The sequence below is a fragment of the Cibotium barometz genome, chromosome 17, assembly GCF_041138505.1.
Source record: "Cibotium barometz isolate CiBa-2024 chromosome 17, ASM4113850v1, whole genome shotgun sequence".
NCBI lineage: Eukaryota > Viridiplantae > Streptophyta > Polypodiopsida > Cyatheales > Cibotiaceae > Cibotium > Cibotium barometz.
In genome coordinates this window covers 7,921,200-8,054,719 of record NC_141062.1, presented here as the reverse complement: position 1 = coordinate 8,054,719, position 133,520 = coordinate 7,921,200, and the positions used below count along the sequence as shown (strand labels likewise).

At 40.3% G+C, this 133,520-nt stretch overlaps 2 protein-coding genes across 2 annotated transcripts; one reads left to right on the top strand and one right to left on the bottom strand.

Moving 5' to 3' along the window:
- Positions 1–16,123: 16,123 nt before the first annotated feature.
- On the bottom strand, positions 16,124–86,574 carry LOC147629638 (uncharacterized). The gene is made up of 5 exons (XM_086811928.1): positions 86,519–86,574; positions 85,610–85,715; positions 79,942–80,162; positions 79,437–79,856; positions 16,124–16,190 (listed from the first exon to the last, which is right to left on the bottom strand). The coding sequence occupies exons 1-5, from the start codon at positions 86,572–86,574 to the stop codon at positions 16,124–16,126; spliced, it is 870 nt and encodes a 289-aa protein (XP_086668054.1).
- Positions 86,575–98,285: 11,711 nt separating this feature from the next.
- On the top strand, positions 98,286–101,097 carry LOC147629637 (uncharacterized). Its single transcript, XM_086811942.1, has 7 exons — positions 98,286–98,412; positions 98,623–98,743; positions 99,042–99,145; positions 99,501–99,638; positions 99,717–99,815; positions 99,975–100,106; positions 100,601–101,097. Exons 2-7 carry the CDS (start codon positions 98,635–98,637, stop codon positions 100,778–100,780), a joined length of 762 nt encoding a protein of 253 aa, XP_086668068.1. The 5' UTR covers positions 98,286–98,412; positions 98,623–98,634; the 3' UTR covers positions 100,781–101,097.
- The last annotated feature ends 32,423 nt before the right edge of the window (positions 101,098–133,520 follow it).

Below are 133,520 nucleotides of genomic sequence, written 5' to 3'. Positions count from 1 at the left end.
AGTAAAGTTCCTCTGCACCAATTTGCTCCTTAAGGGAAGAGCACCCATACATATTCTCCAGAGAAATACTTAAGACTTGGTAGGAATTTCCAGTTTCCAGATGGTCTTCCATCTCTTCCTCCAAGTATTAGCCCCCCAATTTATCCTCCAAATCCTGTTGCAATAGATCACATTTTCTTCCCTATAGAGCTCCTTAGTAGACCCTCTATCCAGTTTAGCTCTATTATACCAAACCCAATATTTTACCCAACAGGGCAATGGAATACCAACCTTTTTGTACCTCTTCCAACACAACCCTAACCAATTGTCCCTCCCTAAAATTCAAACTAAACTCCTCATCAAGTTGTTCAGGATCCTTCCACCCTAGAAAAACCCTGTCGTCCCAACAGTCCACTAGTTCTTAAAACCTTTATTATTCAGATTTTTAGCAGTTCTGGGGTCCTGCAAAGCCAAGGGAGGATTAAATTTATGTGACCACTAGGATCCTAAGCAAAGTAAAGAATAGACTCTAGTGCAGCCCTCCCAAAGCATCAACCCCAAAGCCTCTTTCCAATTACTACACAACATTCTTGTAAGAGATGACCCTATAACCTTCAGTGGGGCATAAGAAAATATCTTATCTTTCCATCATCCCAGGTTATGCCATTTGCCTTCAAAGCATACACAAGCACCGTCAATTAGGTCTCTCAACATCTTTGTCCATACCTCCTCCTCCTGATGAAGACAAATTGCCTTTAGACTCTCTTAGTCTTATATAATTGGGTGGATTCTTTTGTCTTTCCTTCTATTCGTATTTACAAAAATGTTGGAATAAACTCATTGGAATTTTGGCTTGCCTTGAAATAAAAGAGTAAGAGTTTATAACATATAAATCATAAAACTAGTTGTTTATCATATGGAAAAATCAGGCCAAGGTCAAAGCATCTCCTTTTTTATTTATTGGGAAAAAAGTTATTTCTAGCACTTTGTCCCATTTGGAGTAATAACCGCTTTCTCAATAATTTTTTGGGGATTTGATTCTATATAAAAACTTAAGTGGATGATTTAAATAATAATGATCAAAAGTTCGATCGTGGTTAAATTTTACTTGGTGACACCAAAATCCAATCGAAAAGATAATCAAAACAATTTACTTTTAAAATTTATGAAGAATGAGAATCATTTCAATTATTCTAACTAAACCTAATGTGTGTGTGTGTGTGTGTGTGTGTGTGTGTGTGTGTATGAGAGAGAGAGAGAGAGAGAGAGAGAGAGAGAGAGAGAGAGAGAGAGAGTTGCCTAAAGTTGACAACATTGTTTAGCCACATTTGGTTAACATTACTTCTGACATGGAGTCACCACTTCTTTCCACTATTTGTGACTATGCCATGCACTTAATTGTAATTGATTATAGCATCGAATCAATCCTACAACATGTGTGTTGCCAGATAAAAAAAGATGGAATTTGTATATCCATATCCTAGGTTTAAGCTTAACTAGCTTTTGGACCCTCACACATATCATGGGCATAAATATGAGGCCATGTGAAATGGGAAACCATGAACCTTGAGAAGCATGCCGAACAGAAAATACAAATGCGAGATAGAAACACTAGATTGGGTCCCAACTGCCCCACTAGGCATGTGCCAAAAGCATCCCCGATTGAGTATTTATAGATTTTATTACTTCAAAAATAGATTACATGGCTATTTTAGCCCTTGCTTGCTCTACAAGCTTTTCTTTTACAAAAATTGGATAGTAAAATATCTGAAAAATCCTTGCTTGCTCCATAAGATTTCTTTTATAAAAATAAAATATCTAGAAAATCTCACTCCCATGATAGTCCTCCCGATTGAGAAACCACAAACCTCGAGAAGCGTGCTAAACAAAAAATACAGACGCGAGAGAGAAACACCAAATTGGGTCCCAACTGCCCCCCTAAGCGTGTGCCAAAAGCATCCCCGCTTGAGTATTTATAGATTTTATTACTTCAAAAATAGGTTACATGGCTATTTTAGCCCTTGCTTGCTCTACAAGCTTTTCTTTTACAAAAATTGGATGATAAAATATCTGAAAAAATCCTTGCTTGCTCCACAAGCTTTCTTTTACAAAAATAAAATATCTAGAAAATCTCACTCCCGTGATAGTCCTCCCAGTTGAGAAACCACGAACCTCGGGAAGCATGCCGAACAAAAAATATAGACGCGAGAGAGAAACACCAGATTTGGTCCCAAGTGCCCCCCTAAGCGTTTGCCCAAAAGCATCCCCGCTTTACTATTTATAGATTTTATTACTTTAAAAATAGCTAATAGGTTTTGAAACGGTTTAAATAAACAAGTCTACATCTATATAATTACCTTAATGTCCAACAAGATGATGATGATGAAAAGTTAAGATAAACTTGAATATCAAACTTGGCAATGCAAAAGTAAGAAGGTCTTACCTTGATGTATTGTTGGCTACAAAATGAAAAAGTTAAGAGAAAAAGAGAATTTAAAACAATTTGCTAATAACTGAAAATGTAATTATTTGGTAAAGATGGGGAATTTATTGTGCGTAAGTCAAGCCGATAATTGTCCTCGCAAACTCAACACGGCACCATGGTAGAGATCATTGATATAAACTGTATATCGTGTTTACACCAGACATAACAACATGCCTACCCTCATGCACAAACTTAATTCTATAAACTAGTTAAGTGAAATAACCATACGGCATAGAATATCGTGGCCCGAGAAAGGTGCATAGCTAGAATATTTACTCAAGTCCCGAATCCTTGCAGAGTTGAGGACACATTGAATTTAGTTTGGTCATAACCATATAATAATATTTGTTTTTGGTCTCTCTCTTTTTTTAAAAATAATTATTATAAATTAAATTCTTTCTTTCTTTCTTTTCTTGTTTTTCTTCTTCTTTCTTTTTCTCCTTCTTCTTCTCCTTCTTTTCCTCTTCTTCTTCTTCTTCTTCTCCTCCTCTTTCTTTCTTCTTATTCTCTTTCTCTGTCCTCCTCCTCTTCTTCTTCTTCTTCTTCTTTTCCTTCTCTCTTCTCCTCCTTTTCTCTTTCTTCTCTCTCCTCTTCTTTTTCTTCTTGTGCCTCAGCTAGTGTTGCCATCATGCAGTCCAGCTTTTATCTCACATAGCGTTATCAACACCTGGTGGTGGATAGAGTATAAGGGGAAAATGAAGACCTCTTTGCTTGTCTCTTATGGAGACACTAATGCCCGTTGCCCAGCCGTCTCTCAAACAGGAAGCCATGGACCTCAGGAAGTGTGCTAAGCATAAAATACAGGTGCGAGAGAGAAACACCAGCAACCCCAAGCGTGTGCCAAAAGCATCCTCACTTGAGTGTTTACAGACTTTATTACTTCAAAAACAAGTTACATGGCTATTTTAGCCCTTGCTTGCTCTACAAGCTTTTCTTTTACAAAAATTGGATGATAAAATATCTGAAAAATCCTTGCTTGCTCCACAAGCTTTCTTTTATAAAAATAAAATATTTGAAAAATCTCACGCCCGTGATTCCATGATATAAGACATTTTTCAATAATAAGAAAAGAGACTATCCCAATTGATCACAACTTAGCTTAAGTTTTCTAGCTTGAAGCTCTTGTGTTTGATAGCTTGCATGCTTGCTTCTCTCTTGTTGATGCATTCTTGCGGATGGAGGACTTACTTGTGTTTGATAGCTTGCATGCTTGCTTCTCTCTTGTTGATAGCTTGCATGCTTGCTTCTCTCTTGTTGATGCATTCTTGCGGATGGAGGACTTACTTGTGTGGACACCCACACTTATTCAACAAAGAGATATGGTCTGGTGTGCAATTTACCATTGAAATCATACAAGTATAGAGTGTCTGATACTGAGGCGTAGATAACAACAGTACTGTGCCAATTTCTAGTGCCATGGGAATCACGATTTAACCTTGGTACCAGGGAAACTGGTCACCACAACCTATTCTCCCAGTGCCAAAGCAACCACTAGCCCTACTATGCTTCTCAACTGGTGCATAATACAGTGCCTATTTTTAAAACCCTATTGTACAAACTATTCACCAATGCCATACACACCCCCATTATTACCACCCCCCAAGTGGTTCCTCCTGGAAGAAGTGCACCGATACAACAATACTCAATGACTTTTCTAGCAGACTCCAAGAGTACCGAACAGGAGAGCTACGAGTCATATAAAAAGTATGATTTAAATAGATATCCATAACAAGCCTCATCCATTGACTATGCCTCCCCAATTCTGGAGCCTCTACCTTTGGAACCGATCCAATTATATTCCGCATTGCTAGATGCAATGAAGGAGCACTCAGTGGGGGGAAGGGTGATCATAGACACCTTAATATTTTCTCCAGTGTGGCAGGTGACATCTTCATTTCTAGATGGAGTGAAGGAGAACTCAGGGATGGAAGGTTCATTAGTCACCTGAATGTTTTCTTCAATGTGATAGGTGACAACTCCATTTCAACCCCGTCAGTGACACCACCTCTCCTAAGGAAGGATCAATGCACATCCCCTACACATTGGTAGTTCCAAGCCCACCTCTAACTGCATAGGAGCGAAGTGAGTGTGAATATCACACACAAGGGACATATCAAGCCTTGAAATCTTCTTATTCTCGAAAGTTTAAATCCAAATAATTTCTCTTTTACAAGGAAATTATCAACTTTGGAGAGACTTATCAAATTGGATGACTAGAAATCTAAGTGCCCATGCACGTGAACCTGAAGATGAGGAGGAGGATGATCCATGCCATAGCAAGTGCTCTCGTGACCTTCTATATAGAGCTTGTAACAAGATGTGGGATGGTGAAGATGAGGACCAAGAATATAAACCCCTTCTAGAGCCTACAGACTTTGAGGATTGGATTCATGTTCGGACAACCATGGACACTCTTCCACAAAAGCTTGGAACAAAGTTTGCATGATTAGGCAGTGTTGATATCACATCCATGTTCATGTATGACCCATTTGAAATAGAATCAATGATGGAACCCACTCACCTTGAGTTAGAGTTCCTTTGGAAAGACCACCTAGCTACATGGAACGCCTTAGTTAACACTAGATCTATCCACAACGTGTTGTTTGGGGAGACGTATTATACCACATTAGGCCAACCCACCCCTCACCCCGTCTGTAGAGCATTACCATGGTAAATAAATTCCAATCCATGACCTTTAGTTGTTTTGAAGTTGAATTTAATATTGGAACTAAACTTGTGTCTTACATGCTTTATGTGATCCTCGCACAGCAGGTGAAGAGAGCATCATCCTTAGGAGGGGATGGACTACATCCATTGATTGTGTATTAGTTGGTGGAAATCAACATCTCAAGCCTTGTCCTCCCCATTTATAAGCTATCACCTCAGGCAACCCCTAACACTCAAACTCCTCTTACCTCACCATGTCGACCCCCACACCTATCAACATCCCAAGCCTCGTCCTCAGCATTTTCAAGCCATCACCTCAAGTAACCCCTACCAATCAAACTCCTCTCACCTCGTCGTGTGTTGACCACCCCCTCAAACCATTATGGAGATCCAAAACCTCACCAGACCTCAACCTTAACAACCCTTCAGGGAGGCCACAAAGAAGGAATGTTACCCATTCTAGCCAAGCAAAAGGCCTAGTAGCCCCAAAAGCCTACCTGTGTTGAGCGAAGATCTGCCAAGTGAGAGACCCATGCAATAAAGTTTTACCCCAACCTTGATCCCCATTGGATCCCCATCAAGATTCTAGAATCTATGATGGAAACCCTTCCATTTTTAGGTCCCAAAGACCTCACAAACCACAACCCAACCTCTAAAGACAAAGGAGAGACAAAGAAGAGAGTCAAGCATGGTGGCAGCCTCTCGAACTCTAGCTTGAGCTTAGCAAATGGCATTCCGTTGGATTCAAACCAAGCTACTAGAAGCCCAAGGCTTCTATGAAGGGAATCCCTAAATTGGGTTTTTGAAGTCAAGAAAACCCACACCACAAGCCTCTGCTGTAACCATGCCATCAAATGTCAAACCAAAGATGGAGTGGTGACCAAAAGCTATGCCTTTGACGCGCTAACCCCAAAGCTTAAGCATAAATAGAGAGCAGTGTGTTTGTTTAAGTTAGTGCTGCCTACCGTAGCCTTGTCGAATCATGTCATTGGGTCTTGCCTTCAAGCCACAAATGCAACTTCCCTATGTGGGTGTGCTAGCTCATCCATCATGTCCTCACTTCATTATCACATTAGAATGCTCCTTTCCAAAGGGGTGAAGGGAGAGATCTCTATGCCTAGATGGATGCAAGAAGAGATGGTTCTTTGTAATAATTCTTTCTCCACAAATGCAACTTCCTTACATGGGTGTGCTAGCTCATCCATCATGTCATCACTTCATTATCACACTAGAATGGTCCTTGAAAAAGGGGTGAAAGAAGAGCTCTCTATGCCTAGATGGAGACAAGAAGAGATGGTTCTTTGCAATAGTTATTTCTCACAAAAAGAAGGGGAAAGAAGAAGCTAATGGAAGAGTGAAACCTGTAATCACACCTATTCAAACACGTATCCATCAAGCAAGTAAAGAATACAATAGTGTGCAAGCAAGAAAGAAGAGGGAAGAAGGAGAGCTTACAAAAAAACTATTATAAGTGAATGATTGTGGGAATGATTATGTATTCCTTATTATAAAAATGATTGATATACAAATGACTAGTTTTCATACTAGGCTAGCAAAACTAAAAAATGTTTTGGCCTCTATTACTAGGCCAAGTTTTGTTTTCACACTAGGCAAGCCAAACTAAAAAATGATATGGCCTCTATTGCTAGTCTTAAGCAACTCTTTATACTAAGTCCGTAGAGTTTCTCTACTTGATATCTCCTTGATATTAAGTTCATATGTGGTAAGGATACTTTATATGTTCTAGCATCGTCTTACAAAAGATAAGCACCCATTGTTAATCTAATTCTAAGATTAACAAGAGCTACTGCCATTATGTTACATCAAGGAGTCATGGTAGATACACCAAAGGGTCATACATTCAAGATATGAAGCAATAGTGTCCAAAGCTACAACTTGGATGGGTGCCCGTAATGGTGTGACGGAGTATTTATGGCGATTCCCGCTTCAAGAGTGTGTGGTGGCATAGGATGAAGTCCTAAGTGATCTTATTTATGGATATATTATGAGAGTAGTCATTGTAATAGTATTAGGCCTCTTATGAGCCTAAGGTGCCCGGCTAGCCATAGTTTAAATGAGTGTGAACACTTATGGCCATGTATATAAGTGAATTTCTCTCATAATATAATATACTCTCCCATTGGGCAATTGAGTCTTGCTCTTGCTAATCTCTCTCCCTAATGCATGCTAGTGAGTGTGTGTGTGAGTGAAGTGAGGTGAGAGGAGAGACGAGGACCCATGTAGTGCAACACGACGGTGTGACAATGCTCACGGGAGATGCGGTGGAATTGCTTCTCAAGGAGTTGTAGAGCTTGGAGACCTCAAGGGTTACGAGCTCGGCCATTGGAAAGATCCTCATGACAGTTGTTGCAGTTCACCAGGTAGTAATCTCTTTTTGGATGTGTTTCAAGGAGGGTTAGGGTGAGCCATAGCATTTTTGGCATCGCTGTCCGGGGAGTCATCCCTTGGCTTTTTCCATCGTTTTGCCTCTAATATACACATAACCCATTACCCATTATCTTGATTAATGGTTTTCCATGAAAAAGATGTGGATTTTGATGGTGATTTGTGTGGGATTTGGTGTAGAATAGCTCTCTTTTTTGTTTTTAAAAAGAATGCTTTTTGTTTAATTTTTAGATTAATTTGTTATTTTTATTATTATTTTGGTGGTTTTTTCCAGGTTCTTAGGGCTTGCACATAGTTTGTATTAGGCTTAGTTTGCATTCATTGCATCAAACAATGCAATATAATGTAATTTTTAGTGAATGTTAGCTCTCTTTAGTTTAAACATAGATCTAAGATCATTAATTCTAGTTTAATTGTGTATATTTTATTGAAATTATTTGGATTAGAGTGTTAGCAAGCATTAGGAGTAGCTTAACCTTTCAAAAAATTTCTTAAAACTATTAAAAAACCCTTGAATTTGACTAAATTCTCTTAATGGACTGGTTTTTGTCATTAAGGGTGATTAATCTTGTTCAAGAGGCTAAAAAATTTAGAAAATGTGTTAATTGGGATCTAAATTGATCATATGAGTAGTTGAAATTAGAGTTTTTGAGTGTTTTGAGAGCATCTAGATGCATCAAAACACCTAATCACATCAAATTTTTTGATCAATTGGAGAAATTTGACTCTTTTTGCTTAATTTTGCCTTAAAGAGGAGACTATAATTAAGAGTCTAATTAATACTCTAATTTAGATTAATTTACACAGTTGTTAATGCACAAAGATTAGTTTTTCCTTGCTCTATCCAATGATGTGCTCAATTGTGTGAATTAATTAGGGATTAATGGTTAATTAGAGTTCTTGATTAGTGTAAAAGAGGGAAAGATAAGTGAAAGGATTAATCTTAGATTAATCTTTAATCACTTTTTTTACATAACTCATTAATGAGCATTCAATGAGTAGATGCTCATGAGTTGTCAATTTGTCCATTTTGGGAGTCATTTATGAAGGCTATAAGGTGTGTCATTAAAAGGTTGACTTTTTTAATTCCCACTTACCTTTCTGGAAAAATGCCCATACCCTTTTCATTTTAAATTCAAAAATATTTCCCTCCAAAAAGAGAAATTCATATTTCCCACTAGACTCTAAAAAAAAGGCGTGAAAGACCAGGTCCGGTGTGAAAGTGCAGGATGTGAACGGCTGGCACATGAACAGCTTGGACGTGAACGGCTGGGGCGTGAACGGCTTGGCACGTGAATGGCTTGGGCGTGAACAACTTGTGCGTGAAAGTGTAGTTAGTGAAAGAATTAATCTTGGATTAATTTTTAATCACTTTTTTACATAACTCATTAAGGCTAATGAGCATTCAATGAGTAGATGCTCATGAGTTGTCAATTTATCCATTTTGGGAGTCATTTATGAAGGGTGTAAGGTGTGTCATTAAAAGGTTAACTTTTTTGACTCCCACTTACCTTTTTGGGAAAATGCCCATACCCTTTTCATTTTAAATTCAAAAATATTTTCCCCCAAAAAGGGAAATTCGTATTTCCCACTAGACTCCAAAAAAAAAGACGTGAAAAGCCAGGCCGTGATAGAAAAGGTCCGACATGAAAGTGCAGGACGTGAATGACTGGCACACGTGAACAGCCTGGTACGTGAACGGCTGGGGATGTGAACGGCTTGGATGTGAACGACTTGGCACGTGAACGGCTTAGCCCCTTGAAAAGGTTAAAAAAAGATTTTAATATTTATTTAAAAAAACTCTTAAAAACACCTCTATTTGGAGGCCCGTTTATTCGATAAAGGCGCTCTTGGGCTCATCGGAAAGCTTACATCGAGCTCTTCGACTTTGGACTTGATCTTCCGAAATCAAAGTCGACCATTTTGGCCTCCGACCAGCAGCCTCAAAATTCAACCCGAAAATCAAGGCAAAAAATAGCCCAAAAACCACGAAAAATCGTAAAAATTAGCGTGAAAACGACGAGCCATATTTGGGCTACTTTTGAGGGTCTAAACGACAAAATCACGGATGACTTAGGGAAACAAAGTTGTAGTACTCCAAAAATACTACAACTCCCTCACACAAAGTTTTTCAAAATTCCTTTTGGAACACTCTAAAAAATGTGATGTGAAACAGGGAAAAAATTCTCGGGAAAAATTTTCATCTTGAGACAGTGATGGAAAATAGGTTTTAGGACCTCCTCTTCCATCTGGGAAATTCCTAGCATACGCTTTTTCCAGAAAAATATCTCTGGTTCACATGCGTATAGCGCCTAAGCTAATTAGGGCAAATGGACACCCTTTTGATCCAATGAAGAGTACGCCAAGCCTCTTGAGGATGTATAACGGGCTGTGGGAAAGTATTAAAAAAAAAACAAACTGTGATTGCTCATTAAGGAGCATTAGGCACTCTGACATGGCCACAATAGAGCATTAGGCACTCTGACATGGCCACAATTGCCAGGGATTACACAAGGACTGAACCCAATGGCTGACATCTTCGAGCCATTGAGATCTATGCCGCAAATTCACCTCCCAATGCCATTGGCAATGCCTATAACAAGCGTGTCATCAGGTTTTACACCCCATGTCACTTTGATTCCATCGAGCTTTGGTCCCTTGCCTAACATTCTTGCAAATCCTATAAGTACCAAGCCTTTCCTAGATGCCCACACCTTGGGCATATTGACTAGTCTAGGAAGGGGGGTGGCCCAAGGACTCACTGAATCTCCTCCAACAAGAGCACTCACATATGACCTCAATGATTCATATAGAAATACAGTCGTACAAATTTCTAAAATTATGGGTAAATATGACGGAACAATAGACCCTGTTCAATTCATTCAAATGTTTGAATAGAGATGTAAAGCCTTTGGAAATCCCAACTGCCCCACTAAGGTACATGTGTTGAACTTATGCTTAGAGGGAAAAGCTAGTCGATGGTTCATCACATTGATGCTGGCGATCAAGACCAACTTCAAAACCTTGAAATTAGCCTTTATACATGGCTTTTCCAGACAAGGTGATCGGGAGTGTAGCAATAGAACTCTATTCAATTGATCATCAACCAAATGAATCCATTAGAGATTTTATCCTTAGGATAAAACTCTTGGACTCACGTTGTGAGTCATGGGAAAAATTAAACGATGTTCAATTGAAGAAATGTTTCATGATGGGCTTAAAGAATAACAACTTACACAACTTGATCATTGTATCCAATCTAGAAACATTTGATCAATGTTGCAAAGAAGCAATACATTTAGATGACAACATGCTAGAAGATGATCATGCTACGAGGTGTTCCTCATCTAAACCAAGTGAAGCAATGACAAAAGAAAGATCGATCTCGAAATTATCATTCCCTGAATTTTATGCAACCTTGCTTAAAGCCTTACAGCAAACATCCCTAAGATAGGATGAAAACCTTCAAAACCAGACATCCTTAATGCCTCTAATAATGAGGAGCAAAATGCCTTGTGTTGAATGCAATCACTATACGACCATCCCAATCCTCATTGTGCATACAAGGCACCTATTCTTCTATACTGCATATATTGTAAAACCTTTGACCATGATAGTAAAAAGTGTCTTGCTTCATCCATAATGGACTCAAAACCTCCATCTCTCGTGCACCAAACAAAAACAGTCCAAAGGAAAGAAATTGCTCAGAAAGCAGTTAATCTGACACTTGAGTGTTTCTATTGTTGTGGACCTCACAAGGTGGCAGACTGCATAGTTTGGAATACTTCCATGCCCATAGTCACTGACACCTTGTGACCAATGTGTGAATGATGTGGCATTAATCACATGTTCCAAGATTGCCCAAGACGAGCTGCTTCAATGCAACTTGTCTCACAAAATACAACTCTTAACATCTTAAGTGCACAAAACGGGCAATTGGCCATAGTGCCATTGAATATGCTTACACTCTTACACTCTTACACTCTTACACTCTTACAAGCCAAGGCACGACAAATAGTCAAAAAGAATGTAAAAGACAATACCTCAACATGGGTAGAAGAACATGCTTTAAAACAGAATCCAAAAGAGAAAACAAAACCTTCTCAACCCAAGCAAAACAAGGGATAAAAAACTATCGAAACCAAGGTCAAGTTAAAAGATAGGTAAAAGGAGCATGCAGAGGACAAAGACCCAAAAGAGGATATAATACCAAAAGAGCCAAAAGCTATACATGATGTAGAAGCATCCACATCAAAAGACACAACACAAACCACAACACCCATATGTGCAACACGGAATACAAAAACCCAAACGAAAATTCGATCTCGTCTCATGGGTAAACATAATGAAAATTCGATCTCGTCTCATGGGTAAACATAATGAAAATCTGACAAACCAAAGAATGTCAGAGAATGAAACAAGTTCTAGTACATCATTAAGTGAGGATGAAACACATTTTTACTCTTCGTTCAGTGCATCACATAGACCAATCAAGAAACTAGAACCCACCTAACCACCCCAAATGGATAATAATGATCACATGACATATATGAAATACAAAAAGCAAGCTCACGAGAGCATGCTTAGCTTGGTTGAATGTTTTACAGGGTCACCGGTTGTGATTGAGCCTCATAATGCCAATCCTAAAAGAACAACCAAGGTTCAAAGCCTAAAAGAGTACCGCTTTCCCTTTCAAGAGGAAGATATACTCTCTATAGAAGAGTCATTTGAGATAGATTGTACGAACTATAGGCTTCAGAAAGCACGCGAGGAAGATATACTCTCTATAGAAGAGTCATTTGAGATAGATTGTACGAACTATAGGCTTCAGAAAGCATGCGAGGAGTTCGATAATTCCCTTACAAGATTAAAACAATCTCTCAAAACCTCATTCGGAGGAATGCTCTCTTTCATGATAAAGCCAATATCACATCAACACTTGCACCTTTAATGGCTCAACTTGAGTTATACAAGGACATAATGAACTCCATAAAACAAGACTGTGAGGATTTGCAAGTTTCCAAACAGCCCTCATTAAGAATTGTCAGAGGGCCAAGTGTGCCAGTGTACGCATTGGGTACTCTTGAAAAAACTGAGACCCAAATAGAGGATGAAAGTGAATGGGAATATGAAACAGAAATAGGATCTGAATCTGAAATAATAATCGAAACACCCATGGTTCCTTTGGAAGATTCTATCATGGTATGGTTGGATTTTCCTACAGGAAATGATGTTCAATGCAAACATGCATTGATTAGCCCTCGAGCTAGTCAATCATAACATCGTGACAATAGACACTTGGGTGTTATTAGGACAACCTAAACTCATCCCTACAAGCAATAGTCTTGCAACAGGAGCCAATGGAAAAAACATTGAGGTTCCAGGTTCTTTTAGATACACTACTCAAACAATCAATGGCGATATGGAATCCCTCGAGTATGATGTCATCTTTGGTAGACCTTAGATAAGTAAATCTTTATATTCACTAGATGAATCCATGCAAACAGTCACCTTGAACACTCTTGCAGGCAATGTACAATTGCTATTCATGGGAGGAAGAAACCTTATAGGAGCTGGAACTTCCAACATATCTTACTGAAAAAGATCCCTAGGATTTTTGTTGGATTGGAAATTGCAAATAAAATCACCACAGCTCAAGCACAACTTTATCCAACACGAGAACACAATCTCATGACCTTAGAGCTATGGGATTTGTTAGGTCAACCAACACTCCACGGCCCATCTTGAAAGAATAAACTTTACACAATTCTTGAACATGCCATGTTTAGGGTACTTTAAACATACAATATATATTGAAACTAATCCCCTTACTTGCATTTTTTTTGTGGTTATGTGTTAGAAGTAGATTTAATCTTGGGGCATAAATGGACTGTTGTTGCCCAAGCACCACTATGCTTTGCTAGTGATAGAGTCATCATGATGGTCAACAACAAAAAGTTGGCAATACCATATTACCAGGAAGAGGATCCAACTTTAATGGATTTCTATGATGTTGAATGCAAACGGATACAAGCCTCTTCCACAAAAGCCCCTCTACACAAGGACCTACTATCTGCATCAACGACCGACTCCGATAAAGCATCAACTTCTTCAACCCCATCCTTACCTATGAAGTTCGATGCCAAAACCTCGTAATCAACAGCTATTCCTGAAGAAGTTCCCAGAGCCCAACCATCTATCTCTAACAGGGAACTCAAAGGAAAGACCCCGGAGCCTATGCATTTTCATCACAACAAACCTCAACAAAGGAGACAACCACATGCTCAAAGACCTCATCTCTCAACATCCACTCCATAAGAGACTCTAACCTCATCATCAACAATATCCATGTGTCTCAAACCTGCAGCCTCAGCACCAACCAAAGTCAAGGAGGGCCCCAAACCTTCCACATCAACCCTAAAAAAACTCCACCAAGACTCCCACAAATCACGATATCTTAATAGTATCAAAATGTGGGTGGAGAAGTAGCTACTTGTAGCTCAAGGCTACTATGAAGGTGCCAATCAAATTTGGGTACCTTGACAGTTAAAACCTCTTTCTCAACGTAGCACTCAAAAGCCAAGGAAGAAGAAGAGTACTCAACACCGTCCACAAAAGCCTATGCGAGTTCCTCAAAGAGCTCCACCAATGCAACAAGTGTGGGAACCAAAAACACTACTGCAAGCACAAGAGTACTACCAAAGAAATACCAAAGCTTGGGTCCTCGAGTGCCAAGGAAGAAGAAGAGTACTCAACAACACCGTCCACAAAAGCCTATGCGAGTTCCTCAAAGAGCTCCACCAATGCAACAAGTGTGGGAACCAAAAACACTACTGCAAGCACAAGAGTACTACCAAAGAAATACCAAAGCTTGGGTCCTCGAGTCCCAAGGAAGAAGAAGAGTACTCAACAACACCGTCCACAAAAGCCTATGCGAGTTCCTCAAAGAGCTCCACCAATGCAACAAGTGTGGGAACCAAAAACACTACTGCAAACACAAGAGTACCACCAAACAAAGAAATACCAAAGCTTGGGTCCTCGAGCACATAACAAAGTCCCCTAAGCTTGCACAAAGAAGAAAGCCTCAACACCTAATACAATATACTCTCCCATTGTGCAATTGAGTCTTGCTCTTGATAATCTCTCTTCCTAATGCATGCTAGTGAGTGTGTGTGAGTGAAGTGAGGTGAGAGGAGGGACGAGGAACCGTAGTGCAATGCGGCGGCGTGACAACGCTCACGCAAGAGACGTGGTGGAATTGCTTCTCAAGGAGTTGTAGAGCTTGGAGACCTCAAGGGTTACAAGCTCGGCCATTGGAAATATCCTCATGACAGTTCCTGTTCACCAAGTAATCTCTTTTTGGATGAGAGTTTCAAGGAGGGTTAGGGTGAACCATAACACCCATTTGTGTGAGTAAGATGGCAAAGCACCTTATGGTAGGCCAAGAAAGTGAAACCATGTTAACTTATAGAGTAGTTTAAATACCCCCCTTCCTGATGGTGTCCTTGCGTCACTAGTATCCCTTATGAGTGTGCAGATGTCAAAATTGTGCCTCATGGATGGAAAGAGGGCTGGAGTGAGTAACAACAAGATTCAAGGAAGAAGAGAAGGCAAGATTAGAAAAAGCAAGACCATTGGATTAAAGGCAATCATGTAAAGTGTTAGCATGGGGCATGGATTCTACATGCAAGAATAGGAGTGTCATGATGATAAAGTGCAGTTTATACCATTGGGTACGATCGATGGAAGGAATGGATGCTTGGATCGGTGTTGGATAGAGCACAAGGTAGGAAGGATTGATCGATGCTATGTGCCTAAGTGCCGGTGAATGGATGTGAGTGGTGAATGGATGTGAGTGGTGAAGATGATTGACTGCAAATCAAAAATTTGTAAGGGTTGGCTGTAAGTGGAAGGTGATTAGGGTTTGATGTTAGTGGGTGTTTCTTTTTGGGGTTTATGGTGGTTGGGTAGTTTGGCAATTGGACTATACAAGCAATGTATGTACACATAGAAGCCTTGTACTTCTAGAAGCTTAACAGAGATCCATTGTTGTTGGGGATCGGGTTTGGGTAGAACATTGTTGCATGGGGCCCTTGCTTTGACAAATCTCCACTTTATAGTTGGACTTCGGGTAAAATAATGCCTGCTCTGCTAGGTCTTTGCATGGCCATTGTACTTTGACAAATATCCACTTACGGTTGGGCTTTAGGTAAAAAAATGCCTGCTTTCAGGTCTTTGCATGGCCATTGTACTTTCTTTGGCTAACTAGGGTACTCTTGGGTACCCACCCTTCTTGGTGACCTCCCTTAGAGCCTAAGGTTAACTTTGGGGGGTGGTCTTCATCTTCTCCAACAAGGTTTAGGATCTCCAAAATGGTTTGAGGGATGGGCCGAGTGGACACACGACAAGGTGATAGTGTTACGTAGTGTTAGAGGTTACCTAAGGTGGTCGGTAGCTAAGTGGAGGACGAGGCTTGGGATGTTTAAAAAATCAAGGTACACTCATCCACCACTAAGGATACGATAACCATTCCAAAGGGGAGCTCAAGCTTCCCATGGTCCTTCTGAGGTCCTTCTTCACACCTGCCTACCTGACGATGTTATCCGTGGGTTGATCCATCCCCTTCCAAGGATGATGCTCTCTTCCATTATACCTGTGGGGGTCGCAAAACACTTACACAACACACAAGTTTAGATCTAATTAGAAAATCTACTTCAAAACAATCGATGATCATAGATGGGAAAATATTTACCAAACGACAATCGTTATTGTAGATGGTGCGAGGGTGGGTGGCCTAATAATGAGGTCCATATCTCCCAAGATAGCACGTTGTGTGATGACTAGCCCCATTGTCAACCAAGGTGGTCCATGCAACTAGGTGTTCTTTTTGGGAGAACTCTAAATTAAGGCGAGCTGGTTCCACCATTGGTTCTATCCCAAATACATTGAGCATGAACAAGGATGTGATTTTGGCACCATCCAAATAGTGTCCATGTTGAAATATACAAGTGAATAGGGTGTGTGTGGGAACAAACCCTTGGCTAGAGGCTGTAAAAGAGAATCTGTAAATGTGAGAGAACCTATGAAAAGGTGAGAAGAATCTACTGGGAGAGAATAAAGGGTAGCATGAGGAGATTTAGGAGGTGTGGAGATATTCTGGGAGAGATGGAGAGAATCAAGGAAAAGAGGTGGAGTGAATCAAGGAGAAATCAGTGGGATTAGATGCTTGGATGTAAACCCTATAAATTGAGGCATTGGCCTAATGAGAATCTGCTGGTTTTTGATTATCCATGCCTACATTAAGCTATCACTATCATGTCTTAATTATCATCTAATATCTTTGTTAATGATATTGATTCTAGCATTTGATCCACCATAGCTCATCACATTGCTGTAATTTTAACATGATATTAGAGCCTAGCCTAGAATCCATCAATTTGTGAGCCCATTATCTTGCTAATCATATGGCTAATTAAGATTAGTAGATAATTAGTATTTTTACCTCTTTTCAACCAGTCCACTGTAACCCCAATTGGAGGGGCTTGATCTCTCTCTCCATGAGCAACATTAGCTCAAGCCCTTCTAGGCATGCATAGCTATCTCACCTCCAGCCAAGAAAATCAGCGTTGTAAGATTCCTCCCCAGCCTCTCAAAATGTCCAGCATCTTCCCCTGTAATCAATCCCTCTTCAGAAATATAAAAGACTTGTTTCTAACTGTTTTAACCTAGAGAGAGAAAATATTCTAGAAAGAGAATATTCAGATTTTGAATATTTTTGGATAGAAAAATATCTCATCCTATTAAAATAAGTTCCCCTGAAACAGAAATTCAAAAAGAATTTTCCAATGTGCAATTGGAATTAATCGGAAATGTGTATAAAGGACCTTAGCCTAAGGGTCTAGACTTTCAGAAATTTTTGGATTATGGTCCAATTAAGGTTCCTATGGGCCAATAGCATCAATCCATGTGTAGAGAGGAGATAAATCCAATTTTGTAAAAGAAGATACCCAAAAATGAGTAAATGCTCACATAAGATGAAGAGTTGAAAATGTACAAGGTTTATTAGTAAAAAATTATGAGCAATATTAAAAGTATGACATATGTAAGGAAGGGGAGTTCTTTAAAGGAGGTGCATATTTCACATAAGATGAAGAGTTGAAAATGTACAAGGTTTATTAGTAAAAAAACTATGAGCAATATTAAAAATATGAGATATTTTGGGTATAATGATTCCATTTTGACACATATGTAAGGAAGGGGAGTTCTTTAAAGGAGGTGCATATTTCACATGCTTGAATGAGTTTTAAACTCATAAAAATTGAGATATTTCATCTCTCCTCTCTCCTCATTTAAGTCTAGTTCCAAAAAGTTAGCTTAACTGACCTAAAAATGGTCAAATATTGACCAAACTGATTTAGAAAATTCTAGAATCAGTTTGTTTGGTTAGGAGCTCAAATTTTCCTATAAATAGAAGCCTCCCCCTTGTTGAAAAATATATAGTGTTTATGCATCGTTACTCTACTCCACCTAAGCCAAGAACTGTGAATTCATTTAATAATTCACTAGTTTTTGGAGCTTCCCTCTTTCTTCAATCCCCATTAGTGGCTCCATCAACATACTTAACCAATTGATTGGTTGGGGGCCTCTACCGTGAACAAAGAATCAAGCAAGTTGTAAGGTAATTAGTGAATATTGATCTTTCTATAATTTCTCAATGTTTCTCTCTTCTCAACCCCTCTCAAGCTTGAGAAGTTTAATTGGTGTGGTTTTTTTTAAATGCTATTGAAGTTGAATAGTAGTGAAGAGTTACATAATGCTATTGAAGTTAAATTTCATTTATGTTTAAATTCTAATGATTTTTATGTAAATTCTCTCTCTCACTCAAGAAATGGTCATACTCATGACCCATTCTCAATCCAAATCAAGCTTTTCATAAAGCTTTTCCTAAACCAAGATTAAGCTATGCTTGAGGCCAAATTAATGGCTTTTTTCTATGCTTTTAGTTTATGTATATTAATGATTCAATCCATTATGGATTAATAATCCAATTAGAGATTATTTTAATTATTTCCTTAATGATAAGCATTATCCCTTAGAAAAATTGAGATTTATCAGTCATAGCAGCGGAGCTATGGCGAAATTTTTATAAAAATTATGCATAAAATAATTTCATTCAAAGCATAAAAAGAGGACTTCCTACCATATTCTAGGAATTATCATCCTAGATTAATTGAAAGAATTTCATTATAATCATGGAGACATTGAATTTTAATATCATGCATAAAGGATAAATTTTTATATCAAAAGTGTTATTTTTATCAATTTTTATTTTCATGCATAGAAGTATGCATAAAGGATAATTTTTTATATCAAAAGTGTTATTTTTACCATTTTTATTTCATGCATAGAAGTATGCATAATGGTTAAATTTTTATATCAAAAGTGTTATTTTTATCAATTTTTAATTTTCATGCATAGAAGTATGCATAAAGGAAATTTTTTTTATATCAAAAGTGTTACTCTTATCATTTTTAATTTTCATGCATAGAAGTATGCATAAAGGAAAATTTTTATATCAAAAGTGTTACTTTTATCATTTTTAATTTTCATGCATAAAAGTATGCATAAAAGAAAATTTTTATATCAAAAGTGTTACTTTTATCATTTTTAATTTTCATGCATAAAAGTATGCATAAAAGAAAATTTTTATATCAAAAGTGTTACTTTTATCATTTTTAATTTTCATGCATAGAAGTATGCATAAAGGAAAATTTTTATATCAAAAGTGTTACTTTTATCATTTTTAATTTTCATGCATAGAAGTATGCATAAAGGAAAAATTTTTATATCAAAAGTGTTACTTTTATCATATTGGATTTCATGCATATAGGTATGCATAAAAGATATTCTTTTTATACTAAAAGTGTGATTTTTCTCATAAATGGATTTTATGCTTAACTTAGATGCATAAGAGAAATTCTTTTATTCTAAAAGTATAATTCCCTACCAAATTGAAATTATGCATAAGAAGATGCATAAAAGATTGATTTTAATTTCGAAAGTGTTAGTCTCCTTAAATGGAATTTATGTATAAATAAATGTGTAGAGAAATCTTATATCAAATATAAGAATTCTCTTTTTTTTAAAAAAAAAAAGATATGAAATGTGATAAGATGTGATAAGAGGTGTATAAGATGTGATAAGAATTGATAAGATGCGTATGGAAAGTGATAGGATGTGATAAGAGGTGTATGAGATGTGATAAGAATTGATAAGATGCGTATGGAAAGTGATAGGATGTGATAAGAGGTGTATGAGATGTGATAAGAATTGATAAGATGCGTATGGAAAGTGATAGGATGTGATAAGAGGTGTATGAGATGTAAAAAGATGTGATAAGATGTGTATGAGATGTGATAAGAATTGATAAGATGCGTATGGAAAGTGATAGGATGTGATAAGAGGTGTATGAGATGTAAAAAGATGTGATAAGATGTGTATGAGATGTGATAAGATTTGATAAGATGCGTATGGAAAGTGATAGGATGTGATAAGAGGTGTATGAGATGTAAAAAGATGTGATAAGATGTGTATGAGATGTGATAGAATGTGTTAAGATGAGTTAGGATGTGTTAAGATGTATATGGGATGTGTTAGGACGAGATATGGTTGTATGAATGTGATGTGGATGTATACATGTAGATGTATATGTATGAATGTGAATGTTGATGTGGATGTGGATGTATGGATGTAGATACGGATGTGTATGTATGTATGTAGATGTATATGTATGAATGTGAATGTTGATGTGGATGTGAATGTATGGATGTAGATACGGATGTGGATGTATGTATGTGAATGTGGATGTATGAATGAGGATGCGAAAATGGATGTATACATGTGAATGTGGATGTATGAATATGAATGTGGATGTGTGGATGTGGAAATGGAGGTATGGATGTATGAATGTAGATGAGGATGTATGCATGTAGATGCGTATGTATGAATGTGAAATTGGATGTATGATGTGGACGTACGAACATGGATATGTATGTAGAATAATGAATATGAAGATGTATGTGAGATAATGTAGTCTATATGAGTGAATGGATGAGAACGAGTACACACTGAATGGAATGTGGAATAAGTAATGTGGTCCGAGAGTGGATAATATGGAAAGACAAGAGTTCGATTTAGAAACTGTATTTTGTGACTGTTTGTAAATGACTGTTTTATGTCATGAATGCTGGGGAAGCATTTTGACCGTCTTGTGGAATTAAGGTCATGAAGACCTAACTGTTAAAGTTGCAACTGCTGACGGAGAGTCAATGGAGGACGTCTCGCGTAGCAAGGTCGATCGAGGTCTTGACCAGCCTCGACTCGATTTAAATGGTGAGCTTCCGGTACGGTGGATGAGGGACCAAGGAAGCGGCCTATGAGTGAAGCGCTAGGTCACCTGCGAAGGATCCTAGAGGGTGCTGACCATACGGTGCTCGGGCTCTGGGTCGCCGAAGATACCCACACGTGCGTCGTGGAAGATATTGGAATAAGGAGTAAGAGTTGTTTTCTGAAACCGGGCATGGATCTGGTTGATTGACCTTGCTGGTCCTCAACAGATGAGTCCATGGCTCTTTTATATGGATCTGTGGGTTGATCTTGCTGATCTTCCACGGAGACTCCATTCTATTATATGAATATATTGCCGGTTACTATGAGCTAGGAACCATGGAAAAGGCCCCTGAGAGAACAGGTGGTGAGCGTTTTGGTTGCCAATGATGCCATAAGTATACCGATGAAAGAATGACTGGAAATAAGGATTCAACCAGAGACTTTGAGGATTGTCATCAGTGACATAATGGTTTTATTAAAGGATTGTTTTAAAGCTAGTTGATGCTAAGAAAAAGGCAATTTCATATTGGGTGTGTAAGTGGTATGACTAGTTTTATGTTTGCATGAACTTCCGGCTAGGGGGCCTTGGAACTCTTTTCCTTGGTACCCGGGACAAAACCTAACCAAATTCCAAATTGGATCCCATCACTACAGTGGTTGGGCGGTTGGCTAACCCATGGGATCGGATGGGGTTAGGCTGGATTGATGGATCCGTAAATCGAGATTTAATTTCTATTATTACGATAGATGAAGTAAATCCCGGATAGAAATTGTTCTATGGATAGGAATCAACGGCTGTGCCTCTTGATGGGGAAAAAAGCGTTGATCCCAATGATCCAAGTGCAAGTTCTTCCTTGATTTGACCAAGTACCGTTAAAGGTGCAGTCAGATCAGTTTGATCAGTAATGATCTTGACTACGTTAGAGTAAAGAGTTATCCTGGTGGAATCGCCCGTGCTTTCCGGGTAAAGGAAGTTTTTCCGGTTTCGGTTTTGGACAAACCGACGGATTAGTCTCTTGTCCGGATATCCGTGGGCGAGGCCCCGAGTGTGGGACCCCTGTCCCGCGCGAGAAGTGCTACTTCCGCTGCTAGTACCCCGAATCCGTTGCTCGGTGGGAACAGGGATCTTACAGTTGGTATCAGAGCGAAATTGAAAGCTAATAAGGATAATTAAATTCCTATCTGAAATTGGTAATAAGAATTCAGAAACAACATTTTCATAATGTATTTTCATTCCGTAAGCTTCTTTAATGGAGAAATTTTAATCAAAGAAATTGTTTTTATAGATGGAAGTTCCACATTTATCTGGTATTTCCGACCTCACCCAGTCTCAAGATATGATTGCATTTGCCTTCGAGCATCTCATCTCTTCCGCTTCAACTCAAACAAGCCGAGCAAGACTCGCACGCCATTTCGCGGATTTATATTTTCCTACCCCAGCGGAGAGAATACAACATAGGTGGTTTGCAGGGCAATATGTCCACGCCCATTGCAACCGCCGTACAATGCTGTGGCAGAATCTCTCATTGACTATGATCCTGTTAAAGCTGAAAATGGTGCGTGGTGTCATTCTATATCATTCGACACCTCGAAATTTTAGACTTTCATGTCGAATTTATAGACTCCTTAGTCGATTTATCCCTAAGGAGAAAATAATAACTCCCTTCGCAGTTAGAGAACTTATGTAACAGGGCATGACTATGGCCCAGTACCGTCGTCTTATGCGTCTCTCGAAGAGATTTTGAATTTTGGAGCCGAGCCACTCTATGTAATTATTGCAACTTGTATATAAATATACAAATGTTTTTTTTTTACGGACGATCGGATAAAGAAAAATCTATTTATCAGACTTAAGTCATAAATCTCCAATAAGATCAACTGAGGAGCAAATTATGTCAAAAGTTTATCAAGACGCACAAAAAGGTTGTAATTGTTTGATATAATTCATACAAATTGTTAATTCAAATTGAAATTTGTAAATTAGTAATTGGGTCTTCAATTGGAAGTACCGCAATTGTATGGAACCCTGACTTGCTTGAGACCTAGACATGATGGTATTTACCTTATAGTTTCGAGTATCATGACTATCCGTATATACCGAGGGTATAACTGCAGCTCTTTACCGACAGTATATACGAGTAAATCTAAGACTTGAAATTATAAGCATTAATGCTATCCAGAGGATGATTTTGAATGTGGTTGATATGATTTTTAATTCTGTTTGAGAATTGATGAATTGATTTGGATTCTGATTGAAAAATGATGATCCCTGAAATTTGGTTGAAATGTAATAAGCTTCAATGAGGATGAATGGGATGAGTCCCTGTGATGATATTCATAACTGGAATGATGATAATGATTTCAGCAAATCACTATGAGATTAGTGGATTGTGCTATCAGATTGCTACTATTAATACTTGACTTGGCGGATCAAGTTAAGGGATGACAAATTGAGAACTTGCTTGACTAAAATTCCTGTGGAGGAATGTTCAGAAGAAAATTTTTCGGTCTAATGGACCATTATCGTGTTAAAGATATGAATGATATGATTTGAATGAATTGTTATTGATGAATTCTATATAAGGGATATTTATCCCCATATTCTGTTGGGTTGACCGGAATATAAGGAACCCCAGAATAAATTGGATCTTAAGTAAAAAAAGTTGTCCTCTACTTGCGAGATGAGGACATCTTGCACCTTTTAAGTGGGGTAGAATGTAAGATTCCTCCCCCAACCTTAGAGGTATACAGGAGTAAGAATCTCCCTTTATGATCTTATAATTATTCTCTCTCTAAAATAATAGGAAGATTCTGTTTAAAAAAGGAAGAACCTTTTTCCTGAATACTTCTCAAGAGTCCCACCTTTTTTAAGGATTCAGAACAACGAGTTCAGAAGTGAGAATCGATGTTTTGGATATCAAGGTTTTGGTCTCGAGTACGGCCCAAAAGAAGTTCTTTATCTCCTGGGAAGTATAAGAAGTTATCTCCCAGATATTGTGGACCAAAGGAAGTAGGTGATTTAGCTTACGAACTTCTTTTATCTCCTCATCTCAAAGTTCTGAATGCCTTCTATAGAAAAATGTGCCAAACCCAAATCATGGAAAGACGGTAAAACTTCAGTGGCAAGTTACCGTTGGCTTCTAAGTTACGCTAACTCCTTCCTTTATATAAGTCGTAACTTTTACTTGTCGTTCACAGTAATCTTACTCCCATCGATCTCCTCTCTTTCTTAATCTCCTTCATGGCTTGGCAACAAGAACTAGTTTTATCCATAATGATTCCTCACCTTCAAGACGCAAGTGAGTCTGTGAAGAAGGATTTTATAGAACAGTATGAGCGCTCACTTTTTCCTCACCTAGGAACTTCTGTAGCGCAGACCAAATGGCGGACCTATCAAGACATAACTAGGGTAACACCCTGGGGTCAGCAACATTTTCGTAACAATGTCCGCTTAGCCATGGTTATTGAAGCTTTGGGTTTGGGTCCCCGATACTACTGCGTCATGAGATCAAGGCATCCTGGGTTTTCTGAGCGGGTCTTCTTACTGGCGTGTTTTCTTCCTCATGAGAAGATATGCCTTTACCCCGTTTTTGGCTTGCCTCTCAGAGGTCCTTTTGTTAGAACACCTCATACCACTGAGATAGGCGCAGCAATAACCCACAGAATCATTCCAATAGATGAGTTACCTTATACTTGTGCAGCTTGTGAGGACTGCTTTTGTGACCATATGATGGACGGGCTTATGGAGGTGTAAAGAGTTCCTCTATCTTTACTGTATAAGTTCCGAGAATGAATAAAGTTTAAATCTTGTTCGTATTATGAATCTTGCTCTCTTTAAGACTTATCTTGGTGGTTAATCTTGATTAAAATTTTTCTTTAAGTCTCATATTCGTGAATCTTGCGAAATTATCACAAGTTGCGAGATGAGGACATCTCGCGTTTTTTAAGTGGGGTAGAATGTAAGATTCCTCCCCAGCCTCTCAAAATGTCCAGCATCTTCCCCTGTAATCAATCCCTCTTCAGAAATATAAAAGACTTGTTTCTAACTGTTTTAACCTAGAGAGAGAAAATATTCTAGAAAGAGAATATTCAGATTTTGAATATTTTTGGATAGAAAAATATCTCATCCTATTAAAATAAGTTCCCCTGAAACAGAAATTCAAAAAGAATTTTCCAATGTGCAATTGGAATTAATCGGAAATGTGTATAAAGGACCTTAGCCTAAGGGTCTAGACTTTCAGAAATTTTTGGATTATGGTCCAATTAAGGTTCCTATGGGCCAATAGCATCAATCCATGTGTAGAGAGGAGATAAATCCAATTTTGTAAAAGAAGATACCCAAAAATGAGTAAATGCTCACATAAGATGAAGAGTTGAAAATGTACAAGGTTTATTAGTAAAAAATTATGAGCAATATTAAAAGTATGACATATGTAAGGAAGGGGAGTTCTTTAAAGGAGGTGCATATTTCACATAAGATGAAGAGTTGAAAATGTACAAGGTTTATTAGTAAAAAAACTATGAGCAATATTAAAAATATGAGATATTTTGGGTATAATGATTCCATTTTGACACATATGTAAGGAAGGGGAGTTCTTTAAAGGAGGTGCATATTTCACGTGCTTGAATGAGTTTTAAACTCATAAAAATTGAGATATTTCATCTCTCCTCTCTCCTCATTTAAGTCTAGTTCCAAAAAGTTAGCTTAACTGACCTAAAAATGGTCAAATATTGACCAAACTGATTTAGAAAATTCTAGAATCAGTTTGTTTGGTTAGGAGCTCAAATTTTCCTATAAATAGAAGCCTCCCCCTTGTTGAAAAATATATAGTGTTTATGCATCGTTACTCTACTCCACCTAAGCCAAGAACTGTGAATTCATTTAATAATTCACTAGTTTTTGGAGCTTCCCTCTTTCTTCAATCCCCATTAGTGGCTCCATCAACATACTTAACCAATTGATTGGTTGGGGGCCTCTACCGTGAACAAAGAATCAAGCAAGTTGTAAGGTAATTAGTGAATATTGATCTTTCTATAATTTCTCAATGTTTCTCTCTTCTCAACCCCTCTCAAGCTTGAGAAGTTTAATTGGTGTGGTTTTTTTTAAATGCTATTGAAGTTGAATAGTAGTGAAGAGTTACATAATGCTATTGAAGTTAAATTTCATTTATGTTTAAATTCTAATGATTTTTATGTAAATTCTCTCTCTCACTCAAGAAATGGTCATACTCATGACCCATTCTCAATCCAAATCAAGCTTTTCATAAAGCTTTTCCTAAACCAAGATTAAGCTATGCTTGAGGCCAAATTAATGGCTTTTTTCTATGCTTTTAGTTTATGTATATTAATGATTCAATCCATTATGGATTAATAATCCAATTAGAGATTATTTTAATTATTTCCTTAATGATAAGCATTATCCCTTAGAAAAATTGAGATTTATCAGTCATAGCAGCGGAGCTATGGCGAAATTTTTATAAAAATTATGCATAAAATAATTTCATTCAAAGCATAAAAAGAGGACTTCCTACCATATTCTAGGAATTATCATCCTAGATTAATTGAAAGAATTTCATTATAATCATGGAGACATTGAATTTTAATATCATGCATAAAGGATAAATTTTTATATCAAAAGTGTTATTTTTATCAATTTTTATTTTCATGCATAGAAGTATGCATAAAGGATAATTTTTTATATCAAAAGTGTTATTTTTACCATTTTTATTTCATGCATAGAAGTATGCATAATGGTTAAATTTTTATATCAAAAGTGTTATTTTTATCAATTTTTAATTTTCATGCATAGAAGTATGCATAAAGGAAATTTTTTTTATATCAAAAGTGTTACTCTTATCATTTTTAATTTTCATGCATAGAAGTATGCATAAAGGAAAATTTTTATATCAAAAGTGTTACTTTTATCATTTTTAATTTTCATGCATAAAAGTATGCATAAAAGAAAATTTTTATATCAAAAGTGTTACTTTTATCATTTTTAATTTTCATGCATAAAAGTATGCATAAAAGAAAATTTTTATATCAAAAGTGTTACTTTTATCATTTTTAATTTTCATGCATAGAAGTATGCATAAAGGAAAATTTTTATATCAAAAGTGTTACTTTTATCATTTTTAATTTTCATGCATAGAAGTATGCATAAAGGAAAAATTTTTATATCAAAAGTGTTACTTTTATCATATTGGATTTCATGCATATAGGTATGCATAAAAGATATTCTTTTTATACTAAAAGTGTGATTTTTCTCATAAATGGATTTTATGCTTAACTTAGATGCATAAGAGAAATTCTTTTATTCTAAAAGTATAATTCCCTACCAAATTGAAATTATGCATAAGAAGATGCATAAAAGATTGATTTTAATTTCGAAAGTGTTAGTCTCCTTAAATGGAATTTATGTATAAATAAATGTGTAGAGAAATCTTATATCAAATATAAGAATTCTCTTTTTTTTAAAAAAAAAAAGATATGAAATGTGATAAGATGTGATAAGAGGTGTATAAGATGTGATAAGAATTGATAAGATGCGTATGGAAAGTGATAGGATGTGATAAGAGGTGTATGAGATGTGATAAGAATTGATAAGATGCGTATGGAAAGTGATAGGATGTGATAAGAGGTGTATGAGATGTGATAAGAATTGATAAGATGCGTATGGAAAGTGATAGGATGTGATAAGAGGTGTATGAGATGTAAAAAGATGTGATAAGATGTGTATGAGATGTGATAAGAATTGATAAGATGCGTATGGAAAGTGATAGGATGTGATAAGAGGTGTATGAGATGTAAAAAGATGTGATAAGATGTGTATGAGATGTGATAAGATTTGATAAGATGCGTATGGAAAGTGATAGGATGTGATAAGAGGTGTATGAGATGTAAAAAGATGTGATAAGATGTGTATGAGATGTGATAGAATGTGTTAAGATGAGTTAGGATGTGTTAAGATGTATATGGGATGTGTTAGGACGAGATATGGTTGTATGAATGTGATGTGGATGTATACATGTAGATGTATATGTATGAATGTGAATGTTGATGTGGATGTGGATGTATGGATGTAGATACGGATGTGTATGTATGTATGTAGATGTATATGTATGAATGTGAATGTTGATGTGGATGTGAATGTATGGATGTAGATACGGATGTGGATGTATGTATGTGAATGTGGATGTATGAATGAGGATGCGAAAATGGATGTATACATGTGAATGTGGATGTATGAATATGAATGTGGATGTGTGGATGTGGAAATGGAGGTATGGATGTATGAATGTAGATGAGGATGTATGCATGTAGATGCGTATGTATGAATGTGAAATTGGATGTATGATGTGGACGTACGAACATGGATATGTATGTAGAATAATGAATATGAAGATGTATGTGAGATAATGTAGTCTATATGAGTGAATGGATGAGAACGAGTACACACTGAATGGAATGTGGAATAAGTAATGTGGTCCGAGAGTGGATAATATGGAAAGACAAGAGTTCGATTTAGAAACTGTATTTTGTGACTGTTTGTAAATGACTGTTTTATGTCATGAATGCTGGGGAAGCATTTTGACCGTCTTGTGGAATTAAGGTCATGAAGACCTAACTGTTAAAGTTGCAACTGCTGACGGAGAGTCAATGGAGGACGTCTCGCGTAGCAAGGTCGATCGAGGTCTTGACCAGCCTCGACTCGATTTAAATGGTGAGCTTCCGGTACGGTGGATGAGGGACCAAGGAAGCGGCCTATGAGTGAAGCGCTAGGTCACCTGCGAAGGATCCTAGAGGGTGCTGACCATACGGTGCTCGGGCTCTGGGTCGCCGAAGATACCCACACGTGCGTCGTGGAAGATATTGGAATAAGGAGTAAGAGTTGTTTTCTGAAACCGGGCATGGATCTGGTTGATTGACCTTGCTGGTCCTCAACAGATGAGTCCATGGCTCTTTTATATGGATCTGTGGGTTGATCTTGCTGATCTTCCACGGAGACTCCATTCTATTATATGAATATATTGCCGGTTACTATGAGCTAGGAACCATGGAAAAGGCCCCTGAGAGAACAGGTGGTGAGCGTTTTGGTTGCCAATGATGCCATAAGTATACCGATGAAAGAATGACTGGAAATAAGGATTCAACCAGAGACTTTGAGGATTGTCATCAGTGACATAATGGTTTTATTAAAGGATTGTTTTAAAGCTAGTTGATGCTAAGAAAAAGGCAATTTCATATTGGGTGCGTAAGTGGTATGACTAGTTTTATGTTTGCATGAACTTCCGGCTAGGGGGCCTTGGAACTCTTTTCCTTGGTACCCGGGACAAAACCTAACCAAATTCCAAATTGGATCCCATCACTACAGTGGTTGGGCGGTTGGCTAACCCATGGGATCGGATGGGGTTAGGCTGGATTGATGGATCCGTAAATCGAGATTTAATTTCTATTATTACGATAGATGAAGTAAATCCCGGATAGAAATTGTTCTATGGATAGGAATCAACGGCTGTGCCTCTTGATGGGGAAAAAAGCGTTGATCCCAATGATCCAAGTGCAAGTTCTTCCTTGATTTGACCAAGTACCGTTAAAGGTGCAGTCAGATCAGTTTGATCAGTAATGATCTTGACTACGTTAGAGTAAAGAGTTATCCTGGTGGAATCGCCCGTGCTTTCCGGGTAAAGGAAGTTTTTCCGGTTTCGGTTTTGGACAAACCGACGGATTAGTCTCTTGTCCGGATATCCGTGGGCGAGGCCCCGAGTGTGGGACCCCTGTCCCGCGCGAGAAGTGCTACTTCCGCTGCTAGTACCCCGAATCCGTTGCTCGGTGGGAACAGGGATCTTACAAGCGTGCCAAACCGCCTACGAGACAGCTCTAGATTTTTGCAAATTTGCAGGTGCCGTTTTTTTGAGGAGAAAATGAGATTTCTGCTTCATCACATGCAGTGGCTCTAATTCCTCTTGGCCCTAGGGGTTTTCAAGGGTGCTCTACAAGTTGGTGAAGTCAGAATTTGATTTGATTAAGTCTATAGTGAGATCCAAGCTCTTCATCAAATCTGAAGGTGACTTTGGTAAAACAAAGATTAAGCATTCAACGTTTGGTCAAATCTTGTGTTTCTTGGCTTAATCCTCTTTCACATTATCAAGAGTACGGCATAAGAAATAGCCAAATTTAATGGGGAGCAGTTTTACACATGGCAGACAAAAACCATGTATCTGCTCATGAGGAAAAATCTGTGGGGGCTAGTTGAGGGAAGAGATGAATGCCCAGAGGTGAGAGGGGAAAATGAGTGGAAGAGTAGGAATGAAAAAGCATTGGGACTTATCGCACTCAGTTTAAATGATGAAATCATTCATCACATCACAGGGATACAATGGGCAAAAGATGCATGGGATGAACTCAATAAATTATTTTGGCACACAAGCTAAAAATTCAAAGATAAATCTGTTGATGCAACTCTAAAAATTGGATATGAAGGAAAGTGAACCTTTAATCACACACTTGAACAAATATAAAAGCATTAAGCAACAAACTGGCAGCCACCATTGGCAAAAAGGTAGAAGATGATGAGGCACTAGCAGTGCTTCTGATGAAAGAGTGTGGACAAAGGAGAATATGAAAACATTCTAGCAACACTAAAGAATGTACCTGAAGTGAGGCTACAGGAGATAAAAGGAGCTCTATTAGAGCAAGAGAACAGAGGCAAAGAGAAGAAATGGCTCGACTCAACAGCAGGAGAAGAAAAAGCATTTTTCACCCAAGGAGGATTCTCTCGAGGATGAGGATGAGGAAGAGGCAGAGTAGGAGGAAGGACCTTCACTTGCCACAATTGTGGAAAGCCACGACACATGGCAAGAGACTACTACAGCAAACCCAATGTGGAGAAGAAACGACATTGGCAAACTTCATGGAGGCTCCTAAGGAAGTGGAGTTGGATCATCTTTTCTGAGAGAGAGAGAGAGAGAGAGAGAGAGAGAGAGAGAGAGAGAGAGAGAGAGAGAGAGAGAGAGAGAGAGAGTGTCAAGGACTATGAGTCGCATACTATAAAGTAAGAGGGAAACTTGGTATAGGGTCCAGGTGTGCTAGGAATAAGGGAAGGTGTTGAAATATACAAGTGAATAGGGTGTGTGTGGGAATAAGCCCTTGGCTAGAGGCTGTAAAAGAGAATCTATAAATGTGAGAGAACCTGTGAAAAGGTGAGAAGAATCTACTGGGAGAGAATAAAGGGTAGCATGAGGAGATTTAGGAGGTGTGGAGATATTTTGGGAGAGGTGGAGAGAATCAAGCAAAAGAGGTGGAGTGAATAAAGGAGAAATCAGTGGGATTAGATTCTTGGATGTAAACCCTATAAATTGAGGCATTGGCCTAATGAGAATTTGTTGGTTTTTGATTATCCATGCCTACATTAAGCTATCAATTAATTGCTCACTAATCACATCTTAATTATCATCTAATCTCTTTGTTAATGATGATTCTAGCATTTGATCCACCATAGCTCATCACATTGTTGTAATTTTAATAGTCCATGGTTGCAAGAACGTGAATCCATTCTTCAGAGTCTAAGAAGGGCTCATAATCTTGGTCCTCATCTTCACCATCTAGTGTCTTCTTATAAGCTCTACAGATATCAATCAAACATGGTGTGAGCTTCTGCGTTACACGTCTGCAAATATTGACTAAAGTAGTTTGAGCGATTGTGTCATACTCATTGGTGAGAATGTATCAACCCATGGGATGAGTCTTCCCTATTGTTAAGTTTATTTTCAATGGCTGGTTGCATATATAAATGTGATTGGTTTCTTGATCGTAAACTAGCCTTGTATTATCTCTCATGTAAGGCCTTTCAAGGATCATGGTGTATGATCTCTTATTTGACAATCCATCACCACCACGAATGTGTGGTGGAAGCTTGTATCTTGAAGGATGTCCAAAGGTCTAGCTTTGTTCCCATTGGAAACCTTGACCACCATGACGCTTGTGCCTATGAGTGGTGGGTTTTTGCAAGCATCCCAACAATCTTTGGTTATTATACTAACACCAACAGCAACGTCCAAGATTGTAGAGAGACCCTCATTCCTTTCTAAATGATAGCTAACATGGTATTCATAGTGTCCCAGCTTGTGCATGCACGCTTTTAACTACCATTTTGCCATGGGTATGGAAAAATATCGCTAATGTGGCACAACTTCTCCATCACCATGAACGTGTGGTGGAAGCTTGCATCTTGAAGGATGACCAAAGGTTTAGCTATGTTCCCATTGGTGGTAAGCTTGACCACGAGGCTTGTGCATATGAGTGGTGGGCTTCCCCAAGCATCTAAACAATCTTTGGTGATTATTCTAACACCAGCACTACATCCAAGTTTGCAGAGAGATCATCATTCCTTTATAAATGATAGTTAACACGTTGTTCATTTCATCACTTTTGAAATAGTGTCCCAGATTGTGCATGCACACTTTTGATTGTCCTTTAGTCTTGGGTATGTAAAGATAGCACTAATGTGGCATGGCTTATCCTCCTCTTCAGTTTCACGCTCAGTTGTGTGGGTTCTTAAATTCCCATGCATCCAATCTGATAAGTCTCTCCAAAGTTAATAATTCCTTTGAAAGTCCCTTAAAAGAGAGCTTATCAGGACTCAAACTTTGAGAGGATGAGAAAATTGTGAGGCTTGCTATGTCCCTTGTCCAATATTCATGCTCAATTAACTTGTACTCACTTGGAAGTGGGATTGGACCTAAATATATGTACGTGTTATGCATTAAACCTTCCCTAGGAGAGACAGTGTCTCTGATGGCTAAATCTGATCGGATGGGTTCTAAAGGTAGAGGCTCCAAAACTAGCTCTTTTTGGTGCCTCTTAAGAATGGTTATAGTCTTGGTCAAGGACTTCGGCAAATGAGATCCCCTTATTGGTTCTATGATTGGCTTTGGAATGGGGTCAGGGATTTTTTGAGGCACTAGGTGTGATGGTGGCTCTATGAGGATACTCAACAACATGATGTGGGCCCTTACAATGGAAACATTACGTCAGTGGCCTACATGCCATATTTTTGAGGTCTCTCACTCTTTTTTGCACCATGGTATTGAACAAAGAGATATGGTCAATGGTTGGATATTTCTCTAAATCTTAGTATATGAGTTGTATTTCTCATATGACTCATAGCTCTCTTGTTATAGACTCTCTGAGAGCCCACTGGCAATGTCATCGACTACTATTGTACTAGTGCGTGATCTCAGAAGGAGCTAGTTAGGATGATAATATTAGAGGTGTGTATGGCATTGGTGGTGTTCTATCATACCTCGTGGTATGGGGTTTTGATATATAGGCCCTGGAGCTTGTTCCTATTGAGAAGCATTTGGTATTGCGACAGTAGGGCTAGTGGTTACCTTGGCACTTAGCATTGGACACTCTGTTCGTGAATGATTTGGAGACAAATTATCATGCACCAAGGCATTGTTAACCAAATTCTAGGGTTAACAAGATCTACTGCCAAATGATACCAAGCAATGAAATCAATGGCTCTTTATTTTTTTGAATTTTCAAGATTTTAAAAAATACAACAAATGGGTGTTCCCTGCATAATCAAAGTCATGATTATGGAGTTCTCACCATGCAATTATTGATGCAAATGCTTGTTTTGTTGCTTTCCTAACTTTTAAACAATGCAAATAACAACTGCAAGTTCTAAAACAATGCAAATAACAACTGCAAGTTCTAAAACAATAAAAAATAGCCCTTCTTTATCTCTTTTTTTCACAACCTTATTCACATCTTATTCTCTTCTCTCTACCAATCACACAGCTTTAAATACCCATATTAAGGGAAAAACGACTTGTAAGAAGACAACAAGGAGTGCAAATAGGGTAGAAAAAGATCGGTGCCTCCTCGGCAGGTGGTGCCAAAAATGCCACTATCCTCTCCCAATGCGATTTATTCTTACATAAAGGAGTCACACGATAGATACACCAAGGGGTCATACATTCAAGATATGAAGCAATAGTGTCCAAAGCTACAGCGTGGATGGGCACCCGTAATGGTATGACCGGAGTATTTATGGCGATTCCCGCTTCAAGAGCATGTGGTAGCAAGTTAGGGTGAAGTCCTAAGTGATGTACTTCATGGATATATTATAGTAGTCATTGTAATAGCATTAGGCCTCTTATGAGCCTTAAGTGCCTAGCCGGCCACAATTTAAGTGAGTGTGAACACTTATGGCCATGTATATAAGTGAATATCTCTCACAATACATCATACTCTCCCATTGTGTAATTGAGTCTTGCTCTTGCTAATCTCTCTCCCTAATGCATGCTAGTGTGTGTGTGTGAGTGAAGTGAGGTGAGAGGAGGGACGAGTACCCGTAGTGCAACATAGCGGTGTGACAATGCTCCCCAAGAGGTGTGTTGGAATTACTTCTCAAGGAGTTGTAGAGCTTGGAGACCTCAAGGGTTACAATCTCAACCATTGAAAAGATCCTCGTACGATAGCCTGCGGCTCACTAGGTAATCTCTTTTTGGATGTGTTTCAAGGAGGGTTAGGGTGAGCCATAACAAGCATATCTCTCCATGGTATTAGATGTGACTTTCCTTAATTAAGATGTTGGTTGGGGTTTTATCATGGAGGTTTCCCTTGGGGTTGGCCCTGCCTGCTAGCCTAAATGATTTAGTAGATTTTCTACCAACTTGTCCATGCTCATGTCCTTGACTAGGTCTCTAGCTCTAGTGTTAGTTGGGCACCCTCTTGGCCGACGATGAAGCTTTGATTGATGTATCCCTTATCTCTTGGTTTGGGTGGAAAACTTCTACATCCTTGTCTTTGTTGAGAGAACGGTAGAGGGGGAGGAGACACACACAAAGGAGCAAACCCTAATGTATATTGCAAACCCTAACCATAGAGGGAAGCCATGTCCACTCTCACACAAAGCATAATGCCATAAACCATAATCCACACAACACACTATGAGTTGTGTCCACACTCATCTAACCCTAGCTAATGTCCACACACTATGACCAACTGGACACGCGGTCATTTATGTCTCACACATGTTCCTACCTAATTTGCCAGCACATAGCATAGCTGGCTCACACTGACATCGAGCTTGAATCTCAACAGCCCCTCTCAAGCTCATGATGTACTGCCAATGAAGATGTAGATGAGCTTGGGATATCAAGACTCTCAACACTCCCCCTCAAGCTCATGGTGTAAAAGCATATCCACTAGTAGACCTCCTGTCATATGCACTACCTGCCCAATCAGCATCTGTGTAGCCATGTATGTCCAAGCTTTTACCACTCTCATAAAGTAAACCATAATGTGCTGTGGTCTTCACATATCTCATGATGCATCTCACTGCATCCAAATGAGGCTTTCTGGGGCTCTGCATAAACTGGCTTTTACTAGCCCCACAACATAACTCAAATCCGGGCGTGTGATAGTCATGTATATGAGACTACCAACCATCTTCCTGTACATAGAAGGATCATCTAATTCCTCGCCATAATCAGCCCGCAACTTCACATTTTGCTCCAAAGGTGTACTCATAGGCTTACACCCTGTCATGCCATACTTTGCCAACATATCCAATGCATATTGGCGCTGTACTAACCAAGTACCTGCATGATCTTTGACCACTTCTATTCCAAGAAAGTATCTCAACTCACCAAGGTCTTTCATGTCAAATTGCCCACTCAAAGCTTTCTTGACATGCATCACATCTGCACTATGATCACCTGTGATAATCAAGTCATCCACATAGATGACGAGTAAAACAATCCCATGCTGTGTCTTCTTCACATAGAGTGAAGAATCTGCTGTAGAAATCTGAAAACCAAGTGAGATAAGATATCTGCTCATCTTATCACTCCAAGCACGAGGTGCTTGCTTCAGACCATACAATGCCTTTTTTAATCTGCATACGTGAGTGGGATATCTAGGGTGTACATACCCTTCTGGCTGTGCCATATACACTTCCTCTTGTAGATCTCCATTCAGAAATGCATTCTTGACATCCATCTAATGCATTTCCCTGCCATTAGCTGCAGCCATAGCAATGACTGCTCTCACTATGCCCATCTTAGCCACTGGACTAAACGTTTCATCATAGTTCAATCCTTGGGTTTGTGCATAACCCTTTGCTACCAATCTTGCTTTATGTCTCTCAATAGAACCATCAGATTTGCACTTCACTTTGTAAACCCATTTACATCCAATAACATTCTTGTCCTTTGGTAATGCAACCAAATCCCATGTATCATTATGGACCAATGCATCCTCTACATCCATTGCTTTCTCCCATACATGCTCTCCAATAGCCTCTGTATAGCATGTAGGTTCCACATGCTTCACCATAGATGTCATGTGCATAGTGCATAGCAAAATCTCGATATGTCAATCTGTCAACTGGATATCTGACTCTCTGGGATCTCCGCAATGCATGCGGGTCACTCTGTACACCTGTAACTCTAGCATGTGGTGGCACATATCTATCCTGTCTAGCACCAGGTGTGCGTAAAACAGGTATGCCAAGCTCCTCATCCAAACTCTCAGAACTAGATGACTCATAACCTGTGATTCCAATTTCTTCGACTTTCTTTTTGCCTTTATCCATAGCACTACTCCCAGTGCTTACACTCTCATGCCTCAACCGTCCTGACCATGGACGTACACTGCTACTCTCAGCTTCTGCTCTACTGGCCCAGACATAGAAGTAGAACTAGAACTTGCTTGTGGTGGCAAGTTCACATGCACATCAGCCTCAAGTGACTCAATGACACCTTCATCTTTTGCTTTGTACCAACTAGCAAGCTCATCAAACACCACATCACGTGAGATGACCACTTGTCTAGTTTGTGGATTATAACATTTGTATGCCTTTCGATCCTGTGCATATCCAACAAATACACATTTCTCTGCCTTAGGATCCAACTTCCTTCTTCTTTCATCAGGCACATGTACATAAGCTATGCATCCAAAAACTTTGAGGTGTCCAATGTCTGGCCTGTAACCTGTAAGCCGCATCTCTGGCGTGCTTCTATGAATGGCTGCTGTAGGTGTTTTGTTCAATATATACACTGCAGTAGCACATGCTTTTGCCCAATAGTAATCTGGCATGCTCTTTTCATTGAGCATTGCCCTAGCCACTTCACATATGACTCTGTTCTTCCTCTCAGCCACACCATTCTGCTGAGGTGTATACCTGCAAGTCAATTGTCTTCTTATTCCATGCTTCCTCAAGAAATGCTCAAAAGCTTCAGCACCTCCATCTATCCTCAACATTTAATCCAACAGCCATATTGCTTTTCTGCAAAATCTTTGAAATCCATGAACTTTTCCAGTACTTCACTCCTCTCTCTGAGAAAGTATATCCATGTCATCCTACTGAAATCATCTATGAATGTAACATAGTATAAACTGCCTTTGATAGATGGGTTTTGTGCAGGACCCCATACATCACTATGTACGATCTCAAGTGGCCTGTTACTCATATTTCCTTCTCTAGGAAACCTCAACCTTGCCTGCTTCCCAAACTGACAAGCTTCACAAACATGCATATTTCCATCATATTTGAACCTAGGCAATCCATTGACAATGCCTCTTGTTTGCATGTTCTTTAATCTCTGTATATTGACATGTCCAATCCTCTTATGCCACATATCAATGTCCTGTACCACATTCCTGCTCTTTGAGAACATGGCTGATTTTAGCTCAGGAATTCCAGCATCCAGCTTAAACAATCTGCCTTCTTTCTTGCCTTTAGCAATTACTCTACATCCATGTTTGAAATCTTCAACGAAGCATCCATGCTTGTTGAAGCGAACCTGTAATCCCTGTTCCACCATTTGACCAACTGAGGCCAAGCTCTTTGTGATAGAAGGCACGTACAACACATCAGACATAGACTTTGTTTGACCATTGTGCATGACCAATGGTACACTTCCAACATGTGTAATGACATGCTGGGTATCATCACCTGTCTCCACATAGCCTTTTACATCCATAGGCTTCATATGCTCAAACCATTCACCATGACATGTCATATGGTTTGATGCTCCTGAGTCCATATACCATGTGTCATCATTCTCGGCATTTGTCGTCATAGAACCCACAACATGCTTCATAGCAAACAAATGATTTGCAGTGCCATCATTACTGCTTGATGCATAGTTTCCACCATGTTGTGCATAATTTCCACCATAATGACCACCACGTTGTGCTCTACCCCCTCTCAAATCATTCTGTTTGCGGAAACAATCTCTTGCCACATGACCATATTTGCCATAATAATGGCATTCCACATCTTGCATAGAATTTTGTTGGCCTTTGCCAACGTCCTCTACCACGGGGGTTACCTCTGCCTCTCTGAGGTGCATATCCACGACCACCTCGAGCACCATATGAAGGCTGAGAATTCTGTTGTGGAGGCCTGTCCTGCCATCCACGACCATTACCATCCACAACCACGTGATGTGAATCTCCCCCTGCCTCTAAAGCCTCTCTGTGAGTAGAAAGCCTGATTTCTGCCATCATCATGGCTAGTAGATGCATCCATCACTGAGCTTGATTTCCTCAACCAACAAGAGTGAAACCAACTCATCAAAGTCAGGTAGACCTGTACTCCTCACTGAGATAGATGTATCAAAAGATTTGTATTCCTTGCCAAGACCACGCAAGGTAATATCCACCAAATCATCATCAGGCATGGGGGCATTTATTGTGGCCAATGCATCTGCAAACTTCTTGATTTCTTGCACATAATCATGTATGCTCCTTTTATTTCTTTTCACATTGTGTATCTGTTGTCGCAAACTGAGACTTGCGAGCACTCGTATCTGTATCAAACATCTTGACCAAAGTATCCCATGCATCTTTGGGATTCTCAACATCCTGTATGTGTATGAGCATAGCATTAGAAATACATATAGACAGATAATGCAGCACTTTGAATGCTCTCTCTGACCATTGCTTATGAGCAATAAGCTGCTGCTGTGTAGGTTGTCGAGGTAGCTCAGGATCTGGCTCAGCACCTGCAATGAGATTCCAAAATCATTTTCCTTTCAAGAAACTCTTTATTCTGTACTTCCATGCCTGGAAGTTCTTCCTATCCAGCTTTTCACCAACAATCTGAACTGGATTATCCGACATGTTTGCTCAATGCATACACCTTCCGCACACTTCAACTCTGTAAATGAGCCTTCCTCAGCTCAACCACACTCCAATGAATGTTCCAGATACTCCAAGGTAGCCAACAAACTCCAAATTTGATGTAGAAAATCAACCTGTATGCCATTAGGAACTCAATGGAGTCTTCTTGGGCCCTTTTATTTGGCAGTTTAAGGGAGTCAAACCTTTTCTCTTAAGAAGAAACGTTTTCTAATTTGAAGCTTCAAAACGGCTACTTTATTCGAATTTGAATTTGGGGGGGAAAATGGAATTTAAAATCTAGCGGATAAAACCATATCATGTAACATATCTATGGAAAGCTCTTGATGCGTAGATCACGGATCTGTAATCTCCGCTCAAATCGGAGCTTGTATGTAGAAGTTATGGAGGTCCGAAAATTGTAAAATTGCCCCCTCCCCTTTTTGGGGGAAAAAGTGTACCCTTTGACCACTCTTACACATCTCTTACAAACCAATGGTTTTTGCTTACATGGCGGGCTCCTATTTGTCAAAAAGTTAAACGTTTCCATAACCTCATGGCAAATTAAAGGGCCCAAGAAGACTCCATTGAGTTCCTAATGCATCCAAGATGAACTGTCTCACGCAGTCCGAGATACCCTATTTTGATGCGCTTCCACGGCTCCAAATCACAATGTAGTGGTGCAATCAAGTATGAGAAACTTGCATTGACACCTAAACAACCTCAATGTAGAGTATCAACACCATCTGACATGTGTACATATCAATTTTTGAAAACCCCTTTCTCTGTTTTGGGAAAAACCAGAAAAACCAGAAAAACCAGTAGTAAATTTGCTCTAATTCCTTCAATATTTGTCCAAATTGAGCAACCAGGCATTCATTAGCTTAGAATTAGTGTCCATCAACTCCATATAAGAGGAATTTGTCTAATTGTAAAAGAACAAGGATTAATTGCTCAATTAAAAATGCTCTATTTCTCTGCAACCAGTGGACAGCCTGTTTTAATCAGCTCATTCCCAGCTCAATTAGGCATAATTGACCAAACCAATCACATAGCCCTCTTCTCCAATGTGTATAGCATCCAATTGCTAAAGAAATTGTGGAAGATATCAAGCACCCAATTAGAAATCGATCTCCTCGTAGCCAAAAAATCAAAAAACTGCTCTGTTTTCTCTGTTCTGGGTGCGCCGCCTGCATATGAGGGGTTTGGGAGTGGTGGTGATGCTAATTGATGATGGATATTAGTCCCCAAGACACCTAGGTACATGTGCAATCTATCAATGCTTGGATTTTTGCCAAAGATGCTCCAAATGCTTCAATTTTTAACTTGCTTTTCTCTGTTTTGTGAGAGCTCAAAAACCAAAGATTTTCATACATCCAAATGCTTCCAAAATGCTCCAAAATCACAGTAGGGCTTGCATAGAAGTTTCCATTACATCCCTCATTGTCAGATACATGTTTGCTTTGCCAGATTTACATGTATTTCCACCATACATTAATGTTTCCAAGCTTTAATGGAAAGCTTTCAAAAACCAGAATTTTGCTTTGCTTTAATTTGCTCTAACTTGCTTTGTTTTTGCATGTATCACCTGCAATCCGCTTAAGGATGTTTAGAAGACCTTACCCGGTAGGCCAAGCTCTCAGATCTAATAGTATTTGGTGTGCTCCAAGCTTCACAGCTCCAATGGCAAGCTTCACAGCTTCTTCTCCCTCTTCACTCACTCACTCATAAACCCTAATAAACAGCACAAGGCTCTGATACCATGTTGAAAGAACGGTAGAGGGGGAGGAGACACACACACAAGAGCAAACCCTAATGTATATTGCAAACCCTAACCATAGAGGGAAGCCATGTCCACTCTCACACAAAGCATAATGCCATAAACCATAATCCACACAACACACTATGAGTTGTGTCCACACTCATCTAACCCTAGCTAATGTCCACACACTATGACCAGTTGGACACGCGGTCATTTATGTCTCACACATGTTCCTACCTAATCTGCCAGCACATAGCATAGCTGGCTCACACTGACATCGAGCTTGAATCTCAACAGTCTTGAGGTTGTCTACAAGGTGTATTGCCTCACAGAAACACTCATGGAAGGTGTAGTGTCTAGACCTAAAGAGATTGTCATAAAGCCTCTTTTGCTATTAAGACCAATCATAAATCAATCAATCAATGAGCAAAAAGTCATTTAGCTTTCATGGGTGTTGCATCTTATATGGAGATACTTGATTCTAGCAATGTAATCTCGCATGGTCTCTCCCTTCTCCTGCTTGATGTTATAGATCTATGCAATGAGGCTCCATCTGTCTCAATTATCGAGAACCCCATAATGAATATGAGTCTTCATGGATTTAGTGACCTAAATCATTGTCTTGCTTTTCCTTTAGACAAAGTTTAAATGAAAAGATCGTGGTGGGATCATCAATTCATCCCATGGCCTTACAAATTTGATCAAACTTCTCTAGGTATACTAAATGGGATCTCTAGTTCTATAAAATTTGGTCATTATTTTTGAGATGTGGATTGGCTTGGTTTCTCCCAACTCTAAGCCTCTAGGTTCCATTTTGATGCCATACTAGCATGTCTTATTTGTTTATTCGATGTTGTAGTGCATTGGGGGAGTTAGGGATTTTTACCGTGAGGACACTCCCTATAGCCTAGCAGTCAATTCTGCATTTGAGTTGTGTTCTCATCCATGTATATCAAAGGATGACATGTTCTTTCAAGGTTCTAGGAAGCATGACCAAAAATTTACCCACCAAGTGTCTGTTATTACCGTATATGATAGTTTTAAGCAAGCCAAGCACTTTGGTATTTTTTGGTGCTGTTACCTTCTACTCTTGAGAAAAAGAGAGTAAATTATGACTAGCACTGTATAATTGTAGAATACCTTAAGGGCTAGGTAATTCAATTGGTATCCTGAGAGGTGGAATATGATTCTCCTTGTCCTCTACTACCCCTCCAATATATGCTAGTGGCACAATAGGTTTGATAATTTCTTCCCAACATTGCTGAAATTTGTTTCATCTCTCTCGTGCTTGACAAGGCCCATAAAAATGATGTCCCTATTAGGTGCTCGCAAGCTTGGAGCACTTGTTAAAGTTTGATTTGTCTCTCTCATGCTTGTTGACAAGGTCCCTATTACAAGGCTAACTTTAGTGTATCATAAGCTTGTTGACACTCCTCGGTCCATACAAACACAACCAATAGCTTGTATAAAGAACGAACTATCTCAGCCATAGAAAAGAATAAACCAACAATAGTAGCTGACATGGCCCATGAATCTCTAGATTCCCTTGAGTTTTTAGGTGGGGGTAATTCCAAAATAAGTTTGACCTTGCTTTCATCAGTGAAAATCCCATTCTTGGACACTATATCCCCAAGAATCACTCCACATTTTACCCAAAATTGGCACTTGTAAGGGTTTAAAGATATGTGATATAATATGCACCTTTCAAGAACCTTTCTTAAGCATGCTAGGTTCTTTTTCTATTTTGAATGAACGCAAAAATCACCTAAGAATTCTTCCAAGAACTTCCTTAGAAAACCTTTAAATGTAGTGTTTATGAGTCTCTGAAATGTTCCTGGTGCATTGGTTAGGCCAAATGGCATAATGTGATAAGCATACACACCATTTTCAGTGATAAAAGTAGTTTTAGCTTGATCCTCAGGTGCAATAGAGATCCGATTATAGCTTGAGTAACCATCTAAAAAGATGTAGGCCTCCTTTCTTACGACTCATTCAAGCACATGTTCTGAATATGGTAAGGGGTAGGTGATCTCTATGGAATGTGGCAATGTTCACTTCACACTCAAACTTTTTGTTTTTCTTAGGCACAAACATAATGGGTGAAACCCAGTCAAAGTGTTCAATCTCATAGATGAATCCACACTCAATGAGTTACAAAAAGTATTGTAGCCAATGGACCGTGCTTGTTCTTTCATTCAGTCTCAAGTGTCTATTTGCCTTATAACGTTTGCTTCTCCTCCATCTTCTTATACATAACATATTTCACATCACATCTCATTCACTCACATCCCGATTCACATGACATCACATCTCATTCATTCACATCCCGATTCACATCACATCTCATTCACTCACATCCTGATTCACATCACATCACATCTATTCACGTCCATCACATTCATTTATATCACATCCATTTACATCCATCACATCACATTCATTCATTCATATCCATCACATTCATTCTCATCACCATCCATTTACATCCATTTATATCACATCCATTTACATCCATCACATCACATTCATTCATTCATATCCATCACATTCATTCTCATCACCATCCCATCACATACATTCTATCCACATTATATCACACCCCATCATATGGTTTGCCAAGATTGAACAAAGGGAGGAACACTCCACCAACACCTTCAACCCCAATAACTTCACTTAAAGTTCGACAAGAATGGAAACAAACAACACCAAGCAACTCAATCCTGCTCGTGTATGTATCACATACACAAAAGCTTACTTGTTCAGTCAACCCCAATGGTGGTAACCAACCAAAAGCTATACCTATCGCCTCGACAAAAATTGAGCCACAAATTCAAGAATCAATTCCCACGTCTACAAACGGAGATTTATGAGTGCATTAGGACAAACTAACAATGCTCTTCTCATCCCCTTTGGGGATGAGAAGAAGCTACATGGTAGACATAAGAATCTATTCTCTCAAAAAGGAGGGTAGCCATAAGAACCTATTATTCTCGCAAGGTGATAGTGAAAAAAATAAAGAGAAAAAAGAAGAAGAATAAAAAAACACACAAAAGCAAAAGGGAGTCACAATATGGCCTACCTTTAAATGATAGCATATCACAAAAATTCTCTTCAATATAGCCAATACATTTTTTTAAAGCTTATAGCTTGCTATTCTTTTGGCTAAGTTAATGTAGTAGCTGCTCCATGAGTACATATCCATACTCATGCACTGGAGAACATTTGCACTAAAACCTCATCATCGACAACCTTTTCTAGGTACGTTTCTGGAGGGGGGGCCAATGGGAGTGATGAGATGTGAATGGGTGTGATGGATGTGAATGGGTGTGATGAGATGTGAGTGGATGTGATGAGATGTGAATGGATGCGATGAGATGTGAATGTGATGTGATGATATCTGAATGGATGTGGTGAGATGCGAATGTGACATAATGAGATGGGAATGGATATGATGTGATGTGAATGGATGTGATGTGATGTGGATCTGGGTAGGTGTGAATGGATGTGATGTGATGTGAATATGATATGATAAGATGTAAATGGATGAGATGAGATGTGAATATGATATGATAAGATGTAAATGGATGTGAATGTGATATGATAAGATGTAAATGGATGTGAATGTGATGTGATGAGATGTGAATGGATGGGATGAGATGTGATGTGGATGGATGTGATGTGATGAGATATGAATCTGAATGAATATAAATGGATGTGATGTAATTTGAATGGATGGATGAGATGCAAGGTGGATTAATGTGATATGTGGATCTAGGTAGATGTGAATGGATGTGATGTGATGAGATGAGGATCGAGGTAGATGTGAGTGGATGAGATGTGATGTGGATATGGGTAGATATGAATGGATGAGATGTGATGAGGATGGATGTGACGTGATGTGATGAGGATTTGAATAGATGTAAATGGATGTGATGTGATGAGGATTTGAATAGATGTAAATGGATGTGATGTGATGTGGATAGATGTAAATATATGTGATGTGATGTGGATAGATGTGATGAGATGTAATATGATTGGATGAGAATGGATGAAGGATGATGTGAATAGATATGACTGGATGTGGAATAAGCAAAATGAATTGATTTGGAACAATGTGGGAAGATGAGAGTTCGTTAGTAGAAACTGTATTTATGACCTATTTTTAAATGACTGTTTTATGTCAAGAATGCTGGGAAAGCATTTTGACGATCTTGTGAATGAGCTTGTAGAGACCTAAGAGATAAAGTTGCAACAGCTGAGGAAGAGTCAATGGAGGACGTCTCACGTAGCAAGGTCAGCCAAGGTCTTGACCAGCCTCAGTTCGATTTAAATAGTGAGCTTCCTGGTACGGTGGATGAGGGACCTAGGAGGTGGCCTATGAGTGAAGCGCTAGGTGATCTAAGCAGGAGCCTAGAGGGTGCTGACCATACGGTGCTCGGGCTCTGGTTTGCCGAAGATACCCACGTATGCGTCGGGGAAGAAAATGGAATAAGGAGTTAGAGTTGTTTTCTGAACTCGTGTATGGATTTGGCTGATTGGCCTTGGTCCTCAATGGATGAGTCCATGGTTCTTTTATATGGATCTGTTGGTTGATCTTGTTAATCTTCAACAGAGATTCCATTTGGATTTTTCTTATGTGATTATATTTCTAGGTACTATGAGCTAGGAACTATTGAAAAGGCCCCTTGGTTAACAGGTGGTGAGCATTCTGGTTTACCAATGATGCCATAGGTACACCGATGAAGGAATGATTGAAAATTAGAATTCAAGCTAGATATTTTGGAGGATTATGATCAGTGATACTATGGTTTCATTAAAAGGTTGTTTTAAAGACAACTGAATCTGTGAAATATGAAATAGGAAATTTCATGTTGGGTGTGTAAGTGGTGTGACTATCTTGACGTTTGCTTGAAGCGCCGGCCAGGGGGTCTGGGAACTCTTTTCCCTGGTACCCGGTGTTAAAACCCTAAGATCTCTCTAGATAATTGTTATGCATAAACATGCATAAATCAGGCATAAACTCAACCACCCAACCACCCCCGACGAGCCCAAGGGATGCACACATGAATAATAAATGAAATACATCATACCTCTACCTTGATGTCCCATACCATCAAGAGGTATAACACAATCCAATAGCATGTAGCTAAAGTGTGAAATGGTAGATGAGTAGATATGGATCTCTACACAAGAGACCATAGCATAAGCCTCAAGCTTCCTAGCCTCCAAGCCCCCTTGAGTGTGCCCCATGTCCCTATTATATAGGAGGGTCCTCAAGTGACTCTTGACTTTCCATTCCTCATGTGTGACCCTTGGATGCCTGACCCTAACCTTAAACCTTAAGGTTAGTCCTAACCCATGCTCCACTAGAGCTTGTTCCCATGCTTCCATGCTCACAAGCCTAATGTGGGTTAGCCTCCTAGTATATGCACACATAATGTGTATATAACATAGCACACATAATGTACATATAACACCCGGGGCAAAACATAACCAAATTTCTAAATGGATCCTATCACTACTACAGTGGTTGGGCAGTTGGCTAACCCATGGGATTGTTAAACAATCCTAAAATGGGATTGATCATGGTGATAGATTAAGCAACATAATTAAGGTGGATTAAACCACACTAAGAACTCCATAAGTGAGAGAGAGAGAATGCACACTCAACACTCAATTCTATTGCATATCATAAATGAACCATAAAATGATACAGGCTCTCTAGCCTTATCCCACTTTACACATCATCATCCATGTGGCAACTCCTTTTCCACTCTTTTGGTCAACACACATACCATTCAATATTACATGTGGCATTCTTATCTTGCCACAATATCTTGCACCTCTAGGGTGCTTTCCCACATACACACAACAGTGCGATTACATCTCTCAACACCCCCTCTTAACCGAGGTGTTCCACAACTCACCCATCACCTATATCAATGTAGCATTGCAAGCATAATCGCCAATCGCTACCTTTCAACACTCCCCCTCAATGACACATTGGAGAGTCTATAACCAATCATGTCTGCGCGTGTCTACCATCTTAGACACCAAGTCCATTTTGAGCCGACTCGTTCACAGCGAAACCACTGAGTCCGATTTGAATATAGAAGTTTGGGGGTGGGAACCAACCCATGCGCATGCACCTCACACGTGCATCGCTTATGCACACATCTCATGACAACCATTTTGAGCTTCTCGGTGAGCTCGGGTAGGTTACCCTCATATCATGGGTGAATACACATCTCGTTTTGAGCACGCAAGCTCGAGTACGGCTACCCATCTCATAATCATGGGTGAAAACAAATACAATCCTTTTTATGCATGCACACAAGGGCAGGGCACCCGACAAATCCAATTGAGAAAAAATAATAATTTCCACGGCTTTATTTTTACAGGCTGATATTTGCACACTATTTCATGGCGTAAAAGAGGTGCAATTACAAGTTTATAGGTACCATGGTGGAGAGCTTTTCCAAAGGAGGGACACTAAGCCTATGCACCACAAAAAATAATATCCATATTGCCATCCCTTATACTACGTAAGGCCATTTACACCACAAAGATTATGTGGCTAATGGTTAAACACTTAGATTTCTTACAACCACAGAAAAATGTCATCTCCTTTCAGTTCGTCACCCCATTGGCCACATCGTCTTCCTCTTGTCAACATAGCCCTGCGCAGCCTCCTCTTATGGTGCCCCCATGAATGACTCCTTCAACCTTCATGCATAGGTTGCCACAACCAGTGTCTTCTTTCAAGCTTCATGCAGAGGTTGCCACAACCAGTGTCTTCTTTCAAGCTCTTGTTGCGCCTGATCCTCATCTTAAAAAATCGTGTCTTCGTCTACCTCGCAGGTCTTCTTTCAGGTCCACCATTGGCTGTTGTCTCCTTCCTCAACAACTCCACACGCTCCTTTCTTCTGTGCAGTAGGTGCCTTCTCCAAGTACAGGTAGCATAACACTACCGCAAGCTTCTTCTTGATAGCCTCTGTCGGAGTGTCCACACACTTGGCACCTAATGTGCTGCATTATGCCCCTGCCTTGCCACAGGGAGTGCAGCAGCTCTCGACGGGCCTGCTTGCAGTGCCCAACCAGGCTGCAGCGAGTTGTTGAGCTCTTGGTTACACTAACCATGGTTGTGTTTGCTTCTACTGTTTGTTGAATGTTCGTTGCTTGCCTTTTTTGACATAACTTGGCAGTGCTAGCACTGTGCCTTCTCTACACCCATATTTTCCATCACCATTATGAACCTCCTTGAAATGACTTCTTGTCTTGCAGTTTCCATGAAAAACATCAACATGGTTGTTGTGAGCTCTCAATTCTTGAGCTCCAAGTGCAAGCTTTCTCTCTTTGCCTCTTTGAGAGCTCCATCATTGAGGTTTCCATGTGACCGATATTGTGGCCACCATAAGCTCACATATGAGCTTCGAATGTGAGATTGGCAGTGCTAGAGCTTCATCTCCATCTCTATGCCCAAATCTCCACCATACAAGGGCGATTCCATGATTTCTCACAAGAAACCATTGAGGTGCCAAATTTATGTGAAAGCTCTCATGGCTTCCACCCAAACATGCCCATCTTCCATGAGCATTTCACCGTGCATCTTCTTCTCGATGCACACACATGAACTCCCCCTTGAGTTCACATTTTGCTTGCCACCATTTGATAAGCATGCACCTCCACACAAGATTCATGGGATACACCAATCCCATACATAGCAACCCTTTACAAATATGAACATTCTTCCATGCTCAAATACCAAATTAGAGGCAAAAACACCAAAATACCTTCACAAATCTCCTTGGCAGCTTCTCCTTGATGACACCGAAGACTCCATAGTCTTCACACTTGCTAAAATCTCCATTTTCAGCTTCCATGATGATGAGCAAGATTTCCATGTTGTAAAACTCCTATTTGCAACTCTCTTGGGCAGCTTCTTTGATGTTTGATGAAGACTCCATAGACTTCATAATGCTGAAATCTTGATTTTTAGCTTCATAGGAAGCTTTAAACTCCTCTCTCAAATGCAAATAGAGAACAATAATAGAGTGTGCATATTTTTTATATATAAAATGAACCATACAATGATATAGGCTCTCTAGCCTTATCCCACTTTACACATCATCATCCATGTGGCAACTCCTTTTCCACTCTTTTGGTCAACACTCACACACCATTTAATATTACATGTGGCATTCTTATCTTGCCACAATATCTTGCACTTCTAGGGTTCTTTCCCACATACACACAACATCGCGATTACATCTCTCAACACCCCCTCTTAATCGAGGTGTTTCACAACTCACCCATCACCCATATCAATGTAGCATTGCACAACCATAATAACATGCTTAATCAAACAAACACACAAACAAGCTAATATGCATAATAATCACCATGACCAAGAGCCCACCCAAGCTCTGACACCATGTTAAGATTCTAAAAATGGGATTGATCATGGGGATAGACATAGATTAAGCAACATAATTAAGGTGGATTAAACCACACTAAGAACTCCATAAGTGAGAGAGAGAGAATGCACACTCAACACTCAATTCTATTGCATATCATAAATGAACCATAAAATGATACACGCTCTCTAGCCTTATCCCACTTTACACATCATCATCCATGTGGCAACTCCTCTTCCACTCTTTTGGTCAACACTCACACACCATTCAATATAACATGTGGCATTCTTATCTTGCCACAATATCTTGCACCTTTAGGGTGCTTTCCCACATACACACAACACTGCGATCACATCTCTGGGGTTAGGCTAAACTAATGGATCCCTAAAATGAGACTCAATTCTGTTAAGTTACGATAGTTAAAGTAAATCTTGGATAATCCTTGTTCTATGGAAAAGAATCAACGGCTATGTCTCTTGATGAGGAAAAAAGCGTTGGACTCTATGATCTAAGTGCAAGTCTCTTCCTTGATCTGATCATGAGACTTACGGGTTTGGTCGGATCAATTTGGTTAGTGAAGACCTTGACTACGCTAGAATAAAATATCATGGAGGAATCGCCTATGTCTGCTGGGCGAGGGAAGTTTTTTCGGGTTTGGTTTTGGAAGAACCGAGGGATTAGTCTCTTGTCCGGGTTCGGTTTTGGAAGAACCGAGGGATTAGTCTCTTGTCCGGATATCCATGGGCAAGGCACCGCGAGTGAGAGGCTCTGCGTAAGAAGTGTTACTTCCACAGCTATCACCCCAGAATTCGTTGTTGCATGGAGGGGGCAAGGATCTTTCCGCTAGTATCAGAGCAGCGAATTGGCTAAAGTGGAACCGAGAAGCAAGAAATGTTAAAAATTTATGAAGTACGAGTAAAAGATTGTAATTGTGTGATGAAATTCATACAAATTGATATTCAGAATGAAGATTCATAAATTGGAAATTGGGTCTTCACATGGAAGTACTGCAATTGTATGGAATCTATAAGATTCCTCCTCAGCCTGAATAACAATTAAGCCTCTACTTCAATCACTTGTAATCATTCTATGTTTCTAAATACAAGAAAATATTATTTTTCCTTGTTTGGCCTAGTGAGATAAAAATTTCTAGAGAGTGTTAAATATATATTGGGATATTTTTGGATAAATAAATTCTATAAATATCAAAAAATGTTTCCCTGAGATAGAAAATCAAAATAGATTTTCCAAGGTGCAATTGGAATTAATTAAAAATGATTTAGAAGATCTTATCCTAAGGGTCAAGATCTTTTTTAAAACTTTGGATTAAGGTTCCTATGGACCAATAAGATTAATCCAAGTGTTGGGATAAGATAAGTCCAAAGAAGAAAAGAAAATACCCAAAAATGAGTAAATGCCCACATAAGATGAAGAGTTGACTAAGTACTAGATTTATTAGTTAAAAACTATGAAGTATTAATAAAAAAATGAGATATTTTGGAGTAATCATTCATTTTTGACACATTGGTAAGGAGAAGGGGGCCCTTCAAGGAGGCACCTATTTCACATGTGTGGATGAGTTTTAAACTAAAAAATAATAGGATATTTTTTTATCTCTCCTCTCTCCTAGATCAAACCAAATAAAAAAGGGAGCCAAACTGGTCCAAAACTTGTCCAAATTCAGCCAAACTGAAGTTGAAAAATTCTAAAACTCAGTTGGACTCAGTTAGTGGCCTCCCTCACCTATAAATAGACCCTCATTCTTTTGTATTCTCATCTGTGAACTAAATTATACTGGTATTACTCTAAGATAAGCTTATTTTCTATTATCCTCTAAAAACCCTCTACAAATTGAAGAGATTGGAGCTTCTCTCTCTCTCTCTCTCTCTCTCTCTCTCTCTCTCTTCAATCTTCCTTGGAGACTTCATCAACATACCAAACTAATTGATTGGTTGGGGGCCTCTACTTTGATCAAAGAATCAAGCAATCTGGTCGTTTTTCTTTAATCTCCAAATGTTTCTCTTTTCTCAACCCCTCTCAAGCATGAGAAGCATTCAATTGAATGGATTTTGAATACAATTGAAGTTCTTTAATGAGATTGTAGTGATAAAACACATAAATTTACATTTATGCTTAAATTATAATGTTTTTAAGCATTTATCTCTCCCCCCAAAAGAATGGTCATGACCATTCTAGAATAAATGGTCATTCCTATGACCATTTATTCTAGAATGGTCATTCTTATGACCTATTCTATATTCCATTTATGCTTAAATTATAATGTTTTAAAGCATTTATCTTCTCCCCCAAAGAATGGTCATTCATATGACCTATTCTATATTCAAATGAAGCTTCTCATGAAGCAACTCTCTAATCTAAAAGTAATTTCTATGCTTGTCAAATTGAGGCCAAATAAGTGGCTTTTTAATGCTTTTATGCTATTTAACTTATGAAAAAATTAAGAATCAAGTCCATAATTGGATATTGATCTAATTAATGGTCATTCTAATCATAGGGATATCACTAAACTTTATGCTTTCAAATTATTGAGATTTATCAGTAATAGCAGAGCGGAGCTATGGTAAAATTTTTAATAAAAAATTAACACAAAAATCATTTTCATTCATAATATGAAAAGAGGACTTCCTATCATATTCTAGGATTAATCATCCTAGATTAATTGAATGATTCTCATTATAATCATGAAAAAATTGATTTTTTTATGTTTATGCATAAATAGTTAATTAGGAAAAAGAGAAATTTCTAGTAATTCATTTTTATGTTAAAAGAGTAATCCCCACCATGACAATGGAAATCCATGTATTCCAATGAAGTAAGAGAAAAATCAAGATGCTAAAATAATGTATATTTTATTTAAAAATTAAAGAAAGATTTTAGTTAAATTTATCTTTTTGCATAGATAGATTTAAATGATGAAAGAGGAATTTCCATCATATTGGAATTCAAATATCTAAATGAGGAAAGTGTAATTCCTAGTGTAAAGGAATTAATGGAGATTTTTATTTAAATTTTAAGAGAAGATTTAGTTAAATTTATGTTTTTGCATAGATAAGTTTAAATGATGAAAGAGGAATTCCCACCATATTGGAATTCAAATATTTTAATGAGGTAAGTGTTATTACTAGTGTAAAGGCCTGAATTAATGGAGATTTTTATTTAAATTTTAAGAGAAAATTTAGTTAAATTGATCTTTTTGCATAGATAAGTTTAAATAATGAAAGAGGAATTCCCACCATATTGGAATTCAAATATTTAAATGAGAAAAGTGGAAATTTTAGCTTAATTGAATTAATGGATATTTTTATGTAATTTTTAAAAAGAATTTTAAATAGATTTAATTTATGGTAAAAGAGGAATTCCCATAATAATTGGATTTCTCTCATTAAATGAAAAAAGAGGGATTTTAATTTATTCAAAAAATAGTTATTGGTATTTAGTTAAAAGAAGAATTTTTATGATATTTAAGAAAAGATGGATTTGAATTAAATTTTAGTGTCAAAAGATGAATTTCCACCATAATTCTACCTTTTGAATTAAGGTTGAGAAATTATGTGATAGAAGGAATATCTTTGGATATTTTAATTGGTAAAATCACTAAATAGATATTTATCCAAAACTAGATGTTTATCTGAAGGGAATCCTTGTAGAACTAAACCGAATGAATTTGGTTAGACTACGAGAGGGATGGACAATAATCGTACTTGTCCATCTCTCGATCTGACTCAAGTAAAAACTTCATGACCAATTCCAGTTCTAATCACAAAGAATAGACTATCGGAACTAAACTAGTTTTTCATGACTGAACTCACCAAGAATCTAGTTGGACAATTAGACTGAATGATGGGTAGATTACGTTGATGAGAGATCAAGGATCCTCATTATGAAACTGGGAATTATGGAAAAAGGGTTTTTGAAACCAATCTCAAACTAGAATCTTACTTGTGTTAGAACCTCTGCTTTTTTATTCAAAGGATTGTTTTACGCCAGAATGCTGGAGGAAGCATTTAGCTTATGTTTTTCTAAGAGGAGGTTTGTTGGAACAGTCGGCTAGGAGTCGTCAAGGGACGTCGCTCGCGGCAAAGCCTGTTGAGGTCTTGACCAGCCTCGGTACGGTTAAAATGGTGCGCTTTCGGTACGATGGGCGACGAGGACCGACAAAGCAGTCCCTGAGTGAAGTGCGAGGACACCTAAGGAGGATCGTAGAGGGTTCTGACCAGGCGATGCACGGGCTCGCGGCGGTTGCTAGGACTTTCATGCGTACATCGAGGAAGATTTCGGATGGACATAAAGGAAAGATTTTTGAGAACCAAATTTTGATACTGGATCTCATTGGTTGGCCAGGTGGTCTTCAACGGAGAATCTAGAGGATATTATTATAATATAAGGGACTCAAAATTTTAGAAAATGATGATCAGAAATATTATGATTTTATTGAAGGATTGTTTTAAAGCCAGTCGAATCTGTTATAAATGGCAATTTCATATTGGGTGTGTACGTGGTATGCCTACCTTAATTTTTGCATGAATCGCCGGGGCTAGGAGGCCTGGGAACTCTTTTCTTGGGTACCCAGGCAAAAACACAACCAAATATTTATAAAGGAATCCCACCAATATAGTGGTCGGCGGGTGGTTGGCTAACCGGATGGGGTTAGGATGGATCGGAGGATTCCTGAGGAACAACTAGATACGATTAGTTACGTTAATTAGTTTAAATCCTGAGAAGACCTTGTTTTGTGGGAGGGGATCAATGGCTGTGCCTCGTAAATGAGGAAAAAAGCGGTGGTTCCATGGACCAAGTGAAAGTCTCTTCTTGATCTGACTATGTGACTTCAGGTTCGATCAGATCAGTTTAACTAGTTAAGACTTTGACCCGTCAGAGTAATTTCGCGTTAGAAGATTTTCCCATGGAGGAATCGCCCATGCCTTCCGGGCGAGGGGATTCTTCCGGGCCCGATCTCGGAGGGACCGCCTGGGCTAGCCTCTCGTCTCTTGGACATCCGTGGTTGGGCGAGGCCCCGAGTGTGGATCCCCACCTCGTGCGAGAGGGCGATGCCGCATTCGCCGCCCGGCAGGTGCACCGCGGAGGGGGCAAGGACCTCACAGAGCTGGTATCAGAGCTTTGTTGAAAGCTAATAAGGATAAATGAATTCTTATCAAAAATTGATAAAAAAAACTTAGAAAAGGCATTTTTCATAATGTATTTTCATTTCGCAAGTCTCATTAATAAAGAATTTGTAATCAAAGAAATTGTTTTTTTAGATGGAAGTTCCATACTTATCTGGTGTTCCCGACCTCACGCAGTCACAAGACATGACTGCGTTCACCTTCGAACATATCTCTTCCGCTACGACTCGAACAAGCCGAGTCAGACTCACACACCATTTCGAGGATTTATATTTTCTTGACCTAGTGGAGAGACGGCAGCATAAGTGGTTTGCAGGGCAGTATGTCCATGCCTCTTGCAACCGGCGTGCAATGCTGAGGCAAAACCTCTCATTGGCTATGATTTTGATAAAGCTGAAAGTGATACACAGTGTCATTCTATATCATTCAATGCCTCAGAATTTTAGACTTTCATGCCAAATCTATAGAATCCTTAGTCGCTTTATTCCTAAGGAGAAGATAATAGCTCCCTTGTGGCAGTAAGTGAACGTTTGTATCAGAGCATGGCTATGGCCCAGTACCGCCGTCTTATGCATCTCCCGAGGAGATTTTGATTTTTGGAGCCGAAGCTGCTCTATGTATATATTGTAACTTTTATATAAATAAAGAAATATTTTTTGGAGAAAAATTCCCTGCTTGTTTATGAACGAAATGATAAAGAAAAATCTGTTATACCGGACATATGTCATAGATCTCCAATAAGATCAATTCCCTGCTGTATAAGTGATTGTTTATGAAGGAAATGATAAAGAAAAATCTGTTATACCGGACATATGTCATAGATCTCTAATAAGATCAATTATCTTGTTTAAGAAATTGTTTTTCGAATCCCTTAAGTCTTAGGATCTCATGGATGATATCAAAATAAAAATTTAATAATATATCATTTTCGACAGAATCATGAGACGAGGAAACCGTGGCCGTCAGCCAGACCCTCTCTCTGATGATGATGAGCTTGACCCCGACGTTCGCTCGCAAGGCTCTTCATAGAACTCAGCCACTACCAGGACTTCAAAGGAGAAGGGGAGAACTTGGGCGAGGCTGTGAAGAAATGGGTGGAAGCTATGGAAGAATATTTTGACATCACAGGCTACAATAAGCGAAGCAAAATGGCTCTTGCCAGGCTAAAAATAGTGGAAACAGCCAGGGTGGCATGGAGGAACCATTGTGACACCAACCATTTGGGGACAGGAATACTCAGTCCTGAAACGACCTTAAAACCGATTTGAGGAAGAGATTTTATCCCCTTAGGTTTTTGGAAACCAAAATGAACGAATTCTTAGAGCTAAAGCAGGGGAGCAAAACCATCAAGGAATATCACCAGGCCTTCGCTCTTCTACTTAAATATTCACCACCTCTAGATGAAGAGCAACTCATGGCCAGGTTTATTTGGGGAATGAACAAACCCTTGGACACACTGGTCAAGAATGCCAAGCCAGTGTCCATGGGCAGAAGCTGTCAGAATGTCGAAGGACTTTGCCAAAGCCTTCATCATGAAAGTCCCACACCAAAGCTAGTTCCCTCATCCTTTAAAAGATTTCAGACACCGGGAAGTTCTTCCAACTTTCCACCTCCAAAAGAGAAACCAAGGTCCTAACCAGATTGTGGAGACGGGAAGCTTCAGAAATGAAGGAAGACCTTTCCCCCCGAAGTACATTCTCAGGAACTCCGGCTCTCTCCAGAATGCAAAAGGAAGAACTTCAAAGCGAAAACAAATGCTTCGGATGTCAGGGATTTGGGCAAGCACTAGCTCAAGGATTGCCCATCTCCTTCGGTGGGCCAAGGAAGCCAGGGTCCCAGAGTTCAGAGGCCGACTCCTTCATTTCAGTCCACCCAATTAGGGTCCCCCGCCGCACCAGAATCAGGGTAACCCAAGAAGAGTGCTAGGTTAGCCTCCTGTAGCCTCCATACAAAGCAGTCTCTAAACTCCCTCCCAGAATTGGAATAACCAAAGAGAGGGAGTTCCACCTCAGACTGCAGCAGTCAGAGAAGTCACCATAGCTGAGGAATTAGAGAAAGAGAAAGGACAGATCTATGCAGTAGAGCATTAGGGGAATAACCGTCAATTCTCTGTCCTCCAGACTTCAGCAGAGTACCAGGGTAAGCAATTCAAGCTTTTGATTGATTCAGGTAGTACTCATTCTTTTATTTCCCTAGGATGTCTGCGTAAATTAGTCCTAAATCAAAAATTAGGGAAACCTATGCAAGTGGAATTAGCCAGTGGGAAGATTCTTTTCACTCACCTTGAGATTGACCTTATTCAGTTTAGCCTAGATGGGAACGTAATAGAGTGCCAGTTCAGAGTCCTACCCCTAGGAATATATGATGGAATCCTTGGAATGGATTGGCTCCAAAAGAATCAGGCTGACATTCATTGTAACAAAGGAACCATCTCTTTCCTTGACCTTCACGGGAATAAAGTTCAAGGAATTGGAATTTTCGGATCCCCAGTGCTACAATTAGTCAAGGCTTCCAAATTATTTAAAGGGCTTAGAAAGAGGCAAGCTGTGTATGTTGTTAAAATGAATCTAGTAGACATAAAATGCAAGGCTAAAGAACCAGAGTGGTTAAGTGAGTATGCAGATGTGTTTCCTGAAGAGCTATGACTGAGATGCCTACATCTCGTGAAGTAGATCATGAGATCGAATTAACCCCCGCTAGTAGCTTAACGTGCATACAAAATGCCAGTCCCCCTGAAGCCATAGAACTTAAGGAATAGTTAAGATAACTGTTAGAATAGGGATTCGTCAGACCACCCAGTGTCTCACCTTGGGGTGCACCCGTTCTCTTTCAAAAGAAGAAAGATGGAATGTTAAGACTTTGTAACGACTACAGAGGACTGAATCAATTAACAATTCAGAATAAGTATCCTATTCCTAGGATTGATGAACTTCTGGATCGGTTAAGTGGGACCCAAATGTTCACAAAGATAGATCTCAATTCCGGGTACTACCAGATCAGAATCAAGGAGCAAGACATCCCAAAGATAGCATTCAATACTCACTACTATGGGCATTATGAGTTCACAGTCATGCCGTTTGGATTGACTAATGCCTTGGCGACATTCAATCGTCTTATGCAAGATATTCTCAGAGAATACTTGGAAGATTTTGTTCTTGTATTCTTTGATGATATCTTGGTATACTCAAAGAATGCTACAGACCATGAAGATCATGTGTGCAAGGTCCTGAAAATCCTAAGGAAACACCAACTCTTTGCAAAGAAGAGAAAATGTTCTTTCTCTGTTGACCAGGTGGAATACTAGTTGGGATTCATAGTGTCAAAGGATGGGATTTCTCCTGACCCCGCAAAGATCCAAGAAGTCGTAGAATGGCCAGAACCCAAGTCAATAAGGAAGTCAGAGGATTCCTAGGGTTAATTAGATGGTATACGATCTTTATACCTAGGTATGCTCAGATAGCATCCCCCTTAACTAACCTTCTCAAGAAGAGTACACTTTTTAAGTGGACTGCAATTTGTCAGAGTGCCTTTGACAAGCTAAAGATAGCCTTAGTAACCAACCTTGTCCTTAAATTGCCAGATTTTACCAAATCCTTTGAGGTAGTTACTGATGCTAGTGGGTTTGCCTTAGGCGGTGCTCTGATGCAGGAAGGTCATGCAGTGGCATATGAATCTAGAAAACTCAGAACACATGAGAGAAATTATGCCGTCCATGACTTGGAGTTACTCTCAGTAGTGTATGCTCTGAAGTTGTGGAGACATTATCTTTTGGGACAAAGGTTCACCTTGATGACAGATTATCAAAGTCTGAAGTGGATCTTCACCCAAAGGGATCTGAACATGCGTCAAAGGAGATGGATGCAAACCCTGTAGAAATTTGATTTTGAAATAAAGTATCGGTCGGGAAAAGAAAATGTGGTTGCAGATGTGCTCATCAGAAAAGCCTCCTTTCTTGCAATAACAGTGGTGTCAAATCCATTGATCAATGAAGCAAAGTAGAAAATCTTGCATGACAAATTCTTTCCCCCTATTCTGATGCAGGAAAGCAAGACTCCTCACGAAATGAGTTGAGTTCTTGGATACAAACTGGATGAAGGATGCATGTATTATAATAATTGGCTATGTATCCCCAATGATGTGGGAATAAAGGGAAGAATTCTGATGCAGGAAAGCAAGACTCCTCACGAAATGAGTTGAGTTCTTGGATACAAACTGGATGAAGGATGCATGTATTATAATAATTGGCTATGTATCCCCAATGATGTGGGAATAAAGGGAAGAATTCTGAGAGAAGCCCATGATAGCCTGATAGCTGGACATCCAGGGTTTATAAAAACCTATATGTCTGTGAAGAAAAGCTTCTTTTGGCTAGGACTCAAAAAGGATGTACTTAATCATGTGCAGAAATGCTTGATGTGCCAAAGAGTCAAGAAGGCAGAGAGAGTCAAGATATGCCAGGGAAATTGTAGCCTCTAGACATTCCACATATGAAGTGGAAATGCAACAGTATGGACTTGTCACTGGATTACCTTCAGTGCAATCAGGTTACAACTCCATTTTCGTGTAACCAAAGTTGCCCATCTGATTGCAGTGAAAGAAACATACTCTGTAGTGGATGTTGCCAGAGTTTTCCTTAAGGAGATCTTCAGATTGCATGGTTTACCGAGGAGGATAGTAAGTGACAAAGATCCCAAATTCACAGCGAAATTCTGGACTGCGTTGTTTGAAGCAGTAGGAACTTTCTTAGATCTCAGCACAGCATGTCACCCCGAAATTGATGGCCAGACAGAAAGGGTGAATCTGGTAATAGAAGATATTCTTCGATCATGCTGCGGTGGCAGGGAACCCAAGAAGTGGTTAAGTCATCTGCATTTGGTTGAATTTGCTTACAATGCCTCTTATCATCAGAGCATTGGGATGAGTCCTTTCAAAGCTTTGTATGGACAAGATTGCCTTACACCGTTGACTTGGTCTGACCCATTGTGATCAGAGTCGAAATGTCCAGGCAAATGCTTGATGACATGGACCAACAGATGCAATCAATCTGTAAAGATATAAAGGCAACCCAAGACAGAGAAAAGAATTATGCAGATAAAAAGAGGTCAGAGAGAGAGAGTTTGAAGAGTCAGAGATGGTCTTACGAACAAAAAGAAGTTGCTTATCCTTAGGAAAGTACAAGAAGCTCTCTCCCAGATACTGTGGGCCGTATGCTGTCATAAAGAAAGTGGGCGATCTAGCCTACAAACTTCTTGTGCCTCCCCATTTCAAGGTACATGATGTATTCCATGTCAGTTTGCTTAAGAAGTATGTACTTAGCCCGAGTCACATGCTTGATGATGAACAATTGATCTCTCCAGCAGATAATACTCCAACCTGAGGAAATCCTTGACGTTTGGGAGAAGATTCTTAGGAGCAGAGTCCTCAAAGAATTCTTAGTCAAGTGGAAGTTCTTCCCTCTAGAAGACGCCACTTGGGAGAAGGAAGAAGAGTTGGCGAAGGATTACCCTCACTTTGCGAGATGAGAACATCTCGCGTTTTTCAAGTGGGAGAGGATGTAAGATTCCTCCTCAGCCTGAATAACAATTAAGCCTCTACTTCAATCCCTTGTAATCATTCTATGTTTTTGAATACAAGAAAATATTATTTTTCCTTGTTTGGCCTAGTGAGATAAAAATTTCTACAGAGTGGTTAATCAATATTGGGATATTTTTGGATAAATAAATTCTACAAATATCAAAAAAATATTTCCTTGAAACAGAAAATCAAAATAGATTTTCCAAGGTGCAATTGGAATTAATTAAAAATGATTTAGAAGGTCTTATCCTCCTAAGGGTCAAGATTTTCTAAAAATTCTGGATTAAGGTTCTTATATGGACCAATAAGATTAATCCAAGTGTTGGGATAAGATAAATCCAAAGAATAAAAGAAAATACATGAAAATGAGTAAATGCCCACATAAGATGAAGAGTTGACTAAGTACTAGATTTATTAGTTAAAAACTATGAAGTATTAATTAAAAAAATGAGATATTTTGGAGTAATCATTCATTTTTGACACATTGGTAAGAAGAAGGGGGCCCTTCAAGGAGGCACCTATTTCACATGTGTGGATGATTTTTAAACTAAAAAATAATAGGATATTTTTCTCTCTCCTCTCTCCTAGATCAAACCAAATAAAACAGGGAGCCAAATTGGTCCAAAACTTGTCCAAATTCATCCAAACTAAAACTCGAAAATTCTAGAACTCAGTTGGACTCACTTAGTGGCCTCCCTCACCTATAAATAGACCCTCCTTATTTTGTATTCTCATCTGTGAGCTAAACTATGCCGGTATTACTCTAAGATAAGCTTATTTTCTATTATCCTCTAAAAACCCTCTACAAATTGAAGAGATTGGAGCTTCTCTCTCTCTTCAATCTTCCTTGGAGACTTTATCAACATACCAAACCAATTGATTGGTTGGGGGCCTCTACCTTGATCAAATAATCAAGCAATCTAGTAGGTAAAATGTGGTTTATGGTCTTTTTTCTTTAATCTCCAAATGTTTCTCTCTTCTCAACCCCTCTCAAGCTTGAGAAGCATTCAATTGAATGGCTTTTGAATACAATTGAAGTTCTTTAATGAAATTGTAGTGATAAAACACATAAATTTCCATTTATGCTTAAATTAATAAGTGACTTTTTAATACTTTTATGCTATTTCACTTATGGAAAAATTAAGAATCAAGACCATCAATAATAGCAACGGAGCTATGGTAAAATTTTTAAAAAATTAACACATAAATCATTTTCATTCATAATATGAAAAGAGGACTTCCTACCATATTCTAGGATTAATCATCCTAGATTAATTGAATGATTCTCATTATAATCATGAAAAAATTATTTTTTTATATTTATGTATAAATAGTTAATTAGAAAAAAGAGAAATTTCTAGTAATCCATTTTTATGTTGAAAGAGTAATCCCCATGACAATGGAAATCCATGTATTCCAATGAAGTAAGAGAAAAATTAGGATGCTAAAATAATGTATATTTTATTGAAAAATTAACGAAAGATTTTAGTTAAATTTATCTTTTTTTGCATAGATAAATTTAGAGTAGTTTCCACCATATTGGAATTCAAATATTTAAATGAGGAAAGTGTAATTCCTAGTGTAAAAGAATTAATGGAGATTTTTATTTAAATTTTAAGAGAAGATTTAGTTAAATTTATCTTTTTGCATAGATAAGTTTAAATGATGAAAGAGGAATTCCCACCATATTGGAATTCAAATATTTAAATGAGGAAAGTTTAACTTCTAGTGTAAAGGAATTAATGGAGATTTTCTTTAAATTTTAAGAGCAAATTTAGTTAAATTTATCTTTTGGAATGAATGTCCTGTGATGTGGATGGAATGAATGTGATGTGATATGGATAGATGTGGATGGAATGTATGCGATATGATGTGGATGCAATGAATGTGATGGATGTGAATAGGTGTGATGGGATGTGAATGGGAGTGATGAGATATGAATGGGTGTGATGAGATGTGAATGGGTGTGATGAGATATGAATGGATGTGAATGGATGTGAATGGATGCGATGAGATATGAATGGATGTGAATGTGATGTGATGATATCTGAATGGATGTGGTGAGATGTGAATGTGCGTGGATGCAATGAATGTGATGGATGTGAATAGGTGTGATGGGATGTGAATGGGAGTGATGAGATATGAATGGGTGTGATGAGATGTGAATGGGTGTGATGAGACGTGAATGGGTGTGATGAGATATGAATGGATGTGAATGGATGCGATGAGATATGAATGGATGTGAATGTGATGTGATGATATCTGAATGGATGTGGTGAGATGTGAATGTGACGCAATGAGATGGGAATGGATGTGATGTGATGTGAATGGATGTGATGTGGATCTAGGCAGATGTGAATGGATGTGATGTGGATCTGGGTAGGTGTGAATGGATGTGATGTGATGTGAGTATGATATGATGAGATGTAAATGGATGTGAATGTGATGTGACAAGATGTGAATGGACGAGATGTGATGTGGATGGATGTGATGTGATGTGGATGGATGTGATGTGATGAGATGTGGATCTGAATGAATATAAATGGATGTGATGTAATGTGAATGGATGGATGAGATGCAAGGTGGATGAATGTGATGAGATGTGGATCTAGGTAGATGTGAATGGATGAGATGTGATGTGATGTGATGTGATGAGAATCGGGGTAGATGTGAATGGATGAGATGAGATGTGATGTGATGTGATGTGATGAGAATCGGGGTAGATGTGAATGGATGAGATGTGATGTGATGTGATGTGGATATGGGTAGATGTGAATGGATGAGATGTGATGAGGATGGATGTGACATGATGTGATGAGGACCTAAATAGATGTAAATGGATGTGATGTGATGTGGATAGATGTGATGAGATGTAATATGATGTGATTGGATGAGAATGGATGAAGGATTATGGGAATAGATATGACTAGATGTGGAATAAGCAAAGTGAATTGATTTGGAACAATGTGGGAAGATGAGAGTTTGTTAGAAACTGTATTTATGACTTGTTTTTAAATGACTGTTTTATGTCAAGAATGCTGGGGAAGCATTTTGTCCATCTTGTGAATGAGGTCGTAGAGACCTAAACGACCTAAACGATAAAGTTGCAAAACAGCTGACGGGAGAGTCAATGGAGAACATCTCGCGTAGCAAGGTCTTGGCCGAGGTCTTGACCAGCTTCGGTTCGATTTGAATGGTGAGCTTCCCATACGGTGGATGAGGGACCAAGGAAGCGGCCTATGAGTGAAGCGCTAGGTGACCTGCGAAGGAGCCTAGAGGGTGCTGACCATACGGTGCTCGGGCTCTGGGTCACCGAAGATACCCACGCGTGCATCGGGGAAGAAAATGGAATAAGGAGTTAGAGTTGTTTTCTGAACTCGGGTATGGATCTAGTTGATTGGTCTTGCTGGTCCTCAACGGATGAGTCCATGGCTCTTTTATATGGATCTGTTGGTTGATCTTACTGATCTTCAACGGAGAGTCCATCTGGATTTTTCTTATGTGATTATATTTTCGGGTACTATGAGCTAGGAACTATTGAAAAGGCCCCTTGGTTAACAGGTGGTGAGCATTCTATTTACCAATGATGCCATAGGTACACCGATGAAGGAATGATTAGAAATTAGAATTCAAGCTAGATATTTTGGAGGATTATGATCAGTGATACTATGGTTTCATTAAAAGATTGTTTTAAAGACAACTGAATCTGTGAAACAGGCAATTTCATATTGGGTGTGTAAGTGGTGTGATTATCTTGAAGTTGGCTTGAAGTGCCGGCTAGGGGACCTGGGAACTCTTTTCCTTGGTACCCGGGGCAAAACATAACCAAATTTCTAAATGGATCCGATCACTAAAGTGGTTGGGTGGTTGGCTAACCCATGGGATTAGGCTGGACTAATGGATCCCTAAAAAGAGACTCCATTCTGTTAAGATAGTTGAAGTAAATCCCAGATAACCCTTGTTCTATGGAAAAGAATCAACGGCTATGCCTCTTGATGAGGAAAAAAACGTTGGACTCTATGATCCAAGTGCAAGTCTCTTCCTTGATCTGACCATGAGACTTACGGGTTCGGTCGGATCAGTTTGGTTAGTGAAGACCTTGACTATGTTAGAATAAAATATCATGGAGGAATCACATATGTCTGCTGGTGGGCAAGGGGAATTTTTTCGGGTTCGGTTTGGATTCTATTTGGAAGAACCGAGGGATTAGTCTCTTGTCTGGATATCTGTGGGCGAGGCGTTGAGTGAGAGGCTCTACCTTACGCAAGATGTGATGTGATGTGATGTGATGAGAATCGGGGTAGATGTGAATGGATGAGATGTGATGTGATGTGATGTGGATATGGGTAGATGTGAATGGATGAGATGTGATGAGGATGGATGTGACATGATGTGATGAGGACCTAAATAGATGTAAATGGATGTGATGTGATGTGGATAGATGTGATGAGATGTAATATGATGTGATTGGATGAGAATGGATGAAGGATTATGGGAATAGATATGACTAGATGTGGAATAAGCAAAGTGAATTGATTTGGAACAATGTGGGAAGATGAGAGTTTGTTAGAAACTGTATTTATGACTTGTTTTTAAATGACTGTTTTATGTCAAGAATGCTGGGGAAGCATTTTGTCCATCTTGTGAATGAGGTCGTAGAGACCTAAACGACCTAAACGATAAAGTTGCAAAACAGCTGACGGGAGAGTCAATGGAGAACATCTCGCGTAGCAAGGTCTTGGCCGAGGTCTTGACCAGCTTCGGTTCGATTTGAATGGTGAGCTTCCCATACGGTGGATGAGGGACCAAGGAAGCGGCCTATGAGTGAAGCGCTAGGTGACCTGCGAAGGAGCCTAGAGGGTGCTGACCATATGGTGCTCGGGCTCTGGGTCACCGAAGATACCCACGCGTGCATCGGGGAAGAAAATGGAATAAGGAGTTAGAGTTGTTTTCTGAACTCGGGTATGGATCTAGTTGATTGGTCTTGCTGGTCCTCAACGGATGAGTCCATGGCTCTTTTATATGGATCTGTTGGTTGATCTTACTGATCTTCAACGGAGAGTCCATCTGGATTTTTCTTATGTGATTATATTTTCGGGTACTATGAGCTAGGAACTATTGAAAAGGCCCCTTGGTTAACAGGTGGTGAGCATTCTATTTACCAATGATGCCATAGGTACACCGATGAAGGAATGATTAGAAATTAGAATTCAAGCTAGATATTTTGGAGGATTATGATCAGTGATACTATGGTTTCATTAAAAGATTGTTTTAAAGACAACTGAATCTGTGAAACAGGCAATTTCATATTGGGTGTGTAAGTGGTGTGATTATCTTGAAGTTGGCTTGAAGTGCCGGCTAGGGGACCTGGGAACTCTTTTCCTTGGTACCCGGGGCAAAACATAACCAAATTTCTAAATGGATCCGATCACTAAAGTGGTTGGGTGGTTGGCTAACCCATGGGATTAGGCTGGACTAATGGATCCCTAAAAAGAGACTCCATTCTGTTAAGATAGTTGAAGTAAATCCCAGATAACCCTTGTTCTATGGAAAAGAATCAACGGCTATGCCTCTTGATGAGGAAAAAAACGTTGGACTCTATGATCCAAGTGCAAGTCTCTTCCTTGATCTGACCATGAGACTTACGGGTTCGGTCGGATCAGTTTGGTTAGTGAAGACCTTGACTATGTTAGAATAAAATATCATGGAGGAATCACATATGTCTGCTGGTGGGCAAGGGGAATTTTTTCGGGTTCGGTTTGGATTCTATTTGGAAGAACCGAGGGATTAGTCTCTTGTCTGGATATCTGTGGGCGAGGCGTTGAGTGAGAGGCTCTACCTTACGCAAGAAGTGTTACTTCCGCTGCTAGCACCCCAGAATTCGTTGCGCGGAGGGGGTAGGGATCCATTAGGACTTGTTTGGGGTCTTCTTGGGCCCTTTAATTTGCCCCAAGCCTAATGACAGTCATTAAGGAGTGGTGCAATGGGAGAAGGCCATGTGGAGAAAAATGTTGGGTTTCCTTGCCCCTAATATGTAGGGGTCAAACTTGAATCATACCAATTTTTTAAAAGAAATTGGGCTGAAAAATGCAAAATCTTTCAATAAAATCAAATTTCCCACCTTTTTTTAATAAAGACAGCTCAAACTGGCATGAATGACCCCACCTCAAAAAGTGGGCTAGGGCCAAAAACGCCCCCCCATCATTATCCCTCATTTAAAGCTACTTTTCCCTCTCCCCACTCCCTCTTCCTCTCTCTAAAACTAGCAATTCGGTTTTGAGTCTCTCTCTAACTAAAAGAGTCTTTTTTTGGCCTCCTCCCTTCCCATTCTGCCTTCCCCTTCCCTCCTAAAGTTAGATCTATCTTTCTGTGCCTTCTTGGCTATGGAAAGCTTGGAAAACAGTCCACTTTTTCCCCATCAAGTCCATCCTCTCTTGCTTGCACACATTCTTCACTCTCCTCTTGCTAGCTTATACACATTCTTGACTCCTCTTGCCAGCTTATATGCTTTGCTAGCATTAGATTGCAGAGATCTTCTTGGCTATGGAAAGCTTGGAAAACAGTCCACTTTTTTCCCCATCAAGTCCATCCTCTCTTGCTTGCACACATTCTTCACTCTCCTCTTGTTTGCTAGCTTATACACATTCTTGACTCCTCTTGCCAGTTTATATGCTCTGCTAGCATTAGGTTGCAGAGATCTTCTCACACCTACAACTTCATAGCATTTAGCTTAATCGGTTAGCCAAGCACAATGAGTCGCCGACCTCGTTCAAGGGTGGAGTCCTTTAGCAGCATCAACGAACAAGACGACACTGGCTTGTGGGTTACAAGCACCTTTGCAAAAGGAATGTGGGTGACGATGCATCCAAGCACAAGGGGAGCCCACAAAGTCTCTCACAGATACATAGGGTTAAAGTCACACCATTGGAAGGGTCGCATAGTGGATCTCAAGCAGGGGGCTGACGGAAGCAAGCAGGTGATGATCCAACACGTCTACAAGGCATCGCAACTCCGTGTTGACAATGCCAATCACAAACGCTTTCCTGCAAATTGTAAGTTTTATTTGTGCTTCTTGTTTTATGGGCTGCACTGAGACGTGCTAATATCATTTCATGTTACGGAAGCTTGATTTTTTCAAGTGTGTTCTTGTAATGTTCTGTGCACACATCTTTCCGTCGACATTTGTGGAATGGGAGCCTTTAGAGGCCCTTTCTGGAACCTTTGAGGTGCACCACTTTGAAATCGGCACGCTACTATATACTGGTTGTTCGGCATCAGAGCTTTTAGAGCGCTCAGTTTTCTTCTTTCATGCAGAGTATATTGTACCCACGTCAAGAGATGGTTCTGGGACTCTACGGAGGCTCCCTACACCAAGTCTCACGGACCATGATTGGCCAAAGCCCGACAATACTTTGGTTGCACTAACCAGACGTCGGATTGAGATTGATGTGTGTAATGCAATGAAGTGCAGAGTCTATGGGTCACATCGTGCGACTCTCACGTTCTTCATGCCTTTACATTTGTTTGTGTTTTTGTTCAAGGAGGCTGATGTTCACCGGACTCCTACAATGTGGATTGCAAAGGGAGGCACAGTAATGAGTGCCTTTCTGCCACCTTCGTGGGATTTGAAGGTTATTCAACATCAGGGTGACAAGATAAAGTGCATGGTGGTGTCGGAGAAGATGGTCGTTCGGTACCAGCTTGGAAAGCAACAACTCTCTATTATCTTTCCTTACAGACGTTGGAGGCGAATGGCAAGCACTCGATTCAGACATCAACGATGCAGAACAGCTTGATGTACATGTTAGCACGCAAGCTGATGTGTGGGATATCGTAGTAAATGCTGATTGAAATATGGCGAACCTAAGGGAGTACTTAGGCCTTAGGTTTGCACTGAAAGGTGACTTTTCATTTGTGATTGATAACACACCTCTACGTAAGAGGAAAGAGGCATCTTACTTTTGTAAAAGCATTCCCTTCCCTAGTAGATGTATCCATATCAAGCAAGCTATGTAACAGATTTTGAGAGATTTATTCAAAACAATTTTGGCTACTCGCAATTTGCGTTCAATTTTGTGCACTTTTAAGTTATGTCGCGTGTTTTTATTTTTTTGGAGGTTTTAAGTGATTTTTTAACATAAAAAAAGTTTTAAAGACCTCTTTATAAGTCACTTTTGGCCACTTTGAGTTCATCTCCTCACTCTCGGCATCTTTGTGGTCCCCTCGCCTTCTTCGCTACTCTCCTATCTCAATTGCACAAGCTTGACCTCGGTCACTTGATCGAGAAGCTTGCACCCATCTTTCAGACATCTATTAACATGGAAGACACCGCCGAACTCCATAATGACGTGTTTGGGGCGTTCACTAGCTACATGGACACATACATGGCTGAATATTGTGTCAACTTTGAAGACGAGGAGGGGACTTGGGTGCCTGTGGATCTTATCAAGCATACCTAAAAAGCGGACAAAAATTTCAGGTTCAGGCTTGCAAGATTCCTCAAAGGCCTTAGTAGCACATATCTAAGGGAGGAGGAAGAAGATAACCTGGTAGGCCCTTGGAATGGGCAACATCGACACAAGTTTTTTGAGGTGGGACATGACTCTTGCCCTCCTGATTTTGGAGAGAACAGAGAAAAGCAAGGGAAAGAGGAAGGCCACTCCTCCAAAGAAAGCCACACCTTATCTCTTGATCAAGGAAGCTGACCCAAAGGAGGAGATTGTCACCCCAGTGCAAGAAGCATCTCTTGCACTTGTGACTCTGGCGGAAGAGCCGAAAGCTGAGGCTGTGAAACGGGACATCGAAGGGGATGATGTCATGGATGAAGTTCCAGAGCTCGAAGTGCGAACTCTACACCCCATCATAGTAGAAGGTGTAGAGTTCTTATTTTTGGATGACATCGCCCATGTCCTTGGGCTGCACCAGGATGAAACTCTCTCAGTCATTGCTATGTACGCGGGCATGCAAGACACACAACAGCTGTCCAAAGATGATGACATCCGCATTGACTTCATTTCCGTAGATGTCACAAAGGTGCTTGCGCTCCCGAAAAATCATGCCTCAATAGAGTCCCTTGTGGTGGCAGAGACTCTTGTACAAATATCCCAATGCAAGGATTTCTACGAGAGTGTGCCAGAAACTAGCTTTGCCCCTCACAAGCCGCTTGCCATTTCGGATTCCGTCAGCCTCGAGAGCATCAATATTAGTGATGCAGACCTTGCGGATCATGATGATGCCACTGAGGTAGTACACCCAATTTGTAATTTTTTGAAGTCAACTCATTCTTCTATCTACTTTGTAGACCGCAAGAGAAATGGACTGGTTCGCAAGCCGAAAGGGTGGAGCACGAAAGGAGATGGAGGGGAAAGATACTGCGCTATGGCACTACATCCCGAGCTTCAATGCCGAGATGCTTCGCGTGATTCACAACGACTTTTCAAATGATGCGCAAGCTGAATTTTTGAAGTGCAGAGCCCTAAGCACCATCCTGTCTGAAGCCCCTATAGCCCAAAATGCCCATAAATGTATTCTTGTAAATAGGGAAGCAGCTATCTATAGCTTTGGTGATAAAAGTGCAGGGTCTTTCCTAGGATTTTGTGGCCTTAGCCTTGGACAAGGCATCACTGATGCCAAAGAGATAGCCGAACGCATTGGTGACAAACCATCAGTAAAGACTCTCACCCACGAGGCTTTCACCAAGCTCATCAAGCGAGTTGGCTAGATCCAATGTACTCATTTGCCTTTTGTGAAAATCAAACAATTAATGACATCAAGATGTTTTTCGAGCTGATTTTAAGTTTTATCTTCTTGATGTGTTTATATGTTGTTGTCGTGTCTTGTCATGATGTTTCAATCAATTTTTGTGAACGCTCATCGGCCACCACCCGTCCGACTTTGGCTCGACTCGACGGGCCGATTTCTCCTGCGTATGGTCAAATAGGCAAAAGTCGCTCCGTGGCACACAGGTTCCACGGCGCGACCACCGGCCCCCCCCGCGGCCCCGGCGCACCCCGCACATCTGATCTACCCTTTTGGGGCCATACGCAGGAGAAATCGGCCCGTCGAGTCGAGCCAAAGTCGGATGGGTGGTGGCAGACGAGCGTTCACATGAGGTCGAATGTACGTAGCGACAACAATTACATGCAAAAGACTACAATTACCTTGACAAGACGACAATCACTTGCAATAGAAAATAACTTTTTTGAAAATAGACATGGTTTTTCATTAATCAAATTGCGATTACAAAACACGGATTTGTTGCATTACAAAGGCTTCCCCTATCTAGTGAAAGAGAGCGTCCTCTCCACGGATACGCCTAGCTAGACGAAGATCAGATGGCTTCAAAGTGACACGTTTTGCATGCACCATGCACAAAACCGCGTCTTGGAAAAGCGAAACCAAAATATCCTCGGCACCTTGTTGCAGAGCGCCTAGTGCCGCCGCTTGCACACGATTGTCGTGGATAATCTCTTTGACGAGACGCCCAAAAGGTGCCTTCTTCGGAATAATTGGTGTGCAGGTCTTCTGATATTTGCGAATTTCGCTATGGGGCAACTATCCCTGGTCTCCACCTTTGCTTCTTCTGCGTTGTTGGGGGCAGTGGTGCTTGCGCGTGGCGAGTCCAAGCTGGCGTGTCATTTTTGAACTTTTGTCGCTGCTCTTGGAAGTTATCGGAAGGGGGTTCTGTGCGTTTAGGAATGGTTTTCCCCTTCTTAGCCTTTGCAGGTGTTGGAGTTTTCTTTGCCTTTGCAGATGGAATCTTCTGAGCTGCTCTCTGCTCTGCCTCCTTCCTTACTCGCTCCTCTTCATCTTTCCTTTCTTTTTCCTCACGAAGCCTCCGTGTGTTTGCTGCCCTGGCTTCTCGTTCAAGCTTCTGTCTCTTATTTTCTACTTCCTCAGCTGAGAGTTTTCTCTTTCCTTTACCAAGTGCACAAGCCAAGACTCGGTCTAGCATTGCATTGAGAATCCTATTACTCGGCAGGTGCTCCCTTTCTACTGTGTCTTCATTTCTCCTCTTTGTATATTCTCCTCTTTGTATATTCTGCTCGAAGACTTTGTATAACCGCTTCCAAAATTGTGTCATCTTCGTATCCGGCCATTCGCAGGTCAGCAACAAATCCGCGTGCTTTTCTGTTAAGCCAATCCTCCTCCGCAGCAAAGAATGCTAATCTTCTCTCGTTTACTTGCGGCGGCCTGAGCTTCTTCTACAGCCTTCTTATCTACCTCCGCCTTCCTAACTCCCTCGTCTTCTTCCGCCTTCTTGGCAGCCTCATCCTCCTGTGCTTTCTTTACTGCCTCGTCCTCCTCCTGTGTTCTGACGGTCTCTTCGGCTTCTTTTCTTGCTCTCTCAGCTACCTCCATTAGGGGAAGGTTGAGGTCTATGGGGGCCCTTTAAGCTGCCATGAGATTAAGGAGATGATTAGTGTGAAGGCCAATAGGAAAAATACATGTGTACAAAAACGTTGGGTTGATTAAGACCCTAAATCTTGTGGTCAAAGGTGGAATCTTACCTTTTTCAGATCTGCCAGCAAAGAAAATCTTCAATATCTTTTTTTTAAATATTTTTTTAAAGGAAAAGTTTCAAAAAGTTACCCCCCTTCACTTCCCTCTTCCCTCCAAAAGTAGGGGCGTGTTTCTCTCTCCTCCCTTTTAGACTAACCCACTTTCCCCATCTACCACTCACTACACCCTAACTTGCAGCCCTATCTTCATCCCCAACTTGAGGAAAGCTCTTTGCTACCACCTACTCAGAGAAAGCTCTGTTAATCAGCCTCTTTCTCTCTCTAGAGGAAGCTCTGTTATCAGACTCTATCTCTAGCTCTCTCTCTTTCTGTGTGCAAGCCAGGCACCTAATGCAATCTCTCATTAGCTTTCTTTTGAGGAAAGCTCTTTGCTACCAGCTACTCAGAGGAAGCTCTGTTATCAGCCCTTCTCTCTCAGTCTAGAGGAAGCTCTGTTATCAGACTCTCTCTCTCTCTCTCTCTCTCTCTCTCTCTCTCTCTCTCTCTCTCTCTGTGCATGCAGGCACCTAATGCAATCTCTCATTTGCTTTCTTTTGAAGGTTTAGCTTTCTGTGTGTGTGTGTGTGTGTGTGTGTGTGTGTGTGTGTGTATTGTGTGTGTGTGTGTATGGATTTGCAGCAAACTTCTTTGAAGCTTTAGCTAGTTCTCTCTCTCTCTCTCTCTGAGCAGGTATTTGCTTTTTTGCCATATTCTTAACATTCACTTTCTTTTCATTTGGGCCATCTATGGCTCTTCAGTGTGTACACATGCCATCATCCACTATCGAGTCCATGGCTATTTCCACAGTACAGGATGATGAAGGTTATTGGATTCCTACCGTTTTTAAGCGGTTCATGTGGATAACAATGCAGCCCAGTTTGAGGGGTGCACACAAGGTTCCTTGAAGGCACATGGCTTCCACAAAGGAAGGATCTTAGAATTCAAAGTTTGCAACAAGGATGGAAAGCGGCTTGCAAAGGTGCAACATGTTTACACCTCAAGCCAAATACATCTTGAAGATGAGAACTCACCTCGGTTCCCAACTAACTGTAAGTTTTAGTACTTGTTTAATGTTTCTTTGCTTTGGAGAAATGCTTGCATGAAGACTATGTGAATATCAAGAACTCCAATGTATTCTATTGTATGCAGATGTTTTCCCTTCAACATGTGTGGAATGGCAGCCTCTAGAATGTTTTACAGGGACCTTCGAAGCATGTCATGTTGATCTAGGTAGGCTTATGCATGCTGCGGAAACAAGTTCCGAACTTGCAAATAGAGGAGTATTTTTCATTGCTGCAACATATGTTGTGCCACAGAGGGGAAGGTTTGGAGCACTTGAGCCAATTTCTCCTCCTGCACTAAATAGCCCGGAATGGCCCATTCTAGACCCCACTACAATGGAGAGCTTTCAGCGCAGGATTTTCCATGACATTCAGTCAAGCCTAAAGGCTGCATATGGATCCCACAGGATAAGTGTATCTCTTTTCATGCCTTTACATGTGTTTATTGCTATTTTCAAAGCAGGCAAGTTCCATCGCACCCCAACAATGTGGATAAGCAAAGATGGGGCCTTTGAAGCTCTAGATACATTTCTAAAAGGCGATTGGACCACCAAGGTGGCAGAACATAAGGGCGATGTAATAAAGTGCTCAGCGGTAATGTCAATGGTAAGATGTAGGTATCAGATAGGCAAGCAAAATCTAACTATGGTGTACCCTATTAGAAGGTGGAAATGCTCGCATGGTGAATGGGAGGCTTTGGACTCTGATCTCTATGCTAGGGAGGCTTTGGACTCTGATCTCTATGCTAGGGAGGAGGTAGAACTTCATATTGAAGTTCACCCAGGAGAGGAGCATACAGTGGTAGTTAATGATGATTGGAATTTTGCTCAGTTGAGAGATCGTATTGTCATGTCCTTTAATGTAAGGAACCAATTCAAGTTTGTTGTTTCTAATCGACCCATGCGTCAAAGGTCAGAGAAACATACACTCTGTGTGTCATTGGAGCCCCCTAGGGTCCTTAGCTTGAAAGACTATTAAGTTGCAGACTTAGGTAACATTTTGAGTGATTTTGGGCGATAATTTGTAGCAGTGTACTTTTGAATACAAAATTATTGATTGCACCATAGTCCCAATGTCCTCTGTATTTCACTGCAATTTGGATTTTATTTTTGTTAATTTTAAAATTTTTAAGTATGTTCTATAAATTTATTAAACGTTATAGTGGAATGCTTTATAAGAATAGGTTTTGCTCTATAAAGCTCATTTCATTCTTAAGATCTTGTAGTTTCTATTTCCCTTCAATATCCTGCCATGGCTTCAAGCTCTAACTCGCTACACACAAAACTTGAGAAAATTGGGCTCTCAGCAGGTGCAGGTGAGAACATCGCCATTTTTGAGGGGGTGATCGATATGCAAAAAACTATAGACCTTCATGTAGAGGCTTTTCAAGAGCAGGTCCAGTACATGAATGATGTAGTGGCATAATATGTCGTGCAATTGCCTGAATCCACCACTAAATGGATTCCAGTGGACTTAATCAGGCATCTGTACCATGGTGACAAGTCGTTCCGATTCAGGCTCAACCGATTTTTGAAAGGGCTTACATCTAGCAATTATAGGGTCGAAGATGATGACACCATTTATGAATTGCAGGTTGGTAATGTAGGCACCACCTTCCTTTCATGGGATATGATGTCAGCACTGTTTCTGCAAGAAGCCAGGGATACAGAAAAAAAGAAGGGAAAGGCAGTGAGTAAGGAAGTAGCTCTTGTGAAGGAATCCAAAGGCGAGGTGGAAGAGGTTTTCTCAGAAGAAGCTGAAGCGTCCATGGCCTTGGTGCTTCTCCAACAAGGGTCAACTGAGGATGAAGAGCCTCATTGTGACCTCGAAGGGGATGAAATTGTGGAAGAGATCCCTGAGTTGGATGTAACCACTTTGAATCCCATCATCATGGATAACAAGGAATTTCTTTTCCTTGATGACATTTGTAAATCCTTGGGGTTAAGGGAGGATGAGGCCTTAAGCATATTAGCAATTGGGTCTGGTTTCTGCAAAGAAGACACACTTGAGCAACAGACTGCAGGTGTACAGATTGATTTTGATGACCATGATCTTACCAAAGCGCTAGCATTTCAAGGTTATGATACAGAACGTACAATTGAGGAAACTGTTTCCAATGCTCTTGTTGCTATAGAAAATGTAGCAGCAGAGTATGAAAGTGTCCCTCAAGAAGCATTTCAACCACATAAGCGCTTGCATGTAGATACATCAGTTGAGCAGCGTGGAAGCAGTATAGACATATGCAACCCACGCATTAGCCAATGTGATGATGACATTGAGGTGGGGTTAAATCAAAGTTGTGCCTTCATATTTATAAGTGAGTTATTACTAACACCTGATTTTTTTCTCTTGTAGAAAGCTTATATTTTTGACAAGTTTGCTACACGTGGAGGTGGAGTTCGTGTGCAATCCATGGACGAGACACCTCCCTGATTCATTACCTTCCTAGCCTCTCTCCATCATTTATTCGAGTAATCCATTTAGAGTACTCTGAGGAGGCACAAGCAGACCTCATCAAGTGTAAAGCTCTAAGTGGGGTTCTCACCGAAGATGGGCTAGCAAGTAATGCAAACAAATGTATACTTATTAGCAGGGAGGCAGCCATGTACACATTTGCAGGCAACTACACCGGCCACGTGCTAAGCCATTGTGCCACTTCAATCTCCAAAGGTGTAACCAATCCTATTATTATAGCTCATAGCCTAGGTGAGAAAATCACACAGAGTGACGAAGCTAAAGAAGCTCTCAGAAATCTTCTCAGGAACTTGTAATTTTCTTTCTACGAAATCAATACAAAATGTATACTTTTTTAATTGTAATGTTTCTAAGAAGTCTGAACCATTTCTCTTGTTTATTTGTTGTGTCAGCACTGTGTTCTCTAAACTTTTGGCAGGCATGTGAATGTGTAGGAAATTTCATTGATAATGATCAAATATTTGTTCTTTGAATGTCACTTAACATCCAGCTGCAATCTGGCAGTACAAAATCTGAACAATTTTTAAAAAATCAGAATTTTTTATGTTTTTTGATATTTGTAAGCATATTTTTCATCAAAAAGTGCACATAATGCTGGATAGAGTCCAAAAATTAAAAAAAAGGGCTGTGCGCTACGGCGCGAATTTCAGCCTTTCAAATTGCAGGCCAGGCTTATATTCACACCGTAGCGCACAGCCCTTTTTTTGATCCTTTTTTCACACATTGTGTGCCCTTTATTTTGATGATTACTCTGCCTAGAAACAATAAAAAAAAGAAAACTGTTACTTTTTTAAAAAATGTTCTATCTAATGCCAGACTTCACCAGGTGATTTTGAGCCCCAAATAACTTTTTTTTTTGTCCCTGAGCTTTTCCAAGGCCTTATTGAGCTTTAAGCCTTTTTTTCGGACCGAAAATAAATTCAATATAATTTTGTTTCTGCACTATGTAAGGATCCTCTGTTCAATGCCAACAACAATACCACGTATAACAAGATAATGTTTCACAATCACCTTATCAATAATATAAATTTTGACCCTGTTTAACTAAGGCTCTTAATACATGATCAACAGTTTCTCTCATTCAAACAACAGTATAAGAAATGAAATGTCTGCTTTTATAACAGTTGAAACAAATGAATACGTTGGTTAACGAGTCATTGACAATATCTTATAGATTCAAAAAAATGTATTACAATGTCAAGATTACAAAAGGCACAAAGGCCGCCGCCTAAAAGCTTAATCCTATCCTATAAAGCCTTCCTTATGGAGCGCTTTATCCTGACGTAAACGTAGTGCAAGTGCCATGTCAACAGGCTTTAGGGTCACCCTTTTGGCGTGAGCATGGCACAGCACCGAATCTTGAAACAGAGAGACCAAAATTGTTTCTGACGCCTCTTGCCAGTGCCGTACTCTGTACCCGAGTGACCCTGTCACTGTACTTGTCGATGACTTCTTTTACAACTCTTGCAACTCTTGCAAAAGGGGCCTTCGCCATGATGGGGTCTGTGCTCTTTTGGTACTTTCTGATTTCTCGCAGAGCCACGGTCCATGGTTTCCATCTTCTCTTCTTGTTGGCTACAGGGGGTGGTGGTGGATGCGACCTCTCTTCCCATGGTTGTCTATCATTTCTAAATTTTTTTCGCCTTTCTTGCTCGGCTAGATCTAGATTTAGTCTTCTCTTACTTGCTTCTGCCTTCTTCTTTTCTTGTTCTTGTTTTAATCTGCGTGCTTCTTGAATTCTTTGTTCCCGTCTTTCCCTCTCCCTTTGCACCTCCTGCTCCAGTTTTTCCCTCTCCCTTTGCTCCTCCTGCTCCAGTCTTTCCCTCTCCCTTTGCTCCTCTACTTGTCGTCGATCCTCCTCTTCCATCTCCACCTCTTGCTGCCTATTTGCACGTTCCTTCTTTCTCTTGACATGAATCTTTATTCTTTGTTTTTTAGGTGGAGACGGGGGCTGACGCCTCTCAAGTTCCTCATGTAGTGTTTGTGCTAAGAGCCTATCCTGCTCTTCACGATGGCTTATTTCCTCTGCTTCATAGAAGTCAGCAGCCTGTTGAAACTGCTCTTGCTCAATACACAGAAGTGCTTCCTGGTCTTCCTCAAATGCGACCCTTAGCTCCTCTTCTAGCTGCTGAGGGAATAGGGCTTGCTGTTGCTCTCTTCTTCTATGCTCCTCCTCATCAATCTGGCATTGTTGCTCTTCCAGCACACGCTCCTGCTGCTCAGCCTCTGAGAGAGGTCGGGGGAATGGTGTACGCGTGGCTCTAAATGAGCCGGTGTCTCCAGGTTGCTTGGAGACATCCTCAATATTGTCCAGTCCTGAGAACACATCTGGCTGTACATCTTCCTGTCGGGTCTCTACCTCTCTGTCCATGCTTGTATGCTTCTTTTTGATACGTTTTTGCACTTGTTGAAATGCCTGTGCCGCGGCTACTGCGTGTATTAAGTTGTGTGCACCAGACTGTACGTTTGGGTTCTCAGTTTTGCGTGCAGTGTGCTTAGTTCTAGCCATCCATTGACTTACACGAGTGAATGAACGTGAAAATGTAATTTTAAAACTCACTTTCACAGGTTTATATAGTTTTTGAAAAAAAACTTATTAATAAAAAAATCTCGACATTAATAAAAAAGCTTTAACTTAAAAAGGCTACAATTTTTTAATATGGAACCCATTTTCGACCCATACGCCTCCGCGCAGCGAACCACTCACGCATCCCATGCACGGCACTTGATGCTTGCCATGCAATTGCTCATTGCAGATTGACATTTTTTACAACCCTTCGTATTAATGACACCTGCCCTTTTGGTTTCTGTCGGCGTCGACCTCCCAAACTGCGATAAAACCAATTAAACATCTCATGCAAGGCATTACTTTTTTCCTTACCACCTCCACCATGTCACGTGTTCTTAAAGTATGCTGCCTTAGCTTGATAATGAGAGCGCTCCATTCCTTGGGTGCTCCAAATTGCCATTGGACCATATTCATCGAGAAAAAACTGTGCGTGGGCAAATATAATGTGATGCAACAAAGATCATATCAGAATTTTACTATTTGGCGATTAATATCAGTAAATAGATAGAAAGGTAAATACCATATAGTGGGTGATATGTGTTTCTCCCCATGCATCAACCATTTGCTGAGTAAATGTATGTATTGCAGTCTTTAAGTTTGCAATCTCCTCAGCAACAAGTGGAGCCTTTTCTAGCAATTGAATCATTTTGTCAAGTGACTCCCACAGCCTTGCCCGCTTGAGACCAAGCTCTGCATTATTCCCACGATAAGTGGTGCATTCACAAATGGCCTTCCATAATTCATATTTTGTGTGACTATTGTACCCCTCGTAATTTGAGAGAAGGTGTCTTGCTTTGGACCCCTCGTAATTTGAGAGAAGGTGTCTTGCTTTGGACCCACCCATGCATATTTTGTTTGGATTATCCTGACCTGGTCCTGACTTTTTAGTATCCTTAGTCAACTTTACAGCACCACCATGAAGCCCCACACTTGAAAGGACATCTTCCAGCTTACTGATGCATTCGTTGCGAAGATGTTCAGGCTCCATATTCCATGCATAATTGATATGTAACTTCAGTAATTTGTAAATTGTCCATTATGCGTAACCTAGCATGAAGCGTGCAAATATGAACACGGGAAAGTGGAATCTCTAATATAGGGCTCCATGAGATATCTTCTTGATCACGATTAGGCGGACAATTGGTATTACAATTCATGATGCCATTAACCCACTGCATAGGTTTCTTTGGATCTTTGTTTTGCGTTGAACTCATTGAAGTTGGTTGTACATTTTTCTTGCCCTTTGCATGAGATTTGGTTGTCTTGGTGGCTGCAACCTTGCCTGAAGCTTTGCCGCGATCAATATACTCTGATTTTGAATGGCAGCAATAAATACATGGAAAAAAAGTATTTGCTCCTAGCTTGCATCCCAGCATACACTTCAATGTCTTTAAATCACCTGCCATGTGCCACTCAACTGTAAATGTTCCTACATCTTCCACATGCAAAGTTTCTCCTTTTGATTGCAATGATATGACATTTGGGATGCCTGTTCGGGTAAGGTACCATCGCAATGTATCATTCGTCTCCTGTGGAAGCTCAAATGCTGCCAACATGCTGCCAACCACCATATATTCTTTTCTGATTGCACTCCATGGTAATCTTTTCCCTGAGATTGACTTCCCTTGTTGGAATTTGAGGCTTGTGCACTACAATCAAGAAGATTATCATCCTATTCCAGATTTCCTTTGATAGCCCTGTTCATAAGTGTTAGGCTGACTCTTTCTAATTTTCGTCCTTTTACAATTTGACACTCATCAAGCTTTAACACAAACACAGCCTGATTGGCACTCCTCAATGCTTAGACCATAATAAGAAATCATAGCTCTTTGAAGGATCCTTAAATCAATAAAGACATTGTTGTACTTGTTGTATTCAAATACCTTTGTAGTACATACAGGCAGAGCATCCTCCACATGACGGTAGCCACCTAACATGGTCGCAATTTCTGAGTTTGCACTTTTTCTTGCCATGGTTACACTGTATGGAGTTGGTAGCATGGGTCGAAGAAAACCTTTAGCACGATGACCTAGTGTAAACACCCTGTAGATGGCTTCATATCCCTTCCTACTGACACCAGCACTATCACATGCATCCATAATCTGTATGGGGCTTACCATATTTTGCAGCTCTCCAGAAATTTTGTTTCGGATTTGCTTAGATATTTTGCATGTGGGATCTTCTAGCAGCTTATATATGTCTGATAACTTAACAACATGTTTCAATATGCCTGCTCTACATTCCTCAGCACCACCTTCATATCCCATCATATCCCCAGCAATATCTCTACATGGAACATAAATACAAAATAACATCAATATGTTTCACAAAACAGAAAGGCCTGCAAAACAATGGCAAGAATAGAAGTTACCTTGTTGCTCGTACACGTCGTTTTCTTGCTCCACTTAGGATTGCCAAGGTTTCTAGGGACCGACGCTTTCTTTTCCGTTGTCGAAAGCCTACTGGAAGCTTCTTCAGGCTTGCAAGGTGTCGTTGCTTGTTTCGTGCATCCTGTTTGGCTGCATTCACCTTGTCCCGTTCAATATCAAAGGCCTGCTTAAGCAAAAAGTTGTACTTCTGGAGCTCCTGATTCTGAGTTTTCAAGTTGTTCACCACTTCTTCAAGCCTATCAATGTCCTTCTTGTGTTGCTTCTGCAACTCAAGCCATAAGCCTCGGAAATGCAGTCTTGAATGCGATTCCTGAGCTGTAACTAAAGAAAGCCTCCTACAATAGCCAAATAGACCATTAGCTCCATCACCTACATAACTAAGAAATGTAGTGATATTAACAAAATGAGGTGGAGCATTGGTGAGCGGGTCAATAGGGTATATGAATCCATTCGTCCAGAGGTCAATACATTTTTGCACTTGTGATCGATGAGTACCCAATGGCACATCGGTCACACCACTTGATTTTGTGCTGCGGATTGTAGCATACTCAGCAGCCAAATCTACATGTAACCTGAACTTTGCTGCTCTGTTAGATATATCTTCAAGTGGCATTTTCTTTAGGGTTAGGCAATGCTAAAAAGAGCTTCTTGTAGAACACAATGCAAGAGTGAGGATAGGGTATTCTGAGGAGAGTGCAATGAAGTTTTGCAGTAAAAAATATTAGAAGGTCATAGATCTTCTGATTAGGTAATAGGAGAAAGGACAAGGAAGATTGCAAGAGGCATAGAAAATGGTAGATTGAGGTTTTGCAGCATAATGCAATAGAGAGAGAGAGAGAGATGTAGATTGTAGACAGAAGTAGGGGATATGTATGGTAAACAATGCAAGAATAGAAAATGGTAAGCTCTGAAGCTATGGAGGTTGACAGAGGGATTTTCTGCACTTCAATGGGGGAAAGACATGAGAGAGAGAGAGAGAGAGAGAGAGAGAGAGAGAGAGAGAGAGAGAGAGAGCAGAAAATGATAAAAAGATGAGGCATGGAGGATGAGAGAGTGTGAGATATCTGCATTTGGAAGTGCAGAGGTTATGGAAGCTTACTAATCAGAGATGCAGAGCCATGGCACACCCAAATGTGAGAAAGGGGAAGAGAAAGAGAGTGGTAGAGAAACGAGGGCGTCTTAGAGAGAGAATATAGAGAGAGAAAGTGGGGGGGGAACCTAAACGTGGAGGGAAGAGAGGAGGGAAGGCTTTTCAGCCATTTTGAATTTGGGGAAACCAAAAAGTTACCCCCATTTTAGCTCAAGCAAATATATATTTGAAAAAATAGAAATTCAAATAATGATTGCATAAAGATCCCCTTGTCAGGCCTAGTCAAAGTATGCTTAGAGTCCTTAAGCAAAAGTACTTAAAAACATAATATGGCAGTTTAAAGGGCCCCCATAGACCTCAACCTTCCCCTAATGCATGTCCTCTGCTTCTTTCTGTAATCTCTCCGCTTCTTGGCGTTCTTGGGCTTCTTGGGCCTCTCGCTCAAGCCTCACACGCTCAGCTTCCAGATCCATTTGGGCTTGTGGGTAAATGTTTGGGATTTCAGTTCTATGTGCCACCGCCGGTAAGGGCCCAAGGTCTTTGAAAATGTCATCCTGCGTATTGGAGGGAGGATCATTTGGGGGCTCCATGTGCGTGAGATATTAGTGCACGAGCGAGAGAGAGAGAGAGAGAGAGAGAGAGAGCGCGCGAGAGAGTCAAGGGGAGAGGAAGAGAGAGAGCTCACAAGTCAAGACTTTTAAAAATGACTATAAAACTCACTGATATTTATAGGGGGCCAAAATTACAAAAAAGTCAATTTACAATGAACACCCCAAAAAGTGGCGAACAAGAATTATTGGGTGGGTAACCACACGCGGCCACCACTGTGCCATTGCCTCGCTCTTTCGCGTGCCATTGACGCATTGCACCCTTCTCTTTTGCCTTGCACCTACCACCTTCATGATTTTGCGCCTCAAAGACAAATTTTCGGCTCGCTTTTGGGCCTTTCTCCCAGTAAGTGCACGGTAAAACCAATTGAACATTTCCTGAAACGCATTGCTGCGAACCTTGCCACCGCCATGACCCGTGTTTTTAAAATAGGCCGCCTTGGCTTGGTAATGTGATCGTTCCATGCCTTGGTTGCTCCAGAGTGCAAGAGACCCATATTCATCTAGAAAGAAGGAACTGTGCGCATAGAGAATATGCATGTAGTGTGTTATATGAGTTTCCCCCCAAGCATCGATCATTTCTTCTGTGAATCTGTCAATCGAAGTCTTGAATGTAGCTATCTCTGCTTCATCAAGATACGGGCGCTCAAGAAGCCTCATCATCTCATCACAAGCTTCCCACACATGTGCACGCTTCAATCCTAGTGTCGCCTCATTGCCTCGATAGGTTGTTACATCACAAATCTGCTTCCATAATTCAAAATGTGTATGGCTTTGAGCCTCACCATAGTTTGAGAGCAGGTGTCTTGCTTTTGCACCACCCATACATATCTTATTAGGGTTATCTTGGGTACTTGATGGGTTTTTGCGATCCTTAGAGAGGGTGACAGCACCTGCGTGAAGCCCCACGGATGATAAAAACAACTTCAAGCTCTTGGATGCCCTGTTCTTGCCGTGACTCTGGCTCCATGTTCCAAGCATAATTGATGTGGAGCATCAACAATTTGTCCCGAATTCTAAGTCTTGCGTGCAAGGTACACACATGTACTCGCGAGACAGTGGAATTGAAAGAATAGGGTTTCGAGTAGCATCCTCCTCTGCGCGAGATGGTGCCTTGCTTTGATTGCAGCTCATAATTCCATTGAGCCAGACGTGCATACCCTTCCCTTTTTGTAATTGATTTGAGCCCTTTGCACTTGCCTGCTTACGACCTTTCACCTTGGTTGCTTGTTTGGCCTTCCCCACTGTGACACTTGGCATCCCTTGGATGACAACAAAAGATGCATGGAAACAAAGTGTTAGCACCGCTTTTAGTTCCCAACATGCATTTGAGGGTCTTGAGATCACCACCAAGGTGCCACTCTATTTCAAAGTGACCAGTGCTGCCAGGCACATGCAAGACTTCACCATTTGATTGCCTGTGTATCACTCCTTGAATACCTGTACGGGTGAAGTACCCCTCAGATTGTCATGGTCCTCGTGCGGAAGGGTCCATGCCGCCTGCCACCATATGTTCTTCTCAGACTGCACTCCAAAGTAATCTTGCTTGCGTCGCTTTGTGTGCAAGTTATTCTCCGCATCACCTGTTTCATCTTCGCCGTCTAAGCTCTTTCGCTTCAATGCCCTGCTCATGAGTGTCAGACTTGTACATTCCACCCTTTGGCCCTTTACGACCTGACATTCATCCAATTTGAGGATAAATATAGCCTTTCCATCTGTCTCCTCTAATGTCATTGTTAAACTTATTGTAAAAGCAAAATCTTTTGAATTTGACATTGGCATGCTACCATCCACCCATCTGTAGCCGCCTAGCAAGTCGGCAATATTGTTGTTTGCTGACTTCCTTGCCATAACTATACTGTATGGTGTTGGAAGTATAGATCGTGTCATTCCTTTGCCTCGTAGACATGATGTGATGCAAGTATACAAAGCCCTGTATCCCTTATCACTGATACCTGCTGCTGTGTTGCACACAGTGAGCATGTCAACGGGACTGACAATCTGCTCGAATTCCTTGAGAAAATACTTTTGAATCCTATCACGCAACGCACCATTTACTGGATTGGTTATCATATTGATTACTTTCTGCTCTGGAATAATGTGCTCAAGGATAGACTCCTCAGTATTGGAACAACCTAATATTGCTTTAGCACATTCCCTGGACATCACATAGTTCAGAGTCAATGACATAACTATATGAAAAAGGAATGTAATGCTAGTTTTGAAGCTGTGATTACCTTGTTTGACGCACACGTCGCTTGCGAGCCCCCCCATCTTTGGAAAGAAGACTCAGAGGCTTGCGCTTTCGCTGCCTTGCATTATATCCTACGGGGAGGTGAGTGAAATGATCGACATGTCGGCGAAGGTTCCGAGTTGAGTTTCGAAGACGAAGATAGTTCTCTATAGCTCGATCCCTGCTTTCCACACCTTCATCAAGCTTCATCTTCTGCTCTGTATCCTCCTTCTCTAGATCCTTGACTCGAGCCAGCATATGTTCCTTTGTGACCATGAAAGTTGACGCACATTCTTCCTTTTCTGCCTTGCATAATTTTAGAAGCTTCCTGAGGTGATTTTGATTTAAGAGTTCCTGCAAATACAAAGAATAGAGCCTCTGACAGTACCCTAAGAAACCATTATAACCATCACCCAAGAAGCGTATGACCTGCGTGATATTACGAAAAGGGGGAGGTGCACCAGTCTGTGGATCAAGGGGATAAATGCTTCCATCAGTCCAAAGATCAATGGCTTTTGCACCTTGAAGTCGTAGCACCTCAGCAGGAATACATCCCTTCGTTCGATTACTTCGCATTGTGGCATACTCCTCGTCTAAGTCCATGTGCAAGCGAAACTTTGATTGCTTTTTGGTGATGTCCCGTAGAGCCATTGTACCTAGCAAATGGAGATGGAGATGTAGATGGATACAGAGATGGAAATGTGGATGGTGATGGAGATGATGGAGATGGAGGATGGAGGTGGATGATGGAAATGTGGATGGTGATGGAGGAGATGAAGATGGAGATGGTGATGGAGATGAAGATGGAGATGGTGATGGAGATGGAGGTGGAGAAGATGCAGATGGATACAGAGATGGAAATGGAGGCCTTGAGGAGAAGATGCAGATGGTGATGGAAATGGAGGTGGAGAAGATGCAGATGGATACAGAGATGGAAATGGAGGCCTTGAGGAGATAGATATGGAGAGCTTGCTAGTGATGGAGATGGAGAGCTTCAGCTTGCAAGGATGTGTAGATCTGTACCTTCACAGGAGGGGATGGTGAGCTCTTCCATGAGAGCTGGTGGAGAGGATGATAGATATGGAGAGCTTGCTAGTGATGGAGATGGAGAGCTTTAGCTTGCAAGGATGTGTAGATCTGTACCTTCACAAGAGGGGATGGTGAGCTCTTCCATGAGAGCTGGTGGAGAGGATGATGGAGTAGGAGGTCCAGATCTGCAGGCCATGGCTCCTAGAGAGAGAAAAAGAAGCCCTTACCCAAGTAAAACACCCTAAAAAGGGAGAGGATGATGGAGTAGGAGGTCCAGATCTACAGGCCATGGCTCCTAGAGAGAGAAAAAGAAGCCCTTACCCAAGTAAAACACCCTTACGCATTTTAGAGAGAGAGTGTAGAGAGAGAAAGAGTGGGATCTGCAGCACCTCCAAAAAGGGAGGGAACAAAGTGACGAAAATTTTCAAACATTCTTTGTGAAAGGTACTTCACTACAAGACAAAAAGGCAGTTAGGTCCATATTCCTTCCCAAGGACAGAAGATCTAATGATTAGATCACTTTTTGGCCTATTTTCTTTTTTGTAAAAAAGGAAAAATGCATTTTCAGGCCTAGGCCACTAGCTTGGTCAAAGCTTGATTAGCATTTTAAGCATTTCACTAAGTGTCCAAATAAAAGGGCCCAAGAAGACCCCAAACAAGTCCTAATGCTTTCAACACATATGGAAGACCGGTTGTTGTGCAACAAAATCTGTGGCACAGGATAGGAGGTCAACTCTCTGCGAGCCAAACGCCGTGGTGGCCGGAGAAGCTCCTCTCGAAGAACTGGTGCTTTTTCTACACAGGCATGTAAATGAATGAAAACCCAAAAACAAGCTTTAGATGGATCAAGCATGCTCTGTATGCCAAATCAATATCACAAGAAAACTAAGTGAATGACGTTTAAGCCATCCGCTCCTGCAAGCCTTTCACAATGCTGTGGTGGACCATGCGAGTTGGATCAACGACGTGCTATCATTCGAGGCCGAGGTCGCCGAAGGCTACCAAATGGACAAGGTGGTGAAAAAAAAGGGCCTGAGGAGGCTGGCGCAAGGCCGTGCCGGCCTCCTCAGGCCATATGTTTCATATCTTTTTTTGTATAAACCACTAAAATTATGGCCTAAAAAAAAACAAAACATATGGCTTGAGGAGGCCGCGCCGGTGCGGCCTCCTTAGACCACATTTTATTTTTGTATAAACCACTAAAATTATGGCCTCAAAAAAATATACAAAAGAATATAAAAAAATGACTTGAGAAGGCCGTGCCGACGCGGCCTCCTCAAGCCATAATTTTTTTAAAAATAAACACTGTCTCTTGGAGTGCACTAGGACCAGAAGATAAAAAAATTTATGGCCTGAGGAGGCCGTGCCGGCGCGGCCTCCTTAAGCCACATATTTTTTTTTTGGTATAAACACTGTCTCTTGGAGTGCACTAGGACCAGAAGTCCTTGACGGCTCGGATTTTGTATTGCAAAGCTTTGCCACTGCTCTGCTTATCATTTCATTGTTGATTACTTCCTCTGCTTTGCCTTCTTTCAAGCCATTATTATCCTCTGCTTTGCAATTTGCACCAAAAGGTCCAAGAGCGCTCCAACCAATACTTCGGGGCTCTTGGAATCTCCCCTTCCTCAAGCTCCACCTCGTCTGTGTTTGCCATAGCCTTAGATAGAAAGATCTCGGAGAGAGTAATAGAGTGTGCACATGCGTGTGTTAGGTTTAGTGCATGTGAGTGAGGGAGAGAGAGGATGGAGAGTGTGTCCGGTGTGTGATGTTTTTTTGGGAACCTCCAACTCAACTTGTACATGTGTACATGAGTGTTGTTCGTGTTGTGGTGAAGTCGTGGGAACACCCATTGACTCAGTGTGGGCATCGTGGATGCAGCAGTCAGGCTTTTGGTGTTGATGGCTCGTATGTGTGCGGCCGTTTGGTTTGGTGCGGGCACGTCAAAATACAAGTGGGCATTTGGGAGGTTGTGTTGAAGTGTGTGGAGCATCGGTGAGCAATTGGTGAGCTGGCCTTTAGTTTGGTGTGAAAAGGAGAGTATGGCCATTTTGTAGGCCTTGGGAATAAAATATATATAATATTAATGTGCCAGCTGGTAAGAAAAGCGTGGAGCGCTGAAGGGCTGCCAACGCATGCAAGTCTGGAAGGCTGGCGAAGCAGTCGGCGTAGCTGCAGATAGGGGGAGACGGCTAGAAGCCGTGTTGGAGAAGGGGGGCTGCAGAGAAGAGCAGCGGGGAGAGAAATGGACACAGAGACGGGGGGCAGGAGGCCACCGCTGTGTGTGTGCTAGGCGGGGAGAGCCGACGGGCAGGTGAGAGGCCTGTGTGGTTTGTGGACGAGTGCAGCTACAGGCGCTGGAGAGCGCAGCTGAAAAGCGAAGAGGGTGTGTTGTTGCTTTGAGGAGGGGCCTCGAGCGCAGCAGAAGGTGCAGAGAAAGCTCCGTGTGAAGGCAAGTGGGGCCTCTCTCTTTTGTGAGGAGCAGCGATGGGCTGCTGAAGACGGGAAGAGCTGACGGGGAAGAGGAGAAGCCCCGTGTGTGCATTTGGGTGGCAGCTGGGGAGCGCCGCCTGAGGATCCGGCTGGGAGCCGACGTGGAAGAGAAGGATAGTGTTTGCGCAGGAGAGTTGGCAGTGAAGCAAAGGGAGCTGGTAGGGCATAGTCACTGACGTAAGCAAAGGGAGAAGACAGGCTGGTAACTGGCGTAGGCGGCTGTGTGTTCGCCATGTGAAGAGCAGCGGGGTGTTTTGGGGCGTGTGCAGTTGACGGGTTGGAAGGCTAGCGATGGCTGGTCAGAAGCGCAGCTGTGGTGAGCGTGGAGACACTAGCGTGACTGCCAGCACAACACCTAGATGGTGGTGTCACAGGGATGCATGCGAATAAGTTGAGCTTTTGGGGCTACTGGCAGAAACGCGGGCGGTTCTGCAACAGGGAAAAGGTCGCCTGCAATTAAGAAGGAAAAAGGCTGATGCCGACTTGGGTAGGAGACCACCGTTGAGGTGACAGAGAAACAAGTGTGGAGGTCGCAGGCATGGCTGCTGGAGGACTGGCGTGAGTCTAACTGGTGTGTGGGAGACGCCTAGGTGCTGGAGTTGAGGAAAAAGGTAGAGGAGCGGGTTGCCACAGAACAGAGTGGCTGGTTTTGGTTTTATCCTTTGAGGACCGGCAGTGTGCTGGAGGTGTAGGACAGAGTGGTCTTCAGCTGAGGTGCTGAGCAGAGAGTGCAGAGGGCTGCTGCAGAGAAGCGAGGAGGGAACGGATTGGGAACGACCAGGAGCTGGAGAGGACTGATTGCGAGCGGTGCTTGGTGTAGCTGGTGTCTGGGATATCTTGGGATATCCACCTCTGTAAAGGTCAAGGTCTTTTCTGAAATATGAGTCTTGTTCATGCTCTTTGGTCTGGTGTTCTGGTGTGTTTGCATGCGTGTGTGGAAGTGTGGCATGCTATAAGGGCGTAGACAGCTCTACCGCTTCCGTGCCATCACTTTTTGGTGCCTCCACAGAGGAGCAGATTTCCTCTGGTTTGTGAAAAAGAACAGGGCTGTGTGAAGCAAGATTTGGAAAGATGGCTCAAGATTTTCCAGAGTATTGGGGATTGCCACAGGAAAGTGCAGTCAGGTTTCTGGAGAAGATGGAATTTACAGCCTTGATGAAAGACAGGGCAACCCCGGAGATCCTTTCTCGGATTTTGACTTATTGCTTGCAGGGTGATGCAAAAGTATGGCTGCAGATGTTTGTGACTGCACACAGGAATGTTCATCGACAGGATCCTGAGTATCGTGTAGTCAAAGCTGCATTTTTGGCAAAATTTGTTCGTGTGAAGAGTCCGAATGAAGTGTGGAAGGAGTTGTGTAACATTCAGCAGAAGAACGGTCAGGATGTGGATCAGTATCTGATAGAGTTTGGTAGACTGTGGAGTCTATGGTGTGAGGCTCTGATTCCTGAAGTACCCCCGCAGATGATAAAGAGGGAGCGGTTTGTGGCAGGTCTGGAGCCAACGATCCGTTTGAAGGTGGAGCTGAAGAACTTGAATAGCTTTGAGGAGGCTGTCAGAGTTGCTCGTGAAAAGGAGTGGAAGGTGAAGCGTCTGAGGCATATGGGAATGCAGGAAGAGCCGAGGAGGTTTGTGAAGGTGCCACAGATTGAGAATATGCATCCTGGAAGAAAAGCTGCTGTTGTTCCTAAACAGGTGGATTCTTTGAAGAGGGAGGTTCATGAAGCAGTGGAGCTCATGAAGTCTTTGAGTGTGAATTGGATAGAGTCTGCAGGAAGAGGAAGAGGCATGAGTGATATGGGAAGGAAGACTGATGCATCATCTGGTTTTGGAGGAAATTCAGTTGATATTGGAAGAGAGAGAGGGTATCTGAGTGATGTGCAATGCCGGAATTGTGGTGAGTGGGGTCATATGAGTCCGCAATGTGGGAGACCAGCCAAAGCTAATGGTGGTATATATCAATTGCCTATGGGAATGAGTGATAGGGTGAGTGGCCCTAATATGCAGGTGGAGGAGGAAATTCAGCCCAGTGTTTGTGAAGCCCATAAGGTCATGTTTGCGGAGCAGAGTATGGGACAGGTTAGCCTGTTGGGAATGGAGAAGGATAAGGTTTCTGGAATCAGCCCTGAAGAACTTTCAGAAGGTGAGGAGGAGAAGGATGAGGTTATTGATGATGTTGTGGATTGTGAGCAGGTGCCAGTACTTCAGCCAGTCAAGATGGAGTGTGATGATCAAGGTGTCACTAATGAAGATGTTGTGGATGGAGCCCATGTGGATGATCCGGGTGATGAGTTGGATATTGCAGTCTGTGGTGGTGAGAGTGTGGATGGTGAGTTGGACAGTGTGCTGGATAGTGCACTGGATGATCTCTTGGAGATGGCTTCCTTGGAGAAGACTACTTGCTTGCCAGTTGTGCAGCAGGAAGGGAGTGATGGTGTGACTGATGGTGAGCTGGATGCTCCTTTGGTTGATGGTGTGATGGATTCTGGAGGTGCGGATGCTGAACATAAGGTGTGTGTTCCTTGTCATGCCCAGGAGAATGAGTTGGTGGTTGTTAGTGGTGAGGATGCATGTGAGGCTATTGTTGTTGGTCAGGGGGACCAAGATGCTTTGCCTGAGAGTTTGGGGAGCTTAGACTTGGTAGGGATGCCTGTGCAAGATGTGGAGAATCTTGCAGGATCGCCAATGGTCTTGAAGCTGGAGAAACTGCAGGAAAGCGACAATGATGAGTCTACAGTGCATGAGGTTGCTGTGTGTGATGTTGATGGGCTGAAGGGAAGTGAGTGTATGGTGGACACACCGCATGTGGTGGATGCTCAGCATATGGACGAGTGTTTTGGTTATAGTTTGGGTCTGGCAGATTGCCCAGAGGAAGGGTTGGAAGCCAGTGATGTGGGCTGCAAGTTGGATTGCGACCATGAGATGGAAGTTGATGATGAGATATCTGTTGTTTCGGTACATGACTATGAATGGGAGTCAGATGTATCCGAGAGGAGTAGAGGTAAGGGATGGTTGTTTCCCTCACAAGGATATGTGAGCTGGTCTGGAGGAGGAAGTGTGACAGTGGATGGTGATGAGGCCATGTATAAAGAGCCCAGGGGGTTGCTGAAAATGGAAGGCGATGACAGGGTGTATCAACGGTCGTTTGATGGAGGGGAATGCTTGAAGGATTGGAGGGAAGATGCACCGAGGTTTTTGTTTGATCCAGGGGGATGAGTGGTTTCTGATTGTGAAGCTGCTGGACATAAATGTCTCAGCAGAAGAAAGGGGGTTGCTAAATATGTGTGATGTTTTTTTGGGAACCTCCAACTCAACTTGTACATGTGTACATGAGTGTTGTTCGTGTTGTGGTGAAGTCGTGGGAACACCCATTGACTCAGTGTGGGCATCGTGGATGCAGCAGTCAGGCTTTTGGTGTTGATGGCTCGTATGTGTGCGGCCGTTTGGTTTGGTGCGGGCACGTCAAAATACAAGTGGGCATTTGGGAGGTTGTGTTGAAGTGTGTGGAGCATCGGTGAGCAATTGGTGAGCTGGCCTTTAGTTTGGTGTGAAAAGGAGAGTATGGCCATTTTGTAGGCCTTGGGAATAAAATATATATAATATTAATGTGCCAGCTGGTAAGAAAAGCGTGGAGCGCTGAAGGGCTGCCAACGCATGCAAGTCTGGAAGGCTGGCGAAGCAGTCGGCGTAGCTGCAGATAGGGGGAGACGGCTAGAAGCCGTGTTGGAGAAGGGGGGCTGCAGAGAAGAGCAGCGGGGAGAGAAATGGACACAGAGACGGGGGGCAGGAGGCCACCGCTGTGTGTGTGCTAGGCGGGGAGAGCCGACGGGCAGGTGAGAGGCCTGTGTGGTTTGTGGACGAGTGCAGCTACAGGCGCTGGAGAGCGCAGCTGAAAAGCGAAGAGGGTGTGTTGTTGCTTTGAGGAGGGGCCTCGAGCGCAGCAGAAGGTGCAGAGAAAGCTCCGTGTGAAGGCAAGTGGGGCCTCTCTCTTTTGTGAGGAGCAGCGATGGGCTGCTGAAGACGGGAAGAGCTGACGGGGAAGAGGAGAAGCCCCGTGTGTGCATTTGGGTGGCAGCTGGGGAGCGCCGCCTGAGGATCCGGCTGGGAGCCGACGTGGAAGAGAAGGATAGTGTTTGCGCAGGAGAGTTGGCAGTGAAGCAAAGGGAGCTGGTAGGGCATAGTCACTGACGTAAGCAAAGGGAGAAGACAGGCTGGTAACTGGCGTAGGCGGCTGTGTGTTCGCCATGTGAAGAGCAGCGGGGTGTTTTGGGGCGTGTGCAGTTGACGGGTTGGAAGGCTAGCGATGGCTGGTCAGAAGCGCAGCTGTGGTGAGCGTGGAGACACTAGCGTGACTGCCAGCACAACACCTAGATGGTGGTGTCACAGGGATGCATGCGAATAAGTTGAGCTTTTGGGGCTACTGGCAGAAACGCGGGCGGTTCTGCAACAGGGAAAAGGTCGCCTGCAATTAAGAAGGAAAAAGGCTGATGCCGACTTGGGTAGGAGACCACCGTTGAGGTGACAGAGAAACAAGTGTGGAGGTCGCAGGCATGGCTGCTGGAGGACTGGCGTGAGTCTAACTGGTGTGTGGGAGACGCCTAGGTGCTGGAGTTGAGGAAAAAGGTAGAGGAGCGGGTTGCCACAGAACAGAGTGGCTGGTTTTGGTTTTATCCTTTGAGGACCGGCAGTGTGCTGGAGGTGTAGGACAGAGTGGTCTTCAGCTGAGGTGCTGAGCAGAGAGTGCAGAGGGCTGCTGCAGAGAAGCGAGGAGGGAACGGATTGGGAACGACCAGGAGCTGGAGAGGACTGATTGCGAGCGGTGCTTGGTGTAGCTGGTGTCTGGGATATCTTGGGATATCCACCTCTGTAAAGGTCAAGGTCTTTTCTGAAATATGAGTCTTGTTCATGCTCTTTGGTCTGGTGTTCTGGTGTGTTTGCATGCGTGTGTGGAAGTGTGGCATGCTATAAGGGCGTAGACAGCTCTACCGCTTCCGTGCCATCACCGGTTTAGTGCCATAAATTTTTTTTAGTGGTTTACAAAAACAAAAATGGTATGAGGAGGCGGCACCGGCACGGCCTCCTCAGGCCATTTTTTTTTGTATAAACCCTGTCTCTTGGAGTGCACTAGGACCAAAAGTCCCCAATGGCAGAGAAGGTGTAGACGGGGTGGAGGGAGATGCCCCACGTCTTCTGCTTGGACTTGGCGATGTAGTTGTTGTACCAGAACGTCCAAGAGTGCTCCAGGCGATGCTTTTGGGGCTCTTGGAATCTCCCCTTCCTCAAGCTCCACCTCGTCTGTGTTCGCCCCTAACCTTAGATAGAAAGATCTTGAAGAGAGTAACTTCCGACACAACTAGCACATCGCTTGCAATAGCCCTTTAAAGTAAAAGGGCTTAGTAAAAGGGCGGTGCTGTCAAAGCATGCATGCAGCACGCCTTGTTGCTACAAGCCCATTTACACTATTAGCTTTTGGATGATGAAAAACCTTTCCCCAAGAAGAGAGATGTTGGTGTGGTGGCTTTTTATAAGGGAAAAGATCTCTCTTCCAACTACATTTGCTCACTGCACCACCATATCGGTAATAAAAGAGAACAACATGCTACAAGATCTATAAAAGCTGTAAGCTGAGCACTAATCAGGGAAAGAGCTGCACACACCATATTGCAAAGCCATTACTAATCCAATTCAAGCATTCCTTCTTTATTGAAGAAATACATTTGATATTTTTCATGTGTGTTAAGTTCAATTTTCATTTGATATTTTTCATGTGTGTTAAGTTCAATTTTCCTCCTCGTGGGTTTTGGGGCAAAGTGCAATTTGTGGATACAATAAAATCTTGATATATTTTTTTACCTTATGTGGTAGGGGAAACTATTGGTTGGGTGGATCCGTATTTTTGTATATAAGATCTAGAGATATGGCAGCAGATATTGTTGTCATACATCACTCTCCCTATGGTTACTATGAGAGTGGGGGCTTTCGGACAGATATGGTGTTGCCATTGTTGATTGGTTCTCTATGTTGAATGTAAACTTGCAACATTGTCTTAGATTTGACCATTTTTTGGGTTTATATACTAGCAAGGTAAGAAGGTAGGGGGTTGCATACATCCAGACACATAGGAAGCTAGAGAGCCATGGCCTTATTGTAGGTGACACCTTGCAACTCACAACACTCTTCCCATGTCTTGAACTGTGTATTTCTCCTTCTTACGTATTGTGCCACAACTCTCTTTAGATCTAGAAGAGCTTATCTCTCTTGCAGACTAAATGTATACCACCCTACAACATATCTTATCAATACACCCAATATTAACTTGGAGGCTCAAAATACTTGTAGGGCAAGCTCAAAATACTTGCACATTTTGGCATGGAGGGAGGGAGGAAGAGAGAGAGAGAATCAAAACTAGAGGAAAATATACTGTTCAAGTTGTTACCAATTTGGCCTTATGCTAAGTAGGCCATAGCATTCACTTTAATGACTAGGTAGGCCATGGTTTTCATGTTTGCTTGTGAGCCATGATTGGCGATTTTATTTCGGTCTTATTTAATGTAGATATTGTTGAGCTCTACATTTTTTGGAGCCCTTTGATAGTGGGTCATGTTCCGTAGTTGCAAAAATGTAGTTGGTGTAGTATTTCAAATTTCTATGGTTAGTATGTGAATATTGTGTTTTGATGATGTGCAAATCTACTGATTAACGTGACCTGTTTCAAAAGTTTGTCTAGTTAATTCCAATTTTCTGGAGTTTGTTGCCAAGTTTTGCTCTAATTTTCACCTCGCTCGAAAAAGGTTCCTCGGTGTTTGGTAAGACTCATCTAGGAAAATCACGACAAATTTTCCTAAATAGGGCTCCAAGACACTATCCATGATGTCATGAATGTGGCCGGAGCATTAGTCAAACAGAAGGGCATGACTAAAAACTCATAGTGACCAAAATTAGTTCAAAAGCTGTCTTTTGGACATTTGCTTCCCAAATTCTCACTTGATGATATCCAGATCGTAAATCGATTTTCGTAAAGTACTTTGCCCCTTGGAGTTGATCAAACAACTCATCTATTCGTGGCAAAGGGTACTTATTCTTAATCATGATTTGATTCAAACCACATTACTCTACACATAGTCGCATCATAGACCCATCTTTTTTCTTTCACCAATAGAATTGGTGAAGCCCAAGGTGAGGCGCTTGGTTGAACGAATAAGGTATTCCTTTAGATGTCATTTTACTTGTTATGATTTCTTAAAACTAAGCCTATAAGGATGCTTACTTACTGGCTTTGAGCCAGGTATTACTTCAATTGGATGCTCAACATCATGGAGGATAGGAGGCAATCCTTCTAGTAATTCAGTTGGAAATACGTCTTTAAATTATTATAACAATTGCTTTAAGGATTCATTAAATTTTTTATTGTTAACATGCTTGGATTGAAAAGAAGTCATGTAAACACTATGCTCACTCAAACCACTTATGTTTTCACATGTGAAAAAAGAAATGGCATCATCAAGAAGCATGTAGCACAAAATGATGTTTTCTACTTCATTAGCTTGTACAACGTGATTGAGTTCCATAGAGCATATAAAAGATGAGGAGGGTACATCATGTTCACCTCGCAAGCGGACTTTCTTACTATCTACTCCAAACTCAAAAGAATTATGCAAATAATTTCTAGACAAAGATGGACCAATGTTATATAACCACTCATGACCTAGAATAACATCCATTCGAGTGATATGCATAGCTTGAAAATCCAAATGCATCTCATGACCTTGAATGAGTAATGGAACATCACGAACCACTGTATCCCAGACATCTTTATCATAGCCATTAATCAAAGAAACCACATACTTATGATCACTTAGATTTTGTGGCAACTTTAATTTCTTGACTAAAGTATAGTTCAAGAAATTGTGCGTGGCACTATCATCAATCATAACTCACACCTTGTGATGACCTTTAACGTGACCTTGCATTCGAACCAACTTATGTGGTCCAAATGTTGGCACCCACATCGATGATGTGACATAACACGCATGAGTAGAATCAGCATGATAAACTTGAACCTCTTTAAACTTACGAGAAGTCTCTAGAGGGAGCACTTCAATTGTGTGCACTTTCTTTTTCTTGCTTTGATCATGCTAGTTCTTCTTATTTTCTTTTAGCTTAGGACATTGTAGTTCACTATGACCCTTTTCCATGCAGTGAAAACATAAATTTTCTTTTTTAGCTCTTTATCACATCTATAATAGTAGAAGACGTGCTCCCCAATCGATAAGTTGACGTTTTTTTATGAGGAGTAAATTCATGGAATTTAATTTTCCCATGTTTCTCACTATTTATGAATTCTCCTAGATGGGTTTAGATTGGGATCCTTTCTAGATCCAAGCGATAGTAGCTTACTTTTTATGCATACGCATTCATGCATGAGAGTATGGGTTGCGTTGTCTTGATTTATTGAGTTTTGTATGGCTATTTGTATTCTTTATCATTTCATTTATTAATTGATTGGCATAGCTGATGATGTAAGGTCAGTGAATTGGATAATGGAGGCGAGTTGGTGGTGTGGTTAGGAAGATTTTGAGACACTCAACTTTGGATGTTGGCAGATTATTACTTAATTTTGTATGGTATTTATATTTATTAGCATCGGATATATTTATTTGGACACGTGAAATCTCCCTTATGGATATTTGATTACAACGCATGCCATTTATTCCATTTTGGGCAGCATTCATATTTATTGGCATCGGATATATTTATTTGGACACATGAAAGCTCCCTTAAAGGACATATGCTTTTATTACAAAGGTTGTACACATTTATATGTACACATTTAAAGGACATATGCTTTTATTACAAAGGTTGTACACATTTATATGGTTAAAATTTTACACCTATTTTTATTAGTCAGACTTTCACGTTCAATAAAGCAAGCTATTTATATGATTAAATGTTCACACCTATTTTGAGTAGTTAGACTTGCACGTTCAATAAAGCAAGCTATTTTTGCTTGAATTTGATATATTTATCAAAGGGAAGCTATTTTGAGCCCCACAAGCTATTTCAAGTAAATATGCTTAAAAATAAACCTAAGGAAGCATGGGCTCACAATTGAACCCGATATAGTATTTTTGTCTCTATTCTATCATTTTTTATACAACTTAATATTTAAGCCAACAGGAGTATTAGAGCCTTGGGCTGACACAAAGTACTTGTACAAGCTTGAAGTAATTGAAGGCAAGTGGAAGAAATTAAAGAAACATGAAGGCATGTTGATTTAATTGAAGGTTTCTTTCAAAGGTTGGAGAATTACATGTTTTTATGTCCATTGGGTGGTGACCAAGGGCAAAAGGAGATGGAAAACCATTTGTGGTTTTATAAATCCACTCAAAATCCCAAAACCACTTTCTTCATGCTTAATCCTCTTCAAAATTGGGCTTCATAGATGTGTTTGGCTAGGCTTGGAGATATCTAAACCATTCTTACATCACCCAAAGCTTGATTTTCATCTCCCTCCCCTCACGGTGGCTGTACATAAGCTTCCCTCAACCATAATTTTTGTTTGTGCTTTAAACCATGGTTTTTAGGCTTAAAAAATACAAGCTTTTAAGCATTGAAACTCAAAAAAGACTTTAAAATCATCGTAAAAGCCTTGTACATGGAGTTTGGTCCATGATCAGAATGCTGGACATTTTTTGACAGCTCCCCAAGGGTTTCAAATCAGTCATAGTATTTTATTTTTTTTGGATATTTTTCTATAATTTTTTGAGCCCAAAATAACACTTTTTGGCTAGAAAACTATTGAATATTTTCTTGAGGTTTTCAAAGCACTTTGCCATAATTCTTTCCCACTTCCAAGTGTCGAATCAAATTTCTTCAACTCAACCCAATGAATTGCGACTGCAAACGACGACACTAAGAATGAAGCTGCTAATGTTCGAGATGGTGGATTCTCTAATTCTCCACTTCCATAACCGACCTTTGAAGATCGAATTCAACTCCTCGAACAATTACTTTAAGCTGAGCTACAAAAATGCCTCGTCCTCGAGCAATGCCCTCTTGGTAATAATTAAGTTTCTACTCCTGCTTCAAAAGACGCACACATTGCCAAGATCATCAAGGATACTTTCGACGCTCAAGCAACTTAAAAGGATAGTAAGATTAACTGTCATACTTTCTCTTTTATCAAATTTAATGGCAAAAAGGATGCTCATCTTGTGCTTTCATGGTTAAGTCAATTAGATGATTACTTCTCTGACTTCGTACTAGTCTTCACAAGCCAACTAATTAGGAGGAATTCCAATGCAAGGTGAAGGCTAGCTTTTATAGTTTGCCCTCGAAGCTCGTTGTGTATGAGACACTTTGTCTATGTCCAACTATGAGACGACAGAGTGTACTTTAACTTTACATGCTTGAAGACGTACCTAAAGATACTATTCAATGTACGTACCTAAAGATACTATTCAATGTTGTTATGAATCTAGTCTTGAAGAAACTACTCAAGGTGAGGTAAACATGTTCAAGCCTCTTCACTTGATGATGCTATTGCTTTTAGCTCATAATGCCCAAGACAAAAGAGGTTTAAACAAGCCTACTCAATTGGAGTTTCTTGGAGAGGGAGGATCGTCGAGGGATCGGAGAGACCTACACCTCCTCCACGCATGGAGTCGTCTACATGAGAGAGACGCCAAATATGGAACCTTATGTATATTTTTAAAAAAAACCTTAGATTTTGATGCGTGAACATTTACATTCCAAAGGCCTCGTATGCATAATGCCCACATGTTCTAATGCAAGCAATCATGATTAGGAAACGTTAATTAAGATTTTAGAGGGTGCGAAGCGTTGTGATGGATATGGCTCGCTCTCTTCTGATCGCTCAACTTCTCATTCTCATAGTCATCATCTTCTTATGGATCATTCTACAAAGCCATTAAAAAAAATCAAATTGCTAATTGCAGGCCAGCCGCTTTGACGCTTAATTAAGAAGGAATCCTGTATTTCGGTATTGCGTCTCAACGTGATTTTAGTTTGCGCTAAGCTTAATTGATTAACTTGGAGCGTGATTTTGGTTGACAGTGCGCGATTTTCTTAATTGAAGTCTGTGTTGTTTAAATGATGCTTTTTAGCCTTCACATCGGCTTGTTAAAAGGAAAGCAGATCGCATTTCAATATGAATTCAATTGATAATGGCAGTCAACTGTGTGTCATGCAGAGCTTGGAAGCCATGAATCACAATTTGGTCACAGAAAGAGCCTTGAGGGATGTGTTCGAAATTACAGATTACATCAATTTTGGCACAGAAGATAACCCTTTGGAGTATGGGTTAAAGCCATGTAAGTACATGGATTAAATCCATGTAAGACATACCCTGGTTGACATCAAGATCGTTTTCTAGTGAGCTGCGACCAGTATTGGAATTGGTTTGACACGGGATTACACATGCTTAAGCCATACCATCTTGAGTGTGAAAACGCCGTACCAATTTGCCGCCTAAATCTCATCGGCTTCATTGCACATTAACAGTTGTGAAATACACTAAAGTGATAAGAGTGGGGTGATGAAGCAAGGCATTTCTAGTTTGAATTGTTTTGTCAGCATAACCTTTCAATGCTTTTTTTAAAATCTTAACAGCGCCCCGGTCATGTGAGAGAGGAAAACAGTTCGGGACCGAGGTTTTGAAGCATGGAAGACTCCCTTTGGTGCTGTTTCAGAAAGAATGGCCTTGGGTCGCAGATGTAAAGTGTTCTTATCTCCTTGTATATGTGGTTATGTGAGAATTATGTGCTCAGATGTGAAGTGTTCTTATCTCCTTGTATGGGAGAATTATGTGCCCGTGTACATGCTCGCCTGTATATGTGTCTCTCTGTGTATGCAGGTATTTTATGTATGTACATACATGGTGGCTTCCTCAATGTTGCACAGAATGTGGATCTCCTTTGTTTTGGTTCACATTTGATAGTGCTATTGAGGTGGCTTGAGAGGAATGCCCTTTTTCTAATGGTGGGTAGCAAACTGTTGCACGGGCCGGGGACAATGGAACGGCACAGTTTACAACTCTTGTCACATGATCCTGTATGTTTTTGAATGCAGGGTGACTCATTCATAGACCACACTAGATATGTTGATACCCAGCATGAGAGGTTTAAAGGCTTTCAGGACTCAGATTTCTCCAAGAGAGATGAATTCTCCAACACGATTCGTACTGAGCAGTATCGGGAGCAGCTCAAGGTGTGGCATGTTGCACTTGAAAGGATTCTCAGTACATGCATCCCTTCTTTCTAATCGTTTGTCACAATTGTTCTCTAGATGGAGCATAAGCATGCTAAGAGGACAATAGAGTTATCAACACAAAAGCTAAACAAGCTCAAGGAGAAGTATGAGCTAGACAAGCCTCGACGCACTAAGGCATGTATGATATAGATGATATGAACGCTAGTAGATATACAATTCAATTCGTTTGCCCCTCTCTCTGTACAAAAGGTATCATGATTTAGTGGTCAGGGTGGTCTTTATGCAGTATATAATCTTACACTCATATGACTTTTTGGCTTACATTGGCAACAGTTTGATGGACCACAATATCTTTACGACATTAATCGTAGTGCGGTCACTCCTCACTGCATGAGGTGCCATAAAGACACTTACTTTTGTCCACACCGTGCTGCTTATGGAACAGGGAATCCCCATTTGGACAAGGTTATTAACCTCCTCTTACTCTTTGGCACCATGGATGTGAATGGGTCACTTGGTCAACGTCACAACAAAACGTCTGCATAATTATGCATGGAGTTGATGGTCCGAAGAAATGTGAGCAGGTTTCTGTGAAGCTAGGTATGTGGGGGGTTGAGGTGGTGGTCTTGGGTGTCCAGACTATTCTATGCATGCTAAACTTATGAATCATGAGCCCCTCTCAAGTTAAGATCTCGCCGCTTTTGATACACCAGTGGAGATGCCCTTGCACATCGCCAGAAATGTGAGGGGGGATGTGATTGCGTGTCGTTTACGCTTTGCATGATGGTAAGAGACGATGCTTGTCAGTAGGCTATTATTGGCTTAAGATGAACAATATATATTCTTTTAGTATATAGGAAGCACTGCATTGCATATAGGAAGGAAAGGATATGGTTATGGAAACATCGTATAGTGCATGATGAAGCACGCACTACTGTACTGTTGCCGTGTCTTTGCAGGAGAAAGGTGGGCTGTCAACGGCTTCAGAAGAAATAGGAAGAACAGCCAAGCACTACAATTATGCTAAGCCAGCTTATGCAAAGAAGCCCATCATCAAAGATACTTTCTACAGGCGCCAGAATGTAGTCTTTCCTGCAAAGACAAAGACAAACTTTTTGAACCAGGCACTTGTAAATTAGATGAGCAAAGGTACATGCAGTAGCAGAGCAGCAGCAGCAGCAGCAGGCTGAAAGACAAGGATATATTACTATCTACTCATCTTAATAATTCATAGAGGAGGCTGCAGGCTTGGGGATTTCAATGATGTGGTTCCATATAAAAGACAGGAGCTTTCCCATTTCACACGCTCGATTACGCATACAAACCCATGTCTAATCGCCCACCACCACCACTTGCATAAAAACCTTGCTTATGACTCGTTAATTAGAAATTGTAAACCATCCCCCTTGTTTTTTAGAGGAAGTGTTTGATCAAAAGAAGATCAGTTGGCATGCAAATTTCTAAAATCCAGCAAGTCGGCACCATTATTTTTTTAATGATTTTGAGAGCAATGGTCTTATGTCTTCGAAATTCATTCCAGGCTAAATTTTTGTCCTGGTTTTGATTTTATTTTTTATTTTTTTGGCCAATTCTTGTCTTGGGGGTAAAAAATGATTTGTACTAGATTTGCAAAGTACCAAGATGGCTTGAACACAATGATGTCGATGATGAACAAAGGCTCCCAAACTATATAGTACCCAAGTTTTTGGTAAAAAATGACCAACCAACCATATGATTGGGATCATATTAGACTACAACTCAGTCTGGTAGGGAATCTGCGCAATTCCCATGGCCATCTAAGACCATCTGGACTCTCAAACAATGCCCTGCAACCCAAGAACACACACTGTGTCCTTGGTTTGTTGTCCACTAGCGCTCACAAACACGGTCGCATATCTTGCACAAGCATGCAAATGTGGTCACATAGCCCTCACGAGCATGCATCCTAGTTGGCAGTGCCAAGTCTACATAAGTTGTCTCCTAACCATATCTGGCCACATTTGGCCAACATGTAGTGTCTAAACTGGGAACTGCGGGACCACAAGTGCTCGGTTATTCACAACGGCTAGTCCTCATATGGGGGCCTTACAAAATAGAGCACATCCATCACCTGCAGAGTAACAACATGACAATGGAGCATTGAGAAAATGCTTTTCCAACAGCTACACCGATCTCTAAGAGTTTAAATCCTCTATCATCTATGAGCTAACTTTTCTCACCATATGGTCAAGACAAAAAGTTTAAATCTTTGTCCAATCTTTTGACAAAGTTTTGAAACAAAATTTTAAAGCAATGGGCTCTAAGATCTTAAAAACCTCAGGGTTTAAACTTTCCTCATGTTAAAAGTTTGACACCGTGCATTTGAACTTGTGTGAGTCTGAAATCGTTGAATGACCAAAAAGTTTCAACCCATAGTACAAATAGACACTTTTTTTTGAACCCACTTGTTTCTAAATTTGGCATTGTCCCCCTTTAAATCCCATGAGACCTTGCTACACCTAAAGGACTGTCATTTTCGAACCTAAACGATTATCATTTTATTAAAGAGTGTGAAGGATTGTTATTTTGCAATCTTATCGTGAAACCATGACACATGAGATGATCTTTCATTTCTGACAATCCTTCACACTGGAATTATCCCTTAGAACCCAACTTGATTTAAGGACCTTCCCACACGAAGGGCATTTTAATACGCCATGGGTAAAGACCTTAGAATTCGTCAGGTTTTAAAAGGGTTCAAAACTAAGGAATTTGACATCATGCTAGAAACAATAAATTTGACAATGCCGATCTCTAAGAGTTTATTTTTTATTTTTGGGACCAATAATTATATATATATATATATATATATAAATCAGCAAGAAGTTCATTACATCACCATTTGCTCAGTATCCAGTCCCCCCATTGTTTCTGCAAACCCAGCCCATGCTGTATACATTTCATTAATTTCCCCTGTGCTCCTCTGATGGCTGGACAACTCCAAAAAGCATGCTTACCATCCTCTAAGGCAAATCTGCACCTAGGACAACAACCACTAGTAAAGTTCTTTGCATCAGTTTTACTCCAATAGGTAGAACCCACATGCAGACTCTCCTCAAAAAACACTTGAAATTTAATAGGAATCTGACCCTCCCACAATTCTTTCCACTTCTTTCTCCAGCAGCCAAGGCTTCAGCTTAGCTTCCAAATTTTGTTGCAATACTCCACATTCAAGTCCCCTCTCCTTCGTTCTACATACAAAGCCCTAGTTGAGCCTTTTATTAGCTTAACCCCATTAACCCAAGCCTAGTCTTTGATCCAACAAGATTCATCTAAGGTAGTAGAGCACCATCCCCCCTTAATCTGAATCAACACCTCTCCCATTAGATCCCTTTCCCTTGTAGAGAAATCATCCTCTTGATGTAGTTGATCTAGTTCTTTCCAACCCACCTCAGACACATCCCAACAATCAGCTAGCTTTCTTAAATCCCTGTTGTTCAACCTCTTTGCAGAATGAGTATCCAAAAGTCCCAGTGGTGGGTTAGGGACCACCATAGGCTTAGGCTAAGCATTGAATTCCTTGAGGCCCTAAACCTCCCATCCCAAACCATTAAGCTCAAAACATCTTTCCAGTTGCTACTCAGTCTCTTACAAACAGAGGATGTTGTCACCTTTAAAGGAGCATAAGAAAACAAATTTTTCTTCCAACCCAAGCCCTGCCAACTACCTTTAGATAAAACCAAGGAGACCTCTACCAATTCTCTTATCATGTGATAGTCCATGTTTCATCTTGAGACAGACATTTTGGAAGAAATTGAGCCACCATTTCCAGAGTCTGAGTAGGCAAATGCACAATGCCAATCACCCCTTCACTCCTTCGCATAGCTAATTTATCCCAAGCCAACTAGGCTAAAGCTTTCCCGGTGTCTTTGCCATTCCTCCACAAAAAGTCCCTTACATGACCCAAGATCCTCTTCCAGTGACTTTTACCAAACTCTAACATAGGACATAAAAACATTACATAAGCATTCAGCACTGTATTATAAATCGTCACTCTGTCATGAAAAAGAATTATGACCCCTTCCCATTTCTTTATCTTTGCTGTTTGTGACACTAATCCCAAATGGAACTCCCAAGTGTTTTACAATTTTTCCTCTTTTAACAACCTCACATCCCCACCCTTGCAAGTCAAAGTCATTATCTTCAGTCAGGGCAGGCTGATGATCTTGGATTTATGTATATTACATCTTGAACCAGAGGCATCTGCAAACTCCTAGATAATTCTTAAGGCATGTCTCATATTTTCATTTTCAGCTTTCAAAAACAACAATGAATCATTAGCAAAGCATTAGATGACTAGCTACTCACTGTACCTCAACCTCAAGCCAGTGACAATGCCTCTTAAGCAAGCACCTTCCAAGAAAAGCATTGGATGACTAGCTACTCACTGTACCTCAACCTCAAGCCAGTGACAATGCCTCTTAAGCAAGCACCTTCCAAGAAAACAATTAGTAGCAATAGCAAATAGTAGGGGGGCAAGTGGACAACCTTGCCATACTGATCTATTAATGGCAAACCCTCCAATAATTCTACCATTTAGCATAACATTAGAGCGGCTTACCCTAGTGAGAGTATAGACGCATAATGCCAATTTGGGTCCAAACCGTAACTTCTCCATCACTCTAGCCATAGAAGACCAATGCACTCTATCATAGGCTTTTTCCAAATCCAACTGAATCATAACACATTTTTGTTGGGTCTTCTGGGCAATATCTTTTCCTAACATAGTAGAAAGAATATTATCATAAATTGACCTTCCTTTAATGAACCCATATTGCCTCTTGGATATTACTTTTTGTAACACCGCGGTGACTCTGATAGAGCAATGACCTTAGCCAAAATTTTGTATATCAACAATGTGATTGGTTTCCAATGACCAAACCTATTACAAGAAACTTGCTTAGGTATTAGTTTCACCAATCCTTCCTTGAGGTCTTTATCCAGATCCCCGGTCGTCTTGAAAGCCATGTTACAAGTTTCCCACACAATATCCTTTAAAGATGGCCAAAAAGCTATAAAAACTCAACAGTCAGCCCATCCCAGCCAAGGGCCTTCTCCCTTCCGAGTTTCAAAAGTGCTACCCAACACTCTTCAATATCCAAATCTCTCTCAGCTTCCTGGTTAGGAACTACTCCAAAACAACATTTCCAAAATCTTCACACACCCAACTCCACTTTAAAGGCATATGGCCTGATAATACTGAATTGAAATCAATAGCCACCCTTAAAGTGTGTGGTACCCATGCAGCATGCTGACTGAAGAATAATATATCAATCTGAGAAGAAGAGCTCAAATATTGAAGACTAAAATAAGTATGCCTACGGTTATCCCTCCAATCCCCTAAATACCAACCATCCACCAGCCCCATTTTACCTCCCCATTTCCCTTTCTCTTGTCCCATCAAAATGGAACTCCCTCCACTCCTATCAATCCGATTAGGAACTACTCCAAAACAACATTTCCAAAATCTTCACACACCCAACTCCACTTTAAAGGCATATGGCCTGATAATACTGAATTGAAATCAATAGCCACCCTTAAAGTGTGTGGTACCCATGCAGCATGCTGACTGAAGAATAATATATCAATATGAGAAGAAGAGCTCAAATATTGAAGACTAAAATAAGTATGCCTACGATTATCCCTCCAATCCCCTAAATACCAACCATCCACCAGCCCCATTTTACCTCCCCATTTCCCTTTCTCTTGTCCCATCAAAATGGAACTCCCTCCACTCCTATCAATCCGATTCTCCACCATATTAAAGTCCCCCAAAATAATACAGCAATGTAACACATTCATCTTATAAATCCACTCCCACATGATACTCCTAATTTTATAATTACGAGCTCCATAAATATTGACTAATATCCAATTTTTCTCCCCATTGACCAAAATCTCCACCACCAAAATCCTACCATTAGGGTGATTAGCTATAATAGTGGGGTTCAAATGACTCTTAATCACACACATTATGCCACTATAGCCCGAATTCACACCTCTGTATAGCACCACCGACCAGTCCCTAAACCTATCCTTCCTTAGAGATTTGGCCCCAAAAAGATTTGCTCCTAGACAGACAACCCCCACTCTTTAACTATTCCCCAAAACAAGGCATTTTTCTTTTTGTCTTTAATGCCTTTAACTTTCCAAGTACAACCCGAGAAGTCCTTACAAAAACTCATGTCAGAGCTGTTTTTGGGACCATCTCCTCCTCCTCTCCTCCCCCTTGAGTATGCCCCTCTCTCACTATCCCCTTCTAGGCCTCTTCAACTTGCCAACAATTAAACCTTTGCACTAAAGAGGTGCCATTATCATCCTCACACCCTGTGGGCTATACGGATTTGAATATAGAATCGGGCTTAAGCTGCCCTAAGATTTATCCCCTCTGACCACCTTCCCCGATTGGCTCACCCTTATTTGTTTAAGATTCAGTTTCCCCTTTAGCTTGGTCGACTTCCCCCCCAAAGATGCTATTTTCTCCCCCTACCTCATCTATAGGCTTTCCCTCACCTTTCAAAATTTTGAACCCAGCCTCCTGGACACAGTTTCTAGAAATATGACTGAATCCCACACACTTAAAGCAGGCACCAGGGAATGGATCGAACTTAAGACCTAGGTCCAACTTGCCTAGCTCACCCAAATCAATTTCAATTGACTTAGGAGTCTCTATCGTGGTTTCCATGATATACACACACTATTAGCCTTTCTACCCCCGTGTCATCACCATAGCACCGGACCTAGCATTCTAGCAATATCCCTGAGGGATGGCCTAAGCCAGGGAGGGAGACCCAATATTTCAACCCAGACAGGACACGCTTCCTGCAAACTCCTACTCACATTAAACAATGGATTGAAAGGGAAGACATGCGCCAACTTATGGCCCATTTAGAGAGGCGTCCTTAGGAACAACTCAGAAACAGATTGTGCCTTAATGAACAGTACTTTGAAAAAACCTTTCCCCAGGTAAAACACATTTGATACCACTTTGTCATGCACAATGTCTTCTTGCCAACCACCTACCTATCTCAACCTTTGTTGGAGGAGGTTTGCTAGGATAGAAAAGAATCACACTACATTGAGAGAACAGGTCAATCTGACGCTTAATTAACTCTCAGGATTCACCCTCAAGCATACCTTCTTTTCCTAATTTTGAGTATGTGCTTGAAGTTTTTCATTCAGCCAATCTGGAATGTTTTTCTTCCTCTCTCTCTCTCACCAGCTTCCTCGTTCTGGTGCCTCTTCATGTGCTTCGTCTCCTCAAGACTCCACTCTCCCCAGCCATTACTATTATCTTCAACTCCATGCATCTAGGAGTCCACCATCCTGGGCATGCAGGCACACACAAGTAGTCGTAAGTCTTCTCGATGTACGAGGACATGCGTCCCCACACGCGTCGAGTTAACTCCCCCACTAGCCCACTAAACGTGATGAAGGCGTTTCGCTCACTCCTATGCGTCACCTCTCACCGCTTCGATCTCTTAGAGTTTAAATCTGTAGTGAGCTAACTTTTCTCACACTATGGCCACCCAAACTTTTCACCAAGTTTGTAACCAAATTTTAATGCAATAGGTTCTCTAACATCAAAGAAACCACTAGGTTTTCATGTTAAAATTTTGACATTGTTCCTTTGAAGTTGTCCAAGTTTGAAACCGTTATACGACCAAAATGTTTCAACTTTTGGTATGAACATCATTTATGAACTCGCTAGTTTCTAACTTACCATCCCCCTCCTTTGAATTGCATGAGACCATTTCAGTTTATTAAAGAGTGTGAAGGATTGCTATTTTGTAATCTTTTCATGAAATTTTGCTATGTGAGATGATTGTCAGTGTTTTTTGGACGGTCTAGAAACTAGGAAAACTTTGGCAAGTGTAGCTCTAGCTTTTTGTGGTAAATACCTTCACTCTGTTAAGTAAGAAAGTTTTGAATATACAATGGGTAAGGCCTTAGAAATCACTATGTTCTAAAAGGGTTCAAAGCTGGCATGAGCTAAGGACTTTAAAATCACGTCTCAAACAATGCCTTAAGCATTGTCGATCTCAAGTGACTGCGCTTTGTGTCATAAGATGTTAATAGTTGTGATACAAAGCGACACATAATTTTAGTATGCCGTTTGAATAATGAATAAGGATAAATGCATAACTATTCAGTGGATAACTATTGACTGGCATGCCCAGTGGTGGGTAGTCTGTCCCTGCGGGACAAACCCACTTGATGAGACAAGGATAGGTAATAATAAAACCGGATTGTACAACTTCCTGAACAAAATCTTTCTGAAAACCTAATCCAGTTCTATCTGATGGGTTTCTAAAATTTACATCTATAATCTCGGAGGATTCACCTAAAAATATGAAAGTATAGCATGCGATTCAAATGGAGGAGTTTTTCAATTCAAAAATTTAAGGTAAATTTACAGAAATACATTTACAGAAGGGGTTTTTAAAATCAACTTTTGAACAAAACCTGTAAGTCTATAAAGAAAAGGGAACACACGTGATACATAGGGTTTCTTAGTAGTACACCTCCTGAGTCTACAATATGGAAGGATGGATGTGCTTGCCTACTATAAGACTGAAATTGAGAATGTAAATAATCTGAAAAAGAATGAGAATGGGTTTCCAGATTGTCGATTTCGGTGTTGAGATGACATCAGATGTCCTGATGCTCTGTAACCGCGTCTCCGGGCCAGAGCCAGTAACTATTCCAGTTAGTTTGCTTTGGATTCCTCAGAAGAAGACAATCGAGCAGTCAACACTGCCAATAATGGAGTGACTGACTGCCACTCTTAAACTTGGTACAACAAATTCCATTGGAACTACTACTTGATGTCCATAAAACATGGAAAACGGCATTTGTCCTGTTGTTGACTTGAAAGCACTCCAAAATGCCCATAATGCAGAATACAATTTCTAGTTCCAGTCCATCCGCCGGTTCTCACTTACCACTTTCTTCAAACTTCTTTGTAAAATTTTATTGCGGGATTCGACCTGACCATTGGCCTATGGATGATACATTGTAGATTTCTTATGAACGGTCGTGTGCTATTGAGTTAATCTTTTAATCACTTCATTCAGAAACTGTCCACCCTGATCATTGACTAATTCAATTCAACAACCAAATCTTGTCATGATCATTTCATAAAGAAACGTTGCCTACTATTGAACTGGCTTTATTATCTCTTAATGCCTTGGCTTCCACCCATTTGGTATAATAATGTGCGGGGCTACCTAAATATATTTATTGCTGGTTTGCTAAGCTAGAGACTTAAATGGTCTGACAAAATCCAAACCCCATTTCTGTAAAGGTTCCATCTCGGGAGTAGTGGATTATGTGGCATTTGATTCACTACACTCGGCTGGCCAATCTACTGAAAAACATCACACTCCCAAGAAAATTTACATGTATCTTTGATCATTGTAGGCCACTATAATCTATTACTTCTCCATAAAAATGGCTACTACTAACACCTTGATGAGCTTCCATCAATACACCTTGCACCTCATGTGAATGTACACACTAGTGAATTATTTGATAAATGCCCATTTTGTACAATTGGCCCGCAATCACCAAAAAGGTTCTACTGCAAAGAGCTAAACACTTCGATGATATCTGGTCATGTCTACTAGAAAATTTCCTTTTGTCAAAAACATGAGCATTTCCTCATACCAATCCGGAGCCATAGTAATCCTCCAGAACAAATCCGCATCTGGTAACTGATCTGATACACCTTTTGGGGCCTCTCTAGAGACAAAAAATCAGCCACTACGTGTTCATTGTGGGGTGTATGATGAACAGTGAATTTAAATTCTTACAATATCAGCATCCACCTGGCTAATTTTCATGATAAATTAGGTTTATTGACCAAAAACACCAGAGCTTGATGATCCACATGAAATGAAACTTGTTGCCCAAAAGATAATGGCAAAACTTCTTCACTAAATAAATCATTCCAAGTGCTTCCTACTCTCTGTAGTAGAATAATTATTTCCTACTCTGGATAGCATCCAAGTGGCAAATAAACTGGTTTGAATCATCCATCGTTAGATTCTTGTATGAGCATACTCCCAATTGCTACATCTGATGCATTAATAAATTAATGGAATGGTATGGATTAATCTGGTGGTTGAATAATTGGGGGATGGTCACCAAGCGAGCTTGGTGGAGCGACCTTTTCTTGGCTACCCTCTCTCTCTACTCTTGAACAATCTCTGTCTAACTATTGCCACCACGACCACCGCCCAGGCTAGCCCATCCTAGCCTAGCCTAGCCTAGCCCATCCTAGCCCAGCCTAGCCCATCCTAGCCTAGCCTAGCCCAGCCTAGCCCATCCTAGCCCACACCACCCTCTCTCTCTTCTTCTCCCACCCTCTTCCCTTTCTCTCTCTCTCTCTTCCCTCCCTTTCCCTCTCTCTCTCTCTCTCTAGGAGCGAGAGTGTGGTGTTGGCTATATCCATCTCTATATCCTCCTCTCTCCTTCCTCTCTCTCTCCCTTTCACTCTCCCACCCTCCCTCTCTCTCTTCTCTCTCCCTCCCTTTCACTCTCCCACACCACCCTCTCTCTCCTCCTCCCACCCTCTTCCCTCCCCCTCTCTCTTCCCTCCCTTCACCCCTCTCTCTCTCCTTCTCTGACCCTCCCTCTCTCTCCTCTCTCTCTCCCTTTCACTCTCCCAACCTCCCTCCCTCTCTCTCCTCTCCACCCTCTTCCCTCTCTTTCTCTCCTTGTCCCACCACCGCGCCTAGCCCCCCACACCACCCTCTCTCTCCTTCTTTCGCCATCCCTCTCTCCCTCCCTTTCACTCTCCCACCCACCCTTCCTCCTTTTCACTCTCTCACCCTCCCTCTCTATCCTTCTCTTACCTCCTATCCTCCTTCCTTCTCTCGCTATCTATATCCTCCTCTCCCTCTCTATCCTTCTCTTACCTCTTATGCCCCTTCCATCTCTCATTCTCTATATCCTCCTCTCTCTCTCTCTATCCATCTCTTTGCTCTCTCTCTCTCTCTATCCTTCTCTTGGCTCTGGCTCTGGCTCTCTCTCTCTCTCTCTCTCTCTCTCTCTCTCTCTCTCTCTCTATCCTTCTCTTGGCTCTGGCTCTGGCTCTCTCTCTCTCTCTCTCTCTCTCTCTCTCTCTCTCTCTCTCTCTCTCTCTCTCTCTCTCACACACACACACACACACACACACACTTTTTCAATCCTTTTTTGCTCACTCTCTCTATCTTTCCTATCTACCCTTCTCTCTCACTCTTTCAGTCCCTTTCTTTTCTCAAGCTCTTTATCCTCCCTCTCTCTCTTCCCTTCTCTTTTCTCTTGCTCTCTCTCTCTCTCTCTCTCTCTCTCTCTCTCATTCTTTCTGTCCTCTTTTCTCGCTCTTTGTATATTTCTTTCTCATTTCTCAACAAAGCTTACTTAACTCATGTTTTGTGTACAGATCCTCGGGTCTACAAATGCTTCACTACCTTATTCATCTACAGAATACAGAAAATGTTGATTCTTTATTGGTTTATATGTATATAACATCGTGCAGAGGAGGGAAATGACCCTCTTTCTCTCTTTTTTAATATGAAAAATAAGATCATGACACAATCATAAACAATTGCTACAAATAAGATCATGACCCAGTAACTTAAATATTCACAAATAAATATGTTTACTGTACTACAATGAAATCTTCATCAAGACACCCTCCACTACATCCTCTTTGCTGGGATCAATACAAACAATGTTCATGCCTAAGTTTTGTGCTACCATAGCACAATCTCCACATCCAGCATAAAGCTCTATTAACACTTTCCCTTGCTTTACATGACGGCTCAACAAGCTATCCCAAAAGTCATATCCACACTGAGATCCACCAACAAAGAAATACCTTGTTTCTTTAGGGATCCCACCATTTCCTCGAATAGCTTCCCAAAATACATTCTCTTAAGATCGGCAAGGTCATTCAGGAGACTGTATATGGAAAAATTACCTTGTAATTTTTTGATATTTCTGCAAGGATAGCTACACCATGCGCTCCAATCTCATGCCATATGACTTCTCTTTGAAGCCAATCCCTCAATAAACTTGCATTTGCTACGTTTCCATTGAAATTGTTATTCAAACAAAATAGAGTACTTTGTAAATATTAAGAAGATAGGAAAAGTAATTATTACATACTTTTAGGGATTTGTGAATCCTTCAGCCTCTCTACAAATCGCCATTAATCAAAATCTATGCTTTATGGTAGTTTGGCAACAAGCTAGCTACCAAGCTGTATAGCCTATCCTTTGTCAAACAATCCATTTTCTTATCCTAATTAACTTGCACTAGTCGTCTGCAACACAACATCATAATTAAACCACAACATTAAAACCATAAAATGTTGTTGCCTATGAAATAGACAGAGGAAAGAGTGTAGGATTTCTTACTCAAAGAAACCTTCCCCTTGTGCAGGGTTTGGAATCACTGCCAGCTGCCTTGTAGCATGCCTCCACTTTCTTTCATCTTTATAAAATGTAGTTCTCCATATCTCTTCAAACTCTTATGCAGGTAAACTATCTATTAGGGGGTCAATATCTTGGGTGGCTATGAGGTACTTATTATTCATAAATTACAACATTAGTGGATGATATGCAAATGTTTATCATATATTGCAAGTGATTGAAGGTTTACCTGGATGGATGCACTGTTTCTCCTTGGAAGAAATGGGTTGACAATGAAGACTTGTAATGTGGCACTTATGGTGTTTGCCCGGCCTCCAATGTTGATGAAGAAGAGCCTCCTTAGTGTTAAAGACCTCCTCCTTTGATGAAGAAGAGCCTCCTTAGTGTTAAAGACCTCCTCCTTAGTGTTAAAGACCTCCTCCTTAGTGTTAAAGACCTCCTCCTTTGATGGTTAAGACCACATTAGTGTTAAGCAACACTTTGTTTGGTGATTAAGATCACCATTAGTGTTACGATTAGTGCTTAGGAGCACATTTTTAGCATCTAATGACGCTTGTATTGGTGATTAGATTCACCATTAGTGTTTAATAACACTCTTAATGTTTAAAAATACCTTAGAATAACTCCCCTTTGTTGGATTAGAAGCTTCATTAGTGTTTAATCGACACTATTAGTGCTCATAAGCACACTTTGAAAAGCTTTGAGAACTTGAAGGTGATGTTGATGATGGAGCTTGATGAGAATGAGGCTTATGGATACCTCATGTGGTTGGCCACCACTTCAAAATCAAGAGAACGATCAGCAACAATCATTCACAACGTCACTTGGGTGATTAGAGCAAGGAGGAAAGGATTAGAGCAAGAAAAAAATCAAATTTGAAATTTTAATGGAAAGCTTCCATGGAGTTGAAAAAAGGGCCGCTTGGTTTTTTGCTTGTAGTTGGCACGTCAGACCTCCAATCGATCTGCAAACCGAGCTGTAGACTCTTGACTCAATGGGCTTCACAAGCCCTAAGGCTATGCAGCCTATATGGACTGTAGGCGACGTATTGCTGTACGGCCACGGCTGCAGCCAGAAAATATACCGGGCTGCACCAGTCGGAATGCCGCCGCCCGCAAGGAGAGAAGGAATCAGACCATTAACCATACGAATGCGTGCGCCCAGGCCTCCTCTTCATTTCCCATGTTGAGATCTCCCCGAGATACGACCTCTACAAGCTGCTAGGGTTCCTCCAATGGTTGAGGGTTGAGCTCCACAAGGAGAAGATAAGAGAAAATGAAGATTTTTTGACCTATTCTACACCACAAGGAGTTCTAATCAACCAAGGCTCTAGATACCATGTTGAGAAAACGTGGTGCTCATGCTAGATCAAGTGTGTGCAGGAGAGGGACTCACAAAATACAAGAAAACTATCTTGCTTATTAAGTTGTTTATGAATACACCTAGGCCTTACTCAATACAAAATGCCTCCTAGCTCCACCTTTAAATAGATGAGCTAGTGGACCTTAAGTCCCTTCACACTCACACCCTTTTCTTCCCCTTCTACATAACCTTAGTCTCTTAATAAAGATTTGTGCAGGCAAGTAGCAAGGTAAAGAACCCAAGGGTAGCAGCTCAAGTCAGAGGAACATGGCAATTTCAGGCAATAAAAGAATTCTCCTAGAAGAGAAGATGTAGAGGCAGCAGGGCACCATCGCTTAGCTGAGTAGTAAAGGAAGGCGATGACCTCTGGAGCACATAGGTGATAGCATAGAGAAGCTTGCATAAGTAGAGTAAAGCTATGGATATGGTGAGCACAAAGAGACAAAGCTGAGTTGATACGAAGCTCCCTGGGGGATTTGGTCGGAGAATCCGAAAGCCGGAAGGCAGAGGGTCTGCACAGGCTGAGTAGAGCTGCAAAACCACCCCTTGCCAAGTACACACACTGGAGTTGGCGGGCTAGTTGACTGGGCGCCGCAAGGAGCCCGACGAGGAAATGCCGTCAAGGCTTGTTCATCGCGTGAAGGTTGGTTGCAAGGGAGGCCAAAATGGCAAATGGGGGAAGGAGGAGCATGAGCAGGCAGCGCCATAGGTATCATTGGTGTTCCATGGGCAAAACGATGGGGATCTGTCAAGCGTCTCCGTCCGTCAAAACAACAGAGACAAAAAGGGGGGAAGGCTGTAGAGAAGCGGGCAAAGGAAGTCATAGGATTGAAAGGGTGGTTTTATTCTCTCTGATATGTGAAGATTTCTTTAACAAGAAGGATATTCCATTCCGATGCGAGATGTGTCAAAGTGCCTGAACATTGTTTTAGTGAGAGTAATCCGGTCTCAAAGTTGCCACAATTTGGAAAGTCCTTCAATGTCATCATCTCACCGATGCCAATGGATTTGTTGTTGGAGGAATCATAATGCAGGAAGGATGTTCCATAATTATGACCTCATGAAAGGAACTATGCTTTCCATGATGTAGAGTTACTTGTAATAGTGCATGCCTTGAAGCTTTATCAACACTATTTTCTCAGACAAAAATTCACCTTGTTTATAGATCATAAGAGTTAAAAGTAAACTTTAACCCAAAATGATCTTAACATGAGGCAAAGAAGATGGATCCAAATGCTTCAAGAGTTTGATTGTGAAATCAAGTATAAATCAAGCAAGGAGAATGTAGTCACCAACGTGCTTAGGTAGGAATGCTTCCTTAGTTATGATAATAATAATTTAAAATTCTTTACCCACTTATATCAAGGAAAAGAGAAAATTAAATAAATTATTTACCCATATTATCACATGATATCATATACTTTTTTATGTGATTCCCCTAGGTATATTGGTAATAGAAGAAGGTAGATGTTTATTTATCTATTTCAGCTACATGTAGCTGTCACAACTACACAAAGGTGTTTCTCCAAAATCAAAGGGGAAAGAGATGAAATTTTCCTTACCCATGTATAGCTTCCTTTCTCTTGCCTCTTGATCTCTTTGCACAAACTAGTGTCATGATACCACAAGAAGAATGTATAGAAGAGGGTGAGCTTAAGCTCCTTGCAAACACACATAACACAAGAGTAAACAAGCACACAAGAGAGATGGATGACTGAATTTTCTTCTATTCTATGATTTTCTCTGCAACCATTAGCATAAAAAGTTAAGATTATATACTAGAAGGAAAAGTACTCTCCTATTATAGCATACAAAGGTGAGTAGTACATAGTGCGAACCCAATTGACTACATAAGATGGTGCTATAACTATGCCACAACTCTAGTACAACACAGTGGTTATCACATAGCCTTTTGTAAACCACTGGTAACATATTTGTGAGGTCCCTATGCCCACCACGCAACGAATTCAGGGGTGCTAGCAGCAGAAGTAGCACTTCTTACGCGAGGTAGGGTCCCACACTTGGGGCCTCGCCCAACGGATATCTGGACAAGAGACCAATCCATCGGTTCTTCCGAACCCGGAAAAACTTCCCTTGCCCGGCAAGCACGGGCGATTCCTCCAGGATAACTTTTCTCTAACGTAGTCAAAAGCCTTAACTAACTGAACTGATCTGGCCGAACCCGTAAGTCCCATAGTCAGATCAGGGAAAAGATTGTACTTGGATCATAGAGACCAACGCTTTTTTCCTCATTGAGAGGCACAGCCATTGATTCTTTTCCATAGAACAATTTTTGTCCGAGATTTACTTCATCTATCGAACCAGAATAGAATTGAGTCTCAATTTGGGGATCCATCAGTCCAGCCTAACCCCATCCAGTCCCATGGGTTACCAACCACTGTAGTGATGGGATCCAATTAGGAATTTGGTTAGGTTGTCCTGGGTACCAGGGAAAAGAGCTCCCAGGCCCCCTAGCCGGATATTCATGCAAACTTAAAACTACTAGTTACACACCCAATATGAAATTGCCTTTTTCACAGATTCAACAGTCTTTAACACAATCATTTAATGAAACCATAGTGTCACTGATCATAATCCTCTAATTATCCAGTTGAATCCTTATTTCCAAACATTCTTTCATCGTTGTACCTATGGCATCATTGGCAACCAGAATGCTCACCCCCGTCCACTCAGGGGCCTTTTCGATAGTTCCTAGCTCATAGTAACCGGCAAGTATTCACGTTAACAAAAATGGAGTCTCCGTTGAAGATCAGCAAGATCAACCAATAGATCCATATAAAAGAGCCATGGACTCATCCGTTTTGAGGACCAACAAGGTCAATCAACCAGATCCATGCCCGAATTCAGAAAACAACTCTTACTCCTTGTTCCAATATCTTCCCCGACGTACGTGTGGGCATCTTTGGTGACCCAGAGCCTACCTGAGCACCGTATGGTCAGCACCCTCTAGGATCCTTCGTAGGTCACCTAGCGCTTCACTCATAGGCCACTTCCTCGGTCCACTCTACCAAAAGCTCACCATTTAAATCAAATCGAGGCTGGTCAAGACCTCGGCCGACTTTGCTACGCGAGACGTCCTCCGTTGACTCTCCATCAGCAATTGCAACTTTAACAGATAGGTCTCCACGACCTCATTCACAAGACGGTCAAAATGCTTCCCTGACATTCTTGTCATAAAAAAGTCATTTAAAATCAGATTTCACTTACAAATACAGTTCCAACAATATTTCCATCTTTTCTCATCACTCCACATCCTTTCACATTAGTCCCCATCTTTTCTCATCTTCCCACAAATTTTTTTTCCATCGATCCCTATCACATCACATCATTCCCACATCAAATCACATCCAATCACATCCAATCACATCAAATCACATCCAATCGCATCATCCACACATCAATCCACATCATCCATACATCCATCCACATCATCCACATCAATCCACATCATCCATACATCCATCCACATTATCCACACATCCATCCACATCATTCATACATCCATTCACGTCAATCCACATTATCCACACATCAACCCACATCATCCATACATCCATCCACATCATCCATACATCCATCCACATCAATCCACATTATCCACACATCCATCCACATCTTCCATACATCCATCTACATCAATCCACATCATCCATACATCCATCCACATCAATCCACATTATCCACACATCAATCCACATAATCCATACATCCATTCACGTGAATCCACATTATCCACACATCAACCCACATCATCCATACATCCATTCACGTGAATCCACATTACCCACACATCAATCCACATCATCCATACATCCATCCACATCAATCCACATTATCCACACATCAACCCACATCAATCCACATTCATTTCATAAGTATTCCCATTCTCATCTAATCACATCTTTTTCTATCTCATCACTTATTTCCTCATTTATCCTCATCAGATCTCATCCACTTGCATCTACCCATACATCTCATCACTTCACATACATTAACATCTATCCAGTTTACATCGCATCTTATCACATCCATTTCACATCACATCTCATTCATTCACATCCCGATTCACATGCTAACACCTTCATTCACATCCTATATCATTCATTCACATCCTGATTCACATGCTAACACATTTATTCACATCCTATATCATTCATTTACATCCCGATTCACATGCTATCACATTCATTCACATCTTATATCATTCATTTACATCCCGATTCACATGCTATCACATTCATTCACATCCTATATCATTCATTCACATCTCGATTCACATGCTAACACATTCATTTACATCGTATATCATTCATTCACATCTCGATTCACATGCTAACACATTCATTCACTTCCTATATCATTCATTCACATCCCGATTCACATGCTAACACATTCATTCACATCCTATATCATTCATTCCCATCCCGATTCACATGGTAACATGTTCATTCACATCCTATATCATTCATTCTCATCTATCTGATTCATATCACATCTTATTACATCTATTTATAGAATGTAAGAGAATTCTTATTTCTGATATAAAGATTCTTTACGCATCTATTTATGCATAAGAACAACTTCAGTGGGAAAGAACACTTTTATAAAAATTCGTTTATGCATCTATTTATGCATAAATTCAATTTTAAGGAGAATAACACTTTCAAAATAAAAATAAATCTTTTATGCATCTTTCTATGCATAAAATCAATTTTAATGAGAATAACCCTTTGAAATTTAAAAAAAATTCTTTATGCATCTTTCTATGCATAAAATCAAAATTGATGAGAATAACTCTTTTGAAATAATTTTTTTTTCATCTTTCTATGCATAAAATCAAAATTGATGAGAGTAACTCTTTTGAAATAAAAATAAATTTCTTTATGCATCTTTCTATGCATAAAATCAAAATTGATGAGAGTAACTCTTTTGAAAAAAAATAAATTTCTTTATGCATCTTTCTATGCATAAAATCAAAATTGATGAGAGTAACTCTTTTGGAATAAAAATAAATTCTTTATGCATCTTTCTATGCATAAAATCAAAATTTGATGAGAATAACACTTTTGGAATAAAAATAAATTCTTTATGCATCTTTCTATGCATAAAATCAAAATTGATGAGAATAACTCTTTTGGAATAAAAATAAATTTCTTTATGCATCTTTCTATGCATAAAATCAAAATTAATGAGAGTAACTCTTTTGAAATAAAAATAATTTTCTTTATGCATCTTTCTATGCATAAAATCAACATTAATGAGAATAACTCTTTTGAAATAAAAATAAATTTCTTTATGCATCTTTCTATGCATAAAATCAAAATTAATGAGAATAAATCTTTTGAAATAAAAATAAATTCTTTATGCATCTTTCTATGCATAAAATCAAAATTTGATGAGGATAACGCTTTTGGAATAAAAATAAATTCTTTATGCATCTTTCTATGCATAAAATCAAAATTTGATGAAAGTAACACTTTTATAATAATAAAATATCTTTTATGCATCTATTTATGCATAAATTTAATTTTAATAAAAGTAACACTTTTATAGTTAAAAAAATCTTTTATGCATCTAATTATGCGTAAAAATCAATTTTGATGAAAGTAACACTTTTATAATTAAAAAATTTCTCTTATGCATCTATTTATGCATAAAAATCAATTTGGATGAAAGTAACACTTTTATAATCAAAATATTTCCAATATGCATCTTTCTATGCATAGAAATTAATTCTAATGAAAATAACACTTTTATAATAAAAAAATTTCTAATATGCATTTTTCTATTCTATGCATAGAATAAAAATAACACTTTTAGAATACATAAGCGGTGGGGATTACTCTTTTTGAATAGTAAAAAGATAAAACTTACTTCACCAAATTTAAGAAAATTTTTCCATAACCTCCTTTGTATGGCTGACCATTTTTAAAATTTTTCACTCTAAAATTTACTAGAAACTATCCAAGATGATTTAAATCATTCTAATCTAATCAATTTCCACTTTATTAAGAGTAAACAATATGAAAAGTTTAATTCCATCAATTTGAGTACACATCTAGGATAAAGAAAGGGTGAATTCAATAATGAATAGAAGGGGGAAAGCCTTTCCAGCAAGGCATAACATCCATTTTCATTTTAAAGAAAGCAAAAATCAAAAAACCATAAAATAGAATTAAAAAAAGTAGAATTTCTAACTTACTAGGAGTTTTGTGAGCTTTCCTTTGGCTTGATGGTTTGAGGGATCTACTCTTGTTTGCAACAAGAGTGGCCACCAATTCTTTTGAAGAGGAAATGGTCAAAAACAAATGAATTATCAATGAATTCATTATTTTTGGCTCTGGGGAGAGGAGTAGAGTAACAGTGCATAAAACACTATTAACCATTTAAAAAGGGGGAGGCTTCATTTATAGAAAAAGGTGAGCCTCTAACCAAGCAAACTGATTCTAGAATTTTTCAGATCAGTTTGGTCAATTTTTGACCATTTTTAGGTCAGTTTAGCTTACTTTTTGGATCTAGTTGAAGCAGGAGAGAGAAGAGATGAAAATGTCTCATTATTTGTGAGTTTAAAACTCAACCACATATGTGAAATAGGTGCCTCCTTCATGAGAGAAATTCCCCATACTGAGGTATCAAAAAATGCATCATTTCTTCTAAATATCTCTTCTTTTTTAACTAATAACCTTGTCCTTAGTCAACTCTTCATCTTATGTGAGCATTTGGGGGATTTTCTTTTATTCTTCCATTTATCTCCTCCCTACATTTGGATTAATCTTATTGGTCCATAGGAACCTTAGTTTAAAAATTTTAAAAAATCTGGACCCTTAGGCTAAGGTCCTTTTTACCTAATTTCAATTTATTCTAATTGCACATTGGAAATTTCTTTTTGAATATCTGTTTCACGAGAAACCATTTTAGACACTAGAAGGATATTTATATCTAAAAATATCTCAATTTTGAATTATCTCTCTCTAGACATTTTCTCTCTCTAGGTCAAAACAGGGTAAAATAGCATCTTTCTTTTATTTCAGAGAGGGGAATAATTATAAGATTAGAAGGAGAGGTTCTTACACCTGCACACCTCAAAAGCCAGAGGGAGGAATCTTACAATATTACTCATAATCTCACCAACCATGCTAGTGGCATATCACTTATAATCTCACCAACCATGCTAGTGGCAAGTATGGAAGCTGTCACCTAGGCAGGTCATCAATGCCTAGAACACTAATAGGAGTTTATTTTGGCCTAGACTTAAGAAGGATATACTTCAGCATGTACATGAGTGCTTAGTCTTCTAGCACGCCAAGGCCTAAAAGGACAAAGATGCCAAGAAAGTTACATCCTTTATATCTTCTATAGATAAAACGGGAGTATATAAGCATGGATTTCATTACTAGATTACCTTAGTTAATTTAGGATATGATGCCATTTAGTCATGGTTGATCGTTTGACTATGGTGATTGTTGATAGATTGATAAAGATCACTCATTTGGTTGTGGTGCTTGATCACTTTTAACGAAGGTCGCTCATTTGGTTCTAATGATGAAAAAGACTTATACTGCTCTTGATGTTACCAGTCTTTCTAAAGGAAATATTGAAACTTCATGGATTTCCTAGAAGGATAGTTAGTGATCGAGATGTTATATTCACATCCCGCTCTTTTGGACTACTTTCTTCAAAGTTGTGGGTATCTCTATCTTGCCATTTGTATGGTAGTGATGTGTGGAAATAGGCATAATAGGCCAAGGTACTTTTTTTTCTCTTTAGGAGGTTTTTTCCCTTGAGCATATGTATGCACTCTTATATGAGTGTGCGCTAGTGTGTGTAAGTGACCTTATCATGTCACTTCACTTATACTTTACTCATTCTTATCAATCTACTTTGAGTTTTATGCTTCCATCTATCTCTCCTTGCTTTCGCTGCATTTAAGTGTGTGTTGTTACATTGATCTCCACTCTAATAATTTGTTTCAGAGGAGGTTATCTTGACTCTCACCCCCTTGTCATCTTCTCCTATAGTGGATTGCTCTTAGATTGAGCTAGATCCTCTTAGGTGGAGAAGGTATACCTTATAGTATGCTCTTACCTATGTTGACAAAATTTTTGCATGTTTTAGGTCTCATTCATGTTTTAGGGCTCATTCATGTTGTAAGATTTATGCTACCAAGTATCATGTGAGGAAGTGTTAGTTTGAATTGTTTTTATTCAATTTTGGGTTTTCTACACAATAGAAGCAAGCGTTTAGTGTGGAGACAGGCCCATGTCATTTTTGACATCGCATCTTTGAGGTCATCTTTAACAGCTTCAATAGAATCATCAACATTTTCATCGATTTCTTCATTCGTGTTGCTAAGTATCATTTCCACACTGCATCTTTAATAGCTTCAATAGAATCATCAACATTTTCATCAATTTCTGCATTCGTGCTACTAAGTATCATTTCCACACTCTGCATTTTTTATACACTTTGTAGGTTTTCTTTATCATAGTGATTTTCTAATAGCCATATCGGTTGTATTCAATGGGGGAATTGGCAATCCAAGCTCCCACCTCAACACGTAGGTGTCGATTGAACTCGAAGAAGTGAGGAGGAAGGCGATGCAAGGAAGGTGCAATTGCGTTTGTGCACACGATGACCAACGATTGCAAAATGATAGAAAAAAGGAAAGAATTTCAAATTTATGGTGCAGTCGTCGGATTGGGTGGCAGCCTTAATGAAGAATGCCACGTGTCTTCCTACAATTGATCCAGAGAAAGTAATCGTTTCACAGTGTGAAGCATTTTGGATCAGTTCACCGCGCATGAACCATTTCATACTAGTTCACGGTGTGAACCTTTTAAGATCAGTTCATGGTGTGATCCTTTTTATACCAGTTCTTTCACGGCGTGAAGCATTTTGGATCAGTTAATGGCATGAATCTTTTTGGATCTTGAGTGTGCAAGATTGATACCCTATATTTCTCTTCATGCTCAAATATTCAAACATGCAATTAAAAGAGTGAATGATACCCAGTTTTACCTTGTATCCACTAATGGATACCTTCATCTTTTTATTACCTTGTATCCATTTTGTGACTAATGGATACCTTCATCTTTTATTGCCATGGAAAACAAGGTGGTGCTTTGGCACTTCTAGGTAGGTGTTGTTGCAAGCGTTTTCACTCCGTGTGGGAGTGCTTTATTCTTCCCTCCACCCAACTGAAAAGTGTTTCTACTGAGTCCTATGGATTACGGCTTGTATCAGTGTCCATTTGTTGAACTCTCTTTTTTCTCCTTTTAAGGTCCTGGTCCAGCTCCTTGATCGAGGTGGTTATAGGTATTGGTTTGGTTATATTTAACCCATCTTGTTGGGTTGGCTTCTTCCTCCACACTAGTGTTTGTGCACCCTTAGCATTGGTTTTAGTTGGGAGTTGGTTATGAATGCCTTTACTACCCTTTGCTTTGTATTCGAAGGTGTGTGCAACGGTGACCAATGGGTGGAGTTTAGGCACCCATACTGTTGTATTGCCTTGGTAGTAACCTGGTGTGCTGCGCAAGTCCTTTCGGACCCATTGCTTATACGAATACTTTGTGGAGTGTTGTTTTGTTTGGAGTGCCGCGCCAACTTACTTATGAAGACCATTTATGTCCCTTGTCTCCCTTTCAAACCCTTCTTGTTAATTCCTTATTGACCCCCTTCTCATCCTTGTAGAGCTGGTTTCCAAGTTTTCAGTGTATTTCCAAGCAAAGAAATCTTTGAATTCTATGAGGAGAGCAATGAGTTCTTGTTCTTCAATTGTAGTTAAATCCTTAGCAATATAGACAGGTTTGGGATCCTCCCCTGGCTTTAGCAAGATCAACCTCCTTAACTTTACTTGGACAATCGTAAGACATGGATTGGCCATCTTCCTTTACCCTTTTAGTTGCCATCAATCCAGTGATCATCACGTTGATGGAGCCGTTTCCTAACTGGGACCATTACTTTGAAGGTGCACAAGGTCTGGCATTGTCCTTACCTAGCTTATATAGTTCTCCTACAATTAATTGATAAGGTGTAGAAAGCTTGATAAGCCACCACATTTTATCTTTGTTCAAGGGTGCTTCTTATGGAAAACCATGAGCTAGATAATCGGATATCTCCTCGCTCCATTCCGTCACAATGTCTAGTTTGAACAAACAAGCATTATAGAGAGGTCATCATCAACACCAGTTGCCGGTTCCCCATTTGGAATTCTTGACATATGATCAGCCAACACATGTTGTATCCCCTTTCTCACTGTAACTGTAAAGTCAAATTCCAATAGTAATAGAAAGAGCGTCTGATTCTCCCCGTGGTGCAAGGCTTGTTCACCAAATATAATAAGGCCTGATGGTCCACAAAGAACACGAATTTGTTGGCCAATAGGTAATGTCAATACTTCTTGACTGCATAAACCATGGCCAACCCTTCTCGCTCTATAGTAGTGTAATTCACCTCTGCATCATTCAATTAACGACGACTAGCGAAGTAGACTAGATAGTCCAATTTGAACTCACCAGGCTTTGCTAGTACGCATCCAATAGCAAAGTTTGATGCATCGATATACACATGAAATATAAGGTTCCAATTGGGTGGTCTTAGAATTGGCGTGCTAGCCAATGCCTACTTCCTAGCATTTATTAGTCCATTCAAAGACAATGAGTAGCTCGTACAATGGCCTGGCGATTTCAGCATAGAAGATTATGAAGTGGTGGTAATACCCAACGTGGCCCATAAATCTCTGCACACCTTTGTAATTAGTGGGTGGTGGCAGTTCCAAGATCAACTTGACCTTGCTGTCATCCGTGGGGATATACCATTCTTAGAGACAATGTGTTCCAATATCACACCGTGTTTGACCCAAAATTGGCACTTTAAAGGGTTTAGGGATATACGATATAATCGACATCGCTCAAACATCTTCGTTAAGCAAGCTAGATGGTCTGTCCATTGAGAGTGTGCACATAGATCATCAATGAATACCTCCAACCACTTCTGCAAGTAGTCTTTGATGAAGGGTGTGCACATCAATCGTTGGAATGTTGCTGGGGCATTGGTGAGATCGAAAGGCATGCTTTGTATGTAAACGTCCCCCACATTGTATTGAAAGCTATCTTATGCTAGTCTTCTGGTGCTATAAACACGTGATTGTAGCCTAAAAATCTGTCTAAGAAGCTGTAAGCATCTTCACCAGCAACTCTCTCCAAAACATATTCTGTATAAGGCAATGGATAATGGTCTTTCCTATAGTAGCTGTGTGTTGACCTTTTCAAGATCAACACATACCCTAAGTTTCCCATTCTTTTTTGGCACTATTACGATTGGTGACAACCAATCCATATGTTCTATCTCATAGGTGAAATCTACAGCAATGAGTTTATTGATTTCATCCTTTACAATTGTCGCATATTTAGGATTCATCTTGCATGGTTTCTTACCTGGTTGGTCTTGATCCTTCTATGATTGGAATCGTATATTGCACCACCTCAGGTTGTACACCCTTCATCTCCTTGTAGTTCTAGGAAAAACAATCCTTAAACTCCTAAAGGAGATTAAGGAGCTCATTTTCTTCAACCAAAGTCAAGTCCTTAGCGATATTAACAAGTTTGGCTTCCTCCCCTTATCTTGCAATATCAACTTACTTGACTTCTGCTGCTGGGCCATCCTATGATGTGGATAGCCCATCTTCCTTAACTCTTTTTGCCATTAGTCAAACCACTTGCCGTTCATCAATTGTGTAGGTTTTGAAATGGTCTGGTACTGAAAGCAATTCTGGTTTATCCCCGTTCTCACTTTTTGTTTTAGCCCTAACTTTCCTGGCCTCTCGCTCAGCTTATGCCAAATCTTTGTTTCGTTTTTGGCACCCATAAGTTTAGGTGTTTCTAGTTCTTGAAGGATGACTTCCTCCTTATGTTTCCCTTCAAGTGATATCTTACTCAATTCCTCACCCCAATCCTTAGAAAACTCGTCGTGTAACTTAGTGGCTTCGAGGTATCTCAGTCACTAGGCATCCATGGTTTTTCTTCATAGTAGGGCATTTCGTCGAGTAATATATCATTTTTGCTTTTGCCATCCTCTAAGGCATTGGGCACTAGTACGGCCTTGTGATCCAGTCCCTTCTATGCTAGAGACCTCCTCTTCTAATTCCTCATCAATGGTTTGCCAATTGAACATACAAACAGAGGTAGTGGAAACAGTTCCAGATTCCACATATTGGGTTCCTCGGGGTTGCATCACATCTATGGTAGCTAGCACATGCATCCAGTTTCCACTGAAATCCGGAGGATGAAGTGATGCATACATTTCCGTTTCCTCTTCCTCTTTGGAATTTTCCACCGTGGGCTGGCATATTTGTACGGATGTGGTCTGCTCAGTTTTGTGACCGAATCATTATCGAACAGTTGCCCTTCCATGGGGTGTGCTCTCCACATTCTCAGATCTATCTTTAAAATTTGTGAATCCCTATTTATGCACATACACATGATCTAATGCCCAATCGTGCACCAATTTGGATTCCCTCATGAAGGGTCTCCCCAATATTATGTCATATGAGTTTGGTTGGCGCGCAGAAAGTCCATTATTACAAATGTATGATGGTAGTGAAACGTAAAGATTTTGAGTCTCACATTCTCTAAAAGCCCAATGGGCCTTGAAGATGTTTCGTCTGCCATTTTAACGATTAGATCTTCTCTTTTTAGATCGGGTTTTCCCCAATTTTCCCAACACTGTTTTGTGATGAAGCTAACCCTCGCCTCCAGGATAGTTAGTGCCTGGTACCTATTATGATGAATTGGGATTGTAGCATAGTGTCATCACTTTTGTAATAATGCCCCACTTGATTAACCAATATTTTGGTAACTCTAGCGGTTCTTTCCCTTGTGTGTTTTAAGGTTCTTTCTGCCAAAGCTGACAGAACATCCTCTGTAGTGTTAGCAGCCGGTGTTAGCCGCCGGCCTGCCTTCTACCCATTCCTTTATGTCTTCCCATAATTTTGGTGAACTGCGTACTAGCAATTGTCCCAATGGGATTTGCACAGAAGTGGACAGTACAACCGCGAGGCTGCCTATGTCTTTGGGTTCTCTGGCAAACTCTCCTCATGTTTGAGCATATATCCTTACCCTTCCACTGTACTGTGGTTTCAACCATAGGCACTGGCATGTTATTCTGTAGGACATAGAATTTTGGTGCGATCTCTGCAGCTTCCTCATAGTATTCTCCATTGAGTTCTACTTCACGCATCGAATCCATATCTTCTGATGGCTCTTCAATCAATACTTGGTTGATTTTATCTTGTGGTGGTTGTGGTGGTAGAACAAGTGGCGGCATAGGTGAATCATCCCATACCCGAAACATCCCCCTAGGTAAATAGGAAGAGTTTGGGTGTCCTATAGCAGCTCTACAAAGATTTGCACAGGTGGTGCTAGTAAGGTTAATGGAGCTCTAGGTGCCGGCAGAAAGTTGTGCAATTATTTGGAACCTTGGATATCTACACATGGAGGTGTCATGATTCCCTAATTTTACACAGTGTGTGCACAATAGAGTAGTGGCCTTGCTCTTAACTATAGACATTAACTGGTAGTGTGATTCAATTTGCACATAGAGCACCACACCAATTCCCTTCGCGGGGTCAAGATGGGTATGCCCATGCCCAGATGTTTCTCTTCCCCTCCTTTACCTTCAATTTTTCCAGTATTGCATTACTAAGTTTTTCCACCATCATGTTTCCAACTTGCTTGCTCCGAGTTCCAATCTCTTGGTGACTCGAAACACGTGAAGTCACTACTGCCGAAGATATTCTAACATCTTCCGGTTCTGGCAATTCCAACATATTATCTTCATATTTAATTGTTAGTTTGCAACATGCATCTAGAGTATACCCGGTTGGGCTAATACCAGATAATCATGCATCTTATGGTCTCTAACTCATCTCCAGAAGCAAGGCAATAACTGATCACCAGTTAGCCTTTCCCGTAGTTTGCATCTTGAATTTAAGTGCTTTAGTTGAGGCACGTAGTCTCTCATCGACTCCATTTCCTTTTGTTTGATGTTGTGCAGTTGTGCCATAAGACTCCATCAATCACCACTTCTGGCAAAGTTGGGCACAAACATTCTTGAAACATGTGAAGTTAAACTTATCCTCTGGTTTGAGGGTTCGGAACCATTAATGCATTTTTCCTTCTAGGATCAGTGAGAAAGCATGAATCATTGTTACATCACTGAGACTGGCCTCCAGGTTTTGCATCATGTGGACTCAAAAATCTCTGCATGTTGAATAGGATCCCCATCCCCAGAGAATTTTTGAACGAGTTTTAAAATGATGTGAGGCTTCATTTGGAGGGTCAGGATTCTAGAGTAGTGCCTAGTTCCCTAACCGTTCCTCGGTCCATTTTTGCAGCCATATTCAACAGATCCGTCCTTGTGGCTGCATTAAGATCGATAGTTGGATCCACCCTTTGGTCTTTGAGGAATTTCTCCCCCTTACCTAGACCTCGTCCTCTTCCTATGTTGGATCTTCTAGGCATCTCCCATCTATGGGATGGTCCGGCCACTTCATTCTAGAATGGCTCATCATTAGCCACCTCTGTACACCATTACAGAATTAAGAGTTCCATGTCCTATAGGAAAGTGGGATGATTGATCATCTGCTTGATGTCCTTTTTGGTGTACATGCGGTCTTCCACTTTGCCCGCCACTCTTGATAGATTATCCTCTTCATCTAGGGTTACAAACCCTTCCTCCGCTCTGGGCTCTTCCCTTAATGGGTTCTAAGTTTGTATTTTCTCCCTCACTTCTAGCCATGACTATTTTCGGCTCTTTATCTTGTGATTGGAGTAAGTTTACACTTCCCATCTCCTTGTGTTCGGCTTTAGCCCTTCGAGTATCGAGCTCTTGTTTCCTTAAGCTCAATTCTCATGGTTGCCGTTCTACCTTGATCCTTTTTAGATCTAATTCTACTTCCTCTGAGGTTGGGAAGAATACTTGACCAGTCTTGGTTGCACTTTCCATGTCTCTTCTCATTTGGGGGGTGCTAGTGTTTGATAGCCTCGAATTTGATAGCCTCGAATTTGAAGGTTGGATAGATACTTCTTGTCTTGGACCAGTTTGGCACTGGTTGACGGACCCATGCCCGCAAATTGCGCTTCTTCATCATTGTTGGTTTGGAGACCAAAAAATCCCCGGGCTATATCAATGATACTTCTAGATCTGGCAGGGGAGGGTGGTTTCTCCTCTTCCCTAAACCCAGAGTATCGCATCCCTTCTTCCATGGATTCTTCACTACTAGTTTCAACGGTGGTCCGATTCCTTAAGACACTCAATTGAGTGACTACTGAGTGGCCTGAACCTACACTCTTTTGATAGGAAGATCTTGGGTGATTTGATGCACTATCGTCAATAGGAGTGAGGTCTTCTCTCCGATGAGCTTTCCAGACCTTAAGTGCATGTGAATATGATTTGATAAGCTATTTTGCTACCCCCATTAAATTTTGGTCAGATTCTCTTGACTTGTTTTTGAGGCTGTGAGATTGCAGAGAACAGTTCACGGCGTGAAGTGTTAGAAAATAGTTCACATCGTGATGAACAACTTTTTGCACCTTCACGTGTTTAATTTTTTTTCTTTTGGACTCAAAATTCCACATTACCTTGTTATGATTTTCAATGTTCTCAAGTCTTCCTTAGCCTTAATCTGATAATACCAGGTTCGTGAGTTGGATTTGATTAAGACATGAAATTGCATAAAAAGTTCACGTCGTGAAGAGAAAAGGGTTCACGTTGTGAAAAGCAAATGGTTCACACCATGAACTAAAAATGGTTCACGCCTGTGAAGGGTTCTAAAATGGTTCACGTCGTGAAGAGAAAAGGGTTCACGTTGTGAAAAGCAAATGGTTCACGCCTGTGAAGGGTTCTAAAATGGTTCACATCGTGAAATGAAAATGTTTCATGTTATTAAGTGCTCTGAAATAGTTCACATTGTGAACAATTTTCTGCATGTTCACGATTCTTAATTTTGTCAGACCCCGTGGTGTATCAGAGGTGTCAGGATAAGGCTACCTATTTTTGGCAAGGTAATCCCATGAAGTGCACCGTTAATCATTACGTTGATGCCGAGAGTGTTTCATGGCATGAAGTTGCAAAAAATGGTTCACGTCATGAACGATTTTCTTGCAGTTTCATGTGGGAACTTCCCGCATCATCCAAGGTGATTTTGGGTGCAATCCTTATCCAACTGCTTCCAAGATGATTGTGCCACACCTAAGGAGTGTAATACAAGCTCAAGGAAAAATCAATGGCTCTTTATTTTTACGATTTTTGTAAATTTTTTAAAAGAAAGAAAAATAGAACGCCAACCTGCTCGTTCACGTTGATGATTCTAGTGATTCAAACATCAAAATTAATGGCTAAAAGAGGCAAAAAACATCAATGCACAATACCTTATACACCTCAGCAAAATGGGTGGCTCAAAAGAAGAATAAATCTCTCATGGAGGTAGCAGATTGCATGGTCAAAGGAGGCCAAGCTTTGCCTCATGTTTTTTGGTTAGAGATAGTTATATGTGCCACTTATGTGCTAAATAGATTCCCCACCAAGGCCTTGCTATGTGGTTCATTTGTGTGTTTTTGGTTGTCTTGCTTATGTTCTTGTGCTTGAGCAACAATGCAATAAGTTGGATTAGGCAAAAATGTATTTTTGTGGGATACAGCTCAAAAAGCAAAGGGTATAGACTATAGTATCTGGCACAAAGCGGATTTTGGTGAGTAGAGATGTCTTTGTTGAGAACTCAATTTAACCCATGTTTTTATGCAAAAAAAAAAAGCAAAATGTATACTTACAAGATATCTTTGATACACTCCTACCTTCATACACAGTCGGGCAGCCAAACGTGGAGTAAATGAATGCTTAAAAAGGTATTGCAAATCAGCCCATACATGCTGAAAATCAGCTCGAATTTCATCCCATAGATCTGTGGGATCCCTCTGCCCCCTCCGCGCACCGGGGATAGCTGATAGCGGAAGCAGCCCCCTCATGCGTGGGGCAGGGTTTCTCACTCGGGCCTCGCCCACGAATGTCCGGGCACGAGACTAGGTTGGTGGTCACTCCGAAAACCGAAATCGGGAAAATTTCCCATGCTCGGAAAGCGGGGATGATTCCACCTTTTTGAATTTTTCTTAAACGAGTTTTCTAACGAGATCAAACTCTAAACTATCCTCCACCTGAATAAACCAAATAGAAGGAAACTATCACTCATATAATTTGATCATCTGAGCAACGCTTTTTTCCTAATCAAGATTAGGCACAACCGTTGATCCACTCAATCAAGAAATTTATCAGGGAATTAACTATCTACTCGAATCCTAGCATAATCCTAAGATTTTTTAGTTTGATTATTAAAACTCCACTGATTCTAGCCTAACCCCATCCGGCCCATGGGTTAGCCACCACCCATTGGAATCGGTAGATCCAAACAAGTACTCACCCACCCATAATTGAAATACCTTTCTTCACTTTAGCTTTAGAAAACAGATACGCACACACTCCTCTTTAAAACTTTAATATATAAAAAAATCCATTGACAAAAAATTTACTGGTTACACATGTCATACTTCAAAATTTCCATTGAGTCTTTGTTTCTCACAAAACAGAATCACTCTGGACTCTCCGTTGAGACCAGCGAGTCAACAACGAGATCTAGTGATAGATTACAATAACATTGGTCTGTCATACAATATCTTCCTCGACATACGCATGGGTGTCCTCGACACCGCGAGCCCGTGCATCGCCTGGTCAGAACCCTCCCCAGGATCCTCCTTAGGTGTCCTGGCACTTCACTCAGGGACCACTTTGTCGGCCCTCGCTCATCGTACCAGAAGCGCGCCATTTTAACCATACCAAGGCTGGTCAAGACCTTGGCAGGCTTTGCCGCGCGTGAGCTGTCCCTCGAACACTCCCCGCCAGCTGTTGCAACCGAACTTCCCTTAGATAAACATATATGCCAAATGCTCCCTCCCAGCATTCTGGCGTAAGACAGTCCTTTAAGAAAACAGGGTTTCTATGCAAGTTTTCAGTTTTGTTTTTTGTTTGAAACTATGAATAATCTTAAATCCGTATCTCAATACTTCTAGATCCAGGTCTGAATTCCAAACAGAATTCCTCGAATTTTGTCAACTTGATCCTCAGATCAAAATCAAAAGTCTTAACTTAGTTTCAGATTCGGTGGGTGTTTTGAGTGCATTTTTCCTGAACTGAACACATCATTATTGTGATACGAAGGAATTAGGTCTTGGTCAATAGTCAGAATCAGAGTTTGGGTCTGAAAAGGTTCTTCCTAAACTATCTTTCTCGAAAGGTACTATTTCAATTTCTCTTTTTCTAAATTTCGTTTGAGGAATATTTGCTTACAGATTTCGAAAACATGAATTTCTTATGAGGAATAAAATAATCATTTATCTCAATCTCCAACTTCGATAATTTAATTGAATTTTCTCCTTACCATCTTAGTGAATATGAAATGGTAGCATTTCTTCTCACAGATTATCTACTTATTCATTTTTTCAATTTTTGCAAAAATTAAATAGAGGATTAAGGAGAACCCTTATTTAATTATAAAGATTCTATATGCATCTAAATATGCATGAAATCCAATTCTGATGAAAGTCACACTTTTGTCATCATAAAAATCATTTATAATGAAAATCACTCTTTTAACATAAAAGAATTTTTTTATGCATAAAATCATTTATGATGAAAATCACACTTTTAATATAAAGAAATATCTTTTATGCACCCATTTATGCATAAAAATCATTTATGATAAAAATCACACTTTTAATATAAAAAAATTATCTTTCATGCATATGTTTATGCATAAAAATAATTTATGATGAGAATCACACTTTTGATATAAAAAAATATCTTTTTATGCATATGTTTATGCATAAAAATCATATATAAAAAATCACACTTTTAATATAAAAAAATATCTTTCATGCATATGTTTATGCATAAAAATCATTTATAAATCACACCTTTGATATAAAAAATATCTTTCATCATATGTTTAGGCATAAAAATCATTTGTGATGAAAATCACACTTTTAATATAAAAAATATCTTTTATGCATATGTTTATGCATAAAAAGCATTTATGATGAAAATCTCACTTTTGATATAAAAAAATTTATCTTTGATGCATATGTTTATGCATAAAAATCATTTATGATGAAAATCACACTTTTGATATTAAAAAATATCTTTCATGCATATGTTTATGCATAAAAATCATTTATGATGAAAATCACACTTTTAATATAAAAATATCTTTCATGCATATGTTTATGCATAAAAATCATTTATGATAAAAATCACACTTTTGATATAAAAAATATCTTTCATGCATATGTTTATGCATAAAAATCATTTATGATGAAAATCACACTTTTGATATAAAAAAATATCTTTTATGCATATGTTTATGCATAAAAATCATTTATGATGAAAATCACACTTTTGATATAAAAATATCTTTTATGCATATGTTTATGCATAAAAATCATTTATGATGAAAGTAACACTTTTATAATAAAAATAATAATCTTTTATGCATACTTTTATGAATAAAAATCAAATATGACAAAAGTAACACTTTTATTTAAAAAATAATCTTTTATGCATACTTTTATGCATAAAAAATAAATATGATAAAAGTAACACTTTTATAATAAAAAAAATCTTTTATGCATACTTCTATGCATGAAAATCAATCATGATAAAAGTAACACTTTTATAATAAAAAAATAATCTTTTATGCATACTTTTATGCATAAAAATCAAATATGATAAAAGTAGCACTTTTATAATTAAAAAATAATCTTTTATGCATACTTCTATGCATGAAAATCAAATATGATAAAAGTAACACTTTTATAATAATAATAATAATCTTTTATGCATACTTCTATGCATGAAAATCAAATATGATAAAGGTAACACTTTTATAATAAAACTAAATTTCTTTTATGCAAATAATCAAAATGCATCTTCT

Bases quoted from the DNA above. Each gene is read 5' to 3' on its own strand.
- LOC147629638 (XM_086811928.1), bottom strand. From the start codon at position 86,574: ATGGCAAACACAGACGAGGTGGAGCTTGAGGAAGGGGAGATTCCAAGA. The intron at 85,716-86,518 runs GTATTGGTTGGA...ATGCCTGTGTAG, and splicing joins GAGATTCCAAGAGCCCCGAA to AAAAAGCACCAGTTCTTCGA. The intron at 80,163-85,609 runs GTCTTCCATATG...TTGAAAACTCAG, and splicing joins ATTTTGTTGCACAACAACCG to AATCAGGAGCTCCAGAAGTA.
- LOC147629637 (XM_086811942.1), top strand. From the start codon at position 98,635: ATGAATCACAATTTGGTCACAGAAAGAGCCTTGAGGGATGTGTTCGAA. The intron at 98,744-99,041 runs GTAAGTACATGG...AAATCTTAACAG, and splicing joins GGAGTATGGGTTAAAGCCAT to CGCCCCGGTCATGTGAGAGA. The intron at 100,107-100,600 runs GTTATTAACCTC...GTGTCTTTGCAG, and splicing joins GGAATCCCCATTTGGACAAG to GAGAAAGGTGGGCTGTCAAC.